The following is a 121,896-nucleotide window of genomic DNA, read 5'->3' on the forward strand; positions in this document are numbered from 1 at the left end:
ACAGAAACTGCCCTGGTCAAAGTCACTAACGATCTTCCAATAGCTGCTGATACTGGTTCTCTTTCTATACTCATCTGTCTTGATCCCGGTGCTGCTTTTGACACTGTTGACCATAACATCTTACTTTCTTGACTTGAGACTGTGTTTGGAGTTTCTGACACTGCTCTCAAGTGGTTCAAATCTTACCTCACTGATCGCTGTCATTTTGTCTCTCTTAATGGGTACAGGTCTGAAACTGGTCTTGTCAAGTCTGGTGTTCCTCAGGGCTCAATACTGGACCCCTTGCTCTTCAGCATTTACATGTTTCCACTTGGTCAGCATTTAAGATCACATGGCCTCAGCTTTCATTTTTACGCTGATGATACTCAAATATACATCCATACCAAACCTGACACTGATGTGGCTGTCTCTATTCTATCTAATTGCATCTCTGACATAAAATTTGGATGACTCAAAACTTCCTTCATCTTAACTGCAACAAGACTGTAGTCATGCTTATTGGCACCCCCCATCAACTTCGTAAAGCCAGTCCTGTAACCCTTTCTGTAGATGGTTCTGTACTGTACCTTGGGGTTATATTCGATTCTGGCTTAACATTCGACCCACATGTACAGCATACTGTCAAAACATCTTTTTTTCACCTCAGAAATATCACTGTACTATGTCCTATGCTATCACTAACTGTGGCTGAAAAGCTGATCAACACATTTGTGTTCTCTCGAATAGACTACTGTAATGCTCTACTCACTGGGGTATCTAAATCCACTCTGAACAAACTGCAGTATGTCCAAAACTCAGCAGCCAGAATCCTGACCAGGTCTAGTGCAAGTGTTCACAGTACTCCTATCTTGGAGTCCTTGCACTGGCTTCCGGTCAAAATCTGTGTAGACTTTAAAATCCTCATGCTTACCTATAAGGCTCTACCTGTCTGAACTTTTATCACCCTACTCCCCACCTCGCAACCCTCGCTCTTCAAATTCTGCTCTCCTTACTGTCCCCCAAGCCCGTCTACATTGTATGGGTGACAGGGCCTTCTCCTGTGTTGCCCCCAAGACTCACCTTCTCTAAACTCCTTCAAATCCAGACTCAAAACCCTCTTCTTCAGAAAAGCATTTACTTAACTGGTTCCATTCTTCACCTCTCTGCTTTTCTTAGTACCACCATCCACGGTCTCTTCTATATATTGTAATTGTGTTTTATCTTGTGTATTCTTCTTATTTATTGTTATTGTCATCCTGTAAAGCGCTTTGAGAAGTCACCTTTAAAGGCGCTATATAAAATTAAGTTTATTATTATTATTAAAATAATGAACACCAAAATGTTTGTGTACTGTTAAATTTTGCTAAGAAAAACAAAATCAATTTTGCACAACATTACTTCTTTGTGCTCATCAGGATCAAACTGTATGTGGTTATATAACTGAAAGATATGTTTTAACTTGCTTACATTCATCGCTGGAGAATTTCCTGAAATAAATAAACTATTTCAGCCAACGCTTGCCAAATGGCCATCCCATGAACATAGAAATGAAATGTTTATAATGATGTACCAGAATGAGATGAGAAAAGTGCTTATGTCATAGGGTGATAAAAGTAGGAATATGGTAGTGGCTTGGGGACTATGTTTACTAGTTTAGTAATGATGGCCTGTGCTTTTTTTCTTTTGTGTATATTTTCCTTCTCTTTTAAGGTTTTCCTGTCACATAGTGCAAACAGTATTTTTTGCATAGACACAATCAATTACCACAGAGTGAGAAGTGACACATTAGATTTATGTGGGTGCTGAGCTGAAACAACCTTGATCAGAGGGACAGAGAGGAGAAACAAAGGACAAAATAAGGAGACACAGTACACAGTGATACCTGGCTATCTGTATATACCTGGCTCCTCAGATAGTCCCAGTTATCACCTGGACATTCCTACCCCTTTCCCTTTAAGTTCTGGTTTTGGCTAGAAAGATTATGATATGTATATGTACAGCCTTCAGCCAGAGATTAGTAAGCTCATTTGCACTCTCCTTCCCTTATGCTGTTTCTTGCTGCAGGTGGTCAGAGTATGGAACAGTGTAATGGAACGTATGTCTCTTGGATAATGCAGACAAGAAAGATGCAAGTGTTAGGCCTCTGGAATGCCTTTTACATTCTGTAAATGTAGGATTTTTGTGTTGTATGTTTAATTGTAGTGTTTCTCTTGTCATCATTAATAAACATGTTTAATCAAGTGTGACTAGATTATTATTCCTTTCACCAAAGGTGTGCCAGAGAACAAGGAATTCACGTGCCTCGTGCTACAATACAGTGTGCTAATATTTAAGTGGACACAAGAGCTACTATGTAATACTATACCATTGTATAGGAATGCGTGCTACAAAAGTAAGTGGTGAATTGTATTTAAAAGTTATCTCCAGCAAATAGGGCAGTAGGAGAATCTGTGTGATTTTGGAACAATACCAATCTTGTAAGCACAGGAAAGCATAGAAAAGCATGTTACGATTTAAGTGACCAATTGTATTTTTTTAAGTTATCTTCAGCAGTTAGGGAGGTAGGAGAATGTGCTTAAGTACAATGTCGACTTAAGTACTTGCATATTTTTAAAACCCTGACGCTTAAGTGTAATAAATGACACTTACACAACCCTGTGATTTTTCTTCCATTATGACAGTTGAAACAGCATTCATGAGAATATTTACATTTGTATACTTTGAGTCATCATATGTTTACATATTCACAAAAACATTTCTGGGTTTTATGAGGCAGCTAAATCAACTCCCAGTGATTCAATGACTCAATGCTTTGAACAGGGCTAAATAAAACTTGAAAAGAACCTGAAAATTCTCAAATACATTATATCTTAACAAGGTGTGACCTTGTTATATACAATACTTTGATAAGGTTAGTAATGTGTGGCCATAAGGAATATTCCAATCGAAAATCCATGTAATTGAACTCCACATAATCTTTCTCTGTTTTTGATGCTCACTCCTTATAAATTTGTCTGTACAGGACTGCATGATATGTTTAGAGGAAAGTGTAGAGATATGCTCAGGGAAGTTAGGTGTACAAATTATAAATAAACTAAACTTAAGGCAACTATCAAATTACTTTCTGAGTTTTCTCAAAAATATTGAAAAATATCGCAAAACTAGAAAAAACTAGACACACACTCCATGATTTTTTTGCTTGTCTTGGGCTGCTGTAACACATCAATTTCCCTTCGGGATCAATAAAGTCTTATCAATGATGCTTTTGGCTTTCTTAGTCACCTTCTGTTTGTAAAAGATACTTAAGTTGATTTTATTATTCCGGATTATTTTGCCAGCCTTTTTACAATTACCGGTACTTAGGTTGCCAAACCGGAAAGTGAAGATGTTAAGAGACTTTCAACTAATGATTTGTAGAAAAGTGTAAGAATAGTTGTATCTACCTTAAAGTAGCTGAGTTTTCTAAGAAAGAAGAGTCTCTGTTGGCCGTTTTTATAGTGTCACAACACTTGTCCCATTTTAGGTTTTTGTCAATGACCAGTAGTCATCAACAATTTCAACAGGCTGACCATCAATTATAATGGGTTGAGGGGGTGTTGTTTTTTTTCCTAAAATCAATAACCAGTTCCTTTGTTTTTGTAAAAATTTAAATTTAGGGAGAACTCGTTGCACCAGTTAGTAAAATAATTCAGAATGGGCCCATGATGGTATTCCGTGTCCTTTAATAAACTGACCAGGACTGTGTCATCAGCAATCTTAATGAGATGTTTATCTGTGTGTTTGCTTATGCAATCATTAGTGTACAAAATATACAGCAGAGGGGACAAGACACAGCCCTGTGGTGATCTAATTAATGTGTAGAGAATGTCAGATAAGCACTTCCCTAATTCGACCTGTTGAGACCTGTTAGTTAGGAAGTCTAGCACCCACCTTATCAAGTTACCATTCAGATTCAGAATACTTTGAGAGTTTCTGCGCAAACAACAGTGGTTGTATTGCATTGAAAGATGAGAAGAAGTCAAGAAATACAATTTTTACAAAGGTCCCTGGTTGTTCAAGATAGACCAGATTTAACAATGTGTTTATTGCATCATCCGCTCCCCTCCTTTCCCTGTATGCAAACTGTACAGGGTTGATGAGGGCTTGTGTGCTCTTTGTGATGTGTTTCTTCACTATTTTCTCAAGAGTTTTCACAGGGAGAAATGTGAGAGCAACCGGCCTGTAGCTGTTAAGGCCACTGGGCTTTGCAGTTGTAGGAATAGGAATAATGATGGATTTCTTCCTCAGAGAGGGAATGATCTGTAAGATTAAGGACAACTGGAAGAGAAAACTAAAAATATTGCAAGCTGATGTGCACAAGATTGTAGAATCCTAGCACACACATTATCTGGACCCACACTTTTCCTAATATCGATTTTCCTTAAAAGCCTATGTACCTCTGCTGTGTTACAAACCAAGAAGCCAATTCATAGATGAGGCCATGACTGGTAAGGCCAATGGGAAATTCTCTTTTTGAGAAATGCCCTGGGATTTTTAATGATCACAGAGAATTAAGACCTCAGTTTTATGTCTCATCCAAAGGACAGCATCTTTTTACAGGTATAGTGTCCCTGTCACTTTACTGGGGGATTAGGACCCACACAGACTGCAGGTTGAGTGCCCCCTACTGGCCCCATTAACACTTCTTCAAGCAGCAACCTTAGTCTCCCATCCAGGTGCTGGCTCATACTTGCTTAGATTCAGTCGGTTGCCAGTTGTGAGTTGCAGGGTGATATAGCTGCTGGCTATATCTTGGAGAAAAGTCAAAGCTTGCAGTCACTTGGTAGGAAATTTCAGATTGCAAGTTTAGTGGGAGAAAGAAGGGGAGCCTGCTCATCTGAGAGATAGTGCTTTTTCCACTGGGACTTCTTAGAATCCTATGAATCCTTTCTGACATTCTATGAACTGCAAAATGAAACCCATCATTTCTCATATCCATGACAATGGCCAAAACATTGTGAGCATCTTCTCTTCCTCTATCAACCTTAGGGGCAGGAACTTAAAATGTTGCACCTTGCTGAACTGGTGGGAATCATTTGTCAGATTCATTTGACATGTTAAATTTTCACAATTGTGAACCATTAAAGATATTTTGCTTGTTAATGCATAGAGGCACAAAACATTAAATACATTCTTCTACCTCCTTATACCAAAATTATAGCATTACATAACACCAGCATGATGCCTACAATCTTGACACTGATGACCTCCACTAATAGATTTGGAGCACGCAGAACAAATGAAATCTTCCTTTAGATGATGTGAGCTGTGTCTAAGAATCTTGTTTTGGTTGTCATGCTGTGCTCACATTGGGCCTCGGGAACATTTTCATCCGCCCGTCAGTGGCATTGGCTACCTCTCTCTTCAGCTTCTGAAACAGCTCTAATAGTTAATAGTAAGGACTTACCACAGATTCCAAGCTCCTTTTAGCCTGGTGTAAGATGTTGCCACAGATTCACTGCATCCTACAGTACCTCTACCAGGCAAACCCTTACTTTTCAGCCTAGTTGTCTGCTTCAATTGCTAACTTATCATACCATAGGTTCTTCCTTTCACGTGATTTATCAGAACCTCCCATGGCACTGTTCCACAAAGTAGGTGAGATGTAGTGAGTTAGACCGCCAAGTCTGATTTTAAAATGGTATCAACTATCAACGAGCTCTAATGGATCTGTTAGTCTGTCTTACATGTGCCAACATCTTCCAGTCCCAGGCTGGGTTAAGCTGTCCAGATTCTGGCTTTTGACATTCCTACCCTTCATGGATGAAAACAAGTTAGTGAGATGACCTTGCTGCTACAACCACTCCTTTTTTTCCTATAGTGCTGCTGGTTCTTCAGTACTTGATTGTGTTGCCTGGTGTACCAACAATTGGGAAAGCCTAATTTTGCTCACTTTGTAAGAATGTGTCTGAGATTTTGTACACAGGGGGCACGCTGGATCCTTGTCAAACACTGCTTGCTCCTTTTTCCATCATAGTTTTCTCACATTCACTGTTGATATTTGTTTCCAGCACATTGGTGCCCTTCCTCTCTTCTTGTGTAGCATTACTCCATTGCTTTTCTATCGGCCTCCTCTCCCTGGAATCATTTGGAAATCTCTCTCACTGTATTCATATCTCTTTTCAAATAAGAAATCCCATGTCTGTTCATTTTCACCATGCAGCTATTATACCAGACACCAGTGAAAACCTTCAGGCCAACACAAGATTTCCAGAACATCACAACTTACAACTTATAACATAGAAACACTACGGAAAGTCATCCAGTAGGTTTATGTAAGGTTTAATAGGCACAGGTAGTGTCACGATCGATAACCCCTCCAGCCCTTCCTTGTTTTCTCCCATTGTCTGCACCTGTTCCCTATTCCCACTCCCCCTTAAAAGCCAGACGCGGACTTCACTCCTGGTTCCTCATTGAATCACGTTTCATGAGAGCCTGGGGTCCTGCTGCATCTGGCTCCGTTATGGTTTTAACTTTCTGTTCCTGATTTGGCTCATGCTTTTAACCCTTGGATGGATCTCCTGGCTTTGGATTCTACTCTTCCTTTTGGATTCCCCGTTTGGACTTTGGCTTTGTTTGTTCGCCCGGACTCACTTCCCCAGGACACCTGCTCACCTCGGACACGCCCCCCTGTATCCAGATCCTTTCCTGCATGACTTTCTCCCTAGTGTATCTTCACAATTCCGGATCGTGTCGTCTGCATAGGGCTCGGAAAGAACTGTTCGTGACAGGTAGTCTCAGAGTGAACTAGACCTATACTAGACTTTTTTTAAATAATTCATGTTAACCAATGTGCAGTTGGTTACTATACACTCAGGCAGTGTATAGTAACAACTACTGCCTGAGTAGGGACATTATTATTTCACTTAGAATTGAGTGTTATTAAAGATTTCTCATAATCTTTGCATCCCTTAACAAAGCAGTCTGGTGGTATAAATGTTCAAATTATGACTTGTCTTTTCTGACAACATCCAATATTCTTCTGTATTGTCTAGGTGTTCTTTGACGAACTGGATATGTGCAACAATGTTCTTTTTAGAATGCAATGATTTCTTCTGGCTGTCTTTCCATAACAAACAATCCCATTTAGTTTTCTTGACACCTGAGGCATGAGAACTGACTTTAGCTGCAGTTAATGAGACATTTGGGTCCTTAGCCATTTCTTTGTTTTTGTGACTTCCTTCATTGAAGTATGGATTTCTGGGTGGCTCTTGGGAGAATTTTGGCAGGACAGTACTAGTCCTTGGTTTATTCAGCCTGGTCTTGAGTAATTTCCATCTGTAGACAATGAGACAGTAGTTGGCTGGAGCCCCAGATATTTGGAAATATTTTTATAACCCTCTCCAGATTGATGGTGGAGCCGTGGTAGCTCAGACAGAAAGGGTGTCTAGCGCCTCACTGGAAGGACCTGGGTTCAATCCCACATAGGGCCAAGTGAAGTAGCTTGCTCTAATTCTTTTCAGATGGCTCCCAGGTCTACTCAGCCTTTCCAAATGAGTACCGGCCGGAGCACGATACCTACCATATCACCTCCCCTTCCAGTGTCAGATGGTCAAGAAAATGGTGGTGGCCCTTGTCTCTCCCGTCTCCATGGGCTTTTATGGCCTGAAAAGGCACCTACCTATCTCCATATTGATGAGTATCATCTAATATTAATTGAGGTCCTGTGAAATAGCTTTTGATTAAGACATGATGTCATGATGCCACTAACCTGTATGATGAAGACCAAACTCACAGTGGATCTGACTATTATCAGGGCTGCCCAAACTCGGTCATTGTTTAGTTCTTACCAAATAAGTTATCTATCTGCTTCTAATCTCTTTAATTTGGCTGAGTATCTAGAGATTCACTCATTTCACATACATTAATTTATAATTATTCAATCTTTTTATTACATTTTTTTTCAAATCTCAAAAACATTGAATTGATAAATATGAGCAATGCTGAGAAAAAATAAATAAATATCATTGTAATAAAGTGTAATTCCCATTATATTGGGGTTTCACAAACTTTCTTAGTGCTGTAAAAGAAAATATGTTCTGCAGTAAGTTAATCACCAAATGTTGAGTCATTATTCATTTTCTATTAGTTCTCCAGTAATCATTAACTGTACTTTTCTTTACCTTTGAGATGTTTATTTCAAAATAAAATCTTAATTCAATATCACAATCATTCTATTATGTACACATTATTGTAACAGGTCTGTGAAATAAAATTAGTGTACTCTGACAATATTTCTACTTGTTGCTGCTTTATACTCTGCAAGAGACAACTGTACACAATAGTGCTCATTTAATCATCTGACTCTCATCAAACTATGTGTTTATTAGATTTCCTCTGTGATATTTTTCAAAAATAAATTTGCGTTTGTCAACAAGATTGACAGTCTTGTTGAAATGAAGATCCATTTCTGAGATTCAAACATGAATGCAATAAAAAGATTAAATATCTTTCCTTTCAGAAGAAGGAAAACTACCAAGACTATCCATCTTAAATTCTCAGACTCAATTCACTGGCAGTTATATTCCAAGAATTATTTAATGAAACTTTTGAATCAATTCACTTACCTCAAACTTGACTCAGTTAACTTACATGAACAAATTCAATCTCTCCTAAAAAATCAAAATGTCTTTCTGTAATAACATGTGCTGGACTTCGTTATTAAAGGAAAGGGAAAACTAATGAAACCAAGATGTTGTTGCAACTGAAGTAAAGGTGGCAATCTGTCTGCTGGATGTATTGTTTCGATAAGGTCCTTACTGCTTAGCCATTAAACACCTCAAAATGCACTCTGGGATTGAAATATCTGTTTTTTCTAATGTTCTTCTTAATTGTCTTGGTGAAGCAATTTTTCGGTGTACCCTGTTTATGGTGTAATAAGGACCTATGTGTGAAAAAGTATGTACACCCCATGAAAAGGTTTGTTTATTTTTACATTTTTGGACAAAAGGATATTTGATTGTCATTTCAACAATACTGACAGATAAAGGTGATCTGATTTTAAAACATAACATTAAAACATTAAAAAATCACATTTTGCAATGCAATTTCCTTGTGCGGAAAAAGTTAGTACACACCTACAGGTCCAGTCATTCAAAATGCATGAAGTACTCTGCATCAACCTGCGGTAGGCAAGGCGCATCATACCGCATGTTATGATAATAGTATCAGGAAGCACCTTGTAAAACTGCAAAGTGGAGCTAATAAAGCTTAACGTCTCATGTATAGCATTTGAGCTGTCGCCAGAAAATACCCGGTTTCGAATCCCAGCCACTGCTGAAGGACAATCTTTTTCCAATTAAGAATTTAAGTTGTATACTCTTTAGACTCTTAATAATTTAAAACTGTGTATTACAGCATGTTAATCATTAAACATTAAAAAGTCAGTATATTTTGTAAAATGTCCAGTTGGACAAAAGTACACAACGTTCCACCTTAATCTAAAATATTTTAGTTTTTCAAAAATATTTCATGCAAGTCTTTAACTTGGTAACACAGTGGGTTCTGGTTTAAACATGCTTATCCTAACATTATTAAGCTTATATTGTGTACTTCATAAAAAGTTATAATGTTTTATCCTTTTCTAAGAATACGTAAGAACACCACTCGCTGTTATTGTAAAAAGAATTAACTTGATAGTTATATGAATATGGAATCGTGTAACTAAGCAGCTAAAATATCACATGTGGACATTTCGGAAACATTTTGACATTTCTTTTTAAAAAACTTTTTTTATTTTCTTGTAGTGGTAATGGACAAAGCACTGCACCCAATGGTTCAAAGCCCAATCAGAGTATTGCTTTAGGTTTGTTTCTTATATAGTTGAAGAAAGATACAAGATGTGAAGAAGGGGTTAACTGATTCCTTTCTGCATGAGGACTGGACTTCTTAGTAACAGGCTAGAGTTACAGTATGGCAGGAAAGGGGGATAACTGATAAGGATTCCAGATGCCAGCTAGGAAACCCCGCAGGGAAGGAAACCTTACACTGACCATTAAGAGTGACCAAAGTCTGTGAACTGGCCGAACACCGTGACCTCCCTCTATTACCATAATAATGAGCTACGTCAGAAGCAGCAGAAAAGGGCTATTACCATAATAATGAGCTCCGTCAGAAGCGGCAGAAAACTGTAAGTTTTGTACCGGCACTTTGAACAATACTTTATTTTATTGTTCCTTGCATGCAATAAAACTTATCTGTTTAACTTCATCTTGGGATCCAGAACCTATTAATCTGTTACAACATAATGAATACATAAAAATAGTCCACTATTATAGCTTGTTGTTGGCTCTGGTGAGAATTTGTGTATCTGGATAAATAATGTGATGGTATTGTGATTAAAGATTTCTTTGCAAAATTCTTTAAGTTAAACAAACGAGGGAAAGTAAAGAAATCATGTATTAGTTATACTGAATGTGTTGGAAGGTTTTCTGTTTTATTAACAGACACTCTGATTCAAACCTGTGATAGTACGTAATTCTGGCTTTATGAAATCACACCTGCCTGGAATTCAATTAATACAGAATATAAAAAAACTGCACCAGGTACTAAATCTTGTTTATATTAAAGATATATAACTGGGCAGTGGTAGACAGTTGGTGGATGGTGCGCAATTTTGTCAGCAACCTCCTAATCTGCTTAACACCTGTAGAAAACTATTTTATTTCTATATGGAATGTGTGTTGCGTTTACAAAATTAATGTGTTTCAAATGTTTAATTAAGAAGTAAAAACATACAGCTTAGATAAAGACTCAAAGACTACGTGAATAAAATGTGTTTTTAACTGATTTATATACAGTCTTTTCATGTTGATTTAATTGTCCTTCTTTCAGTTGGATTGCATGATTATTGTTATGAATCCATCAACTTGTTCGCTTGTGATTATATTGTGAATATTGACATGTTCCTTTTAACTCAGAGTTTGTAATGTCAGGCACTCTGAATGAGTTAAGCTTTGATCCAGTACAAAAAAATGTATTTCCCACAAGCTATACTGTAGTGACTTTAAAACAATACAACATTGTGCTGTTTGCACATCTTTGTTCAAGGTTTTAAACTACAGTATGGAAAAAATGAGTGTTAAAAAACAGGACATTTGATTACTGGTTGCCTTATATTTATTTTTAAAAATGAAATTAAAAATAAGATACAATGACGTGCTCCTCCCTAACTCAAACACTGCATGACTTTAAAATCTGTAAAAATGGTTAAGATAGCAGAAAGTCACGTTGCTCTTACAAGTGGCTCTGTTAAGCAGAGTTTGTGTTAGCACAACACAACTTTGTCAGTGAAAAAAATAACCGCAGGCACTTTTCCTTCCCCCTGGTGCGAGACGACAATGCGGGAAACTGGTTTTTTATTTTACTGGGAGTGTGAACACTGCGTGAGCACTAGGGCTTACAGTGAGACTAACAGTGAGATTACTGAGATGGATAGTTTTAGTAAATATGTTAACAAATCTCAAATATAAATTTTTACAAGCTAAAAGTGACCATAGAGTGTTTTCATACACTGTACAGTATAACAGTATAAAGCAAATATGTTTTTTTTAATGTTTGTAATCGCTATTCTTGCAAGTACATTTTGTATTCAGATTGCTACTGTGTGTTAGCTGGTGTGTTAGCTAGTGGGCAAACATTCGAGATTAAAATTAATCCACAAGGAGTGTACATTTAAAGCAGAGAAGACCGCACCAAACTTTCGGCTCTGTATGTTGTTAAAGCCTTTTCTCTTTGACACTTTCTTTAGTCATAGAGGTGAGAAGATGCCTCCCCCCTCCCTCTGCCTGCCTCACCAGTTCCCATTTTTAACCCTTCTGTGTCTGAATCGAAGCGGGTTGCAGACTCTGTGTCATTTGTTCACAAAGCTTGTGACATCTGAAACATTGTGTCTCATAAATAGGTATTTTAATAAGCGAAGAAATAATGACTCTGAAAGAGATACAAGAAGCTAGAAATTATTATTATTACATTAATACTGTTAATAATGACATTACTCAAGTTTCAGAGGTATTTTTAATACTGCTTTGTTATTCTCGATTCTTATATAATATATATGATTTCATTTTCAGGCTTGAGGCATCTGTTAAATTGCCCCACTGAATAAAGTGTTTTGAATTGAATCGGTTGAACAGTTGACAGTATTCACGTTTTTATTTAATTATTAATATAACTTAACATTGAATATGTTATAATATATATACAAAAAAACATTAATATAGTGTAATAAAACATGTTGACAAAGAAGGTGGATTACAGTAATACTACTAGCTACAGTATATAAATACATATAACTAAAACCTTAAATTAATATTGTTATTAATTTCTTTAGATACGCGATTCCATATTATATTCCCTTTTAATCAAAGTTTAGAAAGTTTATGCCTATGAGTCTGGGAAGGGTTTTAAAGCCATTTTGAAGCAATTTGTAGCCACTGTCCGAAAGATCATCTACAAATGGAGAAAATGTCAAACCACTGGCAATCTATCCAGGCCAGGTTTTCCCATCAAATTCAGCCCAAGAGCTGACCGAAAGATGCTGCAGGAAGTCTCCAAGAACCCCAGGATAACATCAAAGGATTTACAGGCAAGTCTTGCCTCAGTTAATGTCAAAGTGCATGAGTCAACCATCCAAAAGAGACTGCAAAACTTTGCCCTACATGCGAGGTCAGGAAGGAAGAAGCACTAACATAGAAGAAAAACATTTGACAGACATCACCTAAGTGAAGATCACGACTATTGGAACAATGCTCTGGACAGATGAGACAAAGGTAGAGCTATTTGCCAGACGTTATGTTAGGCGAAAACCAAAAACTGCCTTTAACCAAAAGAACCTCATTCCAACTGTAAAGCCTGGTGGTGGAAGCATTATGGTTTGGGGCTGCTTTTCTGCCTCAGGGCCTGGTCAGCTTGCCATCATAGTCAACCAGGAATTCCACATTGTACCAGAGAGTACCTGAGGAGAATGTGAGGCCATCTGTCAAAAAGCTGAAGCTGAACCGTAAGTGGACCTTGCAACGAGACAATGACTCTAAACACTCAAGAAAATCCACAAAAGAATGGCTCAAAAAGAAGAAATGGAAGGTTATGGAATGGACAAGTCAAAGCCCAGATTTTAACCCCATAGAAGTGCTTGGGGGGACTTGAAGTGGGCAGTACATGCAAGAAAGCCCTCATACATCACACAGTTGAGGAAGTTATGTAAGGATAAGTGGGCAAAAATGTCTCCAAGTCGATGTAGGAGACTAATAGACAATTACAAGAAACGACTACAAGAAGGGGGCAAAACTAACTATTGAAGCTAGGGGATGTACTAATTTTTTCCAAGAGCAGACAATTGCATTTCTGACTTGAATAGTCTGAGTTGAATAAATGATTGCAAATAATATTTTTCATTGTTACTTGTTAAATTAGATCACCTTTATTTATCAATATTGTTGAATTGAAGATCAAATAGCCATATTTGCAAATATGTTGAAAAACACACAACTTTTCAAGGGGTGTACTTCAGTTGTGGATCAAGCGGGTCCTTTCCCATGTAAAATGAGTTCCTTTGTGATGAAAAATGCTATAAAAAAGCAAAGAATTATTCTTATGTCTGATAATAATCACTTTACAATATTCTTATTTTATTATGTATTCATGATTACAGCATTGAATGTTTTCTCATGAAATAAATTTTAAAAATGTGATTAATTCAAGATGTAACTCCTGACTAAACAAAGAAAAAGAGGCATATTTAATCTATTCAAGATGTCTTTATTGAGATTCAAATGCAAATACAATGCCTGTGTTCCACAGGCCAGATGAACAATTGTGCATCTACTTAGAAATGAATCCCTGAAAGTCTTTTTTGACTCTGTTAGTGTGCAATACTGCATAATAACATGCAATAAAAGTAACAGCCTAGGTGACCAGGTTTTATTTATTGTTTACAACTGTACAGGAGGCATTATGTTTTGTTTTTATCTAGGTAGGAATAGACATGAATTTACACATTCATACAGTCTTTAGCTGAATCAGACTAAGGAGATTCTTATTTGTATAATGGATAATTGACCTATATGACCAGGTTTCATACAGGTCAATATGAAGATGTTAAATCCCTTCTACCTTCTACTGGTTGATCAGAAGGTCTGCATTTCATCTAAATGGTTTTGTTTACACAATTTAATCTGGCTTTACCTGTCTAAGATAAGATTATAAATATGCCAACCATTCAGATTTCACCCAGCCATTCATTTATAAACATGTTTTGAGGCGAGAAGGAAAATGGTCCATCAGTCAGATTACAGTGTATTACTCTGTGACCCAGGGGATTCTGCTCATATTATAATTATGACACTTAAGGGTACAGATCATGATTGTAGCCTTTAACCTCATAATGAATAAAACACACATTTATACAACTAAGGAAAATAATTTTACTTTTAATGTGTATCACTCTTTGACCATGTGGTAACCAGAGATTGAGTAACTTAAATATTATATCATATCACTGTGTCATGTAAGATAGCTTGGTTCTCCTGAATCATTATCAGTAAAGGTTATTTTTGTGGAAAAATAAAGGAATCTAATGTTTCAACAAATAAAACATTATTTGGTGCAGTGATGGAGAATGAAAGATGCAACATAGAATTGTACCAAATATTATAAAACATTACTTGCATCTGAAGAAATCTTAGTTGCTCCTGTGTTTTTATACCAGGGGACTTATTGTATCTTATTGACATAATATATGAAAATACTGTACATACCATAACTGCTGAAATGCTTAATTTGTAAAATTTTAGAAACAAAATAGTCATTATTGTTTGACTTCTATGCTCTGTAGGTCTAATATTGTATGCATTCATTTTGTGATTTAAGCCAGTGGCACCAGATAAAGTTATTGAGTTTTCCTGTGACACTGCAAGTTGATCCACTGTTTAAGAAGTCTGGGCTGGTTTGTTCTGCTATGCTGTGGTGTTCAACTGTGTAAATCAGAATAACTTTATTCCTGTTCACTGTTCTGTGAAAGCAATCACTGCTTAGCTATAGGACTTTCAGAAACATGAAGAAATATTAGAGCTCTTCAAATGCTGAATTCCAAATCTGAGTGGGTAATTTAACAATAAAAATGTAGAACTTCAGTCATAAGGATTTAACAATACATCACTCTGTCATACAAAATATTAGAACTCTTTAGGACACTGAAACTGAATAGGACAACCTACCTGCCTACTAACCACTTAGCTTTTTCACATCAGTGGTAAATGACAGTTTAACACATAAGTCAAACTGTCCTAATGTACCCTATGGAGAAAGGATGTCAGTTTAAATACCCTTTCACTTTCAAAACATGGTTTTCCTAGTTTGCAAGTTTAAAAGATATACATAAGAAAATCTTGCTGGATAATTACAATTGTGTATTTTACTGCTAAAGACAACACTGCTCTCAACTACTCTTCCTCTGTGAGATCCACAAATATTTTCTTTAGATAATAAACAGGGTCAGTTTTTTAATGTTAGTAACTAACTTTTCTATAGTGCAGCCATTTGATCTTGAAACAGTCAATGATAAAACATTTTAAAATGTAGGAAAAAATCTAAACTATTAAGTATTTAAATTAATCAATATATTCTTTTTGTATTGCCAAGCAAGCACACCAAGTGATTTCTTATAACAGATTTTGTTTCCTCAACCCATCAAATATTTTCAGTGCTAAGCCTTTCCTAGAATGTGCAAGGTACAAGGCAGAACTGTGAACACTGAACCTCTTGTCCATCTCTGAGACAAGAGTTATATCTTAAAAGTAAAAAAAAAAAGCAAATTAAAGGGAAGACAAAGTGGGGAACATTTATTTGTTATATATTTGTTTCTTCTTAAGTTTGATTACACTTCCCAACATAATCTATACTTAAAAATAACTACAGTAATATATTTAAAATGCAGATTTATCAGTTGTGTAAAACAATCAACAGTTAATACAACTGGTATTTCTTAAAAGTACGTTTGATTAAAATTATTTGCTCTTACATTTCTTTTCTCTTATCTAACCAATTATTAACAAGAATTAATATTGGATAAGAAATCATATTACTCTTTGACATTTGTAAACAAAACTATAAACTTGTTCAGCACTGTGTTAGAATGTCTAACCATTACTCAAAGATTTCAAGGTACAGTGTGCATGATTTGTATATTAATCACAGCAATGACTAATTGGTTTAACAGGCTGCAAAAGATCTCTTTGCATAAAGGAAACAAAGCAACAGAGAAAGACTGGGAAATCTTCACAGACCAGGCATTTACCAAACACTAAAACCAGAAAAGTCAGCTTTTGTTCTTTATGTTAAATTTCTATGAGGACTTTATTTTAGTTAAAAAAGTAACAAAATCTCCATAGTAATGCCATTATTTAATTTTAACGTGACTCACATTTATTTAACAGAAGGTTACAAAGAAACTTGAGGGAAAACAGATGACACATACTGAAGGCCATGCTAGTGCTTTTAACTAAGAAGACTCCAGTGTGCAACGGTAAACTCTCACAGAGGCAATTAAAATATCACAGAATGGTTGTAGTTATATTCTGTTTTAGCAGCAGAGGAAATATGAATGCTCTGAGTGATTAAAAACAAAATAAATATGAAACATTATGAAAGCTTAGTATGGAAAACAGATTTAGGTTTTATTCTTGCCCAAGATCAGGAAATCTTTTACCTCAGATTTCTCCAGCCTTTCCACAGCAACACCTAGTTCATTTACACTTTTGTAAATTAAGAAAAGGAAAAAAAACAGAGTATACTTTATAAATCTCTGAAGGACAGATCAATATACCCCTTTGTGCCTTTAACAAGTTCCTTCTTTGTTGTGTTACATTTTAGTGTAACATCATTCTGCATTCTGCTCTGTATCTACATGGGTTTTGGTCAAAACATGATATAAATGGTATTGTTTTAAAATTTGGAATCACCAAATATTTTAATTATATACCCAATCTATTTGGAATTGCAAATTGTGATTACCCCTCTACTCACACAGGGAGTATGTGGAAGAGCAAACAGGCTTCTCTGTGACTCGTTCACCCATTAGGCCATTCATCTTTTAAAACATAACAAGCTCCACAGCATCATACAGACAGTTTAGCATCACATTGTGGCACCTCCATCACTAACAACAGCCCCGCAGGTACCCAAGAAGTTTGTCCGTGGTCTGCTAATCCCAGCTCCATCACCTGCAGAATTTTAGGCTGCTTGGGAAATTCTATTAACACTCAGTTAATCATGAGACTAGTTCAAACTGGTACCTTCTGGATCTCATAGCCCATCACCTTTTTCTCAACAATGTGGAGAGCTCCAAAAATATATTTCATAAGAAGACCTGCATTAATCTGACCCTTTCCAATCTGAATTGCAGTATTATTGAACATACAACACATAATATATTTAACATTTAATTAGTTTTGTCAGCTACTGAGCTAGATATTGCTTCTCACAGCTGTTCTGAGGCAAAGACACCACCCGGGATGGGAGACCACCTGGGAAAAACTAAGGTTGCTGCTGGAAGAGGTGTTAGTGGGGCCAGCAGGGGGCACTCACCCTGCGGTCCATGTGGGTCCTTATTCCCCAGTATAGTGACAGGGACGCTATACTGTAAACAGGTGCTGAGAAGTAAAATCGAGGTCCTGACTCACTGTGGTCATTAAAAATCCCAGGGTGTTTCTCGAAAAGAGTAGGGTGTAACCCTGGCATCCTGGCCAAATTTCCCATTGGCCCTTCCCAATCATGGCCTCCTAATAATCCCCATCTATGAATTGGCTTCATTACTCTGCTCTCCTCCCCACTGATAGCTGATGTGTGGTGAGAGTTCTGGCGCACTATGGCTGCCGTTGCATCATCTAGGTGGATGCTGCACATTGGTGGTGGTGGAAGGGAGTCCCCATTACCTGTAAAGCGCTTTGAGTGGAGTGTCCAGAAAAGCACTATATAAGTGTTAGCAAGTATTATTATTATTATTATTATTATTATTATTATTATTATTATTATTATTATTATTATTATTATTATTATCATCTGAAAACAGCAGAGATATAACCCTCAGGTTCCCAAACTAAGTACACCCCAAACCTTGGCTGTGCCTTGATATTGTGTCAACGACAATTACGAACAGAAGAGTCAATTTAATGCCGAGCATGCAGATACAATTCTCGATCCACAAATACAGGGGCTGGATAGCATGCACCAGCGGCACCAAAATACCATACTCTTCCACAAGATACACTGGGGTACACAGTTTAAACCTTCTCCATGTCCACAAAACATCTAGGCAGGGGCGGCAAACTCTCATAACCCCCTTAAATACCCTTGTAAGAACAAAGAGTTGGTCTAATGATCCAGGAATAGAACGGAATCAACATTGTTCCTCCTGTATCGAAGGCTCAGCTATTGGGCACAGTCTGCTTTCCTGGACTCTGGCACAAACCTTTCCAGGGAGGCTAACATCTACTATAAGAAACAGAATAATTGCCTTAAGGAGGAGGTCTACAAAACAGTTCAGTTCATGCAGCACCAAGGGATACTGCAAACCTGCACAGACATGATTCATGTACACCCCTGAATCCCACAAAGAGCTGCCAATATAAAATCAGACACTTCAAGGACATTCACAGGGTTCACTTCAAGTTCACAGGATTGCAAAAGTAGGACAAAGAACAAATTTATCTGATGTGAGCAAGCCATGGGTCAATGAGAGCTCACTTATGCACATAATTCTATTATGGTTTCAAGCTCAATTTGCAGTGTCATCCTCAACAGCCAAGCAGGTAGTTCACCTTTATATTATTAATTCCCTAGGTTAAAAAAACAGCAATAACAGCAAAAGAATCCAAAAAAGATTTGGGATCAACTTATTTATTATCTTTAAAAATATAAACAAAACTAGAGATACATTCTGTAGACACTATTAAGGAAGAATAAAAAGATTAAATTCTTTCTAGCTTTATAACACACGTCCTTATGATCTGGAACAGATCTGCTTGCACTTCCTTAGACTTTCATTTGATCCTGTTTGTAATGTGAAAATCATTTGTGTGGTACAACAATTGTAACAATAGTAAAATTTCACCATACCTACTCTTAACTTGCATTTTCCACTCTTTTCTGTACTGTACTTTGTTTTTTGTTTTGGTTCACTGCCTGGATGTTATCCATAATAAATCTCCTAACACATTTTTTTTAATAGTCTGCCAGATATGCAGTATTTATGTGTTAATATTTCTTCTATGTACCTCAGTTTCTCCCCCTATCAGTTCAGTTGCACATTACCCTGAAAACACACAGCTATGAGTTGATATTCTAATATCAATAAGACCATATTATTGAGAGTGAAAACACAACCAACTGTAGTAAAGAAAAATATCTACAAAAATGTATAACTACTAGCTACCTAGCCAGTTTCTTCACATATTCACAGTATTAGTTTTATATATTAAACACAACTGTGCTCTGACACTAGTTCTATTCAGTGCACTGATCTCTTAGTTGGAGTGCAATGCCCTTCTTTTAACCAAACAAAAGTCTCATCCAATCCTTAAAAACACAAGACAGTCAAAATGCAAATATCCAAGTATAAAGTGCATGAGGTGAACCATACACTAGAAAGCTAGTGAGTTCCACTACACTGATGATAAAGTTTAGAGGCAAAGGGGAAATCAGCTCACCAGTCAGCTAGCTGCTTAAATTAAAAGCAGCCTGATGAACAATAGCCTACTGTCCCATTTACTGTATAGGAATAAATACAATTGTAGTGTACCCCACCAAAAATGTAGAATGACAGTTCCTTTGTTGATGATTTGAATTACAATGAATCACCAGTGTATGAAATTATACATGTAAACAAACTGTGGGAGTTATTTACTACTTTATGTTCTTATTAACCTACTGTATACTGTTTTCCAGTTGTTTTATTCATGTTCTAAAAAACAGTGTTTCACAACACTGTATCTATTCAAAAACCAAAAGCACCCATGGTGTTCTGTACTGCTGAGAATTTCTTTCAACTGGAAATCACCAACAAAACAGTAATGTGAGATCAGTGCTATCAGTGCCCTGGTTTATTAGAACCTCCCAAGACAATCTATAAGGCTTGCACATTAATTTATTAGAGATGCAGGTTACTCATTTTGGCAAGCACATCTTAGATGAAAATAATTAGAAACTAAAACCACAGTTCCACAACAGACGCAAAATTCTCCACAGAGACGTAGACAGAAAAGTAGGACAGACAGTTTGGAAATGACAGATAAAACTAAACAAGCAATAGTTTGCCTACTTTGACTTTTCTAGGATTATTCATAATTTGACTTCATAATAGACAGCAAGGTCTATTTTAAATATTTTAAAATGCTTTTTCATCTTGAATTATAGATACCCTGACTCCAATATAAACAAACTACAGAGAAAGCAGTTAAGTTAATGATAAGATAAAAACATTATTAACATCACTGTGTGCTCATGAAAAGGGCATTATAAAGGAACACTGTTTCCAAATCCAAAATTCATTTTGCTCTTGGTCAAGGAGGGAAAAAAATCACCTTTTTTCATCAGGATGAAAACAACAATGGGACAGGTAAAAAAGACATCAAGACAACGAAATGGTGTCAGCCCCTACTTTGGGAAACAGATTCCAAACACATAGAGAAGGAACAAATACAAATCCAAATTCAGAAAGGAAAGGGACTTTTTATTGAAGCAAATATAAAATTTGCTTTAGCTTGCTGAAGAACAGCATTAAAAGCTGTCAGTTACACTGGTTTCTCAGATGAAACTAAATTATTATTAAAGATTTTTTATTTAAGAGTGCCAGAGCTCAGAATTCATGAGGCAGACTGGAACAATCTCCAGTTCAGAGCTTTGTTTGAAATGAGGGAATGGCCTTTACTTTGCTCATTATCCCCATATTAAGAACTCCTATAAAGATTCTGGCAAACACAATCTACTAATAATATTTTTATCTTCGATTTCCCTCTTATTTAAAAATAATTAATATTTTTCTTCTATTTTATGAGATCCCAGCTGATCAAGCTGAAGGATAATAACCAGCACACAATCTCACATCTGGGGCTGTTAACAAATCTACAGTAATTACACCATTTGCCTCTAAGCACCATCTTATAGTCCATAGCACAGGATGTTTGTGGAGCTGGAACTGCATAGAGTTCCACTCCATGATAGATCACTCTGGCTGCTTTCAAGAAAGTCTAGACCTAGTCATGCTTGAAAGTTTGTGAACCCATTACATAATTTGAGATTTTTTTGTTTGTTTTTTTTTACCACAAAATGCATATTTAATCAGAATTTGTCACTTCTTAATTGAAATGAAGTATAATTATTCACCAATTTGAGTGTTTAGAAAGAAAATGTCCAAGCAGCAAAAATAACACAGTTATTAACACAGTATACACAAATTGTGCAGGCACACAAATAAGTGAACCCTTAGTTTTATGACTTACTTCAAGGTAAAGGAGGATCAGATGGGTCAATGACAGAGTGTTAACCAATTAACCGAGATAACCAAAGAAATTGAACATCTGAAATGATGTGTTAGGGAGGAGCAAACATAAATAGCTGCAAGAAAGCAGGTCAGTTCTCTTCCTACGAGTCTAGAATCATGCCACAAGCTAAGGAAATTTCAGCAGAACTTAGGAAAAAAGTAGTAGAGGCTCATCAATCTGGACAAGGTTATATAGCCGTTTCAAAAAGATTCAGACTCCATAAATCCTCTGTTGGGCAAATAGTATACAAGTGGAGGGCATTTAAAACAATGGCAACCCTGCTAAGAAGTGGACGTCTACCTAAATTTTCACCCAGGACCACAAGGAGAATAATAAAAGAGGTAAGAGGTAATCCTATAATAACATCCAGAGAGCTACAAGCCTCCCTAGCTGCTTCTGGAGTAGTGGTGCATAGATCAACAATAAGAAGAGCCCTAAACAGAAATGCCATCTATGGAAGGGTCCCCAGGAAGAAGCCTCTTCTGTTAAAAAATAACAAAGCTGCCTGTCTGAAGTTTGCCAGAGACCACCTGAACAAGCTTGTTGAGTTCTGGAAGTATGTTCTCTGGACAGATGAGTCCAAAATTGAACCATATGTGGACATAACAAGAGGGCCCATGTTTGACGAAGAGCCAATACAGCCTACCACCGACAAAACCTTATCCTTCCTGTCAAGCATGGTGGTGGGAGTGTCCTTGTATGAGGCTGCTTTTCTTACTCTGGCACTGGGGAACATGACATCACTGAGGGAATCATGAATTCTGAGAAATATCAAGGAATTCTTGAGAAGAATGTCAGGCCATCAGTTAGAAAACGTAAGCTGGGCACAAAGTGGATGTTTCAACAAGACAATGATCCTAAACATTCAAGTCCACTAAAGACTGGCTTAGGAAGAAGAGGTTCCGTGTTCTGGAATGGCCAAGCCAAAGCCCTGACCTGAATCCTATTGAACTGCTGTGGCAGGACCTGAAGAGGGCTGTTCATGCAAGACATCCTTCAAACCTTACAGAGCTGGTGGAGTTTTGTAAAGAGGAGTGGGAAAAAATCCCTCCAGCAAGATGTCAGAGACTGATAATTTATTATAGGAAGCAACTGTTATTGCTACTAAAGGAGGTTACTGACTGAAATTTACTTTTGCACACAAGAATATCTGGTGATTTGTTAAATATCAGTCTAATAATCTATGAGTTCAAATCCCTTTTTATGTGTGGGAAGTTTTTATTTAGGATATTCATTTGATATATTTATTAAGAGTTCAGGTTCATATAATAGCTCTATAATATATAAAATAATGAATACCTTGAAGGGTTCACAAACTTTCAGTTATGACTATATAACCCCTTCCTAAACAAAGAGTTATTCATTTCACATTTCTGTTTTTTACAGACAATATGAACTTGTGATTTTGGATCCTACCAACACATTCATACATTCTGTATGACTCATTCAGACCATTTTTCAGCCACAGGCAAGAACAGTGCAATACAGCTTAACATCCTGCAAAAATCACATCATGAAATCAACAGATCCCATCAGTCACCTCCTGGACAAATTAATTAGCAACTGTATCTTAAAAGAAAGCACATCATAAAAAATACTCAAATCAGAACATGATTGTGGAGGGACCAGTTGGCTTCAGTTGTAGGGACTGAATGGCCACATGTAGGGATTCTGCTAAAAAATGGATTTAACCTGATAGCATGATAGATAACACCTGTGATTATAGAATATATTATATATTTCACTCTTCTTCAGTGCTCAATTAAACCTTTCTACAAATATTTCACAAAATGCTGGTCCTGGAGTAACATTTCACCCAAGTCTACAGGGGGAGGTTAACTGCAGAATTACAGTAAGGAGTGAAATGAACAGTCATGTAAATAATTGCATTTTCCCATCAACTATTATATTCAAAAGAGATATGTGTTTACTCAATTTCCTCAGGCTGTTGTGGAATAACCAGTCTTGTGTTTCATTAATAAAGAACCAAGACTAAGAATATTACCAAATTCAGCAAAACTACAATCTCTTTGCCTAACTTCTATTTGTAACATTTCCAGAGTTTACAAGGGAACAGGGAATTGGTAAGTGGACTCACACTTTCACTTGATGAGACATATCAATATGAAGAATGACTTGAAACAACTAAAGAGGAAGAGATGCTCAAGAAGCAGTCTAATGTTAACACAACACAAAAAAACATTAAAATTAAACAGTAATGGGGGCTAATATAACCTTAATACTAACTTGTTCTCAAGAATCAAGTAAGATCCTTGCAGTATAGCAAATTTCAGGAATGAAAGCAACCATGCTCCTTTAGTACATTGCCAGCTTATTTTGAAGAACACTAAACAAAACTACACTAAATTAATTAGTTTCAGATAGTGTTCTGCAGATTTTGAGCCTGAAAGTTTATGACAGAAAGAATGGGCTGCTTCTATGGTTGATCCACATCACCATACGGACAGCAACAGAACTAATCTGTTTTTCCACAGAAACATTCTGGATCAGAACCGAAAATAGTACCCTATATATGTTTTTTAAAAAATGTTTTACTGAGACAGAAGTAGAATACAATGCTTAGTTAACTGCTGTGCCTTGCATGGAGTTTCCAACCACCTTCCCTTCAAGTTGTATCTGCAATGAACTTTCAGATTTCTTCCAACTGATTTTTTTTTAACAGCTGTAGACCCCCTTCCATCAGTATCACAATTAATTGTATTATTCTTAGCACTATTTATTAACTATTTTCTCCATACCTTTCCCTCTAAATGAATAAAAAAGAACATTTAATTTAATTTCTAAGTGCTCTAATTCTTCTTCTTGACTTCCTGGTTGCCATAGCTGGAGCCCTTTTCGATCTCTGTCACTCCTATGAGCCGTCTCACAGCAAAGCATGCTGAAGAAAGAATAGAAAAAAGGTTAATTTTTGTATGTGCCTTTTCAGTGAGTGATGACTAGGTGTGTGGAGATAACTTTTATATCAGAAAAAGGCTTTTTTTTTATATTGTGGTACCAAAATACTTTATCTCCACCCTCACACACCCAATCATAATACTTTCACTGGTAAAATATCTGTAATCACATTCATTACCATAAGATTGCAAGTCCCAGTACTACTCTTTCTTATAGTGTTTTTCTTCTTTGATTGCATCATTTTTGCAATACTGATTTACAGACTTACTGTAAAATGAAAAAAACACAAGTTTAAATACCTATTCCAATAAAAAGGATGAATCCAATAATGAGAAGAGGGGAGCCACTGACAGCCACTCCAATGGCAAAGTTAATGAGAGGAGACAGCAGGACTGTGGCCCAGAAGAGGAAGTTGAGAAGAGTCCAGGGCCTCCGGGGGGGCTTGATCTGGGGGCCAGGGAAAGTGCCCTCTTTCTGATAGTGATCCTGTAGCGCGTCCTGCAGGCAGATAGCACAAAGCGACCTCAGAGATCTTCTCTTCACTTGAAAATTCACTTCACAATTTCTTGAAAAGGTTAGGGGTGTTACTCTGGTGTCCTAGCCATATATCCCACTGGCCCTTACCAATTATGGCCTGTTAATAATTCCAATCTATGAATTGGCTTAATTACTCTGTTCTCCTCCCTTCAATAGCTGATGGGTGGTGAGTGTTCTGTGTGCATTTTCACTGCTGTTGCATCATCCAGTTGGGTGCTACACATTGGTGGTATCAGGGGGGAGTCTCCATTACCTGTGAAGCGCTTCGAGTGTGCTGTCCTGAAAAGCGCTGCTGATGCAACCAATGCATGGCAAAAGTCTCACCACAGCACTCTGCAATATTATTTGTCACACCTACCTGTAATTTAACTTTTCACTGGCTGAAGAAGATTGATAGGTGGCACATTTGGTGAGTTAGATGTTAGTGAAATAATTATTTCACTTAATCTGTTTATTACTGTTCTTCTTTAAGATCACTTTAAGTTCACAACAATGTACCTTCTTTACAAATATTTTCTGCATCAGTCACTGTTGTAATGGAAAATGAAACATAAGGCAAATTGGTGGCTCGGTGGTAAAATTCTTTCTTTTTCATGCAATAGGGTCTGGATTTGATCCCAACCAATACAAAAGTTGTACTTTTAACAAATTGTCCTGTAGGCATAATAAGGACATTCTCTAATAATAAAATATAATAAATAATGTATACTACATTGTTACAGCTTTAGGTGACTAGCATGGAGTTTTTAAGTGTTTAAAGTGTGTGGCACCTGGAAGAGTAAACACTTCCAGCTTCAAAGCTGGAAGTTTGCTGAGATGTGGTGTCCAATTCCCCAGAAACCAAGTCTCCTGAAACTCAAAAACAGCTGCAAAGTCTACTTTGGTGTACCTAGTTAATTAAGTCATAGGTTAATGATTGTCAAATTGCAGTACAGAAACACACCATATAAAATAAAGATCACATTAAAACCTCAGGAAGGAGAAAAACAAAAGGACAAGGTTACTGGGTAAAAGTTATTTCAGTTATAAATGTCTTTCCCGCTTAGAGTGCATTTTTGAATAGAGAGATAGGTTCCCATTTGTTTTGTGGCATCCAGGTTTGCAGAGAGAGAGAGATTTAATTGCAGATTGTATTGCATTTATTAAGAAGGCAGCTTATCTCTTATTTGGCCTCTGTAGGTCTTATTTAAGAGTTTAATACTTAATAGAAGTCTGGGGGGTTTTCAGTATGTTTATATATTCACATTCATGGTAATTTCAGCTCTGTTCTGTTCCCCAGACAGACTGAGAAAGCAATTTGGAGGTGTTTTATTAAAATAATATTAGGACCACAAAACTTAATACATTTTTCAATGATAACATTTCAAATCTAAATTTTTAGTTTTGTCTCCTTGCAGTGGGGAGAAACTGCACTCTTTTTATTTGCACTCTCCTTCTTGCCTGAAGAAGCACAAACCAAAAGCTCTTCATGCTGGAAAGTTGGCTATACAGCTTTGGAGCAGTTTGCAACCATTTTTTTTTAATTTTGTGATGCCAGTCTGGAGGGTGATGGGAAATGAAACTAACTGTACATTAAATGACCACTAGGTCAGCTGTAGAGATGAAATTTAATAAAACATGTTATTTTCAGTATTATAGCTAACATGAACCAAATACACATTCCCAGTACTGTCACTAATTAAGTTAAGAACTCTAAATCCCATAAAACCCACAGGGCCACTTCCTGGAGGCATCTACAGTGGATATAAGAGCTCTACACACCCTTATTGAAATTGCAGTTTTTTGTGATTTAAAGCCAGAAATCAAGATAAATCATGTCAGACATTTTTCCATCTTTAATGTGACCTTGCAACCAACAAATTAAAGAGAAAAACAAATAGATACTTTTTAGGAAATATAATCTAAATTAAAAAACCTACAACACCCTGGTTGCATAAGTGCACACCCTTTTATAATGGGGGCTGTAGCTGTGTCCTGAGGTAAATAATCACATTCAAAATCATGTCCAAAAGTAAGTAGCATACACCTGCCATCAATGAAAGTGATTCTGATTAACTCCAAATAGAAATCACCTGTTCCTGTAGGATTTCCTTGAAATTTTCGTGGCTGCATCCAACTGGGATAGCCATAGTCCGCAAGGAGCTGACAAAAAATCTACGGGATCTTATTGTTGAAAGGTAACAATCAGGAGAGGGGTATAAAAGTATATCAAAGGCATTGGATGTACCAAGGAGCAATGTGAAGTCAGGACAACCCTCCAAAGTTGATGACAGGACAAGAAGAATAGTAGGAGGATACCAGGTTATTGATGTACCTTACTGTAAGGTATGTTATAGTATTCAACTAATTCATTTAAATGATTATTAAAACATTTTTTTAAATCTGGCTTCTTTTAAGTATTTACAGTATGCTAGTTTTAAATACAATGTGTTTTTAAAGTCACAATGTCTTATATACAGTATATGTCTTATATGTATTATATATTTTTAATAATTAAAATCCTAAACAAGTAAACCTGTTCTCCAATAATAAAATATTTGAGACAATACGTATACTATATTGACATTTTTATTAATTTGATAAATCATAGTATGTTAAATATTCACTTTACATTCATGATCCCTTAACCCCAGAGTGGCTACTAGGTACTGGGGACATATTAAACTGAAGAATGAATTTGATAAATCATATTCATTGTAACACCAGCCTGAACTCATATAGTATCTACATCTGTAACTAAATGGGTCATGTAAGGATGTGGTCAATATGAGAAGCTGTTTGGTGTTGTGAGGAGTACATTGTGAAGCCTTTAGAAGTTGAGTTGAAGAATCTCCATATATCAATTACATCCATTTTGGTACATAAATTGGTCACGGTCTTGGAGATTTTAGACAATGGCACATTACCAGGTGGCATCTTAGCTATCCTAGGACAGAATGAAAAACTGAAATCTCGCCCAAAGATTTCATTATTACAGTCCATAATAGTGAGTTGCTCAAACACATAAGTAAAGAATTGTTCATCTTGTTCAATAGGGGCATATATCTATAACCACTTCTTCCCCATAGAGTAATCCCTTAATTATAATGACTCCTCCACAATTATCCACATAATTTGAGAAGTTTGTAAGTGGGAGATTATTATGAATGAGAATAATGACATCTCACTTTTTGGTGGAGGATGATGAAATGCAGATTTGACCTACACATTCTCTTTTAAGTTTTTTATGCTCCATATCATTCAAGTGAGTTTACTGTAAAAGTGCTATTTGCATCTTATCTCATTTTAGGACATTCAGAATTTGTTTCTTTTCATTACGTTATTTGCCCCTTTCACATTCCAAGTACATATCTTTATACTATACATGGTGATTTTGTAGTTCTAACTAACACGGTGGCTAAAACACTGTATAATGCTACAAGACAGCGAATAAAGAGCAGCTGTTTGGTCACAATGCAAACATTTTGAAGAAAATAATCTTGCCTTGTCTTTGAGACCACACACATGAGGTAACAATACTTGTCACTAAGGAGAAGAGCCCCTACCTGCCCTCTGTTATGCTGCTCAGGGAGTGTTTGGGGTGCAGCTCTGGATCTCTACAGATGAGAGCTACTCCAGGTTCTACCCTCAGTACCACCAGCCTGTCCCAGTCTACCTGGAGGTGCGACTGTTAAACGCTCCAGACCCTAACCTGGTGCTACTGGTGCACTACTGCATGGCCTTCCCCAGCTCTGGTCAGGCTGCCTGGGTGCTGCTGTATGATGACTGCTACAGCCACACTTCCACCCTGCACATCCACTCCAGGCTGCCTTTGCTCAAGCACCACAGTAGCTTCCACATCTACACCTTCTAGTTCCTGGACAGCTCCTCCTAATCCTACATCTACTTCATGTGCTCCACAGAGCCGTCTGAGTGGTACTGTGTGGAGGGCTGCTGTGATGGTCGGAAAATCCCAGTGCTGGAAAACCCAGATGTTGACAAGTGCTGCGTTGGAACATCCTGTCCTGGAAGAGGTGTGGCCCTTAGAGACTGAGGGACAGGTTAATCCTTCTAATAAACACGATGCTTTTTGAATACTGGCAGCAGTCTGGGGTTCTCTGGTTAGTCAAGATGCATACCTTGGTGGTAAATGTTGTAACTTGTATGTTGTATATTTATGTTGAATGTTGCTTAATGTGCGTATTGCACTATTAATAAAGTTAACTTTATTTTAACTATTTAAAAACAAAAAACAAAATACAACTTGTCACCAGGATATTTAAAAAAGAACCTCTTTATCTTCTGAATAATGAATAATGGTAAGAAAGAGAAAAAAAGAACAGTATTAGAACAAGGTTACTAGACTCAGTCTGCAAACTAAGAAAAGGAACAAAATTGTTTAACTTCTCTGCTAAATTAACTAAAAGTTTCTGCGAGCCATGCAACTGCGACAGTCAGTAATAAGTATGCACAATTATAGGGGGTTCAACTATTACACTAAGAAAAAAACTGTCTACTCCTCGCCAAAAATAATTTGTCTTCAATTTTTTACGCAAAACTAGTACCATTTATGTTCTACACTTACCTTATAAAAACAATATCTCAAAAATACTGATTACTTAATAAGTCAGAGAAAAATTTCAGTCACTGTGCAGGCATGATGATTCAGTTCTCTGCTTGATCAGATTCACAAACTAAATCCAAGGCCACTCATTTATTAGTGGACGTTTCACTATTTAGACAAGGAAGATTGCTGTTGAATGGTTTTAAGAAACTTCTCTGCCTCTTTAACATTGGAAAGAGTAGCGGATCCCTCCGAGCCTTTAAAAATTTTAATGATTGCGGGGTACAGAAATGAATACCTCAGTCCAATATCGCGCAGCCAACTCCTCAACGCGGCAGTTTCTGCCCTCTTTTTCTGCACCTCTACCAAGAAGTCTTGGAAGATGGAAGTGTTTTCTCCTTTCTTTTTCCTCTACAATGATTTATTTCTTGGCCCTGGCTGCTTCTATTACTCTCTGCTTTTCTTAGTAGTTGTGTTGTCACATCAGCACCTCATTGTGCCTTCCCCAGATCTGTGTCGAATTCCCATGAGATGGCAATATTCCAGTTTGATTGTATCGCCCTTTACTTTCATGCCAAGGGTTTCTGGAATCCTTTTCTCAAAGAACTCAACTGGGTTGTTCCCTTCGATGTTCTCTCTTAGTCCCAGGATTCTTAAATTTTCCCACCAGCTTTTATTTTCGAAGTCCTTAAGACGATCCTGTATCCTGCACAAGTCTGCCTCAACCATTTGTACTCTACTACCCACCATCACACTACCATGTTTCAGTTCTGAGACTCACTGTTCCACTTCATCTACTCTTTTAATCATCATGTCCACTTTACTGGATATAGCAGAGACAGGTTCTTAAAACAGTGAGTTTAGTCTAGTACTGTATGTCAGTGATGTTTGCTGTTACTTTATCTATGATAAGGTTAGCCTCAACTGTACAGTTTCCACCGGCATGTTCTCCACCTTGGTCATCTTCTCTCTGATGTTGTCAAATCCTTCTTGACATTTTTATTTGGTTTTGGGAGTGGTGATTTTGTCCAAAGTAGTCGACAAGTGACTATTTCACCGTGAAAGTGTTATGTTAATGTCTTGTGTAAATTCACTATGTTCGGTGAAGAGTTTGACAGATATACATCCTTCTCCTTACAGTGCATAGCCACCCCTCATATCAACATTTTCAATTAAATACGTCAAGCACTTAGCTTGGTATAGTGTAATTCACATGCATTGTATCATTTCAGTAATCTCCAAATGAAAAACAGGTGGTGTATTTGTCCTGCTTACATATTGACTGGAATCAACCCTTTCTGCAAGCAAGAATTCTACCACAGAACTACCAATCCATCATACTAAGTGGATGAGTTAAATAGAAACTACAAGTAGCGTTTTCCAATACACTACAAAGAAGTGTTTTACAGTATAGAAATTATATAACTATGTATGTACAGCAAATAATTAAAATGATCAATGTTATTATTGCTTACAGAGGAAGTAAAACCACACATTTCAAATTTAAATGAATTTAAAACACTGAAATAAAACTAGGATGGAATTACTGACACACTAAAAAATTGAATACTAGAATTTGAATACATTTAGTCAGAATCATTACGATGTGGGTTCTCTAAAAAAACATTTATACAGTGCTGAATTATACAGTATTAGCTCCAACACAATTTTTGATTGTAAAGTACATTTTTCAAGTCACAGCTAATTTATTTTGTTTTTAATGTGTTTATTTTATTTGAAAAATGTTTTTAAAGCCACTATATATAATATAGTTTTGCAATCAAAATATAAAATAAAAAATGAAGTGGTGTTAGTGGGTGAGCACCCCCTTGCACCCCTGCCCTGCTCACCCTGCAGTCTTTGTTGGTCCAAATGCCCCAGTATAGTGAGAAGGAAACTATACACTCACATCCTGGTATGAGAACGTTCAGTTGACACATTCTCGCTAATCCAAACATGAAGATTTTGTATCTTGTAATTTGTTATAAGAATGAAATTTCGCTAGTGTGAACTTTGAAGTTCAAAAGTGACCGATTTTGGACGAGAACCATTTGAATTTAGCACCACCGAACAGGTGTTTGTTTCTGCACGTGTACAAGGCATTGTGGTTAAGGATGCCGTGAGGCAGTAGTCCTTTGTTTACGATTGCAATTACAATACAGGAGAACGTGGATGGTGGTACTAAGAAAAGTAAGAGCAGAGGGATAAAGAATGGAACCAGTTAAGTAAAGGCTCTTCTAAAGAAGATTTTGAGTCTGTATTTGAAGGAGTTTAGAGAAGGTGACTCTCTGATATCCTTGGGCAGAGAGTTCCAGAGCTTAGGGGCATAACAGGAGAAGACCCTGTCACCCATACAATGTAGACAGGCTTGGGGGACAGTAAGGAGACCAGAATTTGAAGAGCGAAGGTTGTGAGGTGGGGAGTAGGGCGATAATAGCGACAGTTACTGAGGTGCCAAGCCATGCAGAGCCTTATAGGTGAGCATGAGGATTTAAAAGTCACACACTGAATTTCACAGGAAGCCAGTGGAAGGACTCCACGATAGGAGTAACGTGATCACTTGCACTAGACCTGGTCAGGATTTTGACTGCTGAAACATTTTGGACATACTGCAGTTTGTTCAATGTAGATTTAGATATCCCAGCGAGAAGAGCCAAGACAGAGGTCAATTCAGGAGAAGACAAATGTGTTGATTAGCTTTTCAGCCACAGTTAGTGATAACATGGGGCGTAGTCTAGGTGAAAAAAAGATGTTTGTTGCTGTTGCTGTTCATTATGGGGTTTTAAGGAAGAGAAAAAGATTCTTAAGTGTAATAGTCAATAACAATATGCACATCGTTCTAGCTGATCGCTTAGATAGCAATCTATTATGAAAGAATACAAAATGTATTATTTTACAGCTATAGTTGGCTTATTTGAGTAGAACTGCATTGTTCACCAAGCTTGCTATTACGGTCTATATGGTATTATATGTTTAGAGTGTTTTTTTATTTAACTTGCCGAAACAGGGTGGAATGTTCCCCATAAGAGATAAGTAATTTTTCTTTTCAATTTACGATCTCCCGCCTTTCGAACAGATTATCGGGAACAAATTAGGTTCGGATACCGGGGTATGAGTGTACTGTCAAAAGGCATGTGTTCGGATGAGACATAAAACCGAGGTCTTGACTGTGGTCAGTAAAAATTCCAAGTTGTTTCTCGAAAAGAGTAGGGGTGTTACCCCGGCGTCCTGGTCAAAGTTCCCCCGATTATCTTTACCTATCATGGCCTCCTAATAATCCCCATTGGCTTCATTACTCTGCTCTCCTCCCCACTGATAGCTGATGTGTGGTGAGTGTACAGTGCACACTATGGCTACCATCACATCATCCAGGTGGATGCTGCACATTAGTGGTGGTAGAGGGGAGTCCCCATTATCTGTAAAGCACTTTGAGTGGAGTGTCCATAAAAACGCTATGAGTATAAGGAGGTATAATTATTAAAATATGTTTTCTTATTATTATTTACACACAATTACAAATGACATTATAATGTATACTGTACATAATTAAAAACAATGAAAACATCAGTTAAGTGTTACTGTACAATACGATTAGTGCAGGAAAGCACTAATGGGAGATAATACACAGTTACTTTTTACTATAAGATTTACTATATGCAACAGACAGAGCTGACACACAGTACAGCAAGGATTCAATGTGTCACCTGGCAGTTTTACAGAGTAGTACTGTACATTCCTGTATCAGATAATTCAATAAAATAAAAAAGGTACTTTTCATCATACCGTGGCACTTGTCACGGTATGGCACATTACACTTTGAGTATTCTGATTGGCTGCATCTGTATATAAGGGTAAGGAATTATTATTATTATTCAATTATTCAATTATTATTCTACTAGCAACAAAAACTGCTGGATGCCCACTCCTGTGAGTTTCCTCATATCTTATCACAGATTACATTTACAATTTAATACAATTAAAAAAAAAATAATTTTTAAACTGTGAATTAAGATGAAGAGCACCAGTATTCGCCAGCTGTCTTAAGCTACACAAGTATAAGGATCCTTTGGTTTATTCACAGTTTAAAACCTGATTCACACTGGGCTAATTATCACCCCATTAACAGGTGTTTTTTTAAGTGTTTAATATAATGGAAATACAATGTGACTCTTAAGCCAACCTGCCACTCACATGTAGTATCCATTGATTTCTTAAAGGCCAGTTAAGAAAATGAGAGGGCTACTGTTTGGATAAGATAATACTGTGTGTGGTAAAACAAAATTACAATATAAGTGGTCCCATGACTCAATTTATTAAAAGATGAAAAGATAAAAAGAATGGGAATTTTACCTTTTCCTGATAAAGTTTGTGGAGCCAGTTTGCGCTCTCCTTTTCATCCTCTGGAATATCTTCAACAGGAAACCTCCTGCCATAAAATAACAAAGGTACCAGTCAGTCTGAAGACACGATCCATGGGTGTTTTACTAGTCAAAATCTAAGCTGTGGAGATAAGGTTTTCAGGCCAAGTTTTTGAAACCCAAGTGTGCATGTTAAATTCTACTTGCATGGAACCTACTGTAATAGCATTGGCTGAATACCTATGTGGCAGTGCTGTGGCTCTGTGGCTAAGAATCTGCACCTGTGGCTAAAAGGTTGCTGGGTTGTATCCTGCGACCGGCAGGGGAATCCTACTCCATTGGGCCCCTGAGCAAGGCCTTTAGCCCCAACTGCTCCAGGGGTGCTGTATAAACGGCTGACCCTGTGCTTTGACCCCATGCTTCTCTCCCTGTCTGTGTGTCTCATGGAGAGCAAGTTGGGGTATGCGAAAAGACAAATTCCCTTATACAAGAAATTGCATATGGCCAATAAAGTGATCTTAATCTTAATATTAATAAGGACTCTAACATGACAATGCTGAGTTGGATGAGAACTGTCAGCATCAGTGCTCTGACTCTCACCATGACCTGCTCTCTGAAGAAGTTCCTCCTTCCACAATTACATAGTTCTGAAAAGAGGAAGGGACACCTTTGTGTAGATCAACATAGATTGTGGGTGTCTGGAACAAATTGGCCAGCCATGTTAAGCAGAATGGGATAATCTAATTCATTATTCATTAGGAAAATTATTAGGAAATCGTTTTTAGGAAAACAATGATCAGAATGGTCCTCATGGCCACACCTGATAAAGGCTCCACAGCCAAAAAGTTGTGTCTCTTTTCGTTTCAGTGTGGAAGAAATCTTTACCTGGTCCTTTGCAGCCTATGCATGCTGACACAGCTACCTACTTAAACTTCTAAAAGCTATCTGGTTTTGATTTTTTTCCACTGAACTACACTTATCCCACAACCATGGACAACACTGTAACACCAGTTTGCAACTAGGTATAATAAGAAAACAGTTTTAAGGATACCACACAGCCTGTACGCAAGCTGAAAAACACAAACCAGAGGACACAAAAGAAACCTACGTAAAAGTGCATTTAAAACTGAGAAACAGGAAGTACTTCTTTGCACAAAGGGTTGCAGGAGTATGGAACAAGCTACATAGCCATTAGAGCCATTATCAAACACTTACTAAAACCAATAAGAACTTGCTTAGCTCTTTTTACCACCAGATGTATAAACTCCCAACTCAAAGTCCAGCCTATAAATATAAAGTCAATGTAAAACTTTTGCCAGTTTACAATTAGATTAAAGCCTAGTAATATTCTAAAACTGGTCATACTGATTATGATAAAAGCATAAAGCCTAATGACTGCAAAAAGCAAAAAAAATTGGAACTCTAGCTATGAAGATAACTCTCAGGAGACTCATCGTGGCATACACTATTTCTGAAAAAACCCAGCAGGAAATTCAGTGTAGTGTACTCTAGGATTCAGTGAGGGGTAGCATAACTCTTAAAGATGAGTCGTGGGAAATTAAGTGTGGGGTACTATAGCTCTCATGAAGACTCTCAGGAGATTCAATGTGGGGTACTCTAGGATTCAGTGTGGGGTGCTCCAGCTCTAAATATACTATAACTCTCAGGAGATTCATTGTGGGGTATTCTAGTTCTGAAGAGAACGATCAGGAGATTCAATGTGGGGAACCACACTGGTTCTGAAGAGACATACTAATTTCCCTGTCTGAAATGTTTTTGTCAAAGCAGTATCTATTGAATCTAATACTAATTATCCACCAATTATTTGATTGGCCAATAAGTCATACATACTGCACGTATGTAAAAAATGAAAATGACTGTGGACAATCAATCATCACATTAATTATTAATGTAAAACATTTGTTGGAGCTGATGGGTTATAAAGAACCTGTGGTGATGGGTAAATCAACTCAATCACATAAAAAAGAAGAAAAAAGGTTAGTTCCAGCACAACCGAATTAAAGAAATGCAATTCCTACCTGACACATATGTCTGCCCCGTACGTCTTTCCATGTAGGATTCCTAATAGAGAGGGGTTCTTCTTGTCTTTGAAATTGAGGGTTACATCGTAAACTGCAGCAACTAAAAATTTAAAGCAATAGCATATTATCTTCATAAACTCAGCTTTACCCATAATCACAGAGAGAAAAACAATCACCAATTTTCTCTGCTTTTATTTTTCTACTCCACCTGACTACTCATTATTAACATTAAAATGAGAATTCTGGTGAATTAATTCCATGGGTTCTTTTATTCAAAAATATCCAAAATAATTATTATATTCCCTATGTGAAAGATGCAAAGCTAGCTTTCAGATGGAAAATAAGCTACTTAGAATTGACACAGCTTCACCCCATCATTCTCCAATTTGGAATACACATACATAGTTTTTATTTAAACAAAGCCTTTAGACACAGTTAATAATACTAATTCCTTACATTTATATAGGGCTTTTCTGGACACTCCACTCAAGCTGCTTTACAGTTAATGGGTACTCCCCTCCACCACCACCAATCTGCAGCACCCACCTGGATAATGTGATGGCAGCCATAGTGTTGCTGTATGTTCATCAAACATCAAATATCAGTGGGGAGGAGAACAGAGTAATGATGCCAATTCATGGATGGGTATTATTAGGAGCCCATGATTGGGGAAGGCCAATGGGAAAATTTAGCCAGGACGCAGGAGTTAAACCTCTACTCATTTCATGAAATGACCTAGGGTTTTTAATGACCACAGCGTCGGTTTTACATATTATCCGAAGGACAGCGCCTTGTTATTGTACAGTTTCCTAGACACTATACAGGGGCATTAGGACTCACACAGACCTCAGGGTGAGCGCTCCCTGCTGGCCCCACTTCAAGCAGGAACCTTAGCTTTCCCAGGAGGTCTGCCATCCAGGCACTGGCTAGGCTCACACCTGCCAGTTCCACACTGGTCTGAAACAGTTGCATTTGTCCTCTAAAAGAAGTTCACAAAGCCCTTGCCCACACTGACAAAGGAAGGCCTGATTTCTAAAGCAAAGTTGGGTCTGGTAAGAATTAGGAAATTGAATGTTGATTGATAATGTGCGACAATGTGTCAGGCATTGATGGCTTGTACTCATTTAAGATGTTATCTGAAAGAGTAACTTCACCAATTTGTATTCTTTCAATTTTTCAATACATTGCAGGAACAAGCATCACAGAAACACAATATATAATGTTTATATTATATATAAACAAAATATGGAATAAAAATGATTAATATTTTTATAGCTGCTTATCAATCATTAAAAGCATTACAAGAAAATATCAAATGTATACATTAGTAGAGGACATGAAAAAAGTATCATCAGAGTATATTAAAATAAATTGGCAAAAAGAATATGAGAACAGAGGATGAATATATGCACATTTCAACAAGCTGCATAAGGTCACATGGAAAAACGTCTGTTGGAAAAACCTGATTTGTTTCTTACCTTGCCCCCAAAATATAAAAGTAAAACAAAAGGAAAATACTTCAAGGTGTTGGAGGTTATGGGGTTATGTGGAAAGCAGATAGTGATTCATTAACACATACCTGGTCCTTCCCAAGTGTACACTGTAAGTGGCAATTTATACAAATAACCCTTAATAAAATAGTAGATTTACTCACCTTTTAAATTCTGTTACATATTTGGGAAATTTTCCTTATGAGCAGATTGAACCAAAAGACAGATATATACTAGGCATTATCCAACTAGTAAAAAAAGCCATCACAAGAAAATGGTTTATTAAAGAACCTCCAACATCTGAACAGTGCATTGATATTGTGAATGAGATTAATATAATGGAGAAGATAACCTTTTTTTCTCAATATACAGTTAGGAATCAGCTACTGGTTATCCTGGAATAAAAAAAAAACTATGTACTGGTTAAGACCTGAATTCACTTTTGAAGTAAAATGAAGTAAAATTTCTGTGTAGATGTTTTTGTTTTTCTGTAATGACCAAACGAATGTATTCGTAGATAAACTCATGTAATTAGTATATTTAATGTATATTTAATTAATGTATTAGTAAATAAGTTGTGGAGGTTTATGTATTAAAACCCAAAGTGTGTAGCAAAATGTGTACACATAATTTTTTATTTGTTCAGAAACTCAATCTGACAATTGAATTTAATTACAATTTGTGTGTTTGAACTAGTCTGAGACAATATTGTCAGACAACAAAGAAGTTAAGATCGTGTATTGGCCTCCAGCATATGACATTGACTTCTGAGGGCTAAGGACTGTTCACTAGATCTCCAGTCTGGACAGACATCCTCACCTGTTCCTTTTAAACACTGCAAAGTGGTAGTAAATCCTTTGGTCCGTGGTAGTAGGTGGTGTTTCAGTTTTGGGAGGCCTTTGGACTCTGCAACCTGCATGCTTATCTGGTGCTTCTTCTCTGTGAAGCGCGTCCCTTCACAGTAAAGGAGGATCTATAGAACAAGACAGTGCAGGAATGCATTGGGAGAGAAGAACTTGGTTAAAAAACTGTGTTTTTATATACCACAGCTGGGGAATCATTGGATTTTGAATATCAAGTAACAAAACATGCTCCACCACTGGGCAGGACAAGGCAATACAGTGGTGTGAAAAAGTGTTTGCCCCCTTCCTGATTTCTTATTTTTGTGCATGTTTGTCACACTGAAATGTTTCAGATCATCAAACAAATTGAAATATTAGACAAAGATAACACAAGTAAACACAAAATGCAGTTTTTAAATGAAAGTTTTTATTATTAAGGGAAAAGAAATCCAAACCTACATGGCCCTGTGTGAAAAAGTGATTGCCCCCCTGTTAAAACATAAATCAACTGTGGTTTATCACATCTTTGGAAAGCTGAGTTCAATTTCTCTAGCCACACCCAGGCCTGATTACTGCCACACCTGTTCTCAATCAAGAAATCATTTAAATAGGACCTGCCTGACAAAGTGAAGTAGACCAAAAGATCCTCAAAAGCTAGACATCATGCTGCGATCCAAAGAAATTCAGGAACAAATGAGAAACAGAGTAATTGAGATTTATCAGTCTGGAAAAGGTTATAAAGCCATTTCTAAAGCTTTGGGACTCCAGCAAACCACAGTGAGAGCCATTATCCACAAATGGCGAAAACACGGAACAGTGGTAAACCTTCCCAGGAGTGGCCGTCCGACCAAAATTACCCCAAGAGCACAGCGACGACTCATCCAAGAGGTCAGAAAAAAACCCCACAACAACATCCAAAGAACTGCAGGCTTCACTTGCCTCAGTTAAGGTCAGTGTTCATGACTCCACCATAAGAAAGAGACTGGGCAAAAATGGGCCGCATGGCAGAGTTCCAAGACGAAAACCACTGCTGAGCAAAAAGAACATAAAGGCTCGTCTCAGTTTTGTCAGAAAACATATTGATGATCCCCAAGACTTTTGGGAAAATACTCTGTGGACTAACAAGACAAAAGTTGAACTTTTTGGAAGGTGTGTGTCCCATTACATCTGGCGTAAAAGTATCACGGCATTTCAGAAAAGGAACATCATACCAACAGTAAAATATGGTGTTGGTAGTGTGATGGTCTGTGGGTGTTTTGCTGCTTCAGGACCTGGAAGACTTGCTGTGGTAAATGGAACCATGAATTCTGCTGTCTACCAAAAAATCCTGAAGGAGAATGTCCGGCCATCTGTTAGTGACCTCAAGCTGAAGTGCACTTGGGTTCTGCAGCAGGACAATGATCCAAAACACACCAGCAAGTCCAACTGAATGGCTTAAGAAAAACAAAATGAAGACTTTGGAGTGGTCTAGTCAAAAGTCCTGACCTGAATCCGATTGAGATGTTGTGGCATGACCTTAAAAAAGCGGTTAAGGCTCGAAAACCCTCCAATGTGGCTGAATTGCAACAATTGATGATGAGTGGGCCAAAATTCCTCCACAGCACTGTAAAAGACTCATTGCCAGTTATCGCAAATGCTTGATTGCAGTTGTTGCTGCTAAGGGTGGCCCAACCAGTTATTAGGTTTAGGGGGCAATCACTTTTTCACACAGGGCCATGTAGGTTTGGATTTTTTTCCCCTTAATAATAAAAACCTTCATTTAAAAACTGCATTTTGTGTTAACTTGTGTTATCTTTGTCTAATATTTCAATTTGTTTGATGATCTGAAACATTTCAGTGTGACAAACATGCAAAAAAATAAGAAATCAGGAAGGGGGCAAACATTTTTTCACACCACTGTACCTGTTGAATTCCAGTATTTCTGACGATGACTAGGACCTACAGGTTCCCTTTTAAATTAATAAAATTTTGAATGTGAATTGCAAGTGACCATGAAAAGAGTTTAAAAAATCCTTACAATGCATATTTTAGCGATAAAACTCTCACACATAGCAAGTTCTCATCTATTTGAAAGAACATACAACAAATGCTATTTTAACTTCTTAAAGAGTTTAATGGGATACAATTCCATTGTGTAATCTTGCACTACTTATTGCATACAATATTATGTTTTTTTATGAAGATAGAATTTTAATAAACAGAATCTACACAATGCCCCCAATAATGTAATCTTAGTAGCATTTTATGTGCCTATGGAATCTTTTTCTTTTAAAGTTATCACTGTTATTTCATGACACTAACACACATTAATCTAACCAACATGCCTAATATTCAGTTACGTCCTTTGGTTCAAGAAGCGGCAGGTCTCTTCAGTGAACAAGGTCCCTTTGGGAAATAATTTCCTGCTTTTTCGCTAGGCATTAAAAACTACTTCAAATGGGAATGGTGACTGAGAGGAAAGAGTGCCACCTACTGGCACTAAATGTAACATTGCAGAATCTGACATTAGCAATCTTACATTGGAGCACAGGTATAATGTGTAGGCATTTAAAATGGCTGCATTCAAAAGGGTATTCTTGCAAAAGACCTTGAAAATTAAGGAAGGTGTAGCCTGGGGCTAGCCAAAGATTCTGGCTGAAAGAAAGCTTGTAACAAAACCCAATCCAGGCATGTCAGTATTTGCTAAATACTGGACAGGATAAAACAGATCAATATCTGCTGCATATCAAAGGACAGAACCTAGAGCAAGACAGAGCAGGACAATACGTAATTACATATCAAAGAACAGGACAAGCACTCAGATTGTGAAATAAACTTCATTCTGATTGTATATAAGAGCTGGTTCTGTGGGGTAGACCGAGCGTGCACGTTGCAGTCATTATTGAGCTCAATAAAACTGAATCTTCACAAGACTGTGTCCTGCTCCTCCCATGGTTTTTTTGTATAAAGACAACAGGAGAGGTGATAGGATCCCTGTCTTGGACCTCTTTTTATGCTGAATCTATCAGAAAGATCTTGATTTGTGTTGTTGTGTTGTTGGATTTGAATAAATTATTTGAATTATATTTATAAATTTATCAGATAATCCAAATCTCTCTAGTGTCATACATAGAAATTCCCAACTGACTCAGTCAAAGGCTTTTTCTGCATCCAGTCTAACCAAGGTTGCCCCTTTATTTTGATCAGCAATATGCATCATAATATGGAATGCGTGTCTGATATCATCTTGAGTTTGTCTGTGAGTTCTAGTTTTATCTTTTCCCTCTTTTGGAATAACAGAAATAAAAGCTTCTTTCCAAAAAGGTGGACAATCTCCAAGTTCCCTTATTCAATTACAGGTGGACAGGAGGATAGAAGCCAAGTGATTTTTGAATACCTTATAGCAGTGGTTCTCAAACTTCTTGGACCAGGTATCACCCCTAATTAAATCAAAGCATCCAAGTACCACCTACAAGTCATCTTCTCATAGGAACCACAGAAAATCTCAATGACCAACATGAGCGCGCACACACACTCACACACACACATAATACAAATAGCACTAGGCACTTAGTTAATTTGGAATTTACCACCTCTTTCCAACGCTTGCTAACATGAGCAGTGCTGTCTGTATCAGGATTAGCAGCAGAGCTAGTATTGGTGGCCATTAGGGTTACCATACATCCGTATTTTTCCAGCCATGTCCTCTATTTTGATTTTCACCATGAAGAACAATTAACAAAAGTTATAAAGACAGTTGGAGAGAGAGAGAATTTCTCAACTTCGTTTGCTTCGTAACCTACAGTACATTGTCACTCAGTTTTCATCCTGTACGTGTATGATTATATCATGACAGAGCAAAACCAGTGTCTTTACTCAGTATGTGCAGTGCAGAAGCATTCCCTCAAAAGGCTCCCTATTGTTTCTCTATTCCTGCCCTCAAGCACAATGCCAAAGCAAAAGTATCAATTCACAGCAGAACTAAAAAATAAATTTAAGCGTTTTCGAAGTGGCAGAGAAGACTGGGAAGCTGAATGTTTGGTGTGTAAGCCTGGTACTTTTGTCTCCGTGGCAAATAAAGGTGTACCTGAATTGCAAGCTCATGTTGACTCAGACAAACAAAAAAAGGCAATTCGAGGCGAGAGATTTTCAACCAAATTAACAGATTCTGTTGTCAAATCTATCAGCAAAACAAAGGATACTGTTATTGCAGCAGAGGGACTTATGCATTTCACATAGTTAAACATCCTCACTGTTGCTTTACCAATGAACATACATGTGGGATATTTAGGACACCCTCTCCATCCCGACCCCTTTCCAAGATAAGATAAAGTTTCTTAGGGTATCCTCTTTTTTAAAGTTCAAATATGGTAACCTTTGTGGCCGATGTACAATCCTCCTCATTCTCAAATGGGGTGCGTGATCTATCAGAGCTGGTGTAAGTACTTTTGGCGTCTATTCTTTTCAGCCATGACATAATACTTGATTTTTGTGAGGTATGAGAAGTAGAGTCGCTGCTCCTCCAGATCGAGAGGAGCCAGTTGAGGTGGTCTGGGCATCTCATAAGGATGTCCCCCAGTTGGCTTCCGCTGGAGCTGTTCCAGGCACGTCCCACTGGGCGGAGACCCCGTGGCAGACCCAGGACACCCTGGGGGAATTATATTTCTCGGCTAGCTTGGGAGTGCCTGGGGATCCCCCAGAAGGAGCTGAAATCTGTTGCTGGGGACAGAAAAGTCAGGGCTGATCTACTCGGCTTGCTGCAACTACAACCCTCACCAGGAAAAGCAGGGTGAAAATGGAAGGATGGAAGTTTAATGACTTGCGCCAGGCGAGAGCCATTGCTTCATGATCATCCAAAAACATATTTCCCGCTTAGGGTGCATTTTTATGGATAGGGATATAGGCTCCCATTTATTTTGTGGCATCCGGGGTGCAGAGAGAGAGATTTAACTGCAGGTTGCTTTGTATTTAGTTAAAGAGTTTAATAAGTAGTAGGAGTCTGGGGTTCTGTGGGTGACCACAATGCTAGGCCTCTGAAACACTTTTGTAAATACTGTTCATAGAGTAATTTGTGTGTTGTATGTTTTGTTGTGTGTAGTATAGTTTGTGTTTTGCCATTGTAATACATATCTGTTTAACCATTAGTTCCTGAATTATTACTCCTCTCACCAAAGCTCTGCCAGAGAACAAAGAATTCATGTGCCTCTAATTCTACCAGGCTCTCAGGTACATTGCTAGAAATCACTTACAAGTTAGGGGGTTATGAATAATTATTTCACTTACTGTTTAAAACCACTCTGTCCAATCCTGATTTTCACCAGTTTTGTAACTATTTGTAACAACACAATATAATAAAGTTAATAAAAAAGTAAGCAAATTCAATTTTATGGATGCATAGATCTTAAATATGAAGTTTGGAAGCATTTTCCCTTAAGAAACACTAAGAGAGAACTAAAAGGTAATTTAACAAGGTGTTTTTGTGCAGCTAGCCACAATGCCCAAAGGCAGTGATTAGACACTGCTTAATTAGCTGTCACCCATTTGAAAAGAGGTTTGTGCAGTTAGACACTCACCCACATGCACTCAGGATAGTCAGCAAGGTTTTTCAGTCCACTGATGACCTTGTCTCTGTCCTCTTCCCATTTTCTTTTGCAAAACACAATTTCCAAGAAGTACCACGTCCAACCAATCAGTGGCACTTTCAACAGCTCCTGCTTTGCAAGGACTTTGGAGCTCTAAAAAAAGAGATGAAGATTAAAGACATCATGTTAGAAAAGCTAAAATGCTCATTCTAATATATGTGTCTTTATCATCCAAATGAGCAAAGGAAGTGTGAAAAGCCAGGTAAATAGCGTCATCAGTGGTATGCAACTTCTCTTCCAATTCTTTTGTTACATCTTGTTCCCATGGACAGTTCCATTTGTTTTCAGCTACAGAGGGAATATAAGTGTAAAGATAAAACGAAAAGGAGAAGATGATGAAAACCTCCTATAATCTGATTCATTTAATAATGTACCTAAAATATGGCAAATAATAAGAAATAGCATAGGCTATATGCAAAAAGGATACTTAATCAGTAGCAGTAACAGTTCTTTTTACTTCACCATGTTGGATCATATTCAGCAAACAGTCACCACAGTGGAAGGCTATCATTGTATAATGCAAGGACAGAGTATTAGTTGCTGCCTCCTTTGCAATATAAAAATATTAGCCTCAACATGGATGTAACGGTAAACTAAAAGCATAAAAAACACGGCCAGTCCAAAAATGCATATTGGAGGTTCAGGTTTAACGTAAAAGAAAATATAGCCTCATTGTACTGACTGCCTCATGAGTCATTTCAATTTCAGACCTACTTGTGTTTTTGGCATGTCACATGTGCTGCTGAAAAACTTTACATAATTGTATGAGATTTACTTAATCTACCACTGAAGACAGCAGCCCCTGTGTCTCAGCTACACAGAAGATCAGACGGAAGTTCAAGAAAATACTTCACAAATTGAATTAAGGGGAATGTTCAGGTACTTCACATAGTACAGTACATGTCTAGAGTGGAATTTAGAAAGGATACCAGAGTTAACACCCCTGTTCTTCTAAAAAATGCCCCATCTTTAAAAACCAAGTAGTCAGGACCTTAGTTTCTCATCTGAATGCCAATATAAATAAGGTTTTGCAATTCCTGATCTGGAGGGAAAAATGCCACCTTCAGTTCAGTTTATTTCTGATATGCACAAGTGGAATGAAATACTTATTTGCAATCATGCTCTGTTACAAAGGCATTAAGGCTTCACCAAAAACATAAACACAGAATAGAAACAGCAATAGCAAAAAGTTAAGAAACATACAACTTAAAAAACAAGTCAGATAAGCAGTGTGAGAGGAGGAAAAAACATCAGAGGTAGGGGTAGAGATCAGTAATCTGACAGCTTGCAGGAAGAAACTGTCTCTGAATCTGGAGGTTCTTGCCTTTATGCTCCTCTAATGCTTACCAGAGGGAAGAGGAGAGAAAAGTGAGAAACCAGGATGATCGGAATCCTTACTTCCAGCCTTCCTGAGACAGCAAGTTGTAAAATTTCCACAACAGGGTGGAGCTGTACTCCAATAATGGACTGGGCTGACCTGATCACGCCTTGTAACGCCTTTAATTCAATTAAATTGATTTTTATATAGTGCCTTTCACAACAAGGTTGCCCCAATGCAAGTGACCATACATGTTGTCAATACAGAACAGAAAAGACCAAAAACTCCTTAGTAAGCAGAAAAAAAAACGTCCATACTAAATTAAAAAAAAATTAAATTCCAGTCAATGAGCTGCTGCGAAACTACACTGTTATACCACACGTTAACACACTAAACTGTACTTCTGTTAGTGACTTTTGTCTCTGCATATAAAATATTGCATTCACCCTCCCATTTTTACCCTAATCAGACACCTTGATTCATGAGTTTGATTGAATGAGCCTGTTTCATCACAGCAAAAACTCAGTCAAATACAAAGTAATTTTTTATCATTGAAGATTTTAAATATATAACATTTATAAATATTAACAATTATGCTCTGTATTTCTCTGTGTATTTTTATTAACCATTTGTGAAAAAGGTCACATCAGGAATCCAGCCACAGGAAATTCAGACTACATCTGGAGCAACGATTCATTCCAATCATAAAAGTCAATGCTCAAAACTTGTATTTGAAGTGATGTGATCCAAAACAAATACAGAGGAATATAGAAAGAGACTAACCCCCAACACGCCAAATCGCTCACACATGGTCCAGCCGCACAGGAAGTCGATTTCAAAGTTATGATTGAGAATGATGATGGCGTGCTCCTTCCCAAACTTGTCGACTGTGGCCTGGTCAGTGAACAGGGTACACTTGGTTCCTGACCACCACTCCAGCAACATCACCAATTCTGGGTAAGGGAACAAGAGTGCACACATGAAAAATGTGAAAAAATCTTATTATTCTGAACTCACAGATATATTTCTATTTTATGTGCTCTCATTTTCAAATCACCAATTCTTAATCAACTCAGAATACCATAGGAAGAATGAGAATTTGTGCACATACTTTTATAACATGCCCACCTGACACAACCATTCATCTTTTAATACTGCTGCTAGCCCCACCTGTGCCTGGTAGGAAAAGTAATCACTGCTTTGGACACAGCAAGGGTGCCCTAGCCAGCTCAAGCCCTCTCCGAACACAGAGGTCCTCTGTTACGTCTGTAATGCTGCCTGTAGAACAGCAAACTACATCTGGCTCGTATTTGGCTGACACAACCCAATCATATCAGTCACATCCATGCTACAGTATTAAACGTCTTAACTGATTTTAGGACAGGTAAGAACAACTTCATGCATGATTTTACAAATCATCTCTGGTGAAAACTTACCTACAGGTCAAAGTGCCTGACAAACCAGGTAAAACATACATCAAGTTTGAATGCTAAAAAAATGTTGTTTGCTTCCTACCCCACTCTTATTAAAATGTTAATCTTTAACACTCCAATACAAAAATGGATTGAGTTTCTGAGTGTAGTCTGAGTAATATCAGATGCATTTTAATAGGATTTCTTAATTAAAACATTTAACAGTTAGTTACATTAACAATGTAACATGAATACACTGCAAAAAAAGTAAATACCTGTTTAATGTAGAGAAGTACAGGGTATTACAGTACATGCAGTTAATAAAAAGAAGATGCTACTTGTTAAAGATGCGTAGGTGTTAATCCTGAAATATAATTTACATTTTCTAGACAATGTGGAGAAGCAATTAAAAAGGCAAACAAAATGATTGGATAGATAAGTTACAGCATAGAATTAAAATCAAGAGATGTTATGAAACTTTATAATACACTTAAAAGGCAATATTTAGAATATTGTACACTATTGTGATCACAACATCACAGAAAAGATAGCTACTTTGGATTTGTCCAGAGAAGAGCACCTAAATACATTCCAGGGCTTCAGGGAATATTCTATACCGACAGGCTGAAGAAACAAACCTTATTGGCCTTTTTTTTTAAACAAAAAAGACTATAGTAGACCTGATACAAGTATTCAAAAACAAAAAAAAAAGTTACTGATGAAGTCAACCCAGCTGATTTCTTCAGAATGAATAGTGAAACATCAACCAGTTGGTACAAGTATAAACAATGCTGATTCTTTCTACTCCCACAATATAAAAATAGTGTTGCAGTTCCTTTTTAATTCATTAGAATGATTCCAAAGAGACTAGATGGATTGAATGGTTTCTTTTTGTTTGTAACCTTTATGTTCTTAAGCAAAATCAATCTGTAAAGTGGCTGCTAATATAACTGTAGTTTTAACTTTAAGAACAAAGTAATGGTAAGTCTTGGTTTAAGCAAGATCCCAATTTTAATGTCTGTTCAATTATATTCTAGTGATATTTTATCACTAGAATGAAAACTAGAAAGCTCAGATTATCGTAACAGTTATGAGGTGCAAATCAGATGCTTTCAATTCAACAGGAGTGGTGCTTTCCTAAACATAAGCAGTATGAAATCTGAGAACTAAATGTCAGCCATGTGGCCATATTTGTATGCACAGGAATGGCACTGCGTTAGATATTAATAACATGCTCACTAGAATAATACTTACCAAATATTCAGCAAATTGGTTAAATAGGTTTTAAAGTTGGTCTTACCAACATTAACACAAAGAAAAGTAAATGGCAGTCTGAAGGCCATCTTAATTTATACAGGAATCACATTTTCACATCTATTAGTCTTGTTGATACTAGTAGTAACTACTTTTATTAATTAAATCTGTCATATATTTGCCAGATATTTTTTCTGATGGAATAGTTTGCAGGTGTAAAGACTATTATAGCAAATTTTTACATGCAAAATTTCAGTTTCAATGTAAGATGCCTTTACTTGTTCTCATTACAATGTTAAGGACACTATTTTGATGGTCACACAAACTATGAAGAGTAATTGAACAAAAGAAAGTGGAATGAATTTGATCTTTTTGAATTTCTAATGGACTAAGTTTTTCAAGTGTGAGAGTGAGTGGTTATGGTGTTGAGTAGTTTGATTCATTTGTTATTTGATGTTCAAGCTCCTTGTTACTTTAAGAAATAATAAATTACTACTTTTACCAATTTACACAGTTACTCAAGAATACAATTTTTAGAACCAACTTACCAACTTACAACCTTTTTGTTGTAAATCCACCTGGGCAATAGACACCAGGGTGGATCATTACAACATTACAATGCATAACACCTTTTGATTTTTTTCAAATAATCTGGTGCAGGACTGCATTACTTTGTAAAACCACGTTGCACTGTAGCCCTTAACATGACTTGTGCCTAACATAATGTACTAACAATAACTTATTTTATAAATGAAATTTAAATTGTATTAATCCATTAAGTGTTTTCCTGAGCTAGTCGTATTGTACAGTAATATTAACATTTTAAGTTTTTTCATTAAACACAGCATTCAGAATTATTCACATTTGTGTATAGTGATTGATTGTAAAATATTATACATAGTGGATTTAAAAAACATTGTCAGGATCAACTTTAATTGCACAAACAATTCTATTTTTACAAATGGGGAGTTACAAAAATGGTGAAAATCAGTAATTGACCAAGCGGATTAGTCAATAAGTAAATATTCATAACCCCAAACTTTTAAGTGCTCTTTCCAGAATATACCTGAGTGTTGGAATAATTAGAGACACGTGAATTCTTTGTTCTCTGACACAGCTTTGATGAAAACAGTAATTATCCAGGCATACTTGGTTAAACAAATATTTATTACAGTTAATAGGTTTATTCCATGCTGAAAAAAAGAAGAAAGAGAACACAACGTTTCGGCCGTGGAGCCTTCTTCAGGTGACACCTGAAGAAGGCTCCACGGCCGAAACGTTGTGTTCTCTTTCTTCTTTTTTTAAGCATGGAATAAACCTATTACTTGTTCCTTTGCAGCCTACGCATGCTGACGCAGCTACCCACCTGAACTACTATTTATTACAGTGCCAAAGACACAAACTCCACTACACACAACAAAACATACAACACACAAGTTACTCTATATACAATATTTACAAACAAGGTGTTTCAGAGGCCTTACATTCTGGTCACCCAGAAAACCCCAGACAGCAACTAAGCATGAAACTCTTAATGCCAATAAAGACCACATAAAAGACAAGCTGCCTTCCAACTAAATACGAAGCAACCTGCAGTTAAATCCATCCTTCGGATAAGACATAAAACTGAGGTCCTCTCTGTGGTCATTAAAAATCCCAGGGTGTTCCTCGAAAAGAGTAATTTGGCGTCCTGGCCAAATTTCCCATTGGCCATTACCAATCATAATAATCCCCATCTCTGAACTGGCTTCATTACTCTGCTCTCCTCCCCACTGATAGCTGGTGTGTGGTGAGCGTTCTGGTGCACTATGGCTGCCATCGCATCATCCAGGTGGATGCTGCACATTGGTGGTGGTTGAGGGGAGTCCCCATTACCTGTAAAGCGCTTTGAGTGGAGTGTCCAGAAAAGCGCTATATAAGTGTAAGCAATTATTATTATTATTATTAAATCTCTCTCTGTACCCCAGATGCCACAAAATAAATGGGAGCCTATATCTCTAGCCAAAAAATGCACCCTAAACAGGAAAGACGTTTCTAACTGAGGTATCTTTAACTCACTTTAAAATCACAAAATAGCAAGGTTCAAATACATAGCTCCAGTCAGGCTTGGTTTGGATGATCAAGAAGTAGGGGCTCTCGCCTGACACAAGCTTTAACTTCCAACTCCTCTGGACTCTTCTCTTCCCTGCTTCTTCTTCCTGTCCTTTCTTCTGTGCACTTAATTTGATCTTATATTATGTGTGTCTGTCCTGCTCCTTGACAATCATTAACCCACAACACTAGGTATATTAAGGTAAACTTTACAATTATTTCAGTTCAAGGGACCCCCAGACCTCAGCAAACATCCTGTCTGTTTTGAACTTAGAAGTGTTTATTCTTCCAAGTGTCACAAACCTTATCTAGAATCTAAGAGACAATTCTCAGTAGCTTAAAGCTGTAACACATCAGCAGCTGTTGCCAACATTTTCATTTTCATGGAAACATATCAGGAAATTGGATTATAGGTCACTACTGTATGTATTAAATTGGCTTATTCTAGATTCTAGAATTCTAGAGTGTGACATCTCTGATTTACAAAATGAAGTAAAATATACCCTTCATTTGCTTTGTGAGGGAGACAATGATTTAAATCTTGTCTTAAGGCTTATTATACAACCTAAATGATAGAAGGAAACTGAAATAAAGATAAAAAAACCTTTTTTCAATAACAAAATATAATGTCACACTCCCACGTTTAATCAATTTTTTTGTTTCACAAATTACTTACCAGTGGCTCAGTGATAGAATTCTCACCCAATTTATGAGACACGGTCCGCCCAATCCCAGACAATACAAAAATTATGTTTTTAACAATTTGTCCCTTAATTTTAAATTATTAAATCTAAAATCTAAAAAAATTATAAATGTTTTTTTGCTTTTGTCTTCTTAGAAGTTGATATAATTATGTTTTTTATAATCACTTAACTTCATGATGAAGTTGATTAAGTGCTTTCTCACTTAGTGCCTATATCTGCTTATATTTTCTTATGTAACACCGGAAGGATTGTCTCCTTGCAGTGGGGGGAGAGAATCTGGGTGTGAGCGCTCTCCTTTATTTCCACTCACCTTCTTGTCTGAAGATGCCCATACCACAAGCTTTTTATGCTGTAAAGATGGTGAGGAATTAAGAAATGTTAAACTACTCTTTTTTAATCTTTCTTGCTTCCCGGCAAAGAATTAAACTGTCCACCTATGTGCTGTGTCAGCATGACTAAGAACAACATGAGCACAACACCTTATAAAATGTTGACCATATATCCTCTTTTCTGAAGCTGTGCTCTAAAACGTACCATGTATAGAATGGTTTGTCCATTAACCCAGCTCAAGAACATTGTGTGTTGACATTTGTTAAGGATATTACATGTGTTGTCTACGCCAAACTTTGTTACACTGTACAAAAGGACTAACTTTATAACCATTCGGAGAGACTGGCTGCAGGCTGCCCTCCTGTATACATACAAAATAAACGACTCTTCTTTTCACCGACAGGAGGAAACACTGACACTGGCATGACACTGGCCATACAACTTTAGAGAAGTTTGCAATTATTTTTATTTACTTTGTGATGATAAACTATTTTTTAATAAAACAACTGCTAAATCAGCTATACAGAATTAATTTAATAAAAATGTTCTTTTTAGAATAATATCTGACATTGGGGATGTATCAGATAATAAACTGAGGAAGAGGGGCAGGAGATGGTAACTTCAGCCCCATCATCCAACCCTCTTGGACAGACCGAGAAGGCAATTTCAAACTATCCAGTTATTAAAATGGGTGCAATGTCAAAAAGATAAGCACATTTCCAAGATAATACATAAGTTATTAATAATAAGTTATGAACAATGGCAGCCACGAGTCCTGGTGCCATGAGGAAAAAATACCTTAAATAAGACATAGAATAGATTATTTTAATTAAAATTCATATATAAAATTAATAATTAAAATTCAAATTATATCAAGTTTCCATCTCTTTTGTGACAATCATGACATTTATGAAAAATGAAGCTTATTAGTTTTTGAAGTATTCTCTGCCACATTAAAATATTTTAAACTAGTTTAGATTTAAAATAAAATCATGGGCCCAACAATATATTCCATTTAAAGATCAAAGAGTGACATCATAATTATACTATAGCATTCATAATGTATGTTATAGCCATGTCACTTGATCTAGAGAACACAATGCGGTGTCATTGTACTGTATGCAGTTGGGGGGGGGGGCCTTCATGTTCAGGGTAACTTCCCAGATCTGCGCTTGAGTACTTTAGTGCTCTGTACTAACCATACTTCTTTAAATCCACTAAATAAGGAATATTAATATGGAATTCTGTAGCTAAACAGAAATTTAAGTAGCTAAAAATAAAAACAGTATAGTAAAAATTAATTTATGTATAATAAATAATGAAAATAGTAATATACATATACAGCTGGTAGTGCTAGCTACCATTAACATTTTCTGCATCAAAGTCTTCAAAACACTCATCAGTGTGACCCATTGCCGATGTAGCACCTTATTTTTCAGTTTATGTTACTTATAATACTTAAAAAACAAAATTGCTAATTATATCAATATAGTGCCTTATTTTAATGACAATGCTTCTACTAGTTTAGCAAGGGAATTTCTCCTTGATTGATATGCATTACTGCATGCATTTTCAAATTCATTATTGAAACAACCTATAGTTTCTAGTTCATTTTTTTGCCTTTTCTGCAAAATTAACATCATGCAAGTGAAAAACCCCAAAACACTTTGATATTTTTTTAATATTTTTTTTTATCTAACAGTTTTCATGTTTGCTAAATTGAATTTGAAATATTTAATGCTGTTTCGAATGCAATATAAACCATGAAAGGGAGAATACAGAAAGAAATCCTGAAGCGTTTAAACTGAAATGGAATGGAGGAGAAGCCTTAGAAAATCCTAAAAAAAGTTTAGGGGGAGCAAAGGCAAAAGAAGAAGTAAATGGAAAATCAAAACAAAGGACCTGCTAATTAACTGGTTTACCTACATACTAGGAGTATTAGAAACAATTTAGAGATAGAAGCCAACTTTATCTCATAACCAGGCAATTATGATATAACCGGAATCACAGAAACATGGCTAACAGAAGACAATGAAGATGAATGTAACAACAGTGTACAGTATATGCTACCCTGTTAAGTATATACAGAAGAGGTGTCGAACTAGATATCAAAGAATGTTAAGGATATAAAGCTAAATGGATCAACAGTCTCTTAGGTATCGAGTTGGGAGCATGCTATAAACACCAAATAGTTCAGGTGTGTAGCTGCGTCAGCATGCGTAGGCTGCAAAGGAACAAGTAATAGGTTTATTCCATGCTGAAAAGAGAAGAAAGAAAACACAACGTTTCGTCTGTGGAGCCTTGTTCAGGTGTGAACTCACGAAAGAAAGCTCACACCTGAAGAAGGCTCCACGGCCAAAAGGTTGTGTTTTCTTTCTTCTCTCCATAAACACAAAATGCAGATAATGATTATAATTCAACATTATGTAATGAAATTAAGAACTTAAGTTAAAAAAAGTTATTTTAATGGGAGATTTCAACTTTCCCTTCACAGACTGGGGAATACCAATGGGAATGTGGATGAGCCACAGAGTGCTAATTTAATAAACATGGCTTGTTTTTATATAGTAGCTTGCATATGTGTCCTCATTCTGGACGAGCACAGAAAAAGATGAAGATCTATAAAAATGATCTGAAATGTGCATCACATTAATTCATCTGAACTATTATGGGCAGACTGGAATCAGGCTATGGCCGTAAATACATAGAGACCAGCTATTATAATGGGTACAGGTCCCCAAAGGGAACATGTTAAAATAACCAGAGCTACACAGTAGAAAAGATGCAATTAGAAATACAGAAAATGAGAATATACTCCTTGGATAAAAGAAAAGACATGTGACTTACGGCTCCAGAGGGAGTAGGAGAGGCGGCAGTTGACTCTGCGGTACAGCTGTTTGTTGACTGGCCAGAGGACAAGTGTGCATAGCTGGATGAAGTTAATGATGAGTCCGCTCACTACAAACACGAAGCTTATAAGCAAGTGCAGGATGAATTGAGTCTTCAGGTATGCAATGAAACCCATGATAGGTGTCAATAGCGTTTACACGGTCCTTCACTCAGTACAACAGACCTGGAGAAGAAAAAATTGGAACTTTTTGGCATTCTTTAAACACAGTGCAAACGTTTTATTTTGATTATACTCATTGCAATCCCATATAGGTCATCTCACCATACAGAATATTCCAAACAAGGCTGCTTCCTGAAATCATGATCACATGATTTTTTTCCCTTCCCTCTACTTTCTGATCTGAGTAGATCAAGTAGGTAGCTTTGCCAGCGTGCGCAGGCTGAAAAGAAACAAGGAAAGGTTTATTCCATGCTTAAAACAGAAGAAAAGAAACACGTTTTGGCTATGAAGCCTTCTTTGTGTGTGAGTGAGAGGAATTGTGTTTCTTTTTTTCTCTTTTCAGCTTGGAATGAACCTTTACTTGTTCCTTTTCTGACAGAATACTTTTCTACACATTCTTTTCATATTTCATTTTTTCTTTTGACTTCTCCTGACACAATCTTCACAACATTTTTAACTAAAAGCAAAAATAATTACATGCTAGCATGTTATAAAGTGCTTTGTTATAGTGTGGAATCAGTTCTAAATTACTTATGATCATGGCTCCCACTTCTCTCATACTGCAATATAACTCGAATGTTCCAGATAAACAGTAGGAAGCAAGACAGACAGCAGAAACCAAAGCCTATTCTTTGTTAATATTAAAATCATTATGCCTGATACATTTTCAGGAAAAACTTTGAAGTCTAAAAACTCTAAAACTTTGTGGAGGGCAATAGTATAGGTATAATAGTCTGAGTCCAAGCATAGGACAAAGGAGATCAACTCGATCAGCTCAATTTTAATGGAGGGCTTTTTATTCTCTGGCACAGCTCTGGTGATAAAGTTATAAATCAAACTTGCACAAGACAAATATTTATTAACAATTAATACAACTACACAACACACAATCACACAAGGTGAGACAATATGTACAAATCTAAGTGTTCAAGAGAAAAATGTTCTATAGACCGAGAAATTCAGAATTCAATCACTGTCTAAAAAAAACTATGCTAAACTTAAACAACCCAAAAAGAGAAATAAAAACAGCATTCTAACAAATTAAGACTACTGAAAATTAAATCTCCTAATAAAATACATCATCGACTAAGCAACTAGGAGAGGACAGATTTAGGCTGAGAATACAATACAAGAAATCAGAATTTCCAAAAAGAAAAAATCAAGGTCTCTATAAAAATATTCTCCTAGTCTCCAAAACTGATCATAACACAGTCCTCTCCTTTGTCACATGTCACAGACTTTGGGGAACAGCTTTCTCTCTCCCTGTCTTCCTTTCTTTTCTTCCTGGTCTTTTCTGTCTGTTGTCTCAATATTTATGCTGTGCTCAATGACTGTTCAGTGTTTAACCCACCTACAGCTAGGCAAACACCTGAAGCAATAATAATGCTTTTTGAATAATTTGGATCTTTCCAGGAAAGGAAGCATAGGAGAGATGTTCAGTAGGTTGTGATGCACTGGGACATGATTATGAAGCTTCAGACTAATTTAAAGAAATTTTTAAAGTATCATACTGTTACCTGTAAATGGAAAAACAGCTCTTAATTAGTCGTTTGTGTATTTGTTGTTTTTTAAGATGTGAGTAAAATTAATGGTATTTGTGGTGTTATTGTTAAATATGCTATAAAAAGACGTGGTGACTTGAACATTAATATCTTTGCAGATTACAAACTGACTAAAATCACATACTGACTAAAACACTATTGTTTGAGGGATTTTTTAAATGAGTTTCTTTAAATGTGTTAAACTATCCAAGGATGACCATAGCAATTTAAAACAACTGCAATGCAATATGTTGTGCAAATTCAATAGTTTTAAAAAAGTGTGAGTGTCTATTCAACTATTTCCTCCATTTTTTCTTAAACAAACCTGTCATGGTGATGAATCATGTGCAATTTTAATTTTGGAATTAAAACAAACAACAAATTCAGTTATTGTTAGTTACCAGTTAGCCTAAATGGACAGTCTCCCCAGGTTCCAGTCAGACTCAGACAGTAATCCACGAGTCTCAAGGTCTGTTTAAACAAAGAACATTATAAAGTTTATACATGAGAGCAGGTTATTTGGCCCTTCTAGACCATTTGGTGGTTAGCTGTTAATTAATCTAAAGACCACATCCTGTTGTTTCTTCAAAGAAGTCAGGGTATCAGCTTCAACAACATGGCTGGGCTTGTTCCATACTCCCACAATCAATGTAGGAAGTCCTAAATTATAATGTATATAATCAATGAAGTCAATATAAATTGACATGAAACATACATTAAAGCTATACTTCAGGATTTGGAACTGTAGTTTATATTACATAGAGTGTATCAATGTGGTTTATGGGCCATTTAAGGAAGGACAACAAAGATGTATATATATTGATTCAGCCATTTAGAAGGCACGCTGGATAATGCAGCATATCACAGTGCACACAATGCACCGCACTCCACCACATTGCACTATTTTTTAAATATTCTGTTGTCAGACTGCACGACTTTGTAAAATCGCCAGGTGGAGCAGAAAATGCTTCATGTGGCATGTGAAAGTATTCCAGAAAACACATGGTTTCCAATCCCAGTCAATGCTGAGTCCTTTGGGACAATCTTTCCAATTAAAGAATCGCATAGTGTTTGGACTTTTATTAATTTTATACTTTAACTTTCAGGTTTACATCCTTATTAAAATAATCTATTTATGTCTTAATGCAAATATCAGCAACAAGTAATCAGGAAACATTTTTTCTTTTAATTTTGATAATAAAAATATAATTCAAACATACTTTGCTGCAGTGGCTTTAAGACCATACAGTACCATACTGTATTTACTTTGTATTTTGTATACTTATATACCGATTATATCATACTGCATTTGATTACAGCACAGTACCATATACTATAGAGTCCAAAGACATACTGGGAAGTTAATTTTTTCTGGAAAAATTGGCTCTGGTATGAGTGTGTACATCTGGATAAAAAGTATTATAAGTAATGGTTACATGCTTAAGGAATTCTTTACTAAATGTATATGTTAAACAAAGGAGGGAAGAAGAGTTATCTTTACAATTGCCAGTAACTTGAGAACAGTTTATTGATATGTTTAAGCCACACCAAGACAGAGAATTCAGACATGTTACGCCTTTAAATGAGACAGTTACTCACTCTGTTGTTTACTTATTGATGCTGTCTAAATGCAGACGGTTTTGTTATGCAAAATGTTTTAGAAACAATGTGCTCAGTTATTCAATTCCGAGATCATGAATGATTTGACTTTCTATTCATCTCATTTAGCTGAAACAGAAAAAGAAGACATATTAACTTATTAGAAGGCGCTGTTTTATTATCAGACACTGATTCAAACTTGTCTCATACAGCGATATAGACGTGGGTAATGCCACTCCAATTAATGTGCTTATCATATAAATCCTTCTAAACTATAGGTGTTCCAGAAGGACGTACAACAGACTATTTGCTGGAGCACAGTTAATTTCAAACAAGCAATAGTCCATGGAGTTCCTCTTGTTTATTGGTACCAAAACTTGATAGGATGGCACGGTTGTGTGCAGACTATAGAAAAGAGAATGCTGAAACTCGAAAAGACATCGTATGTATAATTATAATAAGTTAATTCCTGGAAATTAGACACAAGAAGGGCACAGATAATTTTAATAGCAATTTTAAGGTGAAGAGTTATAGCAGAGACACATTGTGCTTTTTTTCTTTCAGCATGGATTAACCTTCATTGTTCCTTTGCAGGCTTCCATGCAATATCGCTCCCTACTAAAACGTCTTTAACATGCACTTTGCTTGTTACAAATTGTGGGGGTGTTACATCCCACTGTGTTTGTTATTTGGAATAACTGTTCTGTTCTGACCTATTCTCATCCCCACACCATCTGAGTTGGATGCTGCCTCACTGCCATGGATCCAAAAGGGACATCGTGGATATAGCTATAATTTAGGAGGATGTTTTTGGTCTACAGAGATGTGCATGAAGTACTGACCTTGGACCCCTAGAGGTTTTTTTTCTCCTTACTAAGGAGTTTTTGGTTTCTCATCTTCATTGTCTTCTGGTCTTTTCTATTCTGTATTCACAACATGTATGGTCACTTGCATTGTTAAGCGCCTTGGGGAAATCTTGTTGTGAAAGGCGCTATATAAAAATCAATTGAATTGAATAGGCAGTTTTACTTGGGATCTGATTTTACAGTCTCCTACACTGTTCTTCCGTTCTTTGTTGCATAAGGCAGTTAGCAATCAAATAGCCTGTTTTATAAAAACACTTGTTTTTCATTAGTGTGCGTACTGTAGTTTTAAAACTCAATCAAAGACTACTTTCCCGTCATGCCACACACACGAATCACATGAAGTCAGAACCACAGAACTGCTTATACTTTGAAATTATATTTTGTTCAGGGTGATTTGTCACTGTTTTCATAACCTTTGCCTTGTTATTAAAACGCCTATTTTTGAGACAGGGTATTCCAGAGTGTTTAATTTGTGGAATTAAATTCTCTTTAATTTCTCTTTATTTCCTATTTTCACACGGATAAGAAAAAACTACATATGCAAATCTTTTCATATGTTCTGTGTTCAATAGTAATTTCACCACAGTACACATTATGTTACATTTTTAAGCATCAGTCAAAGCATTCTGTTCACCCTGCTGTATTTGTTATGTAGAACACAGTTTTGCTTGGGAGATGGGGATGGAAAACATTAATGTTCTCATAGCGGGGTAATAGGGACCCCACCTTCCTCGACAAAGGACAAAGTTGACAAAGGTGTTAAACATTCAAAAGGGGGCCTGAGGTAGAGTTTTGTGTATTTTAAATTACTGAGAGAACAGCAGCAGCATCTGTGTCAATGTTAGAGGGTTTTATGATAAATAATATAATAATAATTATTAACAACAACAACTCTCGGATCTCGGAGTATAAGAAGTGCAAAAACATTTCGCATAACAAAACCGTGAAAGAACCAGACCTTAAATTTAGATTGTGTTTCTCCGTAGGTGTTGGAACAGTTCAATGAAATAAGGTACAATACAGGCAGACAGACAGATTTTAAATTCTTCAGGCAAAATTAGCTCTTAAAGGTTTGTCAAAATCAGATTCTTTGCAATCAGTACAAGACTTCTCAAAAGATACTGTACCCGTTTCTGTCATCCAAACAAAGGTTTGATTTTTTTTATTTCAAAACGTTGGATGGTTTTCCTCAATGATTCAAAGTGTAATCCAAACAAAAGAGCTGCTGGGCATATCGTGATCTTGACATGCAGGTGTGAAGTAGAGTTAACAACTTCTGTTTCAAAAGGTTTTGAATTTGTGTTAGCTTAAGCTTTTAAGTTTAAGCGTTTAAAGTCATGTAATGTCTAAGTTAGGCAAGAACATGCCATTGTTTCTTTTCAAAATGTTTAAAAATTCAGCTTCCCATTTTCACCTTGCCGTAACTATTGTGGGAATGTAGCATATGTACAGCATTTGAGCTGTCACCAGAAAACGCCGGTTTCGAATCCCGATCACTGCTGAGGGACAATCTTTATTCAGTTAAGAATTTAAGTTATATATTCTTTAGACTTTTAAATTTAAACTGTGTATTACAGCATGTTAATCATCATTCATTAAAAAGTTGGAATATTTTATGAAAGCAAGATTGCTCAGTTGGGCAAAAGTACACAACCTACCTTTATCATAAATATTTTAATTATGCAGAAATATTTTATCAGTCTTTACCGAAGATATTACTAGTAGTATTAATAATGAATGACCTTGGACAAGCTGTAAACTCAGAGTATTACCCTGGTCCACATTCTTTGTAACCGTCTTTGTAAACAAAAAGACTATTTTTTCATTGACAAAAAAGTAACACCACAGCTTTTCGTTGATCCGATCACGCATTCGTTTCCAATCATACAAAGTAAGTTTTGAGAATCTCCGATTCACCATGCCTTTCACATGCTCATAAACGATATTAATTTAGGAACATAAACATATCATGTAAACTGTATATGGTTGGTATTGGTATTTGAAAGAAAAAATACACACCAGTATTCCACTTTCTCCCTAAACATTTTAAGCATTAGTCTTACATGTGGTTATTTTGGAAACGTTTTTACTTGCTCTTTCTGAACACATTAAGATTATATACTTTGTGAAAGCTTGTTATCGGCTTAAACAAACGCATACTTTTAGAATTTGATTAAAAGGGAATATAATATGGAATCACGTATCTAAACAAATTAATAATGATATAATAATATTCATATACTGTCTGGCGGAATAAACTGAAGAGTTAGTTAATGTGACACAGAATTATTAAGAATTATCACCTCTTTTTACACCTTAGAAGAAATGAGAACATTCCACTCAGTGGCCGATGCATGACAGGAGAATGTGATTGTACTGTATCTGTATGGAATGTGTGTTGTGTTTACAAAATTAAAGTGTTTAAAGTGTATAATTAAAAAGTAAAAAAAAATCTAAAAGCTTACACAAAGATTCTAACATGATCACGAGGAAGTGTACTGCATGTCTAATGGTCTAACCCCATTTTGATTAAAATCGCAAACGCGTGTTTAATTAAACGCCTTTATTGATTCACAATCTGACAATGAAAACCGGGATAAAGTTAGCCTGAAGTTCAAAAACGATTTTGGCATGCCTGTAGTATTTTCACGAAACCTCCTAGAGTTGTGAGAACACTATCTTTGTGTATAAAGTACATTGTGAATGTTTTCACAGCCTTTACTTTGTCATTTTTATGCCATTTTTTTGACCATGCATGAATATTCTTATGTCCATATCTTCGCAAGGGAATCAGTGCGAATTTTAATCCTAATTAAATGACTGCGGGCACTTTCCACCCCCTCTACTCTTTTCAGAGTAGAATAGGCTAACCTTCAGTGGATGTTTTGGGTTTTGGTTGTTCACATATCTCCCCTTATTATAAAACGACATGGTTGAAAACTGTTCCAGAGCCACTGTTGTTTCATCAGTGAAAAGTACATCTTGAAATGCCTCTCCCTGTTCAATCTGAGTATTGTTGGACAAAGTTGTGAGGCTAAAGAAATTAATAACAATATTAATTTAAAGATCTAAATACACTGTAACGCATAACAGGTTGTAACTCTTCCTGGTCATTGAAAATCTCTGGGCCGTTTCTCGAAAAGAGTATGGGTGTTATCCCTGGTGTCCGGGCCAAATTCCCACCACAGCATTTACCAATAATAGCCTCCTGATAATCTGTCCATTTGAATGCTTTGAGCAAAATGTCCAAAAAGTGCTATGTAAGCAAAAATAATAATTGTTGTTGTTGTGATTATAGCCCTTAGAAATGATAGATTTGCTTGATTACTGCAGGTACAATTGGAGAGACTGAAATGAAGCTGTTTGAAATGATGCTAAGGCTCTCAGTGGAATGAGACTGTCTGGAAATGGCTGCAGAAAAAGGCTGGGATTTGGAGGACAAGGTGAAAACAAATAGTTAAAAACGTATGAGCCACAATAAAGCAGTGATGGCTGAATAGCCCAACTGATTCAGTACTCGTCAATCTAGGGAAGAAACAAGGTGATTGGGGAAAAAAATGCATGATTGAGATTGGGAGGATCTGCCTGATTGATAAAATAAAGGCCCTCTTGAGCAGCTATAAGGTACTAGTTGCCCTGGGTAACACTGGATGCTAACTGCTCCTTGCTGTAACAATGATCTGAGTGTAACAATAACCCCATGTTGTGTGATGCTAATCATACAATCTAATTGAAAGAAAGAAACTGAAAATATCTTTTTTTTCATTAACAAAAAATAACATTGCACTCCCTTGTTTAATCAGATTGTTTTATTGCGTCACAAATAACTAAAGCAGAGGTAACAAATATATTTTTGTTTGGAGTATTTAGTTTATCCAATCACATATTATTTTCCAATCATACAATGTAAGAATTGTGAATCCCTGATTCACCATATCTATAATAATTTTCTAGATATTACAAGTTAAGGTCCTTTTGCCTCTGGACCTGTGAAAATGTACATATGTGGTCTACCCCCAGTAAGTTTCAAAAGTCAATAAGTTCCAAAACAGAAGAGCACAAATCAAGAACTCATCTTAGCAATTAACAGGTTCTGCTTTTCAATGAGTTATTGGAAGTAAGCTTATATCCTCTGATTTAAATACTGTAGAAATGGTATGGCATTCACTCAAAGACTATATTAGGAATATGGGAAAACTGAGCACAAAGGTAGAACTCATCATAGCCATTAACAGGTTCTGGGAGGGCTGAAAGAAAAAGGTTGCAATAATTTTATTAACAGGCTTTTTCGTTATCTTCCGAAGACTGCTGAATGCAGTGGGGGCCAATCAATGTAATTTCACAAATGCTTTTGTTCTGTCTTAAACTGTCAGTTTGTGAATCAGTTGAACCTGTGATGACTGTGTACAAAAAGTTCAACTTTGGTAAAATCTGACCCCAGTTAAAGTGCCACTCCCAGTTAAAGTGCCAATAGTGTTTGGCAAACACTATTTGTTTCTCTGCAACAGTAGGGGCTTTCTTCTGGCAATCATTCCAAATAGTTAGTTGGCATGGAGGTATCGTCTAATAGTAATTTTTGAGACGGGATGGCCCCACAATGCAACCAATACTAGTATTTCTTTAACGGAAACCTTTGGATTTTTCTTTGCCACCCTCACCATCCTTCTCACTGTGCGTGGGGAAACAAGATGGTCCTGCATCCTCTTCCTGACAAATTATCCACTGTTCCAGTGGTGTTAAATTTTTAAATTATTGTTCTAACGGTCGATATTGATATTTTTTAAGTTTTCCTTATTTTGTTGTACCCATTATTTGCTTTGTGAAGATCAGTAATGGTTTGCCTCATTTCTGTTGTTAGATCTTTGACCTTCCCCATGCTGATGGATGACAAAAGGTTTTTCTGTGCATGTTTTATTATTTCATACCCTAGGACAGTGGTTCTCAAACTTTTTGGACCAAGTAACACCACTGATTAAACTGTTGCATGCAAGTACCACCTACAAGTCATCTTCTCATAGGAACCACATAAAATCTCAATGACCAATATTAGCATGTGCGCGCACACACACTTACACAAATATAATAAAAATAGTGCTGGGCGCTGAAAATTTAGATAGTACTGCCTTTAAGCTGTTTTCTGATGCTTGGTAACATGAGCAGTGCTGTCTGTGTCAGGGATTGGACAGGTTTCCAATGCTTGTACGATCGATGGAAATGTTACTATAAATGTGCTAAAGAAATAAACAAAAAACAAGTCATTTATTCCTTTATCATATTGGCTAGCTAATGTCCTGTCCTTGTTAGTTAGTTACTTGTGGCTGTGACTTACTTTGTATGATTGGAAACTAATGCAATCTGCAATAATTGTGGTATTATACGGTATGACGCGGTATGACGCGATATGACACGTGATTCGACACACCCACCGCGTTTTACCGCAGCGTACCCCGCTCGTTTTGGCTGCATCTGTATTCATATCAAACTATTTTTTTAACGTGTGGGTTATAAAATACTGATTTTCTATTGAGTTGTATATTGTAGTATATTGATTTTAGGAAAGCATTTTGGTGCACATTTTTTACATATTGGAGACAGGATATCAGGACATCAAAATCTAAACTAGCTTTCAGCGATTAATGAATTTAAGACAAATTTATAACACAGCATGTTATATGGCATTGCTTCATCTTAATAAATTATATATTAAAATACATGATATTCCTGTTTTAAAGGCAAGGGCTTTAAATGAAAACTGTGAGAGGTACCTTCAGGAACCTTCAGTTAACAGGTCTCAATCCATCCATTCTTCATTGGTGATCATTTTTACAGCCCTAAACTAGTAACTTATTTATTTGAGTAAAAAAAAGTGGTGCAGCTCTTAAGCAGTTAGATAAAAGACTTATTTACATTTACAGTCCCTTGGCAGGACACAACCAACAAAATATAAGACATAGATGAAAGACATCTAAAAAACATCTCAACATTCTGATAAAAGAAACTATATCTGAAAACCTATATCTGAATATTTTCTTACCTATTTAATAATGTATTTGCCCTTTGTAAGCACAGCAAGCTCAGACAAAATGGCAGTCCTGTTAGGACCACATTTCACAGGAAGCTTAGGGGGAATGAGCTGCTGCTCTCAGTCACCTGACCAGTTGCTGGAAGACAGTCAGGTGACAGTCTAAAAACCAGACAGCTTTTCTGTGTTAGTGATTATCTGCTATTTGTAGGTCAGAGAGCAGATCCTATGTGTGCAGCCATGTAAGAGGGAGGTAGACAGACCAAGAAACTGTGAGTCTTGAGATTTTGAAAATTATATCTAGTCTCAGAGAACATGATCTGGCACACACAACCAGTTACAAGTATCTTAGCAATTGAGACAATAGCTCATCTGGGAGTTTTGACTTCACATTGAGGGCACTGAAGCAGAAGGCGTCCAGGGTTTTACATATTATTAGAAGAAGGAGACTCTTCAATATCCACCCCCACTGGTTGTGAATATTTGAAAGTGTAATCCAACCCATTGCCCTCTATTGTAGTGACTTGCGGGGGCAAATCACAGACCATGACAACACTAAAAAGGCCTACACACAGACTTCTGTAAAATTATGTCTTTAGTGCAAAAACCAATCAATTCAGGGCCAAATTAGGTTAATCCAGACTGATAATTAATATATAGTAGAAAGCAATAAAATATTGGTAACAACATAACCAGAACTCCTATGATCACAAGGCCCAGCTAAGCCAAAAACTGCCACAGAACAGCCTCCTCAGCCACACAGTCCTAAAGCTCAACCAGGGTAGCACAACTAAAACAACACAAATCAAAATCAACCAAATCAAAGCAGAAGCCAAACAACCACACCTTACTCATTGGGACACATGTACAAACACAACACAAACTGGAATGCTACGGGACCATAAAAAGACAATACACAGTGGTCCAGTATCTGACCTGGGTGACAGACAGCAAAGAGAAACTCTAATAAACTAAGAAAGTAATGCCTCAATGACCACTGACCATAGAAACTGGGAGACACAGGCAGACTCCAGCTGCCTGTAGAAAGAATCAGAAACTGAGATTTACTTTCTGCAGCACTGTCAGAAACACTACATTGGACAAATGTTCTTCCCTAAAATGACAAATCTAAGCACAGAATTCCCACACATACCAGAATCATAACAGCCTACCAACATCCGATCCTACTGGGGACAGAGAAAGGAAACTCAGAGCTGGCAGCCCAGTATGTGATCTTCTGAACAACAGAAAGTGAATCTATCTCACAATAATGTTTAATGTGTTTGTACTGTAAATGTCTGTAATTGTTGTGTTATTTGTAGCTGCTTTGGTAACAGTGTTTAATTCAGTGGTCATGCTAAAAAATACATTTGAATTTTAATTTGATTTGGATTTGTTTATAAGAAATCTGTGAAGAGTTTCAGGGAAAGACTGAAATGTAATTATTTTAGAAGCTGGTAAGCGGTTTAACAGCCCAGTATTAGAGTCACAGACTAAAGGAACCATCTAGGAGCTCAAAAAGGTGATTAGGTTTTTGTTTTGGTTTATGATGTTTTTTCCTGTAAATAAAGCACTGTTTTTGAACCTTATGGATGTTTTAGTGTGATGTCCTGGACTTACCTATTTTAAAGGTCTTGTTATGATATAGCCAGGGGGTGTCACAACTACTGTATCAAATTATCAACTTTTGACCACAAAATTGAACATAAAAACACTGAACACAATGTAATGTGTTCTTGTATTTTTTTCCTTACTCTGCCTTTAATACTAATGCAAGAATGTTATCTTGTACTCTAATCTTATACTCTTCTTCTACCATCTCTTTTTGTTTATGCAGAGGGGTTCCCTTTAGCTTTAACATCAAAAGGAAGAGGAGAGCCTTTCACCCAGTAGGCATACTGCCATCTGCTCGCTTAGTCTGTGATATTCAAAGATCCAGCACATTCCATGAAAACATTGTATTTGCATCTCCTAAAATATGAAAATCTGTAATTCTATCCACCTCAGAGCCGTTCAGAGAATTCTGCAGTGGTATAAAATGATAAAAATAAAACACCAACTTTAAAGTTTTAACTTTAACACTTGAATACATAATGCTGACAATCAATACAATGTCTCCATGTTCCTGCACAGTACATGATGACTGTCTCAATTTCTGGTGAGCGTAATTTTGCCTTTAATACCATCCAAAATATGACAATTCTTTTTGTATTCCTTTTTGTATTCCTCTGCAAACCCGAAAGACAAATACACATATCTGTTTAGTGTTTAGAACAGTGTCACTAAACTAATAAAAACAAAAAATAACATAATACAGGAAAATGTAAAGTACATAAAAGGAGCTGAAAATTCTGTAAACAAAAACATCTATCCAGGCTGACAGAGATCTAATAGCACAGTGCAGCTTAACAGTGCTTCCTTTAATAGAACCATGCAAGTAAATATGCTAAAGTTTGAACTAGAGGTAACTTACAGTAGTCATCATCCAGTTCCGTATAACAAAACCCTCAAACCCTGCCTGGCTATTTAGATCTCCCAATAAAGTACATCTTGACTGACAGTAACCTGGGAATCAACACTGAGCAGAAGCAGCTTGTTAAATGGCCAATTCATACCATTTATATATGAGTGCATCATCCATGTACACCCAAAAGCAATCACAGGACACTTCTACATATGCAAGTATGTATTAAATAAATTTTGTAAGAGTCTCAGAGAAAGTAATCTACTAGGATGTATACTAGTAGACTAGACTCTCACTATTTGTTTGAAGAGTTAGTCAAGTAGATCTCAGGATGAAATTTCACACATATTTTAAATGAAAGTAAAAGTTTTCTCTAGTTTGCGACAATAATTTAAAATCTTGTCACTATTAGCGACAGACACCAAAACTTGATTTTGTGTCAATACGGTCAAATTTCATCTGATGATGATGCATTACTTAATTACATCTTGTGCATGCCTTTACGTCCCTTCATCAAAGCACACAGTAGTGACTGTTGGTTAAAAGGTAGCAAGATAAGAAGCTACGCACTAGAACACAGGCTACAACGTTTCACATGCTAGCTGATCTGTTAACAATGGCGAAGCGCAAAATTACAGACTTTGATGCATCTCCCGTTGGATCTTCGACCACCACAATGGATCCTCAAAATTCATCTAGCGAACTTAATGTGAGCATGGACGACAGTGCATCTGAAACAACCGTCTAAATCAAGCAATTTGATGTATTGCGACTTTTGTTCTAAAGCCGGTCAGGAAGTTGCAGGGAAAAGGGCCGAATCATTTCTATAAAGAATCACAAAAAAAATGGAGAGAGTCAGAAGCATACTGATTGAAGCTCGTGATTGTGTAATTGCGAAGTGTGCCTCATTTAGCACAGGCTGTATCTTGCACCTGTGAGAAAACAGCCGAGACTTTAAGGAACTGAAAATGTAATTAAATGGAATCTTGACAAAAGAGCCTTACTGTACAGATTTCAGGAATGTTTTGCATTTAGTTCAGAACATGTTTGTGCTACCCATATCAGTTGCACAGTGTGAACGAGGCTTTGCTCCACAAAACAGAATAAAATGAAAAGTATGCAATTAATTTAATATCTCAACATTGGAGGATTTAATCAGGATCAGCTCAGAAGGCCCTTCACTTTAGCAGTTTGATCCTGAGCCCTGTGTGAGGCCCTGTGTACAAGCGGAAGAGGAGGCCTCAGTATACAGGATTGCCAAGTGACACTGATATTTCGATGGTCAGTGACACTGGCTCAGAATCTGATGAGCAGACACTCTATTTGTGACTGTATATTGTTTTAATGTTCTAACACAGTGGTTCTCAAACTTTTTGGACCAAGTACCAACCCTGATTAAACCAAAGCATCCAAGTACCACCTACAGTACAAGTCATCTTCTCATAGAAACCACAGCAAATCTCAATTACCAACATGAGCGCCCACGTGCACACACTCACATACACATATAATAAAGATTATAATAAACTTTATTTGATATAGCGCCTTTAAAGGTGGCTTCTCAAAGCGCTTTACAGAATGACAACAGGAACAACAATTAAAAATAAATAAAAAAGCACCATTTCAGTGAGAGGGGTGAGCCTGTTTAGTCAAGCAAAGCAGATGCGAAGTAATTGGTCGAGCCTTGATACAAGTCACAACAGAGTCTTACAGATTTTAAATCATCTGGCATTTTCTTGACTGCCAAGGCCTTGCATTGGATGCTACAGTACGTTCACTTCATATCTGGACCAACCTCTATAATTCGTGCAACTACACCGCTGTGTCAACTTGTCATTGCTCTAGCACTGTCTGTACAAACTCCGACGCATTATATTCAGTCGATGCCATCTGCTTCAATAAATTCATTCAGAAGCTGAAATACATGCTCTCCTGCAGTTCCTGTTGGTAGCGGCTTACAGAACAGAAAGTCCTCATGGGACGTACTCTCAAACTCGTATCTAACGGAAACGAGCAAATCTAATTGCAGTGAAAAGCATCTGCTCATCTCTATCAGCGTACTTTTGACATCTTCTGCCATATCAATAATTCTATGAGTGACTGTCACGGAGGGGGCAGCAGGTGTTACGAAGCGTTTTTTAGAACCCTATACAGACAGCACTATCTGGAAGGGAGTGAACAAACACGGGGAGGAGACGAGGAACTGGGCTGATAGACAAACAGGGGGGTGTGATGGAGGTGCGCAGGTGCTCGGGGGGGAGTGGTCCAGGCAAACAGTCCAAAGGGAGTCAGAAGGGAAATCTAGTGCAGGCAAAGGTCCAGAGCCAGGTGATCCAGTTAAAAACAAGAGCGGGATCCGGCGAAGGGTCGGGAAGATAAAAGGGGTAACGGGACCAGGTGCTCCAAGTCTCGAACTCGGCTGGTTCAGGATGCCGATAGGAGGCCTAAGCCCTCGAGCCACGGACGTAGGGCGACTCGGTGGTAGACGGGCCTCTGGGCGTCCGTGTTCCAGGGCAGAGCCCAGAACAGAGTGAACGTCTGGCTTTTGTATGGAAGGGCAGGAACAGGGAGCAGGTGCACAAAATCAACTAAAGTGTGAAAGAGCCAGAGCGCCATTAAGGGGGAGGGATTACAATCGTGAGCTGCAGTTTGAGCTGTTTAGCTTTTCATCTTTTTCTCCACGCATAATACGTGTCAGCTCTTTTGCCAATGGTAAACAAAGTTCTTCACAAATAGTATGGAGCTTACCTGCTTTAGCAATCCGCAAGCTTGCATTTTTCCCCGTTTCTGCTTCAGGGGTCCGTCTCAGAAGTTAAAAAGAAGTTTTTATTTAACGCGCATGGGAGTGAAACAGAGACGCTCGGTGTATTTTTCTCAAATTAATCTAGAAAAGTTCTTAAATATTTTTCTGTTATCTATCACGGTTTCCTGTGCTCACAAGATTGCCAGCGTTCGTAGTACGCATTTCTATGCTTTCCTGTGCTTACAACATTGACATTGTTCCACAATCACGCACATTCTCCTACCTCCCTATTTGCTTTTTTTAAATACAATTGGTCACTTACGTTTGTAGCATGGATTCCTATACAATGGTACAGAATTAAATAGAAGCTCTAGTGTCCACTCAAGTATTAGCGTGCTGTATCATAGTACGTAGGTTGCATATTCGACACAAACTACCATAATTTGAGAACCACTGTTCTAACAAAAAGAGTACATAATTGGAGGAGGGCAAGATTCAGGCAATAAAAGAGGAGGACAGACCTACAGGCATAGAACAGAGGACACAGTAAGTCTTTTTATGTTAATATGAACTAGCCAAAAAATCATTTGGCTCTTAAATTTTTCATTTTAGGAGCCAGTGGCACCCAAGTATTTTTTTTAGTCTGGAGCCCTGACTAAATATCTGTAGCAAAAATGCTGGGGGCAGTGGAAACAATCCAGTAAGAACAATTCGCTTTTTTATTAATCACACGAAATAATTAAAATCCATGATTAAGTTCTACATCTTTTTTATATATATTTTTATACACTGAAGCCTGGAGGGGATCAGAGGTCATAGACACACTGTATTCATCATCCGTGCAATGAGAATAGTGTGACCAGGAGGAAAAACACAAAAGCCCCTTTTCTCTATCTCTATTTCTCTATGTACATAATGGAGGGTAAAAAGCTCCTTATACCGTCCATTTAATTATAAAACATGTTAAAAACTTGTACCACTTACATCCATCGATAGTTGGACTATGGCTATGAAAATTCTAGCCAGAGAACGGAAAATGTGTCATTACTGAAACCAGAGAACAAGCTACTTTCCTGATTTGAAACCAGAGCTGTTTTTTGTATGTCCAGACTCATCATTCACATATAAATGGCTTTCTGTGGGTGCCAGAAACAAGTTCACAACTGAAATCACATGTCATTCAGGTCACAATCATGTCACAGTGTCACTGAGGATCATGATACTTTATCAGATTTGGGCAGTTATGCAAATTAATATTTCACCATAAATATTGTTCATAAAGCATATTTATCAGGTGCCATTTTAAAAAAAACACAACAGTTGTGAACTTATTAAATGAGAAAAACAAAATAAACAACAACTGATAAACATACAGTAGATTTGTAACACTAAGGACAACAGATTAAGAATACAGCAGACCAAACCTTAGCTGAGCTATATTCATTCTATTCCTCAAGACCTGAGACTGAGTTACACTAAACAGGCTGAAATCTCTCAGCTACCATGTACCCATCTGGAAAAAAGCAAAAACAGACCTTTTTAAAAGGGAATCCTGTTTTCCAAACTTGCAATAATGTTTTGCTGCAGTGCTGCATTCACTACAAAGTGAACTGTGGTATGGTGGTATCACTATTCAACAATAAATCAACGGACTTTGGAGTCTTGCCTAATTGTGACGTCTCATTTAAAACGCAAGCTTGTAAGTCATCTCCAGTGAGTTGGACTGAGAGAAAAACAAATATCTATAAGCAAGCAAGCTGTAGGCGTGTGCTTTGTTGTGAATGGATCACCTGATCCCTGCTACCGAATGGTGGGGTTTTGAGGTTATTGAACTTTTAACTAAAGGAGGGGAAGTTAGTTCACTCACTTATGACTTCAGGATCCTCACTTCACATTCAGGATTCCTTCCATCGGCATTAGCCAAAAGCAGAAACAGACAGTGCTTTTTGTTTCTTTCAGTCTCATTACATGATGTGCTGGAAGAAACTTTTTTTACAGCTTTGTGAAACTTTATATTTGTCAACTGGTTTTGTATAGTCCACCCATGAATCTCTTGAGTGTTACTGATATAACACTTCAATTTTAAATACATCACTATTTTCTTTCTGAAAAGAAGAAGATTTGTGAGCTTCACACATCCTGGGGTGCTCCACAATTATTACCTCAGAAAAAGTGTATTATTAACTTTAAACCACTGCAACTTCTTGTAAGAACTTCCTGAATGAACCAAAATATCTGTAATGGGGTGATCTGTATTTGAATAATTTTAGATAAAATTACTGGTCGGATAATATTAGTCCAAATGCTTTAAAATAAAGATGAGTGAGGGTAATTACTGCATCTTCTGTGCTTCACCCTTGTTTATAAAATAAACTGATAAAAAACTACATTTACCACTGGCAGACGCAGTTCAATTCTGAACCAAGATTCTATTAAATGATGTAACCAAAACTGATGTAGGAGCAACTAGTCTAAAATAGTGATCGCTTGGACAGGTTTTCTTAGGGAGGGTATAATATCGGAGGTTTTCCTTATTACCAGTATAGTATGCTTATCTACAGACATCTGGAAAAGTTAGCTAATTCTCTTGCAAAGAACTACAAAATAAGTGGATTTATATTATAAGAACCAGCTGAATTACAAACATTTGTACACTGAAAAATATAAAGGACTTGGTCTACATTAACGATAACCCTGTCTGAACTGTAAAATGAAAGTGACTTTATAATACTAAAACATTTTCTGTTATCTGTTTTAACATACATGATAAAAAACATTTTGTTCATTTAAAAACTGAAATTCTTTGTCAATCACTAAAGGTTTCCTGATAAGGGACATTACTGTCATTCTTTTCATGCTGTTCCAGAGTTTTCTAGGTACAGTGGTGTGAAAAAGTGTTTGCCCCCTTCCTGATTTCTTATTTTTTTGCATGTTTTCACACTGAAATGTTTCAGATCATCAAACAAATTGAAATATTAGACAAAGATAACACAAGTAAACACAAAATGCAGTTTTTAAATGAAAGTTTTTATTATTAAGGGAAAAATAAATCCAAACCTACATGGCCCTGTGTGAAAAAGTGACCGTCCCCCCTGTTAAAACATAAATCAACTGTGGTTTATCACATCTTTGGAAAGCTGAGTTCAATTTCTCTAGCCACACCCAGGCCTGATTACTGCCACACCTGTTCTCAATCAAGAAATCACTTAAATAGGACCTGCCTGACAAAGTGAAGTAGACCAAAAGATCCTCAGAAGCTAGAAATCATGCTGCGATCCAATCAAATTCAGGAACAAATGAGAAACAGTAATTGAGATTTATCAGTCTGAAAAAGGTTATAAAGCCATTTCTAAACCTTTGGGACTCCAGCGAACCACAGTGAGAGCCATTATCCAGAAATGGCGAAAACATGGAACAGTGGTGAACCTTCCCAAGAGTGGCTGGCCGACCAAAATTACCCCCAGAGCGCGGCGACGACTCATCCAAGAGGTCACAAAAAACCCCACAACAACATCCAAAGAACTGTAGGCTTCACTTGCCTCAGTTAAGGTCAGTGTTCATGACTCCACCATAAGACAGAGACTGGGCAAAAATTGCCTGCATGGCAGAGTTCCAAGACGAAAACCACTGCTGAGCAAAAAGAACATAAAGGCTCGTCTCAGTTTTGCCAGAAAACATCCCCAAGACTTTTGGGAAAATACTCTGTGGACTGATGAGACAAAAGTTAAACGTTTTGGAAGGTGTCCCATTACATCTGGCGTAAAAGTAACACAGCATTTCAGAAAAGGAACATCATACCAACAGTAAAATGTGGTGGTGGTGGTGGTGTGATGGTCTGGGGCTGTTTTGCTGCTTCAGGACCTGGAAGACTTGCTGTGGTAAATGGAACCATGAATTCTGCTGTCTGCCAAAAAATCCTAAAGGAGAATGTCCGGCCATCTGTTAGTGACCTCAAGCTGAAGTGCACTTGGGTTCTGCAGCAGGACAATGATCCAAAACACACCAGCAAGTCTACCTCTGAATTTGTTAAGAAAAACAAAATGAAGACTTTGGAGTGGCCTAGTCAAACTCTTGACCTGAATCCAATTGAGATGTTGTGGCATGACCTTAAAAAAGTGGTTAAGGCTCGAAAACCCTCCAATGTGGCTGAATTACAACAAGTCTGCAAAGATGAGTGGGCCAAAATTCCTCCACAGCGCTGTTAAGACTCATTGCTAGTTATCGCAAACGCTTGATTGCAGTTGTTGGTGCTAAGGGTGGCCCAACCAGTTATTAGGTTTAGGGGGCAATCACTTTTTCACACAGGGCCATGTAGGTTTGGATTTTTTTTTCCCTTAATAATAAAAACCTTCATTTAAAAACTGCATTTTATTTGTGTTATCTTTGTGTAATATTTCAATTTGTTTGATGATCTGAAACATTTCAGTGTGACAAATATGCAAAAAAATAAGAAATCAGGAAGGGGGCAAACACTTTTTCACACCACTGTATATTAGCTTTAAATCCATCCTCCAAATCCTGCTTTATGTACAAGTTTTCATCCTCTAAATTCTCCTTTTTATTCTTTTTCAGTCCAGTCTTTATTCTCAAAAGAGAGCTCCCTTAAAATCACAGTAATTGTACAAAAAAAACGAATGAACTCTGTAACCACTGTTATGTCATATATAGTAAGGTGCCTTGGTGAAACACTTCCCTCTTTGTACACTCAAATCCTACCTGAAGTTCTTCCTTACTTTAGTGTGTCCACACCTAAATCTTCTTGTATAATAATTAAATGTACTACATTACTAATCGGACTTAGAAATCAGTGGTCTGATCTTGGATTCATAAGCCCCTACAAAATTCACAAAGCACTTAACCATCATGTTGTCTTTTCTGGGTAGACCCTTAACATATCAGTAGAATCCCAACATTGTGATTTCCAATTTACATTGTTTCAGATTCCCCAGCTAGAGTTTCTGGATACTGTTGCCGAAGTGTGTGACCACAGTCTGTGATAATGGCATCCACTTTTGTTGCTTTGCCACTAGGGGGGATGTATTTGTAGCAAACCACAACCAAACTTCCTGGGCAAATAAAAAGGTATTAATGTCATACAAAGAATTTCATCTTTGTAAGATAAGATAAGATCACTTTATTGGCCATATACTATTTCTTGTATAAGGAATTTGTCTTTTCACATACACCAACTTGTTTTCTGGGGTCAGAGCACAGGGTCAACCATTTATATGGCACCCCTGGCGCAGTTGGGATTAAGGGCCTTGCTCAGGGGCCCACGGAATAGGATTCCTCTGCCGGCCGCGGGATACGGACCAGCAACCTTCCAGCCACAGAGCAACCGCACCACCCCGACATCACTGTTGCATATTCATTTCTAATGGTATATAGGCAGCACCACTGATATACACACAACTCCCTCCTCCTCACGTTTTACTCATTATCATTTATAATTCCTGTCAGCTAGTAAATGTGTAACTGCTCCAGTGATTGAGGGGATGCAGCACGGTGGTAGCTAGCTGGTTGTGAAGTCCTGCTGCAGGCTAGATCTTGGGTAGAATTCTGTCTTTACGTATGGGCTCACCCTCTAACTCAGCGCTTTGGGAAAAGTCTCAAAAGTTTAGACAAGTTGGTATGGCGGAAAGAGGAACATGGTTTGCGGTTATGCCCCACTTTTTAACTTGAGAAAATACAGCTGGTGATTGGTCAAGTAGTCACCAGGTGTAGTGGGTTCCCACACCCTGCAGGTCCCTGATTGGCTAGTCATCTTGTTGGATGATTGACCATGGCCTGTGACTTTTAAGATTATGTCCAGATGTGTTTATGTCCCTCTGCTAGACATCAAGATGCCAGCAGTGGACATCTATCTTAAAGGAATACTGACACTGGATCTAGACTGTACCGGGAATGATCTTTAGCCAAAAGATTATCTCCCTCGCTTGCTCACATGCAAAGATGAGGTCATCCTAGGTTGAAAATAACAGAATCTCTACATTCCTGCGACAGGCAACAGGCATTTTGGTGCAGGCATACAAACTTGTTAGAAATATTTATTAAAACTTAAATCTAAATTAATTAATAGGCCTTGCCCTTGCATATCCCCATTTTTGAAGGTTACAGGGTCTTGAGATGGTGTTGTCCTTCAAAACAAAAACAGTTCAGTAGGGTCTGTAGCGGCAATGCTTGTTAATAGGACAGAATTAAGCGTTGCTGTGCTTTCCTAAGTGAGGCCCCTTCTCACTCTCCATCTCTGTGGTGCAGCCACAGAGAAAGTATTCATGCAGGCTGATTTAAGATGTTTTCTTTTGATAAGGGACATCTCCCAAATGGGGATGCTCTTAGCTAAGCCTGGCTATCATGATCAATGGTCATCCATTGGCGCCTATCTGTCTAAGGGGTGCCAGATGGACATCGGGACTGCATTCCTAAGTGTCAGGAGTAAGTGACTCATAGCTCACCTTGATCAACCAATCAGGGACTGGTAGGGCCGAGTAACCCACGTGGAATTCTGATGCCCATGAAACATTCAGCCAATGAACGAGCTGAAGTTCCTCCAGGTAAAAACAAGCAACACAGAGAGCCTGTAGTGCACTTTTCTGAAAGGGAGAATCTCAAAGGAGAATTCCAGGGCAGGACGGCCCAGGAGCAGAAGGCTCCCAAGAGCAGGACATTCTCGCAAAGCGCCTCCTGACCATCCTGAGACTCAGCCCGGACAACCATGGAACGGCCAGTGTGTCCGAGTGCCAGAACTTTCCTTTGTTCTAAGAGTCTAGAGTCTAGAGTCTAGAGTCTAGGTTGCCAGAGAGTAACCAGAGGATCCACCCGAGGTTAGCACCAGCAGCAGGCCTCATGAACAGGTCAGAACTGTGGACAGCTGAATCACTATTCAGAACTAGCTCTTCATCAGGAACGAACCGGTCCTCTTCCTGACTTGCTGGGACCCACAGTCATCTTTTCTCATTTGCGCAAACTTTGCTAGTTAAAGCCAACACTAACTAGTCGGTCAGTGAGCATCTGCAGCGCACCGTCGCAAACCACACAGCACAGCCTGGCACCTAGCCAGACAGCGCAGATTGGACAGCAACAAGCCTGCAACTGTTTCTTTGTGCCCGCAGGAGATCTGAATCCCCAGAGATTGGATGAGTATTCAACTTCAATCCATTAAAGCTCGAGAATTCAATTGTTATCCCAACCAGCTGATATCAATTTAATTCCTAAGAGTAATGTACTTGTTTTGAGTATCTAATGTAGAAGTTATAACCAAGTTCATTTATGAAACGGTCTTAATGAATGATATACTGAACGTATGTCCTCTTGATATGTGTAACACTTGTAACTGACTGAATATATACCTTTTGTATTCTGATAACCCTCTCGATAAGATCTGTTAGGTTTACATGCATATTCTATGTATTAATAAATGTATCCTCATGTATTAGTACCTGTGTGTGCGCGTTGTTTGAGTTATATCGCATGGTTGGATTCTAAAGCCATCAAAAGAATCAATTTTGTGATTTACTGCTACAATTAATAATTGTCCCAGTAAATCCCCAAACCCTACAGAACTGGTGCCTTCAGAGAGCACACTACAATACTATACTATAGACTTTACTCCAGTTCAACAGTGTTACCCCTAAAGGCATCTGTAATCTCAATTGCAGTCTCATATCAATCTGATTCCAAGTGATACAATGCCAGATCACCAAGCTGCACTATGGCTCCCTCAAGAACATGTAAAAAAATAATTTGACTTTTAAGCTGCACTTACTGTAGGTAGTTGTATCATGTCTGTCATAGGTCACCATAACACTTAACTGTGGTTTACTGACCAGCGATCTATATTCCACCTGCTCTACTTGGGGTGCATCAACCTCTCTCTGGCTCATAATGGTAGCTTTCAGTTTTGCCTTCCTGATAGCATACAATCTCTGGATGGAATCCCTTTAAAACAGCTTAATGGGACACACCCAGTGAGTATCCTTTATAGATATGCACATCATAGTAGAAGCTAATGCAGACTTGGGTTGGCGTCTTGGTAAGCTATGAGTGGAACGGTGGTTAACTTTTCATGCATTTCCCTTTCCAGCAGCCAACATTTAATATGGATTTAAGTCTATAGATACCTTTACTACTAACAATAGGGAGGTTCAAGAGAAAACCTATCTGGATTCAGATTTGATATGTATGGAAATACCACTTCCTAAACTTTACACAAGGTATGCTTGCAGCAGTTGCACAGTCTCTGAAGTAGCTTACCGCAATATATTTTCCACTAAGGTGGAACCAGGTAGGTGGCAATCTGTTCCCACTTCTATTTTTTTCAGCAGGAGATGTGAAATAGTTCGAAGTAATAAGCTCCCTGATAAGATCTTGCATCAACATCCTGACCTGTTGCGCATAAGTATAATCGCAGTTGATGTCATTGTGGAGGGTACGATTTAACACTGCTGTATGGTGGGACTCAGCATAGTGCCCTGTAATGTTTTCCCTAACCTTTCCGAACGCTGCTGCTGGAATAGCTTATCACTAATCTGAGGCATCTCTTATTGTAACTCTGACATGTGTCTCCTCAATGTGATCATGGTGACAGTGCCCACAGAAAACAGACCTGATAAAAATAATGATCCCAGAGCAATCAGTCCTCTCAGAACTCTTTTTGGGGGACTGACAAGTCTTCTCCTCCTGAGTGACTGTTGACTTCCAGGGGGAAGAGTGAAAGCTGAGAGGGGTCTCTTCTGTGGCACTACATGCAAGAGGCATGTTCATTGTGGTGGAGCCCTGGAGGAAAGGTGACACATTGCCTTTGTAAACACAACTGCACTCACTAACCAAGGATGAGCTGCAGCTGTGAGGGCTCTTTAAAGGCACACTGAGCAACCCCCTCAAAGAGGACGAGCAGGGCATACCTCTGGAGGATCACTACACCAGCAGGATTGTACCCTCTGTTAAGCCATTTTTCTTGTTTTTTAGCCTGTCCTGTCCTCTACCTCTCCCCGGGCAGGCTGACCTTTTTCCACAAGTTTAATTTTAATTTGTGCCTGCTCTCCCAGACTTGACTCCGCTAAAAAGGGGAAGTCCAGTCTGGACCCCGCTGCCAAAAAGGGTTCTTTTTCCAGGATGGACCCCATTAGAAGAGGTAAGTCTAGCCTTGGCACCGGTCTACACAACAGTACAAGCTGCTGTACTTAACGGCACATTATCTATTTTGCCTTTTTGTTTTGTTTTCTTTTCAGTTCTCGCACCATTGCCTCCGCCCAGACATGGTGTTGACTTTTCCTTGTGCTCTGCACGACTCCTCCCATTGCTACAAGTGTCCCCATCACTATACTGGGGCATTATAACCCACACAGACTGCAGGGTGAGTGCCCCCTACTTTCCCCACTAACACCTCTTCCAGCAGCAACCTTAGTTTTTCCTACAAGGTCTCCCATCCAGGTACTGACAAGGCTCATCCCTGCTTAGCTCCAGTGGGCTGCCAGTTGTGAGTTACAGGGTGATATGGCTGCTGGCCCAGCTTGGACAATTCAAGTCAGAAACTATAAGGACCTCAAAAAAGCAAGGAAAGGTGTATCCTGGAGGACTAAAAAATAAATAATTGGATGAGAGCAATAAGCATACAATATGTTGTGGAATTATTGGGAGAGAAAAGAAACTAAAATGACAATAGGTTAGATATAGTGCAAGCATAGCCCAATTGATCCACAGAAATTCTTAACTGCTCTCAAAAAACAACAGACAACTAACAAGAAAGCATCATAGACAAGGAAAATGAAAATTACAAGCCTGCAGGAGAAACACGGATGAACTGAGCAAAACATCTGTGAAGGGGACTGCAAAGGGATTCTGCTGATCATGATGATGAAGATGACATGTGACAATTGTTTGATACGCCCAAGATATAACTGTAATCTGTAATTAAGATGTGGTGGAACCTGGAAGATCTTTTAAATGTTTTGACTTCTGAAGGACACCAAAAGCAATTATAAGTCAACATAACTAGTCAAATATACAGAAGTAATACCACAAAAAATTCTAATGACTACATCCCATTCACTAAATGTTAAAAACAAGTAAGACTACAGCAGGGGTCTCCAAGACTACATGTGAAGAGCTCCAGTTCAGTCGGTATTCAAGGTTATTGATGAATTAAGCAAGTAATCAGCCAATTAATAAAAAGATGGCCCTTGAGTGCTGAAGGATGTTCACATTTTAATTCCCAATGATCTCTTATTTACTTATGGCCAGCAGCCATATCACCCTGCAACTCACAACTGGCAACCCACTGAAGCTAAGCAGGTGTGAGCCAGGTCAGTACCTGGATGGGAGACCTCCTGGGAAAAACTAAGGTTGCTGCTGGAAGAGATGTTAGTGGGGCCAGCAGGGGGCGCTCACCCTGTGGTCCATGTGGGTCCTAATGCCCCAGTATAGTGATGGGGACACTATACTGTAAAAAGGTGCCGTCCTTCGGATGAGACGTAAAACCGAGGTCCTGACTCTCTGTGGTCGTTAAAAATCCCAGGGCGTTTCTCGAAAAGAGTAGGGGTGTAACCCCGGCGTCCTGGCCAAATTTCCCATTGGCCTTAACCAATCATGGCCTCCTAATAATCCCCATCTATGAATTGGCTTCATTACTCTCTGCTCTCCTCCCCACTAATAGCTGATGTGTGGTGAGCGTTCTGGCGCACTATGGCTGCCGTCGCATCATCCAGGTGGATGCTGCACATTGGTGGTGGTGGAGGGGAGACCCCATTACCTGTAAAAGCGCTTTGAGTGGAGTGTCCAGAAAAGCGCTATATAAGTGTAAGCAATTATTATTATTACTTAAACTGACATATCACCTGCTTAATTTCTCACATTTAAATTGTTCAGAAGTCTTTAGTAGTTGGTGATTTAGTGGTGGACTGCAGAGCCTGGACTGAGGTTCTCCAAGAACAGACATTGGACCCTATGGTACAAAATATTTAAGTGATTTAGTACTGATATAGTATTTTCTTTACATGGAAGTCTTCATTCCTTGTTTTAGTCATGGACTTTGAAAGTGGATAGAGCCAACTGGGTACTTTGTCATGGAAAGCAAGGGAGATGCTAAATTCAGCTAAAAAAGCCAGGGATTTTCCCATACTCATCAAAACCTACTGAAAGCTTAAACAGATCTCTGCACAAAAGAAAGAAACTGACAGAGGCTATTAATGCTAGATTCCAGTAGAACAGAAGTAAACAAATGATATGGCGGTCCAACCCGAAAACAGAGTAAAACCAAAAAGAAATCCTGCTTATAGACAAAACCTTTCCACTGCTAGAAAACTGCAATAACATAAAGTCCACAACAATGTGATTATGTAGCTAAGGTGCCTTTGGTCAATACTCGCAAGGGGAAACATAAAAGCAACACGATTGATTTTGTTACCCAAACCTTAGCAAAGAGCTCCACAGCAGCCTACTTACCAATAGGTGTAGTACGCCACTGCCAGAATTAGCAGAGCTGCACAAATTCCAGTAAAGATTAAAACGCTGGTCTGGTTTGCCAACATCTTTGGGTATTTGGGTTTTTTTTCCTCCCAATTTCTGTTCACAGGAGAACAAAAGGGAGTCAGTGTTCATCCAAATGGACAGCCATGCAAATCCCAGGAGATTATGATGACACAAGCATAAAGAAGCAAATCTAAGAAAGCTGCGGCTTTGTCCCCCCCCGTAAAAACTGCCTCCTCAGCAAAGAGAGGACTTTCAATATAAATCCAAAAGCACAATACAAATATACCAAAGCCTTTATGTTACTATCAAAACAAACACTTTAGTGCCATGGAACATCTTCAAGAAGGGACTAATTGTCCACATTTACACTGCAGGAGGCAAAGGAAAGCCACTGTAAGAAACAACTTTGCTTTTCTATAAATAACTGCAGCACTATCTAGTTTACCATCCCTTTAGGTAATCCTTAAATCAGCTTATTTATTAGGTGGCTTCAGGCACCCTGGATCAGTCACATTGGATTTTCGTCCTGTAGGCCCCTGGTGCAGGACCACTGTAACATCACAAATTTATTGCTGTGGTGTGGGCTTTTGTACAGGGTAAGGGTATCTGATTAAGACAATCAATTTACCATTTCAAAATAACCTACAGTAGGTAAAAGTAACCTAGGCGTCATATTAGACACAAGGCTCTCATTTAACTCTCATGTTAAAACAGTATCTAAAACATGCTTCCTACAGTTAAGAAATAAGGCAGTTTCTCTCCACTCAAGACACAGAAATTAATACATGCTCTTGTACAGCATGTTAGACTTCTGCAATGCCATACTATCAGGGAGCACCCACCATTCTTTTAACACCTTACAGCGAATTCAGAATGCAGCAGCTAGAATTGTTACTAGGAGCAGATAGAATGACCATATAACCCCCATACTTAGCTATCTTCATTGGCTTCCAGTCAGGTACAGGGCAGACTTCAAATTTCCTTAGAGGTCTCAGAGGTCAGGCACCTGTCTATCTAATGGAACTTATTAATGTTTACCATCCATTGCCTGCTTAGATCACAGAATGCAGGTCTTCTTCATATTTCACACATTAATAATAAAAACAATAATAATAATAATAATTGTTTACACCTATATAGCGCTTCTGGACACGCCACTCAAAGCGCTTTACAGGTAATGGGGACTTCCCTCCACCACCACCAATGTGCAGCATCCACCTGGATGATGCGACGGCAGCCATAGTGCGCCAGAACACTCACCACACATCAGCTATCAGTGGGGAGGAGAGCAGAGTAATGAAGCAAGTTCATATATGGGGATTATTAGGAGGCCAATGGGAAATTTGTCCAGGACGCCAGGGTTACACCCCTACTCTTTTCGAGAAATGCCCTGGGATTTTTAATGACCACAGAGAGTCAGGACCTCGGTTTTACGTCTCATCCGAAGGACGGCGCTTGTTTACAGCATAGTGTCACTATACTGGGGCATTAGGATCCACATGGACCGCAGGGTGAGCGCCCCCTGCTGGCCCCACTAACACCTCTTCCAGCAGCAACCTTAATTTTTTCCCAGGAGGTCTCCCATCCAGGTACTGACCAGGCTCACACCTGCTTAGCTTCAGTGGGCTGCCAGTTGTGAGTTGCAGGGTGATATGGCTGCTGGCTTATAATAAAATAACAGTTGGCGGCAAAGCCTTTAGTTACAGAGCCCCTAGCTTATGGAACAGTCTCCCACCCCATATTCGGGATGCCAAGTCAATTTCAGTATTCAAATCCAGACTGAAGACCTATTACTTCAGCCTAGCCTACTCACAATAATCTAATGTCTAAAGCATGATGCGCATTAGAGCACACATCAAGTGCATTTCTACCACTGATGTTCGAACAAAATATTGAGATTTTGGCAGGCAAGGGATATTGGGAGTAGTCATTACTGGACATCACAATCATTATTGGAAATTCAATAGTTTTCACTGTAGCTCTCATAAACCAATATATATATAATTAAACTGGAAGGGCTGATTTATATCAGAATAAATTAAATTACGTTTTAAAATCACTGACGTTAAATATTTTGCTCCAATTTTATTACAGCTGTTCCCTTTGAGCCTTGCCAAATATGATATCGGACATGGCTGGAATTGGCTAATTCATCTGTATTGATGAGGTAACGAATGTTGAATTCTTAAGTTTACAGAAACATTTGTTCCTATGGATCCAAGAGGGACATTGTGGATATAGCTATCGTTTAGGAGGATTTTGCTGGTCTACAGAGATCTGCATGGAGTACTGACATACAGAAGACTTGATGGATGGATTAATACCCTCGTTCATTTATTCTTTTTTTTAATTGTATAATGTTAGCATGCCCAAAAGGGTTGACCTTAGACCCCGATAGGTTTTTTTTTTCTCCTTACTTAGGAGTTTTTGGTGCCTCTTCTGGTCTTTTCTGTTCTGTACTCATAACATGTATGGTCACTTGCATTGTTAAGTGCCTTGGGGAAACCTTGTTGTGAAAGGCGATATATAAAAATAAACTGAATTGAATTGAATTTGTTCTGCTTATGTAAAAGAAAATACTTCTATATGAACTGGGCAGTGCTTCACCTTAAAATTACCCAAAACATATAGCTAATTGCAAAAAAGGAGAAAAAAGTGGATTTGAGATTGTAAAGTCAATTTCTGCATTGAATTCCAAATGAGCACACATTTAAATGCTGAAAAAAAATTACATAAAGAACCCCTAAGAACAGGCAAGTGGTTGCAACAAAGAATCAGAAATGATTACTGAAAAGTTTCAGACTTCATTCAGTTATTGCTTCAAAAGGTGTATGCAACCAAATATTGATTATTACACTGTGCAATGTACTTAAACATAAACATTATTGACACACTGACAGAGGAGGTAAGAACAGAAGTGCCTTGGGAACTCATCTTTGCTGATGATGTGGCACTGATGGCAGACTCAGAAGTAGAACTACAGGAGAAAGTGCTCAAATGGCAGAGGAGTCTGGAAAAGGGTGGACTGAAAATGAATGCAGAAAAATCTGAAATAATGGTAATGGAGAGAAGAGGAGATACAATGACCAATGTTGAGGAGACAAATGGAGGAAAACTGAAACAAGTTGATGACTTTAAATACCTTGGATCAAAACTGGTAAAGGGAGGAGAAACACTGGAGGCAGTAAAACAAAGAGTGAAAGCTGGATGGAACAAGTGGAGAGAAATAACTGGAATAATCTGTGACAGGAAAATTCCCAGAAAGTTAAAGAGCAAAATGTACAAGATTGTGATTAGACCTGTACTACTATATGGAGCTGAATGCTTGGCAGTTGGAAAGAGGGAAGAGAACTTGATGAGAAGAACTGAAATGAGGATGTTGAGATGGATTCTGCAGATTTCAATGAAGGATAAGATCAGAAATGAAGAAATCCGTAGACGATGTAGGGTGGTGGATGTGGTTGAGAAGATGCGAGAGGCGAGGTTACAGTGGTATGGACATATCATGAGGAGGGACGTTGAGGAAGTAACAAAGAGGGTAATGGAATTGGAGGTGGAAGGTAACAGAGGAAGAGGCAGGCCTAGAAAGAGATGGATAGATTGTGTGAGAAAAGATATGGAGGTATGTGAAGTGAGTGAGGAAGATGTGCTCGACAGAGACAAATGGAGAAGAGCAACCAAAGCAGCTGACCCCAGGACAGTCTGGGACTAAGGCTGTGAAAAAGAAGAAGAAGAAGAATGTACTTAAAGTGAATTTATCCCAAATACTTAATCACTGGGCTGAACAAAAATCCACACCCAAAGAAGGGTCCACAGCCGAAACGTTGTGTTTCTTTCCTTCTCTTTTCAGTATGGAATAAACCTTTACTTGTTCTTGAACACAAAGTATGTTGTAGTTCTAATATGAGCAAATGCATGCGTAGAAATATTAAAAAAAAGTATATTAAAATGTATTTATGAATTATGCTAATCTCATGATCATACAAATTGTTTGACTGTAAACTAAAAATAACAGTTGTGACTTTTTTTGTCTCTGCACTTTTTGAGGACACTCTGTTTACAATGATGCTTCCCTAGCAAAGGATATGAGAAAATGTTCAAAATAACTTCCAGGGTTGAAAAACGAATATACTAACACCACAAGGTGTTCAATTCTTTTAAAATATTTAAAACTTTTTTTTGCCATTTCTCACCTGAGGTATTAATTATTCTAAGGTATTAATTGTTTGCAAACATTGTTATATAAAATCAGTCATTTATTAGGTTTGTAGTCTTTCTGTCCGGAATTGGTTACCATGAGAAAAAGTGCTTCTATCATGCAAACTGACACAAAACTCTTATTACTGTGTTTTGATGGTAGTTGGAACATTCATCAGCACTCTAAAGAAATTGCATTTCTGAACCTTAAAGAGTGGTGTTAGGGTGTCTCTGGTAAGGGACCCATGTATGATGGTACCCAAGTCTAACCTGCCCCACATAGTATCAAAGTAGTTACAATTCAGCATATCTTATCCCCATTATTGTTTTGAAGAAGATTAATAAACTATTTTTATTCTTTTGATCAGCCATTTCTGTCTCATGACAGCTTTCCTTTAGTGCCTATAGAAAGTCTATACGCCTTTCCAAAGTAACACATTTCATGGCTTTACAGCCTGAAATCAAGAAACATTAAATCATTATTTTACCATTACTTGCACATTGTAACAAACAACATTTAAATGACAAAAAAACATTCTGAAAGGTAATTAAAACTGAATACCTAGAAACATAGGTTGGATAAATGTATGCACCCCTTAGCAATAGCAGTTGTAAATGATTTTAAAATTGTCATTCACAATTTGGCTCCTGTGTTCAACTGTAGTGATTCTGATTATTCAGAATAAAATAAGCTGTTTCCTTAGATCTCCACTGCTGGGAAGAGCATCTCGAAGTAAAAAGGTTAGTGCGGGCAAAAAGATGCTATCAAAAGTCCTCAAGGATAAAGTTGTGACAAGGCACAGAGCAGGAGACAGGTATAAAAAATTCAAAGGCCTTAAATATCCCTTGGAACACAATCCAGACTGTGAATAAGAACTGGAAGGTGAAGAGCACCACCGGCCTTCCCTCTAAAATGGATGACCAAGAAAGGCAGAGACTGATTAGAGAGGCCACCAAGAATCATCAGGGTTAAAGAGAAACTGGATGGAACAAAATGAAGACTGATTTTTGAAGAAAACCTGCTGTTTTATGCAAAGAAACTGAAATTGGGAAGGACGTTTACCTTTCAGCATGACAGTAACCCTTAGCATAAGTGGAGTTGCTAAAGAACACAAAGGTAAATGTCCTCAGGTGGCCCAGTCAAGGCCCTGACCTCATTCCAATTGAAAATATGTGGAATTATGTAAAGGTTGCAATCCATCACCAGCCCCCTTGCAATGTGAATGAGCTTGAACAGCTCTGTAAGGAGAAAGAGGCAAACACTGCAAACTCTAGGAGTGTTACATTGAAAGACCTATCCAACAGATGGCTGTTACGCAAACAATAAATAATCAAAAAAGCCATTAAAATGTTGTAAGCTTCAGTTCTTAAGTCATTGGTGTGTCTTTGAAGACCACTGGCACAGCTTTATGCCAGGAAGATCCTGAGGAAGGCCAAATCATTGAAGACCCATCTCATGTCCTTCATCACAGACTTTTAAACATTTGACTACAGGAAGATGTTTCCGCTGTCCACAGTGCAAGACCAATAAAAGGAAATTCAGCTTTGTTCCAGAATATGTCAGGCTGGCAAACAATGACTATAAAAAAGTCTTATCAATATGATGTCTAATGGTGGATGCTGCACATTGGTGGTAGTGGAGGGCAGTCCCCATTACCTGTAAAGCGCTTTGAGTGGAGTGTCCAGAAAAGCGCCATATAAGTGTAAGAAAGTATTATTATTATTATTATTATTATTATGGACAGAGCCCCGTCTACAAATGCGCATGTACTTTAATACCATCTTCAGAACTACACACTGTTACTTCCAATCACTTTAATGATCCATTTACTTTTTTATATACAGATATATATTTTCTTAGCAATGTTTCTTTATTATGTGTTGCATACATAATGCACTGCTTGCTGCTTATATTGTCACCCTGGGAATTAATGATATATTTTGAGTGGATGGAACTGAATTTAAATGGTGCTTTATTTTTTTATTTTTTTAATTCTGATCTAATGTGTCTTGATTTTAGGCTGTTAAGCCACAAAATGTTACTTTGGAAAGCTGCATCTAAACTGCATCAACATGAACTGCAGTTCAGGGAGGGAGAGTTAGCTGTATCCTGAAATGTAGTGAGTTTATATAGCACAGGAGTGTTTAAATCCTTTGCTTTAACATCATGTGTTGTGTATAGTATTCTTGGATATGTTTGAATTTTCTGTAGTCTTTGTAGTGCAGTAGAATAGCAGTGTTTAGCTGGGTGCCAGAAGGTAAGGCACGTCAGTAGGTATTTTGGAAGAGACAAGGAACATGTATCTTCCAGTGCAGGGAAAACTGGCTGTGTCAAATATGAGCCTGACTGAGTATGCCAGGGATCCCAGGTTTCTTCTTGGTAAATGGAAGACTGGCCATGGAGAGGAGAGCCCGGGAATGAATGCTTATATGTTGTAAGGGCGAAGTAGAATATTCTTGGTAGAATAGGGGACTGAAAGAGTTGTTCCATGTGAGTAAAGCAGTTGAAGAACTTTTGGGAACTAATATCTCTGTGAAGGTTTGTTTTTTGGGACTGAGCATGCACCTTTGAAAGCAGACCACCGGTAAATCCTAGGAGCCAGGAAGGGTTCAGATCACCAAAACTCACACTTCTAAAGTGGATGATATGCTGGCTGACTGTTACATTCTGTGACTTGGGGGTCGTCATTCATTACAGTTTTGTAGATTTTCTATTGGCACTGTACATCTTCACCTTTGTATTGGTTATTTTGTACATTTTATTATTTGTATTAATAAATCTACATGTTGTATCTTTGGAATGCATCCCAAATACTGGATCACCATTAATTGTGATTAACTGATGTTTACTAGCCATAAAATAACTTTTGCATAAAAATCTTTTACCTTAATAAACTGGTGGGAAGTACTAAACTTAAGTATGTCTATTATTCTGCAGTCAATGTGATAACTAAAGTACTCAGCCTCATCATATATTGTCTGTGCACCTGAGTATTAATGAAAGTGGAGCAGCAGTTCCCAGTTTCAAAAGCAGGAAAAAAAGTCAGGCATATGCCTTGGTTGGGAACTCTTCATTATACATGGAAACATGGGAACTCTATTATAATATGTTTAGAAAGACAGAATAAAAGAATATTAACCATTCCTGTGTTTCAACAGACAAAAAAATCCTAAATTTATTAATAATGTCAATGCATACACTTTAACAGGTGTTTTGGTTGTTGATTAAATTCTCTTGATTAAAGTTTCTATTCAATGTATGCAATGTTTCAGATGTGAATATTTTTAAAAGAATTTAAAGTCTGTGTCAGATGTCAGATCTTGGTTAAGGAAAGAACCCCAGTTTATTTCACCAACTTAATGGCTTGTCCATAACAGTGTACCACTTTAGTATGAAGATGTTAATTTGCCCTGTCTTCCAACCCAAGCAATTTTGAAAGGGGACAAAATTCTTATATTCACTAAAGACTTTTACTACCGAGAAGCCTAAATAACAGATAAAGAGTGTGTAAGAATTCATGATGATTAGTATTAAGGCTATTTAAACAGTATTACTCATATACATATGCTGCCATCTAGAATGTGCATCAAAAGTTGTGCCAGTAGAAAGTACACTGTGGTATACTACAGTTATGTTCAGTGTCCCGCTTTCAGCCCTTCATTACTCAAAGCAGATCAACAGGTAACTGGCAGCTCACTGAAGCTAAGCAGGTGTGAGCCTGGTCAGTACCTGGATGGGAGACCACCTGGGAAAAACTAAGGTTGCTGCTGAAAGCAGTGTTAGTGGGGCCAGCACGGGGCGCTCACCCTGCAGTCTGTGTGGGTCCTAATGCCCCAGTATAGTGACGGACAGGCGCCGTCCTTCGGATGAGATGTAAAACCGAGGTCCTGACTCTCTATGGTCATTAAAAATCCCAGGGCTTTTCTTGAGAAGAGTAGAGGTGTAACCCCGGCGTCCAATGGGAAATTAAGAAAATAACTTCAGCCCACCTTCAATCCCCCGGACACACCGAGAAAGCAATTTAAAGTCCTTAACTATCCAATCATTACAAAGGGCGAAGATTTGCAGAGATACAGCAGCCAGCAGCCATATCACCCTGCAACTCACAGCTGGCAGCCCACTTCATTTCCCATTGGCCCTTACCAATCATGGCCTCCTAATAATCCCCATCTATTAATTGGCTTCATTACTCTGCTCTACTCCCCACTGATAGCTGATGTGCGGTGAGCGTTCTGGCTCACTATGGCTGCTGTCGCATCATCCAGGTGGTGGTGGAGGGGAGTCCCCATTACCTGTAAAGCACTTTGAGTGGAGTGTCTAGAAAAGTGCTTTATAAGTGTAAGCAACGTATTATTATTATTATGAGCACATTTGCAAGATAACCACTATCTCCAGTTGTTTAATGCTGCACAATGAAACCAAATCAAAAATGTGTTTGCATCTCCCTTGAACATTTGGAACCACATGAAACATCTACTACACTATTCAAGGTTACACACTCCCATTCCTGAAAAATAACAACAATGGCCATGCCAAAAAAAAGGTCTTCCACGCAACTAATACTAACATCCACAACCCAAACCTGACTGCTTATTCCAATTAGGATGAGAGATGTAACACTCCCACCCTTAGGAACAAACATAATGTTTGTTAAAACAAAGTAAGCAGTTCACAAGATAAACTCCACTATAACTCTTCAGTTTACAGAAAATTTCCACCAAAGCTAAACCCTGTAACAAAGGTGACCAGTGCATCAGCTAGAACATTCTTCATGTCCTTCTTGTAGATCTTTCCAGGTAGAAGCCCTGTAACATAAGTGACCCACACATCAGTCATTGCTTATGGTAATACATAGGATGAAGAAAAAGTCAAGGATTGTGATCAGTTAAAAACAATATATGGCAGAAGACTAGAGCCTAAACATTATCCGTAACAGAAGCAGCTACAAAAGTGTCAAATAAATCGAAAACATCTTGCAAGCTCAGGATGTGAGTCTGTAAGCGTGTGACAAACATATGTGGAAAATACCACAGGAAACATGAATGCTAGTTCATCCTGATCATTCAAGAGTTCTGGTTTACCTAAAACTTCCAACACAGACAACACTCTCCCAAAAAACAAGTCATTTCCCAGAATAAAGGCTATCCCTTTAGGCAGGCTACTGTAGGTCACACTCTTACCTTAACAAAGCCAGTAAATTACTGAGACTGTAAATAACAGAAGCACTCTCATATATCCCATCTCTATGCCTTGCAATAACACATTGGAATCACAAGAAGCCTGGTCCACCAAAGGCAAAATATTTGCATGAATAAAAGACTGGTCATTCGGTTTTTCCAATTACAGACACAAATACCTTTAAAATCAATGGCTCACATGAGGTGATGTCAAAGCAACACTTATTTTGCTTATTTTACTTGTTGTTTACTTTGCTGTGTATGTTAAAATAGGGTAATCAGCAATCAAATGGCAGGTCTTATGGCAGTAAAAACACTCTTGTTTTTCCTTAATGAGCAAAGAAAACGTTTAGAAAGGATGTGACAGAAGATGTAGGAACTTCTTTTTATAATTTCCCTAAGAGGAGGGTTGAACAGAAGTAGTGAACACATACTTATGTGGTAGCACAAACTCATCTGCTAACACAGCCACTTGCTAGAGCAAGGTAACATTCTGCTAACTCAAATAAGTTACAATATGGTCAGACAGACAGTTTTTAAATAATTCAGGTTCATAATTCAGGTAAATAATACTTAAATAACTAATGTTGTTTGAATGTCAAGATCAGCTGCTTTGCAAGCAGTACATGGCTTCTCAATATAAACGTCTTTCTTTTGTGCAAATTCAACAAAGGTTTGATTTACAAATCTTTTTTATAATTTCAAAACGGTATGCCTCAGATACAAATTCATAGCATAATCAAAACAAAACACCTGCTGCGCACACCGTGATCTTAGATGCATGTGTGAAATAAAGTAGGGTTAATAACTTCTATTATAAAAGATTTTAGATTTGTTTTAAAATCTGTTGTAACTGTTGGCAAATATAATTGCAATTCTGCTGTTTATCGCCCAATATTGCGAGTCACACATGTGTTGTAGGTTGAGTGTACACTAGTAGCCACAGGTTCAGCCTTAGTCTTTTCACATTCTACAACACACTGTTTGTGTAATTAAAGGTGGTCTATTGGCATTATTATTATAAGATGATATGGTCTCTTTAAAAAGGAATATATTTCCTTCACAGAGTGTGTTCTGTAGTTTTAAAACGTCAGCCATATGAATCTAAAACGTGAACAAAGACTACAATTCCTGACAAGACGTAAAAATAAATTGTCAAAAAAAAACAGAGAAAAACATTTTGATGAGTGTGTATAAGCTGTCTATTACAATAGCACCACCTACATGTCACGTAATGTCGTTTATTAATTTCTATTGGGTGGGCCACAATCGCATTTATATTTGTAGCACTTTTTTGTTCCGCACAAGGTAGCTGTGATTACCCCAGCAAATAAAGCATCTTTTTGACAGCTAAAGAAAATGAGAAAATATGCCCAAGTACAGATTTACACAGAATGAAGTTATGGAGAGGATACGACCGGCATGTATGGTTTGTAGTGAAGTGTAAGGAAAGCCTCAAGCCCTCCAAACTGCTATGCCACTTGCAGACCAGACACTCAACCTTGCAGTATATTGCAGTTTTTTTAACAAAACCTATAGGTGCTAAAAGGCCAACAATCTACCCTCCAAAAATCTACCACTGTGAACCCCACGTCACTTCAGGCATCTTTCTTCATAGCTAACTGGATTGCTTAAACTGGGGAGACACACACGTTAGGAAACACTTTTTTCTTGCCATGCGCTAAGGAAACGGTTTTTAATCATGTGTGGGAAAAGCGCTGCAGAGCAGCTTGCAATGATACCAGTGTCAAATTATACTGTGTCTAACCGCATTGGGCATTTGGCAAGAGACGTGGAAAAGCAGGTGATCGCCAAGATAAAACCTAGTGTGTATTTTTCTTTACAACTTGACAAGACCACTGATGTCTCCAAAGACGCATAAATGCTCGTTTACACCAGATATGTTGAAGAAGGGGAAATTAATGAGGATTTTTTTGTTCTGGTGTCCTCTTCCCGGGCGTGCCACAGGAGATCAACTTTTTGTTTTGCTGGACACATATGTACGTGAGCATGAAATTGACTGGAACAAGTGTGTGGAAATCAAAAACGTTTTAACCCCAAAAAAGGGTCGCACTCTCAAAAAGGTTAAGAGCCCTGCAGTACTGTATATACAGTATGATGCCATATGGTTTAAAAGCCAGTACAGTATGTTTGAAATATATTTTTCATAATCAAAAGCTAAAGTAAAATTGTGTCCTAATTACTTGTTGCTGAAATTACCATTAAGACAAAATACAGATTATTTTAGTGCAAAAGTAAACCTGAAAAAAGCACATTGCATTCACGACAATAATACAGCTGATTAATTTTGCTTTGTAAAACAGCCCTTCTTACATTTTGAATAATAAACTTGTGCTTTGACCAGAAAATCAAACCTTAGACCTTCCAAGTAGCAAGCGAGCAATTTAACTGCCACTCGGGTAAAATATGCTACATTACAAACGATGACCCTTTCATTATCCTTTGAAACAACAACAGCAAAATGTTGTTAAAACAAACATGTCAAAATGTTTACAAAATAACCACAAGTGAGTTAAATTGATACAGATGTTTACAAGAAAGTGGAAAACAGAACCATTATCAACTATATACATATATTATATTTAGATGCATAAATTAGTATTGTTAATGAAATTCAGACATTTTTTATTTTCAGCTACCAAAATTTCTTTAGTTACATAATTCCATATAAATATTCCCCTGTAAGTGGATTTAAAAAAATACTACAACATTTTTACAATAATAATGACCAGCAAGTATTCACAGAAAAATTTAAATCATTATAGCTTTTTGTAAAGTATATAAACTTTATGTATTTAGAACAAGCACGTCAAAATGTTTCCAAAATAACCATAGTAAGAAAATGTTTGTGTATTTTTTAGCTACTACTACCAGCTTTGTACATTATGTGTAAGTCCTAATATATATATATAAATAAATTAATGTAATTTATGACATTCAGAGATGTTTTACTTTTGCTGTTTTTATTGTCAGCTACCAAAATGTCTCTTTAGTTACAAAGTTTCATACTAATATTCCATATTAAGTGATTTAAAGATGTATGATACAGAAACAGATTAAATTGTTGCACTAACATCCAATCCACCACAAGCGCCATCTATCAATTGTCTTTGGCCAGTGAACCACAGACCCTGCCACACTGCAGTAATGCAAGCATTACAAGTTACTCTGTACTCTAAGTTTACAGAAAAGGTGTTTCAGAGATCTACTTCAAGACCACCTCTCAATTCTCAGAGCCCCAGATCAGCACAGCTGCAGGGAGTGGTTCCAATCAGAGCACAAAAACTAAATATTCCCGCGAAGTTCAGGCTAACAATGAGGCTAGGAAGGATGCTGGAAGGATACTAGGAAAACAAAAAGGATAGTAACCTAGGAACCAAAGAAAACAAAAAAGAGGAGAAGAAAGCGCTGAGTCTGGAGAAAAAGCCACCTCAGGTCAGGTGATTAACTTGGCCAATCAAGAACATTCCACTTTTTGGGCCTGAAAAACACCATAGTTGCTTCAGCAGTATGTTTGGGGTCATTGTACTGCTCTGCTGCAAAGTGAAGCGCACGTTTTGAGGAATTTGGTTGGATCTGAGCAGATAAGATTCTTTCATTTCAGAATTAATCCTGTTGCTGCCATCAGCAGTAACATAATCAATAAAGACAAGTGAGCCAGTTCCACTGGCAGCCATACATGCCCAAGCCATGACACTACCTCCACCATGTTTCACAGATGAGGTGGTATGTTTTGGATCATGAGCAGTTCCTTTTTTTCCTCCACATTTTCCTCTTTCCATCACTCTGGTACAGGTTAATTATGGTCTTATCTGTCCATAGGACTTTGTCCCAGAACTCTACAAGCTTTTTAGCAAACTGTAACCTGGTCTTTCAGTGGTTTGCATTTTGTGGTGAACCTTCTGAGGTTTTGCTGGTATATTCTTCTCTTTATGGTAGTCTTTGACACATCTATGCCTACATCCTGGAGAGTGATCTTGATCTGTTCAACAGTAGAAAAGGGATTTTTCTTCACAATTCTTCGGTCATCCACTACTGTGGTTTTCCGTGGTCTTCCAGCTCGTTGGCTATTGCTAAGCTCACCGGTGCATTCTTGCTTCTTAATGTACCAAACAGTTGATTTTGACACACCTAATGTTTTGGCTATGTGTCTGATTGATTTACTCAATGTTTGTTCAAACATTAAGGTCAAAAGTTAAAAACACCAAAGAGAGTTGAGAGGATAGAAGTAAACGTAAGTTAGTCTTGCATAATATGCTAAAGTTTAACATAGTTATATCAACTTGGTACAAGGGACAGACAGACTGGACAGGGGATTAGAGCAGCTCCATGAAGTGGAGCCCCCCCTACAAATGGCACAAACGAAGAAACCCACCACATTTATTAGTGCTCTGTTTGTGCTGCTTTCATTTCCAACATATAGTGCCTTGTTTTTTTGGGGGTATGACGTCACTCTGCCCCCTACAATGTCACAGGAAAACCGAACTGGTGTGATTTGTTTGTGCTGTATTTGTGCAGTTGAAATTAAGATACCCAGCTGCTTTCGTTGTCCAGATCTATCGCCTTATTTTTTCAGGGTGTGACATCACTCAGCCCGCCTGCAACATCATAGGAGAACCGGACTGGGCTCATTCATTAGTACTGCATTTGTGCAATTGAAAGTAGCTTCCCAGCTGTTGTCGTTCTTGTGTTATACCGCCTTCTTTTTCGGGTAATCACATGATCATGTACGGCGACTTTGACCTCCAGTGACCCCGTCTATTAAGATCAAGCACTCTGTTACTGGTACAAGGATAATAATGTCTGCAATTTTGTTTCGCTGTTTGCCCAGGATGGCATTTGATTTTGTATTTAATACCAATGTCTTCTGTGCTTTTGTTTGAACAAGAAAATTAAATTTGTCTCCAATATCATACCCTAATCAGAAGAGTTGCGGGTTTAACCTTTAAAGGCGAACACTGGCAAACAATTGCATGTTCTTAAAATGGCTTTAACTAGCATGTTTTAATATTTCATAGCAGTGTCCTTTTTGTAAATCTGATGAAGTAGCAGTTTCACATTGTGTTCTCCTTAAACAAATAAGCAAATCAAAGGACATTTAAAGACTTGACCCATCTTTCAAGCCACGTATTTAAAAAGGTTAGACCATAGTTTTTACATCTTTTTATAGCATTTATAAGAAAATTTATAAATGTAAAAAAGAACCAGGATTTTTGTTAGGGGCACTGTGTACAAAGTTGAGCCACGTAGTTCATAACACATCAGTTGCAAGCTCTACCGTCTCACACATGCAGACCACATAAATATTGGAAATTTATTTTTATTTTCAGATAACATAAATGACCCAGGACACGTTTGCTTGTCCAGTTCCTTTAATTCGCTCCCGTCACACAAACAGCACAATCACTGAAAGCCACTGCATTCCTAAGTGATTCATTTGTGCTAGTTGTGTCGTTGAAAGTTGCGTTTGTGCATCTTTCGTTATCAAGATATACAGTAGCATCTTGTTATTTCGGGTAACCATGTGATTGTCTATAAGGAAACTGCAAGTCAACACACTCAGCTTATTGGTTCTTAAGGGGTACAACATGTTTGCCAGTTATCACTGATTAGTAGGTATCAATGACTGAACGATTGATAGGTAGTAACAGTTATCATAATCAAAGCAATACATCACATTGTTGGATTCCTATGGAAAGTCAAAACTAAAGGTTTTAATGCAGAAGATTTCTGATTCCAGTCTAACTCAAATAAATAGATCTGTCTTTTGAGATGTCATCTTTATAGTAGTGGTGTACTTGCACTGCTGCAACATCAGCTACAGCTCCACTTATACTCCTGTACTAGTGTTTGTCTAGAGTATTAACTCTTTACATCCTTCATTAACCAAAAGGCCATATTTCCTTGAAATTCACAAATCAAATTTAAAAACATACATTATTGCATTACTAATACATAAAGTGAGTTAAAATATATTGGTGTATATACCTCTAGGCAATAGGATGAAAAATCGTTAAAATAAAACAAGGATTAATATTAAAATTATTTTAATTATTTAAATCATACTTTAATGGAAAATTAAATCCATTTACACAACACTCATCAGGATTTCTGTAATTAAATAACCATGTGAATCTCTCCAGAAGAACCATAGATAACTAACAGTGTAAATGTTGAGGCATATTTGAAATATAAACAATGTAAAGATATGAATTTGGTAATGGGTACAGGGAATTAATTTGTCCATGTAGTCTGCCCAACACTGACAAGACTGTCTAGCAAATAAAGACACATAAAGACCGTCTTTATATACGTATAGCATCCTGTGTGATGTACATAAAGTCCTCAGTCAGAATGTTATATAAGAATAACTGAGAGAAAGGATCTTTTAGAACTGCTTAGATGCCTCTGCCAGTAGCATAGTCTCTATGCATTTGCTTGAATAATTAAATAATAGCTGTTTGATGTATTCATATTACTCTTTAGAAATTAACTTACTTTCACTTGCATTCACTCCATGTTCCATACACTTTTGTTTCCATACAGTCTTGGTGATACTGAGAGGAGTCTTTGAGAATGTGTGCTGCTGTTTGTGGGTTGGATCCTATGGTTCCTGTAAGGGCAAAAACAAGATAATTTTTTTATCTTGTTGCTAGAAACAGAATAGAAGCCATGTCAGGACCGCTGGCAAGGGTGTGTTCTTTGGCTGCCCAGTAGAGCCATAGGCCTGTAACATATACATACACAGTGCATAGCAAACGTATCCAGACCTTTCAATGGTGTCTTCTTTCATGAAATTATAAAATAATGTATACATATTTTTTAAACTAAGTCCTTTATTAAAAACCTGAATGCTCAAACAGTAGACTTTTAAGGGTAAGTAATATGTTACAATAAATAGCAGCAAAAAATAAAAAGAAAAAAAACTGAAATATGCTGATTCTACAAGTATTCAGATCCATGACCATGATCTAATATTTGTTGGAACCAACTCTGGCACAAAGTAGTGATGTTGCTGACTGAGAGATGCACTACAGTATATAATGATCTGCATTTAAACCAAAAACCAACAAAAAATCTATTTTCGCTTGTCTAACCACAAAACCTTTTGATATGTTTACAGTATCACTTAGATGCTTTGTTGCAAACTCCATATGGAATATTAGATGTGTTTTTTTTCAGTTCTATACAAGTCCCCTTTATGGTGCAATCGGTATCATATTGTTGAACCATGGATATTTTTTCACACTCACTCTTACATCCCTGACCAGTTTCTACCATGCTCTGCTGCTCAATTCAGGGGGACAGCCAGATTAAGTGATTGACTTTACCAATGCTTAAAGAGATTCTAAAAATCCTTGAAAAGTTTTTATACCTACAAATTCATCCTGGGTTTTTAACCCTTTGGAATTCACTGTTGAACCATTGCTTGAAATTCTCTACTGAAAAGGAGACTTTACAGAGTATATTTACTCTTAAAGCATACAAAACACTGTTTATAACACACAGAGGCTACTGAACTCATTGTGTAGCTAAAGTAATCTTAAATTAGGTTTGCCATAGCAAACTTATGCAATCTTGATTTTTCCATTGTTCTTTCATATGAATTATCGATTTACTTCTTTCAATTTGTTTTGTGGCTCAAATGTGTGTAACAGGTTGTGGGAATAATAAATATTTATTGCTACTTTAAAGTGTCATGAATATAATTAATTAATAATAATAATAATTGCTAACACATATATAGCACTTTTCTGGACACTCCATTCAAAGTGCTTTACAGGTAATGGGGACTCCCCTCCACCACCACCAATGTGCAGCATCCACCGGCAGCCATAGTTCGCCCGAACGCTCACCACACATCAGCTATCAGTGGGGAGGAGAGCAGAGTAATGAGGGGGATTATTAGGGGGCCATGATTGGTAAGGGCCAATGGGAAATTTGGCCAGGACGCTGGGGTTGCACCCCTACTCTTTTCGAGAAACGCCCTGGGATTTTTAATGACCACAGAGAGTCAGGACCTTGGTTTTACATCTCATCCGGAGGACAGCACCTGCTTACAGTATAGTGTCCCCGTCACTATACTGGGGCATTAGGACCCACATGGACTGCAGGGTGAGCGCCCCCTGCTGGCCCCCTAACACCTTTTCCAGCAGCAACCTTAGTTTTTCCCAGGAGGTCTCCCATCCAGGTACTGACCAGGCTCACACCTGCTTAGCTTCAGTGGGTTGCCAGTTATTGCAGGGTGATATGTCTGCTGGCTATAAGCTTTAAAGCATCAAAATGCGTGAAGTGAAAAGTATTCAAAGGTGTGAATAATTTTACAAGGCACTGTAAGGGAACCAGGACCACCCATATACTTACACCAATTAGAATGGGGTGACATACTCATTTTGAGATCTGGGACTGTATAAACCATATAATAGCCAGATTACTTTCCTATATGAATTACAGACACAATGTGTAGGGACAAAGGGGAAGAATGGGTTTTAATGTAGCAAAGCAATTCGTTAAATATCACAAAATTGGACTAGTTATGAGCACTAACAAAGATGATGTTCTGAGCTGGTGGAGAGATACAGGAAGTTTTAAAACCAATGCAGAAATGTCAAATAGCAACAGTGCTGATATTTTTGTTGTATTAGCTGCTGAAAGAGCAATAACTCCTTTAGAGGGTAATGTAATGAGCAAACAGATAAGGTTATTGCTGCACAGAATATTCTGTTAAAGACGATACTAAATGGGAAAGAAATCAATGCAAAAAAGTAGAAATTACAATTCTAAGCAACAGTCATGAAATGCAGAAAAAAGTTGAAAAGGGAGACTCATTAAGAGCCTCATTAAAAACAGGAACACAGACCGAGAAAGAATGTTCTTAAATCCATGGATTCAGAAAAGAAACAGGTACCTATGTTTCTGCAACTAAAGATGAGCACAAATGAAATTAACAGAAATGTTCCTGTGCTAAAGAAACAGAAACAGACGATAGCGATGATGACAATTCATTACTATATGTGATGACTTAGGAAAAGGTTAAATAACAAATGTGGGAGTCAGTTTTACAGTCCTGGTCATGACAAAGACTTAGCAATTTAGGGATTCAGACTGACATCTACAATATGTTAACCCTTACCATCAACATAGCAGAAGCTCTGTCTGAAATCCTCCGGCCTCCATAGTCAAAGGACACAATCATCACATAGAAAGAAAACTGCAGTATACGTTTTTTATAATGATTTAAAATGAAAGGCAAGACACAGTCAGCTGTATACTAACATGTTATGAATATTAAGCACATTCACATGCCTGGTTCACTGGTAGCCTGTCAAGAGTGACAGACATAAACAGGCCCTTTATAAAGGATTCTTTGGAACATTTGCTGAAAAAATGTGCACTCGGTGTATAAAAGATGACATTGGAGGCCAGTTACGTGCTATTTGATACTTGGGATTTGTTCATTTACAAATGTTCCCTTTAACCCCTCACAATTGAGAAAATTACAGTTACTCGAATAGAAAACACCAATATCACAGCAGCATGACCAGATTTTTACACATAGGCCTAGGGCCTTAGGGAGGTTCTAATGCATTTACCAAAAAATAGCAATGCGACTGTTCTTGGCATGGATATTACTGAAACGTATGCATTCATGGTACACTGTCCAGAACAACTTGATGAAATATAAGTCAAGGAAGTTAAAAGGATCCCAGTTAGGTCTAGATATGAAAATAAAATTATAGTGATGTCCTCGCAGTCATAAGCGAGCTAATAGAAAAGTACAATGAAGTGAGGCCACTGATAAATAGATAGAACACCCAATTCCCTTCATTAAGAAAACCAAATAAACCCTGAGGCAAGAAAAGTGGTAAAAGAAAATGAAAATATTACAATAAGTGCAAATATTACAATAAATAGAATCACAGATGTAACTCCACCACTAATTCACCAGCATGATCTGAGCGAAAGCCAGATGGATCTTGGTGTCATGCAATAGATTATCAAAATCTGAACAATGCACTTCTTAAATGACCCATGTTCAGCTATTATGACCCATTATTTTAACTAATCCAGCTACTTTACTGAGTGAAATGACAGATGTAAGCTGTTCCCAGTGTCAGATATGTACGGTGGATTTGGAGTCTTTCTTTACAACAAAAAGATGATGAGAAATGTGCTTTTATTGTTAAAGGAGAACAATATATCAGGAAACACACAGGTATATTTAATTTCTGCCACAGGAATTTCATAACAGCCCAAAAATATTTCACCAGGCCTTGATGCACTGAAACCATTGACAGCTACTGTTAATGATATATTGATAAGTACAGATCCCAACAAACAAAACATTATACTTGCAGGACTGGTTCTGAAAACATTATAGGATGCTGACCTCAAAAATGAAATCTGCACACTTGGCTCGTGATTAAATGCTTCATTATACCTTCCTTGCAATACACTGCTAGCTACATTGCTGAAAGTCACAGCAATGCAACAATGTTACTTTAATGAAGTGAAAAAAGGAAAAATATTTTCTTACAGTCATGTGCATAAGCTGCTGTGTAGTTGCCCAATATTTTGTTTACATTTTGTTCACCTTAATATAAATTTTATGTACATTTCCAACAAGATGATCCAAAGCATATTGCTGCTTATAATTTTAAAAAGAACTTAGAAATTATTGAAAGTGCTCCAATGTCCACCATAAAATCTGACAAGAGTCCCCATGAGACTGGGTATTTGACAATATGAGAAGAAACCCAGCAATCTTAATGTATTGAGGCAAAAAGGCAAAGGTCAGAAAACCAAAGTGAATTATTTCACAACATCTTTAGCAACTGCCAGATATACTGTATATGTGAGTTCAGACAACTACAATCATCTAATGTAAGCTATGCTGACTAGTTTCCTCTGAGTTTTTTAAGTTGGCTAATTAAGGTGAGTAATCATTGAAAGCTAAGTATTTGGTATAATAATGAACAGCCAGCTCATTATTAGTTTCAGTTTCAGTTTTTGAACAAAATACATGGATATGAGGAAGAATTTTAGCACTGAACTTTTTTAAAGTGTATAAGATAGTGACTAGTTGGCTTTGAAAAATGCTTTTTACCTAGCAACAATATGAAAGAACAATTGTAAGCATATTATTTGACTTTTTGATATTAATGGTACAACTGCAGAATGTCTAGCTAATTTCACACCTTTTATTTATATACTTCATTTTGTCTATATGCAAGGTAGAACTGCTTCTTAAGAAGAACGTGGTCAATTACAAAGAAATGTTTGTAGAGAGAAAAACAACTCCTAATATGGAAACTTAGAATGAGCTTTCCTGTGTGAATTTGCTGTATAAAACTCATTGCATTTATCATCTTGGTGGAGAGGTTACTTACAGATCTGTATGAGAGGCTGCTCTCAGGTCTGCATGATTATATCCTGCCCATGCGCATGTATAAAGGGACTCTGCTTGACCACACCTAACCTGAGTGAAGACTTTTCTTTGACAGATACAACCCAAATTCTTTTTTTATGTCTATAGGATTTCCTGAGGGTCCCTTTGGACAATTCTAAGAGTAAGAGTAAGCTGAAACTAAATTTGGATGGACTTTGGACTGAACAAGTTTTAATGCATTTGTTGTTTCTTCAGGGACTGCCACGCATTGCAGCCAAAGACTGCACACTGGTATTTTGCACTGTGCTGTTGCAAACCAGTCTTAAACACTCCAGATAAAACGCAAATATTGGGAAATCATCCAAAACCATTTCAGAATATGAGAAAGCACACAAATTCCAATCAAACAAGATAGCTGAAATGCAATTAATACTTTTATATTTTAATAAAATAAGTCCAAGGTATACGTGAACAAGCATCAGATTCTGCTTTTTAAGAGTAAAATGTGAGTTTATTTTTCTCTATAAATAAAGAAAAGTTGGCTTAGTTCAATTCACTGACCCCTGCACAAGCCTAAAATAAGTTGCATGACATTTGTTTTCATACTTCATGTCAAAGACTGCAATGAGTGCCAGCAGCATGGCTCAAGTACCCGCCACACATCTGAGTGACACCACAGTGTCCTGATGGGGAGTGGATATCAACAGCATCCAAGCCAAGGAACAGCCAAGGAACCTGCAGACCATTCCCAATCATATTTGCAGACTGCAGGGAGTTTGTGTCAACAGTGAGCACTAACCAGAGATACATACAGTTATGGGGGGGGAGGGGACTTTCCATTACGATCTCCCTTAGGTTATTGCATTTATTCAAAGTTTTAGAAAAAATAATAAAACCTCCTCAAAATCACTGAATGAATAAATAAATATTCACAATTGATTTACATTGCTTTTGTAACACGTAGAAAAGAGGGGATTCTTCCATAAATTGGTAGCATAACAATGTGACATGGAGAACTCTTTTTCTTCCAGCTTTTAACAGAAAATGCCCTGGACTGAAACTTGACCACTGACACTCAACCATTTTCAAAAAAAGAATGTAAGATGTTGAGTGTATTTTAGACAATTATTTCAAAGGTAAACTAAAAGCAAAATTGAAAACGTCAGCAAAGTAAAACATTTATTAATTGCCCTCACTTTGCCTGTTGCCACATCTTCAAAACAGAATATTTTTCTCACCTGAAAACAGACAAATCCCAAATCTGATCACTGCAATGAGTTTTAAATATTGGCCATCTTAATTTAATTTAATTTAATTAGGGACAGAGGGATTATCATTACGCCTAAATGTGCCAATTTAATTCGACTTCAAAACCAGCAAATTGCCTGGTGAATGACCTATTGCCCCTTTCAAATAAAACCACAGTTTAAGTTGCGACGTCACCCATAACGTTTATAGTGAAACACTGTTTAATGCTGAATACACTGTCCTTGTAGCAGTGAATCAGACGAAATCGGTTCACAACTTATCCCCCTTAGTAGGTACCCAGTAAATTATGTTATTATTTAGCAAAGGTCAAAGAACTCACAAGTCAGTGAGACAGAGCAAATAACGCAATACAGTTACCAAGAACAGTGTTCATCAGGATAGCACGCAAATACACATGGATCTACGCATCGGGTTATCGTGCAAAGCCAAACCAGATTGATTGCCACAACACACATAAGCATGATCCAAAGTCATTCAAAGATACTGTGGACATAAAACTAACTATATTTTCATTTTTTTGAAACCTAAATATATTCAACCAAAATTACAAGTTTCGATTTTTGCACAATTCATTAACATTAGTCAGTTACATATAGTAGAAGAAGAATTTTCAAATCACAAATAGCTGTCAAAGCATAGTGTTATGAAAATCATTAAAATGTGTACAAATATATCTACCTGATTTCCGATATGCCGTTGCTTTGAAGCTTAAAACGTTTTGAAATAAATTCTTTTAATTTTATAACTCGACCACAACGTATCGTTTTTTTAAAATCACTTTGAAACGAATATTTAATACCATTTGAATTGCTAGTGTGCTTTGTCCGCTAAAGCTCCATCCTTCGCAGCGAATAGAGATAGCGGTACCCCCGGAACTTCCGGTCCGATTTCACAACCTCTTCGCAAGAAACAGACGCTACCGAAAAACATTGGTTCCTATTGTAATCCATCACTCTTTGCTGGGCTGTATTTCTGTGAGGCTTCAAATCTTCAAAGACAACAAAGCAGAAATTTAAAAAAATATAGATCAATTAAATATCTCCAAAATGTAATGCACAAGTAAATATTGTGAACTGCCAATGAAAATGCACAGGTGTAGTGTGTCAGACCAGGTGCTTATGTCTTAGTGGAGCTTTAAAGTTATTTTAATGTAACAATACCAGTTTGTCCTTTGCATATGACTACAGTTTGAGCTAATATGTCTCCTGTAGAGTCTGGATTAATCCCACTATTTCAGTTCCAGATCAGTTCCCTATTCAAATCAATACCAGATTCAATTTCAGTTTCTTCATTTGTAATTCCGGCTAAGATAAATTTACCTAGTTCCAGCCAAATATATATTCAATTCCTAATTAATGTTGTCATTCCACATATAATCCTACCTTCAATCCCATGAAAGTTTATATTGAAATGCCAGCAACCATGTCACCCTGCAACTCACAGCTGGTGACCCACTGAAGTTAAGCAAGTGTGAGACCAATCAGTCCCTGGATGAGAGACCGCCTGGGAAAAACTAAAGGTTGCTGCTGGAAGTGGTGTAAGTGTGGCCAACAGGTGTTCTGTGTGGGTCCTAATGCCCCAGTACATTGATGGGAACATTATACTGTAAAAAGGCACCATCCTTTGGATGAGATGTAAAACCGAGATCCTGACACTCTGTGGTCATTAAATATCCCAGGGCATTCTTTGAAAAGAGTAGGAGTGTAACCACGCCAAATTTCCCATTGACCTTAACTAATAATTCTAATAATCTTCATCTATGAATTGGCTTCATCACTCTGTTCTCCTCCCCACTAATAGCTGATGTGTGGTGAGCGTTCTGGCGCACTATGGCTGCCGTCGCATCATCCAGTTGGATGCTGCACATTGGTGGTGGTGGAGGGGAGTCCCCATTACCTGTAAAGCGCTTTGAGTGGAGTGTCCAGAAAAAGCGCTATATAAGTGTAGGCAATTGTTATAATTATAATTATTATATAGAGATGTTTTTCTTTTAAATAAAGTTAATTTTGATAGAAAAAAATTCAGTATGTCCAGAAACTTGAACACCCGGAGGAAATTCATTTAGATTCAAAATACACTATTCATCCTAAGGGGGCAATTTAAGCAACAAGCAGTGCAACATGCAACACAAAACAAATAGAACAACATTACTAAGAAGAAAAATATAGATGCATAAAAAACAGCAAATGGACCATAAAAAAGTAACAGTGTGTAATAGTTAAGTATTAAAGGACATCCACATATGTAGAGGGGGCTCTAGCCAATAATCATCATATTGATAACATGTTTACATTCATTGTTTGCAATCCTGATGGTATCTCAAAAGAGCTATATTTCCTTTTTGTCTTGCACTATGGACAGTGAAAACATCTTCCTGAAGGAAAAAGTTCAAAAGAGTGATGAAGGACATGAGATGGGTTTTCAGTGATGGCATAGGCCTTCCTCAGGATCTGCTGGGGATAAAGCTGTGTTAGGGGTCTTAAAGGCTCACCAATCATTTTATTTCAACATTTTGAAGATGATTTTTGTCCTTCTGACTGAGGGAAGTGAACCATAAGATAATAGTCTTAAATAAGTTCAATAAAGTACATTTCATAAAAGAGCTATAAAATGTTGATAGAATTATTTTTTGGACTCCAAAAGAACTCAGTTTTCTCAGACCACATAAGCGGTGCTGGGATTTCTTCATAATGACATCAGTGTTCTTGGTGAATATAAGTTTATCCTCAAACCTAGATATTTGTAACTGCGAACTGTATCATTATCATGAATTATTTTGCTTTGTTTTTCAACAATGATTTCTTTGTTTTGTGGCACATACTGTATATCTCAAGGTAAGCAGTATCACACCAGTTGACAAATTCTTCCAGAATAATACACTATCATCATCAAACTTAAAAATGATTTTCATGTCTAGCTGAAGAAGTTTTTTCGGTTCTAAATGTTTATAAAGAACATCTATAAGAACAATTTTAGCATCGTCTACTTCTCTTCCAGAATGGTAGGCAAACAAGAAGGGGCCAAGATCTGACACAATTGCAGCCACAGTAAATGACTTGATTATTTTTTCAAGAGTCTTCAACACTGTCAGAGATATTGGCCCCTAGTCGTTGAAGGCTTTAGGTCTATTCTTTTCAGGAACAGTTACAACTGTAGAGTGCTTCAAAACAACTGGAACAGTGCCATTGTCTAAAGAGAGCTGGAATAGGTTTTGAACAACTCTACTAAGTTCTTTAGCACAATACTTTAGTGTTCTGCCACGTATTCCATCTGGACCTGCTGCCTTGTTGACCTGCCTTATTTTTAATGGTTTTCAACCATACATGTTGATACTTGCAGTATTTTTCCTGGAGTAAGGAGCTGTTGGAGATCACTAAATTGAGTGGAAGAATTAAAATTTTCAAAATGAATAGAAAACATATATAACTTGTCAGGTAAATTCATCCACTAAGTTGAATTTGTGGCCCTCACTGATATTCACTGCAGCCATTGTTTTAATCTCCTGCCAGGCAGTATGGAGATTGCCTTACTTAAATGTCTCCTCTACTTTATTTTTATAAATCATTTTGCTTGCCACATTGCATGTTTAAGTTCTTTATTTACTTGTTTTCTTTTTTGTGTGTGATCCAGAGTAGTATAACTTCTTCTTTTTATTTAGAATATTCTTAAGCTCTTTGGTGACCCAAGACTTATTTTTTGAATAGTGATGCTCTTAGAGGGGATTTTTTTTATCAACATAGAATATAATGTGTGACAAAATCATGTCAACTTGTCCATTGAGATCAGAGCATGGTGCAATAAGAACGTCCCAATTGGTGCAGTCAAGGCAGCCTTTCATGGTGTCAGTGCTTGCCTCTGACAATTCTTTAACAGTTTTCACAACTGCCTCTGTGTGCTTAACCCCTGGCTTTTAGGCAGGAGCAAGCAGGATGATATTATTGTCAGCAGCACCTAGGCCAGGGAGAGAGAATGACCTTTATTCTCATGGGAGACAGCTGTAGCACCTGTCACAAATTTGTTTATGGTGTGTATCACAGTTGAAAACACTTTCCAAAGAGCAAAGATTAAAATCACCTAAAGAAAACTTAGGGGTATAAGCAGAGACAGAACCCAATTTATTAATGACACTGGTGTGAGGATGTATAAACACTACCACAAAAAAAGTTGAGGGAATTCAAGTGCTAAATATCATGGGTAGAGAGAGACAGCCAAAGGCTCTAAATATGATATACAGAACTGCTCTCACACTACTAGTTTTACACAACCTCTGATGTAATGCATTTCACACGCACTCATATTCCTACACATACACATTCCACTCACACTCACATACCCACGCGCACCAGCTTTCCTATCACTTTTCTCTGCCATCACTATTGTAGTTCTCTTTCCCCTCTTCCTTGCTCACTATTGTGGTTAGTCTCCCTGAGCTCCTGTGGTGCATCTAGTTACTCTCATGGATTGTTTACTGACTTTTGCCTGTTTCTTGGTTATCGCTCTCGCCTTTCAGATTTGGATTTGCTGTCTAGCTTCTTCTGCTTTTTTGACTTATTGCTCGTTTTCTTGATTTTGGATACTTGCTTAGTGTCTTGGACTTCTGGCCATTGTTTGTGGCTTCCCTTTTTTAGCCCTGCACAGGGTCTATTTTCTTTTCCTTTTTCGTGATATCTGATTAACATAAAGACAGACCCCACCCCCTATGTTCCCTATAAACTGTGCACGTGCACACAGGAAACTGAACTGCGCACCAAAAAAGTAATACAAATAAAAACGATCGTCAGTTGAAAAATGCAAAATTGACCACATGAGACTAGCTGCAAGAGGCCCAACTTGGCTGTGTACATTATTATTGCTACATGATAATTGATATCTTTGCTTTCGTAGTCCCGTACCTCATTGCTCATACTCGCTCGACACTCAGTCCCTATAGGAACAAGTAATAGGTTTATTTCATGCTGAAAAAAGAAGAAAGAAAACACAAAGTTTCGTCCGTGGAGCCTTCTTCGGGTGTCGGGTGTCTCTATGGCTGGGCTCGTTGAATCGCTGTCCCCGTCTTTTGGATCTTTAACCTTAACAAACAGCCTTTTCAGGTTTGCACAGTGTGCCTCATTGTATGTTGATATCATAGAAACGTGGACTAATTGTTTTCAATTTTTTAATTTTATTACTCACATAAGTTTATTTTATCATATAAAAATATTGATTTACTATGTTGAAAGAGGAGAAGAGCATTAAGTGCAAAAGAACTGCAAGTTTATTTAAAGTGGAATGGCTTGACGAAATGGTAGAAACTGCTACTCTGAAAAGTCGTAATTTGATACATGTTCCATTGCGAGAAATATTTGTTTGCTTAAAAAAATGGTGTTATATGTTTGTATTGTTGTGATGCGAAAGTTGCAGGAGAATTTGCTAGTAAAAAGAGGTGGGACGATGTTTGGAAACTTTAAAGCATCATCTCACAAACAAATCACATGTCAACGGTGTACAAAAACTCAAGACACCAAAATCCTTCACTACCAGATACAGGGCTGCTGCGCATCCTGCGTGAAAGTACAGATAGGTCAGGGTTGTCAAACTCTTTTTTAAGGGGGGCCAAACTAAAAACATTTAATCATGTCGCAGGTCACACATGCAGAGATAAATACTGAATAGAGTTTTATCATACATTTTTCCACATATGCAAGTGAATGTAGCCTATAAAAACAAAATATTGTTTCAGTATTCCTCTATTTAAGAATATGGTTTAGAATTTAACACCTGAAGAAGATTCCACGGCTGAAACGTTGTGTTTTCTTTATTCTCTTTTCAGCATGGAATTAACCTATTGTTCCTTTGCAGCCTACGCATGCTGACGTAGCTACCCACCTGAACTACCGTTGCTTTGTCAGGCCAGAAACCTGAGCTCTTTTTTTTGATGCAAGAAAGTCTAATATTAGCATAAAATCCTGAAAGGCAAGTGAATATGCAATAAATTTGGTCACTTTCTCTGAAAGCTGCTCTTGTAGATTGTTAGCAATCTCGTCCACTCAAGTAGCCATTGTATTTCTAGTGAGACTGATGTTCACAAAAGCAGACCCTGTCTCTGGACACACTATATCACTGACTTTTAGCAGGCACTGCTTTAGAAAATCGCCCTCACAGAATGGTCTCCCTGATTTAAGCTATTTCTTCAGCCATGATGAAACTTGCCTTCACTGCTGCTTCATTTGGGATTTGTCCTTTGTAAACATACTCTGCTAGAAATCAAGTTCCCTTTATAGCTCAGATATTTTTCTTTCCTTTTCTGCAGTACTTATGTCACCATATTTTTCTCCAGGCTTTGTCTGGTAATGGCGCCTTATGTTAAACTCTTTCATAACGGCCACAGTCTCTTGGAATATTAGACACAATGATTTTCCTTTGTGTTCAACGAACAGGTTTTCTCTCTACGACCTTTCAACGAACAGGCTTTCTCTCTACGACCTTTCTTGAAAAACTCTACCCTCTCTGTTCACTTTTCTTTTCTTTGACATTTTCTTTCTCGCTAGCAATCACCATGGTTAAATGTTACTAGCGCTTTTTCTACTACTAGATTCACAGTGATATTTGTGTAAACATAGCCAGTCTAATTAGTTTTACTCCAGAGGGGAGGGGAGGATGTTAATACTCAGTTGTTGCTTGATGCGATTGCAGCCAAGGGCTAATGGGAACTGAAATTCCTGCTGTCCCAATACAATAGACCAGGAAAAGTCTTGCAAGGGCCGGATTAAAACAAATTGTGGGTCGAATTCGGCCTGCGGGCCGTGAGTTTTATACTTGTGAGATAGATGAACAAGAATGAAAACATTCAAACCAAGAGGAGATTAAATAGCTTTTCGACTGTGTTCAGGAGTCGTATAGAAACCAATGCCCTCAGGCAGCAGACGTGGGGCGACCTGGTGCTAGGCGGGTCTCAGGACATCCGAATGTCAATGCTGAGCGAAGGGGAATGAGTGACCTGGAAATACATAGCTCCAGAGAGAGAGACACTGGAAGGACAGCAACGCAGAGGAAACTAGGGACAGTACAGAGTTGCAGCGCCCACTGGTCGCAGAGGGTGTGACAGTACCTCCACCTTCATGGGCGGCTTCTGATGCCCATACAAATAAGTGAGCTGCACAGCACCGGGGGGAGGAAAAACCTCATTTAATGAAGTACAAGAATGGACAGCTTTTGATTGTTCAGCAATAGTTCAGCAGAGTGTGACTTCACCTATGGCACTGAGCAAGTTAATGCTTTATGCTCAAAATACCCAGACTTTTTAGCTGAAAATACTGCTCAAGTTAAACAGTACAATTACTTTATTTATTTTTAAATTTGCTGTGTGTGAAAAAATTAAATGCAAACTACTTACAAACTTTGCTGGTATGGTGACATTTGCACTTCAAAATGAACAGTTTTGTGACCTTGCAAAGTTGATAGATATTAGGGGAACTTTTCTAGCATCTAGTGTTGACTGTGAATGGGGTTTCAGCTTAATGAATTCACTCAAAAAGAAATTAAGAAACTGCTTAGAAGAGTGTCATTTGAATATGCTGATGAGAATTCAAAGCTTTCAGCTGAATGGAGGGCTTATTAGTCTGGATAAGGTTTACACAGAATGGGCAAATGCCAAAGACAGGAGAGAAAAAATAAATGAATAAAATTATTTGTGTACTGTACAGACTTAATGATATTTATTTGCATTAGAAATTGTATAACATAAGAATAAAACAATGTTCATATTGTATCGGCAATGCTTGTTAATAAAACAGAATTAAGTGTTGCGGTGCTTTCCCAAATGAGGCCCCATCTCTCTCTTCATCTCTGTGGTGCAGCCACAGAGAAGCTATTCATGCAGCCTGATTTAAAGATGTTTTCTTTTGATAAGGGACAGCTCCCAAATGGGGATGCACTTAGCTAAGCCTGGCTATCATGATCAATGGTCATCCATTGGTGCCTATCTGTCTAGGGAGTGCCAGATGGACATCTGGACTGCATTCCTAAGTGTCAGGAGTAAGTGACTCATAGCTCACCTTGATCAACCAATCAGGGACTGGTATGGCCGAGTACCCCACGTGGGACTCTGATGCCCATGAAACTTTCAGCCAATGAACGAGCTGAAGTTCCTCCAGGTAAAAACAGGCAACACAGAGGGCCTGAGAGAATTCTGTGGACTTTTCTAAAGGGAATTCAAAGGAGAATTCCAGGGCAGGATGGCCCAGGAGTAGAAGGCTCAGAAGGGCAGGACATTCTCGCAGCGCGCCTCCTGACCATCCTGAGACTCAGCCCGGATAACCACGGAACGGCCAGTGTGTCCGAGTGCCAGAACTTTCCTTTGTTCTAAGAGTCTAGAGCGGAGGTTGCTAGAGAGTAACCAGAGGATCCACCCGAGGTTAGCACCAGCAGCAAGCCTCGTGAACAGGTCAGAACTGTGGACAGCTGAATCACTATTCAGAGCTAGCTCTTCATCAGGAACGAACCGGTCCTCTTCCTGACTTGCTGGGACCCACAGTCATCTTTTCTCCTGTGCATAAACGTTGCTAGTTAAATCCAACACTAACTAGCCGGCCAGTGAGCATCAGCAGCGCACCGTCGCAAGCCGCACAGCACAGCCTGGCACCGAGCTTCTATTCTATCTAAATGAATGATATACTGAACGTATGTCCTCTTGATATATGTAACACTTCGTAACTGACTGAATATATACCTTTTGTATTCTGATAACCCTCTCGATAAGATCTGTTAGGTTTACATGCATATTCTATGTATAAATAAATGTATCCTCGTGTATTAGTACCTGTGTGTGTGCGTTGTTTGAGTTATGTCGCATGGTTGGATTCTAAGGCCATCAAAAGAATCATTTTTGTGATTTACTGCTACAATTAATAATTGTCCCAGTAAATGCCCAAACCCTACAGAACTGGTGCCTTCAGAGACCACACTACAATATTAATTTCCTGTTTATTTGCATCAAAAAACAAAGTAGCTCATATTTTCTGTTAAAACATGCAAAAACAATTTCTTGTAGCTATGAGAATGTAACCAGCAGCCATATCACCCTGAAACTCAGAACTCAGAAGTGGCAACCCACTCAAGTTTAGCAGGTGTGAGCCTGCACAGTAACTGGGTGGGAGACCTCCTGAGAAGCTATGGTTGGTGCTGGAAATGGTGTTAGTGGAACCAGCGGGGGCTGCTCACCCTGCAGTCTGTGTGGGTCCTAATGCCCCAGTATAGTGATGGGGACACTAAAATAATCTGTGACACTATCAATAATTCAATTATATTGCAGGGATGCAAGGAGTCACAGTGCAGTCCAGTGAAGGTTTGAGATGGGTTTAATTGTCATGAAAATAGCCATTTCCATAGAACACTGAAGGACTGAAGGAGACACACACAAGGTGCAATTACCACAGTGCCCCAGATTACAACAGTATTACAGAGGATTTTTATAGTCAGAGTTATCGCCATGAATGGGGGCTTCTGAATGATCATATCACTTATGGCCTAGTTGCTATCCTGATGATGTTATCCCCACCATTCAGCTATTCCTGAGATGTCACATACAACAGTAGGTGTCTGTTTAAAATTCAAGCCAGGTCAGGAGTATTGGGTCCAAGCCAGAATTAGATTTGTGCAATATAAATACCTATCTGTACATAATAAATATAATATTTTCTATCTGCTTTATATAATTTAACTTTACATGCTGAACTGTAATCATCACACCTGCTTGATCACAGAGGCTCCCCCCCCCCTGTACTTACCCCTAAATGGTGAATGTTTACCCAAATGGTAAATGTTTACACTAAACTCCTGATGGCAGAGGAAGGTTTCTATTTCCTTTGGTTACATCAAAGACAGGAGGGGGGAGAAACGTATATTTAAGTTCTGTAGGACCATATCCCCTTTGAACTGTGATTGGTACTATAACTATTATGGTGCTTATTGTACTTCCTTGTATGCATGCAATAAAGCTTGGCTGGACGAACAAACACTTCAGGCTCAAATTTCTTGGTTTCTACAACTATCATACACTAGACTTAATTATCACTCAGAGCTGATATTAATCATGTACTAGTCCATCCCATCAATAACTCTGACCACTCTATAATTACTTTTAAGATTCGACTGCCATTGATAGCTGCCAAGGAGAAGCCTATTACAACACGACACACCAACGGGGGTACTTCATTACATTTTATGAACACGATGAACAATGCTAACTTCATCTCCAGTAATAATGTTGACGAAATCACACATAACTATAATGCAGTGGTCAGACAGGCCCTTGATGAAATTGCCCCGTTAAAGACTAAAGTAGTCTAAGCCACTAGACACTTTCCATGGTATAATGATCACACATGATCGCTTAAATAGGAGTGCCACAAACTAGAGCACAAATGGAGGTCTACTGGTCTACAAGTATTCAAGTTGGCATAGACTGATAGCCTACAGCAATATAAGAAAGCCCTATATAGAGCTCGTTCAGCTTACTACTGTGAACTTATAGAAAGCAATAAAAATAACTATCGCTACCTATTTATGACAATAGCTCATCTTACAAATAAGACAGATTTTAAAGATCCATCTAACTTTAGTAGTGACGATTTCATTAACATCTTTAACAATAAAATTAACACCATTAGACTTCAAACACAATCAAATAAGCCGCAAAGAAGTCTGGTACAGAAACAATATGTGCACCTCTTTAGTGTTTTTCAATAAGTTAATGAACAAGAACTCAATAAATTAATTATAAAGACAAAGTCACCTACCTGTCCGCTAGATCCCATCCCCACTCAACTATCTTTTATAATTCCCTCAAATTCTAGGTCCTAGCAGGACCTATATTTAGTATAATGAACACGTCCCTTGCATCAGGCATTGTACCTGATCAATTTAAGGTAGCAGTTGTTAGACCACTCCTTAAGAAGCCAAATTTGGATACACAAGTTCTTGACAACTACAGGCCTGTCTCAAATGTCCCATTTCTATCTAAAATTCTTGAGAGAATAGTTGTGGCCCAACTTCAATCGTATCTGTACTCAAATAATATAACTGAGAAATTTCAGTCTGGTTTCCACCCAGGCCACAGCACTGAAATTGCATTAACAAAAGTCGTAAAGGATATTCTGTTAGCTACTGACACGGGGAATGCAACAGTGCTTGTGCTTCTAAATCTTACTGCTGCCTTTGACACGGTTGAGTTTGAGGTTGGCTTATGTGGAATCGTCCTTAAGTGGTTTACTTCATATTTAACTAATCATTTTCATTATGTTCAAATATCTAATAATTGTACTGCTTCGTCAATGTCACCAGTTCAATTTGGGGTACCACAGGGATCAGTGCTGGGATCAGTATTGTTCTCTCTCTACATGCTGCTGCTAAGTAGGATAATACAAAAACATAATATTAACTTTCATTCATACGCTGTGTAGCGGCAAGGCTTATTAATAATACAGGAATTAAGTTTGCTACTGTCACGCCCTCTGGCTGCAGAGGGCGCTCCTTCTCTGTCCTGTCCCTAGTTTCCGGTCTGCTGTCCTTCCTGTCCCTCTCTTTCCCTTGGGCTATATATTTCCGGGTCTTGCACTCTGTCCTGGCTCAGCATTGATGTTCGGATGTCCTGAGACCCGCCTAGCACCAGGGGGCCCCACGTCCGCTCCCTGAGGGCATAGGTTTCTATACGGCATTCCTGAACTCTTTGCACTAATGAGCCCGGGCCTTTTTCCCGTCTCGCCGCCACGAATATGGGTCTTTTTCCGCTCTCCTGCTCCCCACGGTTAGTCCCTTTGGACGTCCGTGACAGCTACTCCCTTGCCAGTCCCTCTCTCCCTCATCTCAGTGGTGCTGGACACAGAGAGGCCATTCCATTTTGTTCAGATTTAAGGTGTTTTTCTAGCTGATAGAGTTTCCTGATAACGAACAACTCCAAAGGCATACAATTATGCGTTCGCGGTGGGGTACCAGCGGTTCACGAGGCTTGCTGCTCTAACCTCGGGCGGATCCTTTGGTTACACGCTGGCGACCTACGGTTTCGACTCTTAGAACAAAGTAAAGTTCTGACACTCAGACTCACTGGCTGTCATGTGATTGTCCGAGCCGAGTCTGAGAATGTCCTGGAGGGGCCCCTTCTGGGCTCTGTGCTGCCTCTTTTATCTGGAGGAACTACGGTTGTTCATTGGTTGAAAGTTCCGCGGGCATTTGTGACCCACATGGTGTTACCCTGCCCTACCAGTTCCTGATCGGCTGATCAAGGTGGAGGATGAGTAACAATGCTCTCTGACATTAAGGTTGTAAACAACCTGGGATGAGACTCTCCCAAGGAATCTCCCAGACAGTAGGGCTCCAGAGATGACCACTTATTAGGGTGGCTGGAGAATCTCAGCATTGGGAGTTGTTCCTTATCAGGAAACTCTATTAGCTAGAAAAACACCTTAAATCTGAACAAAATGGAATGGCCTCTCTCTCTGTGTCCAGCACCACTGAGATGAGGGAGAGAGGGACTGGAAAGGGAGCAGCACACTTAATTCCTGTATTTTTAATAAGCCTTGCTGCTACACATTATAGCCTGCTGCAACCATGGCTGCTGGTGCTGCTGTATATGCCATTGTGTGTCTCTGTGTTGGCCCACCAGGTAGATACATCTGTTCTGAGCAAACTATCCTATTCATCTCCCCACATCTCCGGATGGCACCTGGGCTGGGCACCATCCGAGTTGGATGCTGCATCACTGCCATAGATCCAAGAGGGGCATCATGGATATAGCTATTGTTTAGGAGGAATTTACTGCTCTACACATATCTGCATGTACTACCACGCAGAAGACATGATGGATAGATGGATTAATACCCTCATTTATTTATTTCCTTTTTTTTTATTGTATGTTAGCATGCCCAAAGGGGTTGAGCAACCAGTTGACCTTGGACCCCTAGAGGTTTTTTTTTCCTTAATAAGGAGTTTTTGGTTCCTCTCCTCCATTGTCTTCCTCTCCTCCATTGTCTTCTGGAGGTTTACTTCATATTTAACTAATCATTTTCATTGATAATCATTTCATTGGTAATCATTGTGAATACAGAACTTTTCTGTTCTGTATTCACAACATGTATGGTCACTTGCATTGTTAAGCGGCTTTGGGCAACCTTGTTGTGAAAGGTGCTATATACAAATAAATTGAATTGAATTGAATATAATTCAGTAAACCTACCAAACACCAAACACCATTAAATAGAAGCTTTTCTGAAGAAGATCTTGAGTCTGGAAATAGACTCAGGATAGAAGGATAGACTTTCAGAGCTTTGGGCCATAGCAGAAGGCCGCATCACCCATAGAATGTAAACTATTCACCCGTTTGGAGAATATTAGATTTATATTAGATTTAATAATATATTGTCAATTCCACGTGTGACGGTTCATCATAAACTGGTCACCCATGAAGAACCCTTTATTCATAAGTAAATTAGCATATTCTTAAATACAGATAATTCTGTATGATGAATTTACTGGAAATTCATATAGACTAAAATTCTGTATGATGAATTTGCTGGCAACAATGCACATGTTGAGCATAATGTATTTTGTAACCAAGGGCTCTGTGCATTCTACATAAACAAATCAAGCAGATAAAGTAGATCCCAATTAGCAATGGTGATTAAGGAAACAGAGGGAACAACCCATAGAAACAGGGATCCCTCAGGACCAGGATTGAGAATGATCAATCTATCTTGCATGGCAACATAACTAATAATATAACTGTACTTCAATCAAATCCAGGCATGATATAATTGATCTTAAAAGATTGCGAATGTAAATTATATCCTATGTGCTGATGGTATCTTGTGGTATCATTAAAATGACAAATTCTCAGTGAACTATAAAAGCTTTCGGTACTACTACTACTAATATAAAATGCATGATGGGAAACAAAAAGAAAAAATATTATTTGGAAGATTACTGTCATTCCTAAAAGGAAAAACTCAGGAGTAAAACCTTCAATCAGCTCGTGCTGCTTGTGCTCAAAGCCAATTCATAGGTGGGGAATATTAGGAAGCAATGAATGGTAAAGGCCAATGAGAAATCTCCTAACATTTTCTGCATAAATTTCTCCTGACAGTTGCTTTGATTGTCGACTGGAAAGAAAGGTGACTGCATGTTTTACAGGGGGCTGATTGATCTTTGAGACAAACTTTTATCCAGTCAGGCTAAATTTGAACTAATGTGCACAAGGAGGTTAGGAATAGAGGATGTTTTTGCTATTTTTATAACAACACTTCCTCTATTCCTAACCAGCTTAATGGGATATAATTTGATTATGCTTTGTGAAATTGAAAAGCCTGACTTTTAATAATAATAATTGCTTACACTTATATAGCGCTTTTCTGGACACTCCACTCAAAGCGCTTTACAGGTAATGGGGTCTCCCCTCCACCACCACCAATGTGCAGCATCCACCTGGATGATGCGACAGCAGCCATAGTGTGCCAGAATGCTCACCACCCATCAGCTATCAGTGGGGAGGAGAGCAGAATAATGAAGCCAATTCATAGATGGGGATTATTAGGAGGTAATGATTGGTAAGGGCCAATGGGAAATTTGGCCAGGATGCCAGGGTTACACCCCTACTTGTTTCGAGAAACACCATGGAATTTTTAATGACCACAGAGAGTCAGAACCTCAGTTTTATGTCTCATACAAAGGACGGCACCTGTTTAGAGTATAGTGTCCCCATCACCATACTGGGGCATTAGGACCCACATAGACCACAGGGTGAGCACCCCCTGCTGGCCCCACTAATACCTCTTCCAGCAGCAACCTTAGTTTTTCCCAGGAGGTCTCCCATACAGGTACTGACCAGGCTCACACCTGCTTAGCTTCAGTGGGTTGCCAGTTGTGATTTGCAGAGTGATATGGCTCATATTTTGTCAACATATTTACTAAACTCAGTGATCTTGTCTTGTGAAATAGCCTCCAGAGTGAGAAAGTGAGAAGCTGTCAAATCAAAAGGTAAAAGGGAAGACACCCCAACCCATTGAACTAACACAGTAGCACCATACTATGTAAGGCTGCTGCTCAGATGTTTTATTTTGAAAAAATGTGAACTAGAAATGTTGCAGAAACACAACCTGACACTGAAATGATTCCCTGCATGTGTTAATATAATATTGCCTGTCTGTAACACATTAATATTGTGTGGACAGTATATTTCATATTGAAGCTTGTGCTCTTAAAACAAAACATTTGACTTTAGTGGTGTATTTGGTAAACACCTTAACCTTATTATTAAGTTGGAAAACAGCTAGTTGGAAAGTGATGGACCCTACTGTTTGTGGGTGACGAGATCTCAAGGAAGCCATTAACAGGATGATATGTGAAATCCAAATTTGAGGTCTAAAGACTAGCAAATTGGTCAAAAGCCAGAAGAGAGACAAATCATGTGATACCCAAGAGAAGATCCAGAAATCAGGGGTCAAAAGACAATCCAAAAGTCCATAAACCAAGAAGCAGTCAAGAGAGCATTGCAAGGAGGATCAGATCACCATGTAAAACCCAACACTGAGCAAGGTTAAACTACAATATCTTTCTCAGGCACCCATGAGCGTTCTTCAGGTCTGCAGCCTTCCCAGTCAATGGGATATTATAATTTTCCTCAGTGTCAATGAGAGTCCAGAATCTCATTTACCGTATAGGCTGGCAGATCGTCAATCACATGGTGTCACGAACACGGACCGAGATCTGTGTCAGATCTTGCAGTAGACCCTATGCGATGCAGTAAGAGCTGGAGAAAACAGGAGGCGTGGTAAAAGGGAGCACACAGGGGTTTTATAGCGCACAAAATAAAAGTGACAATCCGTGAGACAGTGAATGGGGAAGACAAAGAACGGCATCCAAATCCAAACCGGTCCAAAGGCAGGTCAGGGCACAGTATGAGAGTCCAATGAGAAATCCATCGTGGGATGCGACAAGGTTAAAATCCCAGAGAGGGGGGAACACATGGAGAGACAAAACATGGAGGTCCATGGATGACGGGGCGAGATCCTCCAGACACTGGGCTCAGGAAGCGGGAGGTGTCGGGGATGAGGCCTATGCCCTGTAGCGGCGAGGCTTATTAATAAGAAAGAATTAAGTGTTCTGAGCTTTCCCAAATGGTCCCATCTCTGTTCATCTCTGTGGTGCATTCATGCAGGCTGATTTAAGGTTTCCTTTGATAAGGGACAGCTCCCAAAGGGGGATGCACTTAGCTAAGCCTTGCTATAATGATCAATGGTCGTCCATTGGCGCTTATCTGTCTAGGGAGTGCCAGATGGACATCTGGACTGCATTTCTTAGTGTCAGGAGTAACTGACTCATATCTCACCTTGATCAACCAATCAGGGACTGGTAGGGCCAAGTAACCAAGAGAGCCTGAGAGATTTCAGAAGAGAATTCTGTGGACTATTCTAAAGGGAATTCAAAGGAGAATTCCAGGGCAGGACGGCCCAGGAGCAGAAGGCTCCCAAGAGCAGGACATTCTCGCAAAGCGCCTCCTGACCATCCTGAGACTCAGCCCGGACAACCACGGAACAGCCAGTGTGTCCGAGTGCCAGAACTTTCCTTTGTTCTAAGAGTCTAGAGCGGAGGTTGCCAGAGAGTAACCAGAGGATCCACCCGAGGTTAGCACCAGCAGCAGGCCTCGTGAACAGGTCAGAACTGTGGACAGCTGAATCACTATTCAGAACTAGCTCTTCATCAGGAACGAACCGGTCCTCTTCCTGAGCTGCTGGGACCCACAGTCATCTTTTCTCCTGTGCACAAACTGTGGTAGTTAAACCCAACACCAACTAGCCGGTCAGTGAGCATCAGCAGCGCATCGTCGCAAACCGCACAGCACAGCCTGGCACCGAGCCAGAGAGTGCGGATTGGACAGCAACAGGCTGCAACTGTTTCTTTGTGCCCGCGGGAGATCTGAATCCCCAGAGATTGGATGAGTATTCAACTTCAATGCATTACTGCTCGAGAATTCAATTGTTATCCCAACCAGTTGATACCAATTTAATTCCTAAGAGTTATGTACTTGTTTTGAGTATCTAATGTAGAAGTTAAAACCAAGTTCATTTACGAAACGGTCTAAATGAATGATATACTGAACGTATGTCCTCTTGATATATGTAACACTTCGTAACTGACTGAATATATACCTTTTGTATTCTGATAACCCTCTCGATAAGATCTGTTAGGTTTACATGCATATTCTATGTATTAATAAATGTATCCTCGTGTATTAGTACCTGTGTGTGTGCGTTGTTTGAGTTATGTCACATGGTTGGATTCTAAAGCCATCAAAAGAATCAATTTTGTGATTTACTGTTACAATTAATAATTGTCCCAGTAAATGCCCAAACCCTACAGAACTGGCGCCTTCAGAGAGCACACTACAGCCCTCAGGAGATAGATGTAGGGTTTACTGGTGCTAGGCGGGCTTCGCGACATCCTTACCCTAATGATGAGCCCCGAGGACTGGAGGAGCTAGTCTTAAAATAATAAACCTAAAAAGGTACACCTGGGAAGCTTAATCACAGAAACAATAACGAGAGTAGTGGAGCGCCCTCAAGGGAGGGATGTCGGGCATGACACATGGGGCAGAGGTGGATAAGGCTGAGGTAAAGATAGTGGTGATTTGTGGTACATGAGAAATGGAAGGTAGAATGAATTCAGAGAGAGGGTTGCAGAGCCAGACGATACGTAACAGGTGTTACCGGGGCAATGATGCAGAAGAGACTGATGTACCTGGGATTCAATTTGTGGGAATGCTGTCAGATTGGTAAGTTTTGAGTTGACAGCCTTACGAACTCACCACATCAGAGCTGGGGTATCACACGACGATACCGGTCAATGGTCTTCTTTTGTCGGTCCACCGTACGTAGAGGGGTGGATCTTGCCAACTTCCAAAACTCTTGTAGGTTAGATATATAATAAAGAATTATGTGCATATTCTGCCCAAGGTTGGAGACATACCCAATCGTTTTGTGTAGATGAAACATAAGCACATAAATAAGTTTGTAGTTCCTGGTTAATTCATTGCGTTTGCCATTGAATTGTGGATGGTAGCCAGACGTTAAGGAAACCGAGGCCCCTAGAGAATTACAAAAGGCTTTCCAGAACTTGGAGATAAGTTGGGATCCACGATAAGAGACAACGTCTTTTGGTATTCCATGAAGTCTAAAGACTTGCTGAACAAATTTCTCCCCGCTGGCAGTGGGAGCACAGCCTGTCCTTCCATGATGAGATTTGAGCAGGGCTTGTTGCCACTTCGAGCTGCTGTGTCTTGGCCACAGGCTTTACATGGTCTGAGGGCCTGGAGTTGGTCCAGTAGCTCCTGCTCAGTGATTGGGGAGTCTAAGGAGTTTTGGTTGTCTTTGATAGCCAATTCCAAAATTTCGAGTTGTTCATAAATGATGTTTTGGTCTGATTGATTTGTATTTGGGAGCTTTTGAGATAGATTTTCAAAGTTTGTTTGCCAGATTGTTCCATTTTGGATGGCCAATTCTTCTGGTTTTGATTTATTTAAATTGCTCCACTTCTACCAGAAACAGTTCTGATTTAGTTACTCCTAAATTTCTGCAAGTTGTTTGTTTATGTATGTGTTTCTTTTCTTTTTTAGCATGTGTTTGTAAATATTTACCATTTCACTGAAGCTGAGGCGCAGATCTGTGTTGTGTGGTTGTTTGTGTTTTTGATTTGAGAGGTTTCGTAGTGCATTTCTGCAGTCCCCATCAAACCACTTTTCTTTCTGCGTCGGCCTTGACATTCTTGGAACCTGTAATTAAGAAGCGAAAGCGAGAAAGAACAAGGACCATCTAGCTTGACATGGGTTGACGTGTTTAGTGGATTGTAGATAAGAAAGATTCTTGTGGCCTGTATAGATGAGGAAGAGGTGTTGTGCTCTGTCGTGGAATTTTATCAAAGAAGAGCCAGGAGAGATGTTCTCATTCACTCAGTAAGGTCTTTATTCATATTGCAATATGGGCAAAAGTCATCACCTGTCTGTGCAGAGAAGTGAAAGCTGATTCAAAAGCAAGC

At 38.0% G+C, this 121,896-nt stretch overlaps 1 protein-coding gene across 12 annotated transcripts; it reads right to left on the minus strand.

The window, feature by feature from the left end:
* Positions 1-13,755: 13,755 nt before the first annotated feature.
* On the minus strand, positions 13,756-103,712 carry agpat3 (1-acylglycerol-3-phosphate O-acyltransferase 3). Of its 12 annotated transcripts, none has more exons than XM_015363573.2 (12): positions 103,519-103,706; positions 96,681-96,795; positions 57,223-57,351; positions 56,025-56,094; positions 53,860-54,085; positions 46,005-46,174; positions 43,835-43,996; positions 38,260-38,413; positions 35,948-36,050; positions 33,901-33,976; positions 24,770-24,968; positions 13,756-24,453 (listed from the first exon to the last, which is right to left on the minus strand). In XM_015363573.2, the coding sequence occupies exons 5-12, from the start codon at positions 54,035-54,037 to the stop codon at positions 24,365-24,367; spliced, it is 1,131 nt and encodes a 376-aa protein (XP_015219059.2). In that variant the 5' UTR covers positions 54,038-54,085; positions 56,025-56,094; positions 57,223-57,351; positions 96,681-96,795; positions 103,519-103,706; the 3' UTR covers positions 13,756-24,364. The 12 variants fall into 12 exon arrangements, with proteins under 12 accessions (XP_015219059.2, XP_015219060.2, XP_015219064.2 ...); XM_015363574.2 differs by lacking the exon at positions 57,223-57,351 and adding an exon at positions 80,760-80,879; XM_015363578.2 differs by lacking the exon at positions 57,223-57,351 and having other exon boundaries at positions 103,640-103,712.
* Positions 103,713-121,896: the final 18,184 nt, after the last annotated feature.

Source organism: Lepisosteus oculatus, chromosome 15 (genome assembly GCF_040954835.1).
Source record: "Lepisosteus oculatus isolate fLepOcu1 chromosome 15, fLepOcu1.hap2, whole genome shotgun sequence".
NCBI lineage: Eukaryota > Metazoa > Chordata > Actinopteri > Semionotiformes > Lepisosteidae > Lepisosteus > Lepisosteus oculatus.

Coding starts and splice junctions, on each gene's coding strand:
- agpat3 (XM_015363578.2), bottom strand. CDS start 54,037: ATGGGTTTCATTGCATACCTGAAGACTCAATTCATCCTGCACTTGCTT. Junction 46,175..53,859: donor CTCCTACTCCCTCTGGAGCC/GTAAGTCACATG, acceptor TCCCTTACCCAG/AATTGGTGATGTTGCTGGAG. Junction 24,969..33,900: donor ACAAACTTTATCAGGAAAAG/GTAAAATTCCCA, acceptor ATCTGCCTGCAG/GACGCGCTACAGGATCACTA.